We start from the raw sequence: 129855 nt of genomic DNA, 5'->3' as shown, positions 1-129855 counted from the left end.
TCGAATCGAATAAATTTTAAAACCAAGCAAAAAATACATCACTACTTCATTGCTTGCAATCAATAAACCAAACTGTTAGGTCCTATAAACTCACTATATAATATGATATAGTGATCACAATCTGTAAAACAGTAAGACAATATGAGTAATTGGAATTAATAAATTCTTATATTCACAAAGCTTTGAAGGTTACAAAAACTCTCTCAGTGATTTATATTGTATCACTAAGAGCTGCTAGGGTTCTTAACAATATACTCGATAACTCAACTCCTATAGAGTAACCCTAATCTGTGTTTATATAGACACAGTTACAAAATCAATCTCTGATTTGATATCCTATAAATCAGCTAATAAATCTATCAATCAAAGATTGCTCCAGTTTTCTGTTTAGTTTCCATAGTCAGCAAATCACTCCTCAGCTTCTATCCTTCCTTGAAGTATATCCGCTTCTGAGCTCTTTCCACGTGTAAACTCTGTCGAGTCTTGACTATGTAAACTCTGATCAGACTTTATTAAACTCTGTCAGACTTTGCTAAACTCTGTCAGACTTTGCTAAACTCTGATCAGCTTCCAGTTTAAACTCTGATGATTCCTGTTCTAAAACAAACCTTAAGAACATCAGTAATCATCAATTATATCTAACAATCTCCCCCAACTTGTGCATGAATAAATTATGTGCAAGTTAACAGATAATTGATGATGTCAAAACATTTAAGTCAAATGCAACAGAGTTTAACTATATAACAGAAAACTTTTAAAACTTACAGATACTTTATTCCTTAGCTGCATAGACACCATTTGCTGTCTTTAGATACTCTCTGAGGAGTTCTTTTTCAGCATCATCAAGCACTGTAATCATTTGTCTCTTGATCTCTCTCAACTCTGGATCTGAAACTCCAGTTTGATAAATTGCAGCTCTGAGATCATAGATCTTGTTCTTCTTCAAGTCTCTATCCAGCCTTATATTGTAAGCTTTATCAGACTCTTCATTAAATGCAAGAGTTCTGATTCCACCTATCGTTTCAATCTTTGCTGAATTTTTCTTCATCTCCACCAGCTGTCCTTTATGATTGAGATATTTAGGAATGAAAGGTCCAGCATTTTTATTTCCTGTAATCCCCATCTTTCTTCTGATTTGATCTTTCAGCAGGTTGGAGATGTGTTGTCCTGACTTGTTCTTTACTTGAAATATGTATGATACATATCTCAATTCTTCCCAGTGTTTAGCATATAGATCTGCTTCAAGCACTCTAAACACTGTTCCATCAGACATGAAGTAGATAAGGATATTATCTCCTCTGTCATTCTTTACCAACTGGACTGAATCAAGTTTGTCCATTTTGTCTTGCAATACCCCAGTCTTGGGAGCACAGAGAGATGAGGGGTCATCTGGTCTTGATCCTATACTCTGATCAAATTTTTCATATTTGGATCCCAGCCCTCCTTTATCTCTTCCTGCCTTTTGATGAGAAAATGGTTTAATTGAGCCTTTTTCAAAACTTATTTCAGTCATCAGAGTAGGTTTTGCAAATCCAGCCAGTGGTGTAGTTGTTGGTTTGAACACAGCTTGAGCTTTGTCAGAGACTGTGTCTTTCTTTGCTTCTTTATTGACTTGAGCTGTGTCAGAGGTCAATCTTTCTTTTTGAGGTTCTGCAACATGAGCTCTGTCAGAGATTGCAGCTTCTGTTTTCTTTTCCTTCACAACTTGATCCTTGTCAGAGGTTGTAGATTTCTTCTTTTCCCAGCCTCTCTCCAGATGTTCATCTACTTTGCTTTTACCCTTGGAGGTGTATTCATCTTCAGAGTATACCTTCTTGATTGGCAAACTCTGATCAGCAACAGTAGCTTCTTTGATCAGTATCCCTTTTTCTTTTGGTCTGGCAGTTGATTTTGCAGGCTTTTGGATTTTTCCTGACTTTACTGCTTCAGCATGTTCTTTCTTTAGTTCTTCTTCTTCTGCAGCAATCAACTCCAAATCCAAATTTGCTTCTGGATTTTCTTGTTCAAAAATCAATCTAGCAAGCTCTTCATCAGTCATGGGTTTGTCTGATCCAGTCACTGGACTTTGCTTAGATCCAGATGTGATGTTGTGAGTTGGACCAGACTTTGTGCTTTGCTTAGATTGTTTCTGACTGTCAGAGTTTGAAACTCTTCCACCAGTCCCTGCTTGAAATCTTTTGTGCTTTGTAAAATCATCAGCATCATCATCATCATCCTTTTTCTTCCTTTTCAGAGATTGAGTAGTAGACTTGCATTTGACTTGAGCTACTCTCTCCCCCTTTTTGACATCATCCTCATCAGGAATCAGAATGGATGTGATCAGAGAAAGTGAAGTTTGGATAGCTTCAAGCTGTTTGGACATCTTTTCTTGATTGGATTCAATCAAGGTCATCCTTTGGTTAAGAGATTCATTTGTAGTGACCAGCTTCTGTACACTTTCTTTCATAGGATTGATGGTCCTTTTCTTTTCCAGGTCATTTGTCTCCTTGACCTTTGCCACCTCAGTTCTTAGACTATCTATAGATTTAGATGTCTGGTCATGAGCAGGATGAAATGTCTTCAGATATAGAATTGTGCCCTTGAGGCTTGACATAACATCAGAGTTTGTAATTTTCTTCTCTGCCATAGCTAAGAACTCTTCAGCTTTAGGTGTTTCCAAGGAGTGCTGGTGACTCAACCAGAGTTTATCCCAGACTTCATTTGGTGGATCAACCTGAAGATCCCTTGGGAGTGGCTCAGAGGCTGTATTCAGAGTTTGTAGCCTTGCATTGAACTGGCTAGTAGACTCCCATTTCTGTTGTGTCAAAGGGATTTCAGCATTGTCATCCTTGTCAGTATCTGAACTGGTATCATCCTCAGTATCAGAGTTTGCTTTTTCATCTGCAGGAACAGGATCTGCAACTTTCTCCACATTATCCTGAGCAGATTTTCCTTTATCTTCAGACTGTGACTTGATGGGCTCTTCACCAGTCTGAGCCAGAGATTGTAAAGCTTCCACAGCTACTTTGTCACTTTCCTCAACTGCATCAGACTTGTAGTTCTCTGGAGCTGTATCATGAACAATGGCATCCTTAGGAATTTTCATTGGAGATTGAGGAATTTGACCATGATCAGATAGTGGAGTTTGACAATCAGACTGAGTTGCTCCAGCTTCAGCAGTAACTGGTTCATCACACCTGATCTCTTCATCTACTGCAGATGCTGTAGGAGATGCTTTAGGAGATGTTGTAGGAGATAATGGTGTGGCATCAGTGATAGGAACAGCTTGAAGAGGTTCCACCATCAGAGCTTGAGAAGGATCAACAGGAATTGGACTTGATGGTGTTTGCTCTTCTTGGATAGTGAAATCAGTAATTTCAGATTCTGGAATCTTGGCTCTCTTTGGCTTGTGTGCCCTTCTTTTGAATCTAGCTGGTTTTTGTTGAGGACTAGACTGAGCAGGTTCATTGGTTGTTGTAGGTGTAGGTTCAGAGTTTACATCTTGTGCAGGTTCAAGATCATCAAAGTCATATGCTGCAACAAGTCTTCTTCTTTTCTTCTGCTTTGGAGAAGAAGCAGCTTCAGAGTTTACTAGAACATCAGAGTTTGGGGCTTCAGAGTTTGTTGGTTTATCAGACTTTGTCTGTAGAACTTGTGTATCAACAGAGGTTCTTGTTTTTGTTGTAGAGGGTTGGTCATCAGACTTTGTTGATTTGGATGGTTTTGTAGTTGATGATCTGGATTTTCTAGTGACTGTGGGAGAGGTTGGATGTTGTGGTTGAGGTTGTGGTTGTGGTTGGGGTTGTTGAGGCTGTGGTTGTGGTTCCTGAGGAAGATTCAGCCTTGCCCTGAATGGAGCTGGGATTTGCAGAGGCCTGAGAACTGGTCTCTTCTCATCTTTAGATATGAGATCCTTAAAAGCCCTTTTATGAAGTTTAAAAGGCTTGATCTCATCTGCAGCATCAAAATCCACTTCTCCAACAGTGGCATTAAACAACAATTGACAAAATCTTGAGAAATAAATGACTTTTCTGTTCTCAAGCATTCGTTCACCAATATTTCTAAGAACTAATCTACCAAAATCAAATGCAGTAGAATAGATCAGAGAGTACCCGATCTGTAGCATGTCCATAGGAATAGCATCCCAGTTGGTAGATTTCTTCTGGAAAGCTCTGGTAATGCAATCAAAGAAAAAGCTCCATTCCTTATTGAGCCATGGACGCTTCAACTGACCCAGTTTATCCAGAGATTCGTAGTACCCCAAATCAAGCATCATCGTTCTGAGATTTGCATCTCCATTCGTAATGTATGCAGGATGTTCCGGCAAGTTGAGTGCCTGACGAACAGTTGCTGGAGTAACTGCATACTCCTCCCCGTCATAGGAAAACACAATTGATGGTGATCCATCTGCACCACCATTGTCATATGTACCCGACCTCCAAAAGCTGATGATTTGGCTTCCTGAAAGTCTTGCAGGAGCGGTGAGAGCTGTACCGATGACACTCTGTGCCAAGAATCGCTGAAAGGGATGATAATCCCTTGGAGCTTCAGCAGTGTCAAGAATGGCTGCATAGTTATTTGGAACAAATTCAACACCTGCCAAGATAAAAGATGTAGTGGCCATTAGATCAGAGATTATGAGAAGAAGATGTTTGAGGAAGTGTGTAGATGAAGATTTGAATTTGCAGAGAACAGAGTGTAAGAGTGTTGTTTAGAAAGTGAAAGTAGAGAGTAAGTGTAAAATTGAATAATAAAATCTGATCTGAAAAACTCTTCAGATTTTGTTGAACTGAGTACGCATGGGCTTTTTGTTCAATTAGACACCTGTCAAAATGTAACTGGTAGATGAATGTTAGTGGGATAGAGAAACGAGAGTAATCATCATGAGTGCAGTAAAACATGCGCAGTAATAAATGCTGATTACACGTTCTCCTATTAAAATGTTGTGCATGTAAACCCACTAATAATACATCCGTTTGAAACATATTCTCTTCACATTCTCTGAATATTTGAAATAAAAATCAAGATCAAATCTCTCGAATTTTAAACTCTGAGATTTAAGCCAAAGAAAATAAATTTCTGCAAACCTCAGAATAAAGACATAATTTTCAGAATATTCATCAATAAATCAGAGTTTGTTCTAAAATCCATAGCTCAATAATGTGCCTGTGAAATGTGTGTGTGGTCATGTTAAATCAGAGAATATAAAATTGCACAATTTCGTAATTATAAGGTAGACAAAAATAATTTATGCAAACTCTCAAAATTTAGACTGAGACATACTCTGATGATTCAGATAAAATAATATAACCCCTTTTTTTTTTTTTTTTTTTTTTTTTTTTTTTTTTTAAAAGGACGCTTCTCAGTGTAAGTGAGGCACGACCTTTAAATATACTATTGCATTAGTATTTCTCCAGTAATCAGAGATTGTGACTGGTCACCATAGATTATAAAATCTTAGCAATTACTTAATACCAGCAAATGTTTGGTTCTTCCCAGTCACTGTCATATTAACATCTAAGATCTCAAAGGAGTACCATGCTTATTTTTCAGGGGGGTTTTGTCTCAGGTAACAAAAACATCAGAGTTTATAATCACTGTCTAGTATATGAGAGAAAATTTAAATTAATCAGTCTCACTTATAATTAAGATATGTGAAGTAGTAAAGTCTCAATGATATCAACATGCATAGTGAACTATTGTAGCACAAAATTGAGATCAGGATTGAGGAACTTAGCTGAGATTCATGATTACTCATTCAGAACATGCTTCATGGTATCTTCATAGGTGTTTTGTCTCAGAGAAGATAAAAATGAGATCATTTATCAAGATTCAGAGAATGTTATCAGAGAATGTTATCAGAGTAAAGCAATCAGAGTATATCATCAGAGAATATCATCAGAGTTTATCAATCAGAGTATATCATGGCAGATGTGTGAGTAATACATATGGTAAATTTGACAATTTAAATTTTAAAGATCTAACCAATATGTTTACTCAGTTCCTGATATCATTCCTAGCTCATTCACCAGCCTAGTAAAAGTTGCTTCACTTAATGGCTTGGTGAAGATGTCTGCTAGCTGCTGTTCAGTAGGAACAAAGTGAAGTTCAATGGTTCCTTCCTCCACATGCTCCCTTATAAAATGATATCTTATACTGATGTGCTTTGTCAGAGAATGTTGAACTGGATTTCCTGTCATAGCAATAGCACTTTGGTTATCACAATAAATAGGAATTTTAGAGAAGGATAACCCATAGTCCAACAGCTGATTCTTCATCCAAAGAATTTGAGCACAACAGCTGCCTGCAGCAATATACTCTGATTCTGCTGTTGATGTTGAGATGGACTTCTGCTTCTTACTGTACCAAGAAACTAGTCTTCCACCCAGAAATTGACAACTCCCACTTGTGCTTTTCCTGTCAATTTTGCAACCTGCAAAATCTGCATCAGAGTATCCAATTAGACTAAAATCTGATTCTCTAGGATACCATAATCCCAATGATGTTGTTCCCTTGAGATATCTGAATATCCTTTTTACTGCAGTCAGATGAGGCTCTCTTGGATCTGCCTGAAATCTTGCACATAGACATGTGGCATACATAATGTCTGGTCTACTTGCAGTCAAATAAAGCAATGATCCAATCATTCCTCTATAGTTTGTTATATCCACTGATGCACCAGTATCTTTGTCTAGTTTTGTTGCTGTTGCCATAGGAGTAGTTGCAGCAGAACTGTCTTGCATACCAAATTTCTTTAAAAGATTTCTGGTATATTTGGCTTGATTTATAAAAATCCCATCTTCAGTCTGTTCAACTTGTAAACCCAGAAAATAACTGAGTTCCCCCATCATGCTCATTTGGTACCTAGACTGCATAAGCTTGGCAAATCTTTGACAGAGTTTAGCATTAGTGGAGCCAAAAATTATGTCATCAACATAGATTTGAACTAAAAGCAGATCATTACCATGATTCAAATAAAACAGAGTTTTATCTATGGTACCTCTAGTAAATCCACTTTCAAGAAGAAATTGAGCTAGAGTTTCATACCATGCCCTTGGAGCCTGCTTTAGTCCATAAAGTGCTTTGTCTAATCTGTAGACATAGTCTGGATGTTTTGGATCCACAAAACCTGGAGGTTGTTCAACATATACCTCTTCATCCAGTTTCCCATTTAGAAAAGCACTTTTGACATCCATCTGAAATACTTTGAATTTCTTGTGTGCAGCATAGGCCAGAAAGATTCTAATTGCCTCCAATCTTGCAACTGGAGCAAATGTCTCATCATAATCAATACCTTCCTGTTGTGAATACCCTTTTGCCACAAGCCTTGCTTTATTCCTTGTAATGACACCCTCACTGTCAGTTTTGTTTCTGAACACCCATTTTGCACCAACTATTGATCTGTCTTTAGGTCTTGGTACTAGGGTCCAGACTTTATTTCTCTCAAATTCATTTAACTCTTCTTGCATTGCTTGAATCCAATCAGGATCTTGAAGAGCTTCCTCCACCTTTTTGGGTTCTGTTTGTGACAGAAAGCAATGATGTAAACACTCATTGGCTGTAGCTGTCCTTGTTTGTACACCTGCTTCTGGATTTCCAATAATCAAATCAGGTGTATGAGATTTTGTCCACTTCCTTGCATGTGGAAGTTGACCATTTTCATCATTGGATCCTCCCCCTTGATCCATGCTCTCCTGATTCTGCTGATTATTCTCTGTAGCTCCCCCTACAATTGTGCTATCAGAGTTTGAGTCAGTATTCTCTGATGAGGTTGAGTTAGCATTCTCTGATGAGTCTTGAGTAGAGTCTGAAGCATTCTGATGCTCCCCTTCAGCAAGGGCTTCATCATCATGAACTTGTGAATTTTCACCAGAGTTTGCTGTGTTTTGTTCACAGTCAGAGTTTGACTGTTCATCAGAGTTTGTTGAATCAGAGAATATTTCTTCATTTTCAAAATGCAGTTCTTCATGATCATCCATATCTGTTAGACCCATTATTCTTTTGTCATCAAATGACACATGTATGGATTCCATGATCACCTTGGTTCTTAGATTATAGACTCTGAAGGCCTTTGTTATGATAGGATAACCTACAAAAATGCCTTCATCAGCTTTTAAATCAAACTTGGTAAGCTGTTCTGGATGAGTCTTCAATACAAAGCATTTGCACCCAAATATGTGAAAGTACTTCAGATTTGGCTTCTTTTTCTTCACCATCTCATATGGGGTTTTGCCATGCTTATTAATCAAGGTTGCATTTTGAGTGAAACAAGCTGTTTGAACAGCTTCTGCCCAGAAATATGTAGGCAATTTAGCCTCATCAAGCATAGTTCTGGCAGCTTCTATAAGAGTTCTGTTTTTCCTTTCAACTACACCATTTTGCTGTGGTGTACCAGGTGCAGAGAACTGTTGCACTACACCTCTTTCCTTGCAGAACTCTTCCATTGTTGAATTTCTAAACTCAGTTCCATTATCACTTCTAATAATCTTCACTTTGTCTTCAGATCCATGATCCAGTTGTGTCACATGATCCATCAGATGCAAGGCTGTTTCATCTTTAGAGTGAAGAAAATATACCCAAGTGTATCTAGTATACTCATCAACAATGACAAGAGCATATTTCTTCCTTGCAATGGATGGTACATTGACTGGTCCAAATAGATCAACATGTAGAAGATGATATGGTTTGTTTATTGAGAATTCAGTCTTACTCTTGAAAGATGTCTTTCTCTGCTTGGCTTTTTGACATGAGTCACACAATCCATCAGATGTCAGAAGTGATTCAGGAAGTCCTCTCACAAGCTTTTTCTTTATAAGCTCATTTATGGAATTGAAATTTAAATGTGAAAGCTTCTTGTGCCATTTCCAACTTTCTTCTGCAGAGATCCTTGTAGACAAGCAAATTGCTTTTTCTTCAGAGTTTATAGGCAAGTGGATTTCATAAATATTCCCATGTCTGTGAGCAGTTACTGCCACTTTGCCTGTTGACTTGCTTACTATCTCACTGTGTTCTTCATAGAAATCAACATGATATCCTCTGTCACAGATCTGACTGACAGAGAGTAAATTGTGTTTCAGCCCTTGAACAAGAGCTACATTTGATATGATGACATTTCCAAGATTGATGTTGCCATATCCCAGAGTCCTTCCTATGTTGCCATCTCCATAAGAAACACTTGGGCCAGCCTTCTCCACAAACTCTGACAGCAGGGTCTTATTTCCAGTCATGTGTCCTGAACATCCACTGTCCAAGACTAGGATATTCTTCCTGTTGCCCTGCAATCACAAAGACCACTAGTTGTTAGTTTTAAGGACCCAGACTTGCTTGGATCCCTTGGCCTTATTAAGTTTGTTAGCTTTTGCAGCGGTATTATTATCAGAGTTTGAGCTAACAGACTTTGCAACAGAGTTTGTACTGGAAACAGAGTTTGTACTTGCAGAGTTTTTATTAACCTTTAAAGAAGGTTTCAATTGATAATAATCATAATACAGACTATGATATTCTTTGCAAGTATAAATAGAATGCCATAAACTACCACAATGAAAACATGGATCTTGTGGTTTATATCTAATACTACTTTTTCTAACTCCAGACTTTGTAGGTAAAGAGTTAATGTCCTTGTTCTTCCTGCAAAAATTAGCAAGATGATTAGTATTACCACAGTTATGGCATGTCTTCCTAGGTGCATTTGGAACAGGCATGTAGTTGTTACTCTTGTCTATGCCAATTTTGCCATTTCTATTTTTCCTAGGCTCCTTGTTTTTGTCATCAGACTTTACCTCTTTAAGCTTATGTTTAAGCTGTTTCTGAGTCATCAGTCCTATGTTAACCTGTTTGGGCTTTTCAGATTTTAAATTTTTGTTAATCTCTGATTTTGGTCTACATTGTTTATTCTTAGAGGATTCAACAACAAATTTAACAGGTTTAACCTTAGGTTTTTGAGTTTTAACAAACTCTGTTTTTGATGACTCAGCTTCTGAGTTATCAGTGTAACCTAGTCCTTTCTTCCAGTTTCCACTACCTAAGATATCCTGAGTAGTTTTGCCTGAATTAGTCCATGTTTTAATGATCTCTCTTTCCTTGGCAAGTTCTGATTGAAGAGATGCATACCTCTTTGATAATTCATCTTTGATAATGACAGCATCATCTCTTTCTTTTTGAACTTCCAACATTTGAACTAATTCTTTTTCTAGAAAATCATTCCTTTTCTTTACACTCAGAGTTTCAGATTTTAATCTTTCATTCTCTAAAGTCTGATCTCTAAAACTGATATGTAAAGTTTTAAGAAACAATCTTAACTCAGTTATATCTTCAGTATCAAAGGCAAGAGTAGAATGAGGTACCTTAGCAGCAGATTCAGAGTTGTTGTCAGTGTTTGCCATCAGAGCATAATTGACTTCTTCTTCTGAATCAGATGTATCTGTCCAGTTTCCCTTCTTGGTGATAAAAGCTTTTTCTTTTTCCTTATTAGGTTTCTTGCATTCTGATGCAAAGTGTCCCTTTTCACCACAGTTGAAACAGGTATACTTGTCAGCTTTTCCAGCTTTCCCTTCTTTGCCCTCATTCTTCTTAAAGTTTTTCTTGTCATAAACTCTGTCAGAGTTTCTGTCTTTCTTTGAAAAACTTTTGCCTTTGTTAAACTTTTTGTAGGCCAACTTCTTGAAGCTCTTCACCATTAATGCTGCTAACTGCATCATCTCATCATCACTTTCTTCAGAGTCTGAGGGAACATCAGAGTTTGAGTCATCAGAGTCTGATGTCTCAATGTCAGACTTTGTGACACGAGCTTTTCCTTTGCTCTTAGCAGCTTCCTCTTGAACTTTCAGAGCAACAGACTTTGATTTTCCTCCATGTCGTTTGCTCCTCTGTTCCATCTCAAGTTCATGAGTCTTCAGTCTTCCATAAACATCATCAAGAGACATTTCTCCAAGATCAAGATTGTCTCTTATTGTAGTGACTTTCAAATCCCATTTTTCAGGAAGAGCTAGAAGGAATTTGAGGTTTGAGTCTTCAAGATCATATTCCTTGTCCACCAGAGATAAGTCATTCAGCAGTTTGACAAATCTGTCATACAGATCTGTCAGGGACTCACCAGATTTTGAGTCAAAGTGTTCATACTCCTGTGTAAGGATTGTTTTTCTGTTTTTCTTAATGGCCTGAGTTCCTTGACATCTGGTTTCCAGAGCATCCCAGATTTGTTTAGCAGTTTTGCACCCAATCACCCTATTAGACATTGCATTATCAAGGGCACTATGCAACAGATGCTTCACCTTTGCATCTTTGCTGATTGATGAGATGTCCTCTGGAGTATAGTCTTTCTTTTCTTTTGGAACCATCTTTTGAGGTTCATCTGCAATCCCAACAGAGAGCTTGGTGGGCATATGTGGTCCATCAAAAATCCTGTCAAGGTATTCTGGATCAACAGAGTCTAAGAATATGATCATTCTTTCTTTCCAGACTGGATATTCAGATGCCTTAAGGATTGGAACTCTAAAGGATGAAGCTTGTGATTTTTCAGACATGATTGTGTTTAAGATCTCACTGTAGTAATCTTAACAGAGCTGGCTCTGATACCACTTGTTAGGTCCTATAAACTCACTATATAATATGATATAGTGATCACAATCTGTAAAACAGTAAGACAATATGAGTAATTGGAATTAATAAATTCTTATATTCACAAAGCTTTGAAGGTTACAAAAACTCTCTCAGTGATTTATATTGTATCACTAAGAGCTGCTAGGGTTCTTAACAATATACTCGATAACTCAACTCCTATAGAGTAACCCTAATCTGTGTTTATATAGACACAGTTACAAAATCAATCTCTGATTTGATATCCTATAAATCAGCTAATAAATCTATCAATCAAAGATTGCTCCAGTTTTCTGTTTAGTTTCCATAGTCAGCAAATCACTCCTCAGCTTCTATCCTTCCTTGAAGTATATCCGCTTCTGAGCTCTTTCCACGTGTAAACTCTGTCGAGTCTTGACTATGTAAACTCTGATCAGACTTTATTAAACTCTGTCAGACTTTGCTAAACTCTGTCAGACTTTGCTAAACTCTGATCAGCTTCCAGTTTAAACTCTGATGATTCCTGTTCTAAAACAAACCTTAAGAACATCAGTAATCATCAATTATATCTAACACAAACCTACCTGAGATTGGCAACAAGTATAAAACCTTCGTCCGGGATTTTTCATAGACCAGGAGGTGTACATCTTTGCCTTCTTCCCGCAATCACAAATATAGTTGCTGGCTGAAACTCGAGACGATCTTCCGGAGCTCATTGACATGGGGCTTTCGAATAAGAGATAGTTTAGAGACTATGTACGAAAACAATTAGAGTGACAATGAAAGCACATAAGATTTGGATGTTCAAAATCAAGAACCCTAAACCTCTCATGTTTGTATATATATACTCTGTAAACATAACGGTTAGTTTGAAAGAAAGACTCCACATAAGCGCCAGCTAATTGTTTGAGCCATGTCAGCATGGTGGACTGTTAGATTTATAATTGACTTTGACGGAGTGTGCGTTTTAAATAAGTGAGTGATCACAGTGAGTCACTTTTTCAACCGGTGACCAACTTGAGTCATCGGGCTGTAATGAGTCACCTACTTGATATTTAACCCTAAAAAAATCTATCTGTTTACTGCTAATAATTGTTTATCCAATAGATGTATTATTGAATACATGTAACTCCATCCAGTTACAAATAATCCGGTCAAAGTAAGAGGTATGTTAGGAGTAAACGAAATTTTAGTATCAAACTTAGTAGAAAAGTGTCATATTAGTAGAAAAGTGTAATAAACGAAATTTTAGTATCAAACTTAGTAGAAAAGTGTAATATTAGTAGAAAAGTGTAATATGCTTGCACTTTTCCCCCCTCTCAGTTTCTTGCAAGTTAAAATATCACTTCTTTGCATGTTATACGATGATAGTTACATTCAAATCGAGAGTTAAGGGTTTAAAGATGACGAATGTTTTATTATGGCTTAAATACCTTTTTAGCATTGAAGTTTGTCCTGATATACACACTAACCATCAATGTTTCAAAGTATACGGTCCAACCATCAATGTTTAACAAGTGTATATATCGACCACAATTGAGAGAAAATAAAAAAACCAAGAGAGAGTGTGTCACACTTAGCGCCAAAGGGAGTGGTTGGGGGTGATAATAGCCTAAAAGAAGCCAACAGCGTGACAGAGGACAGCTTCAACTTCCTTCAAATTCGGACTCTACAAATCTGCTGCAAGATGTTTTCAGTTTTCATAAAATACGATTCACTGGTATATCAAATGAATTCAATAATCTTAAATTCATTAACATATAGAATGATATATATATTTAAATAATTTAAAAAATATACTAATTCAGATATATTATTAAACAGATTTATTTAAATATATAAATTTAATTTTAATTAAGGTCTTTTATTTAAAAAATAAAGTGATAATAATTTCAAGAGCCCGATCAAAATATTTTTAAATTATTTAATATTAGTGAATTATATATTATTCAGAAAAAAATTAAATATATTTAAGGACACGGTCAAAGCACATTTATACAAAAATATTAATTAAATATATTTAAATCTATTTAGCCAATTTAAATATATTTAGCCAATTTAAATATATTAATTAAATATATTTAATTAATATATTTAAATATATCAAAGCACATTTAAATATATTTAGGCAATTTAATATTACACATATAGAATTTATTTAAAATAAGAAAATTGAGAAAATAATAATTTAAGAATCAATCAAAATATTTTAAAACTCGTGGAAAGCGAGATATCATATCAGGAAGAGAAGCTTTTCCTTCTGATTTGTGAAGTCAAACAAATAATAGGCATTAGATTTTTGTTTGCATCTCCCTTTTTTTTCCTTACATCTTATGAATAGGTATGGCTTAAATCTTCACGTATGTTTGTCTTTATAACAGTGTTTCGTACAGCTGCTAACTCATCTCTTCGCATTGAACCGCAAGTGTACTACAAACACCGGTGTTTGTGGTTATTTGTCTTGGTTATGGTTGTAATACAAAAATCTTAACTTCAATAATTGAACCGTACTTTTTGAAACATTGATGGTTAGTGTGTACATAAAGACAAACTTCAATACCAAAAAGGTATTTAAGCCTTTGAGAAATGGACATGGAAGAAGGATGTGGAAAAAAGATGAACCCTTAATTATAAGAAGAGAAGAAGAAGAATGAAAATGAGGACGAAGAAGGTTGGAAATAGATTATGGGTATTGAATTATAAAGTGGCGAGACAGGTTTAATAGTCGAATGACCTGGAGCAGCATATTCGTTGGAAATCTGTCATGTAATTTAGCCTGTTCAGTTTTCCGTTCAAGAGTTAACGTTAGTAAGTATAGTGACTTTAGGGGTGGCAATTTCGGTTATTGGGTCGGGTTCGTGTCGAGTTGGGTGTACTTGGATTTTTTTTATCCCAACCCGAACCCGACCCGAACCCAAAACGAGTTAAGAAATTGTGACACGAACCCGACCTGATAAGCATTTGAATTACCCGAAATTGACCCGAATTTTAATTAAAGTAATAAAAATGAAATGAATAGTCTTTAATTTGAAAGATTACAAACAGAAATAATCGTCTTTTTGACGTTGCTGATGCGTTAGATATCTCGACTTCTATAACATCGTCATCGGTGTTTGTGTTTGGTTCTGCACGACGCTCAATCTCGGGCTGGTTTTTGTGTTTGTGTTTGGTTTAGCAGGAGGCTCGATCAGTGTATGTGCTTGCTTAGATTTGAATTTGATACTGGATTTGATGATTCAGTGAAAGAGGCAGGATATTGCAGTCGTGTGGATGAAAATGAAAGAGCCAAAGAGGCGGAGGCTTATTACGGATTATTAGTATTATTAGGGTTTGAATCCGTGGACTGGGCCTTAGTTCATTACTTGTGGGCTGGAGCCTCGAAGGCAGGTCTTATACATATGTTAATTATAATATATATTATATATTTTATATATATATATATATATATATATATATATATATATATATATATATATATATAATATTAAAATAAGCAGGTTGGGTTCGGGTATTTCGGGTCAACCCGAAAATGACCCGATTTTTTCGGGTAAATTTTTACCCGACCCGAAAGTCAAAAACCCCGACCCTAATTCGTATTTTTTTCGAGTCGGTTTCGGGTCGTGCTTCGGGTCGTGTCGGATTTTGCCACCCCTAAGTGACTTGATTGAAAGTTCTTGTACTTACAATTATTTGATTAAATTTTTTTAGTTCGATGATCCAATTGAAAATTCGTAATGACAGAAACGTCATTTAACCCGGAAAAATGCAACGTATACTTCAATGGCATAATTTTTAATAAATATATTTTTCTTAATAGGAGTATTATATTATGTGTTTTAGATTATTTATCAATATTTAACACACATATGTACATTTTTTTCATATACAAGATAAAATTTGAATTTCTTATATATACTAATCCGGCTGAAACTAGGAGCATGTTTGGGTGAGTTTAAAATAAATTGTTTATGACTTAAAGCTGGCTTACGTGACTTTAAGTTAAACGTGATGATCTTGACTTTAAGTTACATGTGTGTGTTTGGGTATCTGAACTTAAATTCAATTGCAGCGTTTGGTAAATCTTGACTTAAAGCAGCTTTTGACTTAAAGTTAATAGTAGTGTTTGGTTAATTTTGACTTAAAGTAGATTTTGACAATTTTTTTTAAATAAACTGAAATGAAAATACAAAATAAATAATACATTACAATTAGGTTTCACATATTTTATTAGCAATTACATCCCTGAGTCCTTGCCAGTAAAGATTGTTATCAGTATCATCTTCAGCCGTGTCTCCATCATTTCCCGAATATCGAAATGGAATATAAGTTTCCTGCTCAACAACTTAAGAAGCATCATCACCAACATTTTGTTTTCGAATATAATTATGAATTGCCATCGTAGCGATAACTGCATCAGTTTGTGTTTCTATTTTGTAAGATGGCATATGTGCTAAAATTGCAAATCTAGCTTTTCACACTCCAAATGTTCTTTCAATGATCATTCGGCATGATAAATGTAGTTGATTAAAATGTTCTTTTCAAGTACGCCGAACATTGCTACCGGTAGCAATGTTCGTCGGACTTCCGGTATAAAAATATCATCGAGTTTTAAATTTTAGCAAAGCTGATAATTTCGTAAACGTCACTAAAGAAACATTACACGTACATGAAATTATATGATTAATTCAATGTGAGTAAACGACTTGAAATGAAAACAGATGAAATAATAAATATTTAAATTAATAATTTTTACATTATGTCTTTTACATTGTAATAAGATTTGGGTGTTTCAAATATTCAATATGCAAAACACCCTCAAACAACGTTCGGGTTTGGAAATCAACGTTTAAGCTCTGGTTCTCTCTGTGCGACCGCAAGTTCGGGTCGAAGAATATTTTCCAAATCAACGTTGAATCAGAACTATCATACTCAAACAACACCCTCTGTATCAATTCTGGTTTTTCTTTTCCTCAACGGAAAGTCGAAACCTTTTTACAAGTAAACTCCGGGTTATTGGATGGGTGCTCCGTGGTGGAAGTTTGGAAATAATTTGTTAATCCTTCTTCTCCATAGTAAACCCTAGCTTGCTTAAAATTTCTTTTCTCCCCATCAAATCACTGCCGATCTGATGATCAATCCATTTATATTTTGTGTCCTCACAAAAATACATCATCTTTTAATTATGCGTTCTTGACTTTTTTGAGATTTTTTGTACAAATACATATAACATCGCGGATCAAATGGTGAATGAGGGAAAATCAACGATTCAGTACTGGATGTGCAACTACTGAAAACGATGGTGTTTATGCATCATACGGTGGTTCTCTGATCGTACTGATACGGTTCATCAATATGTCAAGATTTCGACATTCAAAATAAAGGTGTACCCTCTCCAATTCTTAAATTACATGTTTATGTGATCATTTGTTTTTTAGTGTATATAATTTTGTATGTTCTTGAAATTGTTGTCGTAATAACTTGGATTTTCTCTTTATTTTGGATTTGTGCACGATTTGTTGGGGTTGGTGTTTTATGTTTTAATTTTGTTGGAGGTGGTGTTTTATGTTTAGTTTTATTTTTTGATTTTTCTAGTAGAAGAAATAGTTGTGAGGCTTAGTCAAACTTGTTTTGTATATTATGTGCATAATATATTGTCTTTTTACAAATTTATTTCGAGTCATAAGTTTATTTGCAGTTGTGTTTCTGAACTTGTAGGGGTTAGAGTTTATAACGTTAGTGTTAGTGACATTGATGAGTTTTGGTGTTTCAACGTCGGTGATGATGATGGTGTTATCACTTAGTGTGTTTTTCAAATAGAATCAATTGAACAATTTTCTTGCATGAATAGAGATTTTGTTTTGTAAAATTGGTAAGTTTCTCGCCAACTATTATTTTATCGAATTGGCTTTTAAGAGTAGTAAATGATGATTTATATTTTAAATATAGTAAATGGCTAGTTGTCTTGCTTGAATGTTGCTGATTTGAATTTTATTTTATTTCTTGAATAATTACTAATTAATATATGCTCTATATGTTTTGATCCTCATTGATTAGAGTTTAATGCAATTTGTTATTTGGTGTATAATCACTTGCATTCTTGATTAATGAATTTTATTTGTACCATTTATGGGTGGCCATGATTGATGGCGTAGATTCTTGGCCTAGTAGACGGCAATTTGGTGCCATGTTGTTGGCTCGCTTATTATATTTAATTTGTCTCTTAGAATTTTACATAGTATTTTGTAGATTAGAATTTATATTTTAATTTTATATTTTGATACTTACATTATCAATTATATTCTTAGTATTTATTTAACTTGTTATATATCTAGCCAAAGGGTCTCCCTTTGGTTAGGTATATATTTTCTGTTTTTCTTTATATTTATCATATTTCTTTGACAAAGTATTTTATTTATCTGTTCTTCAACTTTACCATCTTTTGACATAATTTAATTTAATTTTAATAATTAAAATTTTATTTTCCCGTTATTAATGAATCGTATTATTTCAGGGATGAAGTGGAAGTAGCATGGATTTAGAGCTTGGGACTTTTATTTCGGACATTAAGTTTTATTGTCTAAACTTCCGGAGACATTTTCTTGTCTTTCGGTTAGATAATAAGCTTTTTGAATGAAAAAAACTCCTCGGAGTAGTGGCGTATTCTCGATACGAGCAAGTGCATTTCTGTCAAAAAAAAAAAAAAGAAAAAAAGAAAAAAGATTTGGGTGTTTCTGCAGAGTAATGACTTTATTCCCAAATCGATTCTTGATGTTACTCATTAGGGTTTGAGCCAGGGTTTTTTGTCTTGTATTTTCTTGATGTTACTGATCTGATTTAGGATTTGAGCTAGGTTTTAATTACATTATGTCTTTTACATTGTAATAAGATTTGGGTGTTTCTGCAGAGTAATGACTTTATTCCCAAATCGATAACGAGGAATGGACATGCAGAGGCACCACTCCAGCCAAATCCAAGAGTATGATTTGTACATATTTGTAATGTAATTTAAAAGTAACATATAATTTATTATAAACCAATGATCTTTTGGTTTTGTTTTTTGTGACTTCAGGTACCTGAATGGGAAAGATCCTCAAAACTCCAAATCAAGAATAGGAAATTTGGACTTGGATTTGGTGTTAGCAAAGTGAGTTTAAGTTCTATAAATTTTATGTAGTGTTTTTTCTTGTTTTTCTTTTTATCCAGAATTTGTTGTTCTTTTCGCATCCTTTCTTGCATCTTTTCGCGTTGTTAGGCTCATCTTGTATTTATTTAATTGTTATTATTTGATTTTTTTGTAGCAAGTGGGAGTTGAAAGAGGGCTTCCCAGAGACTCCTATGCTGGTGGTAGTCGTACATTGAGCGTTGGTACAACTCAAGATTTTGGAGGTCATAAGAGCTATGGTCCTGGTGGGGATGGTGCTATTTCTGATCCCGGGGGTTCGGGTGGCTCTAATGGTGGTCCTGGCAGTGCACCTATTGTTATTCCCAAATCGATAATGAGGGATGAACTTGTACAGGCACCACCCCAGCCAAATCCAAGAGTATGATTTGTGCTTATTTGTGATATAATTAAAATGTAACATATAATTTATTATAAACCAATGATCTTTTGGTTTTATTTTTTGTGACTTCAGGTACCTTTCTTCAGTGACCACACATTGAGGCTGTGTGGAAAAAATGGGCTTTATCTTGATGCGGCCAGGAAAAGGGAAAGATCCCCAGAACTCCAAATCAAGAATAGGAAATTTGGACTTGGATTTCGGGTTAGCAAAGTGAGTTTTAGTTTTATAATTTTTATGTAGTGTTTTTCTAGTTTTTCTTTTTTTTACTTCTATCCAGAATTTGGTGTTCTTTTTGCATATTTTCTTGCATCTTTTCGCGTAATTAGGCTCATCTTGTATATATTTTATGGTTATCATTTGATTTTCTGTAGCAAGTGGGAGTTAAAACAGCGCTTCCCAGAGGCTCCTATGCTGGTGGTAGTCGTACATTGAGCAAAGTGAGTTTTAGGTTTATAAATTTTATGCAGTGTATTTTTTGTTTTTCTCTTTTCACTTCTATCCAGAATTTGGTGTTCGTTTTGCATCCTTTCTTGCATCTCTTCACGTTTTTAGGCTCATCTTGTATTTATTCTATTGTTATTATTTGATTTTTCTGTAGCAAGTGGGAGTTGAAAGAGGGCTTCCCAGAGACTGCTATGCTGGTGGTAGTCGTACATTGAGCGTTGGTGCAAGTCATGATTTTGGAGGTAAAAAGAGCTATGGTCCTGGTGGGGATGGTGCTACTTCTGATCCCGGGGGTTCGGGTGGCTCTAATGGTGGTCCTGGCAGTGCACCTATTGTTTTTTCCAAATCGATAATGAGGGATGAACTTGTACAGGCACCACCCCAGCCAAATCCAAGAGTATGATTTGTGCTTATTTGTGATATAATTTATATGTAACATATAATTTATTATAAACCAATGATCTTTTGGTTTTATTTTTTGTGACTTCAGGTACCTTTCTTCAGTGACCACACATTGAGGCTGTGTGGAAAAAATGGGCTTTATCTTGATGCGGCCAGGAAAAGGGAAAGATCCCTAGAACTCCAAATCAGGAATAGGAAATTTGGACTTGGATTTCAGGTTAGCAAAGTGAGTTTTAGTTTTATAATTTTTATGTAGTGTTTTTCTAGTTTTTCTTTTTTTTACTTCTATCCAGAATTTGGTGTTCTTTTTGCATATTTTCTTGCATCTTTTCGCGTTGTTAGGGTCATCTTGTAATATTTTATGGTTATCATTTGATTTTCTGTAGCAAGTGGGAGTTAAAACAGCGCTTCCCAGAGGCTCCTATGCTGGTGGTAGTCGTACATTGAGCAAAGTGAGTTTTAGGTTTATAAATTTTATGCAGTGTATTTTTTGTTTTTCTCTTTTCACTTCTATCCAGAATTTGGTGTTCGTTTTGCATCCTTTCTTGCATCTCTTCACGTTTTTAGGCTCATCTTGTATTTATTCTATTGTTATTATTTGATTTTTCTGTAGCAAGTGGGAGTTGAAAGAGGGCTTCCCAGAGACTGCTATGCTGGTGGTAGTCGTACATTGAGCGTTGGTGCAAGTCATGATTTTGGAGGTAAAAAGAGCTATGGTCCTGGTGGGGATGGTGCTACTTCTGATCCCGGGGGTTCGGGTGGCTCTAATGGTGGTCCTGCCGTCCTGGCAGTGCACCTATTGTTTTTTCCAAATCGATAATGAGGGATGAACTTGTACAGGCACCACCCCAGCCAAATCCAAGAGTATGATTTGTGCTTAGTTGTGATATAATATAATTTAAATGTAACATATAATATATTATAAACCAATGATCTTTTGGTTTTGTTTTTTGTGACTTCAGGTACCTTTCTTCAGTGACCATACATTGAGGCTGTGTGGAAAAAATGGGCTTTATCTTGATGCGGCCAGGGAAAGGGAAAGATCCCCAGAACTCCAAATCAGGAATAGGAAATTTGGACTAGGATTTCGGGTTAGCAAAGTGAGTTTTTGTTTTATAAATTTTATGTAGTGTTTTTATAGTTTTTCTTTTTTTTACTTCTATCCAGAATTTGGTGTTCTTTTTGCATATTTTCTTGCATCTTTTCGCGTTGTTAGGCTCATCTTGTAATATTTTATGGTTATCATTTGATTTTCTGTAGCAAGTGGGAGTTAAAACAGCGCTTCCCAGAGGCTCCTATGCTGGTGGTAGTCGTACATTGAGCAAAGTGAGTTTTAGGTTTATAAATTTTATGCAGTGTTTTTTTTGTTTTTCTCTTTTCACTTCTATCCAGAATTTGGTGTTCGTTCTGCATCTTTTCTTGCATCTTTTCATGTTGTTAGGCTCATCTTGTATTTATTTTATGTTATTATATAATTTTTTTGTAGCAAGTGGGAGTTAAAAGAGCGCTTCCCAGAGACTCCTATGCTGGTGGTAGTCGTACATTGAGCGAAGTGAGTTTTAGTTTTATAAATTTTATGTAGTGTTTTTTTTTTTTTTTTTTTTTTTTACTTCTATCCAGAATTTGGTGTTCTTTTTTATCTTTTCTTGCATCTTTTCACGTTGTTGGGCTCATCTTGTAATTATTTTATTGTTATTATTTGATTTTTTTGTAGCAAGTGGGAGTTGAAAGAGGGCTTCCTAGAGACTGCTATGCTGGTGGTAGTCGTACATTGAGTGTTGGTGCAAGTCATGATTTTGAAGGTCATAAGAGCTATGGTCCTGGTGCTGATGGTGGTGGTTGTGGTGCTGATGCTGATGCTGATGGTGGTGGTTGTGGTGCAGAGCAGCAATAATTTCATAAAGACTGCTGATGAGTTACTCATGCTGTTTTATCTGTTCGTGTGTGAGGTAGGTTTGATTTAGTAGCGGCTGAGACGCTGCCGGTTTACAAAGTTGAGGAAAGAGGTGTAATCAGCATGTGTTTGTAAACATAGTAGGCATGTGTATTGGGAGGGGATAATCTGGAATTGCAAGTGAGAGGTGTAGTTGGACAGGAATTGCAAGTGAGAGGTATTTTTGTCTATATGATTGTATATCTGAATCTATGAATCATTTGTCCTTGTAATCTAGTCAGATATATTTGTTAATAATTTTACTTCCATTCACAAATTCAGTTCTGGTTAAGATATAACTTGACTTCCCTGGTTGAAAATTTTGCTCCAAATTTCAGAGCAAAAACTCTCTTTGATCGGCATTTGATTGAGATAAGTAGTTGGCTTTGAGTGTTGGAGATCTTAAATTATTACATTCCTGTATAGATTAAATATCGGGAAGTAGTTGCATCCGTGGTAAATGATATTCCGGCTAATGAAACCTATTTTTTACTCCTAATTACAAGATTAAGTGGTATTGATATGTCACAGAGAAGTAAGTTTGTATTTAAAAAAGGTTCTCATGTCGGACCAATACAATTAAACAAATTCCATGCGTGATCTTTATATAAGCGGTTGATAGTTGGCTTGCATATGCTAATTATATATAGTATCTCTGTTATATTACCATTTCTTGTCTGCAACTTTAGCTAATTAAATTATTCTAGTAGAAATCAGTTTTTGCCAGGACCTACGTCTGTTCTATAGTATCACTCACTCCCTTGTGTACTTTCGTCATGTGGATGGTTGCTTGATTTCATTAGAATGAGGGAATTGTTTATAAACATCCAAAAAAAAACATTTGGATGTCTTTTTATCGACAGATGTAGTATGTTTCGTTGATTACACACTTACAATTACTTGAGAAAAATAATAGTGCACTCAACCTTCGATAAATCTTTGACAGAACTTCTGTTCGCTTTGATGTATTGATTTTTAGGCAAGTTCACTGGCTTCACGTAGAGAAAGTTTACTACTTTACTATGCCGATTTTGCGCCTGAGATGTGCTCTTGTTTTCTCAGTTATATTTAGCAAGTTAGAACCAGAAGGAACGCTGGTCATTGGAGGTAGAAAGTCTTCTGACTCCTCCAGGAAGCAGTAAATGTGGTAATTATGTGAGAGATCTGGCATTTAATTTTTTCAAATCAAAATGAAATATTGTTATAGCCTGTTGTCAAATGTGTATATATTTATATATTCGTATAGTATCTGAAATATTATATAATTGTAGGCGTTCGGAGCAATGACTAAAGAACTAGGAAATAAGGAGTTCTCATACCTGCTAAAATGTTTTTGATTTTTAAGTTTTATATTTACTTGCCACATTCAACACACAAAGGGAAGGTCTCTACTATATAGTACTCCCTCCGCTCCATTGGATTGTTAACATCACTTTTTGGCACGCTTTTTAAGGTCTCAATAAAATATAGTTCCATGATGGTTTTTTTTATAAAAAAAATTCTGAATAAAAGTTTGATGTCTAACCTTTTATTCAGAAAAAAAATAAATTTAAAAAATATTATATTGCTATATTTTATAAGAGCCTCAAAATGCGTGCAAACAGTGTACGTTAACAATCCCACGGGACTGAGGGAGTATTTGTTGGGGGTTTTTTTTGTCGAGGTAATTTTTGTCAAAGTGTTAGTTTTATTCTTCCAGCCTACCTAATACTCCTTTAAAAATTTTAGATGTTGTCAACCTGGTATGTTCTTTTGGAATCTGACATGAATTCTTTTCTTTTTTATATAAGTTTGAATATTTAACTTTTGTACTTCAATTTTCTCTTGTAACAGCCAAAAGTTACTGAACATATGAATAAACATTACACAGTGATTACATTTTATGAACATAACCTTTTATGGTACACACATTTGCCTTTATGAACTTGCTTGATAACTTTTTTGGAAATTTTTTATAGCGAAATTACAAGTTTCAGATCTCTGTTATGAGTTTGCATTTATAAATTAAAGGTAAGTAGACCAGTGCAACATTTTAGTGATTGAAAGCAAATAATTTCTACAAGATCAGGTTGAAGACTTTCATGGGAAAGATAATTTAGATACAGACAGCTTCACAAAACATATCCTGATGTATTTCTGCTATTCTACTTAATTGCAGTTCTGTAACTTCTGTTGATTAGAGTACCAAAGAAAAGCTGGCACCATTCATCTTTAACTCGTGATAAAAGCTATGTTAGCCGGGATCTTAAAAATGTCTGTTCTTAGGTCTTGTATTCATCTTCTGTTGTTTATATATGTTGAAAGTGATTCAGTTTTTTCATGGTTGATAGTCTGGTTGGTTGGTTTATAACCAGATCAATGAACTTCAAAGAACGGAAGCATGATCACACTCATGGCCAGCTATGGCCAAAGGAAGACCCAAAATAGTTTAAACAGAAGTCAAGGAACTTGCCCGACACACAAAAAAAAAAAAAACTTATAAATCAAGAATGGGGTATAATTTTGCTTGTAAAAAAGCAAGGCACTTGTTAATCTTATATCTTCAATAAATAAAAATAAAAATGACGTACTCCCTCCGTTCCAAAATACTTGTGACATTTCTCCAGGCTAGTAAAGGAAATACGGAAACACAAGATTCAAACATTATTTGAAGGCCACAGAGCGGCACAAATACATTTTCCCAAGGAGAATAATAATCCTTTTAAATTAGGTAGCCATCGGACTTTAAACCCCCAAAAAGTTGAAGAATATCTGTGCTATCGTTCACCTCCACCATAGCTGGGTCTTTCAATAGAATTCGTAGGAGTTGCACTAGCCAGCCTTTTTGCAGGTGAGCTGGAATACCCGAAACATCTTCATCCTTGGGGATAGGATCATGATCGTGCATAGGATTTTCCCACCATTCTAGGATGCTAAAGCAGACGTCGTTCAACATAAGCCCCAAAAATTTATTCGGGCCAGGGACATCCAGATTAATGGCAGAACCAGACCTATCACTCACGAGGACATGTTCAAGCTGGTTTCTGGGGGAACAGTTTCGGAGCTCAGCCAGCATGTCCTCCTCAAGAGTTAAAGTACCCCGTCGATTAAAGTCAGTAACCACAACCCTTTGAAGAAATGTGTGGTCCTTGATTGAGGAGACCAGCATGTGATGAAGACAAAACATGTCCTCGATATCACTCCAAATTGATTCATGGTATTCATCATCCTTGGGAGTAGAATCGGGAAGCATGAAAGATTTTGGATCTTTAAAAGCGTAAGAGAAGATATTTTTGTAGGAAACAACAGCGAGAAAATAAGAATGAGGCCTATAAGAGGCCTCCCAGACGATCAGAGGGATAGACTTGTTTTGATCTCTCATTACTGCTGCAGTTCTAGACCAGTGAGTTATTTGGAGCGCACGAATGTGCTTGAATTTGTTGAGGATCAAGGGGCAGTACTTGTACAACATATAGATGGAGGGATGGTTAATGGAAAGTGATGGAACGAGATCAGAGACAAGGGAATTGAAACGCTTGGAGATACTCGAGCACCGACCTAATGCTTTTAAATCACCAAGAGAGTCATATTTTTCGTCGTCGTTACTGCTCAGTTTTGTGAATATACACATCACAAGCTGGTCAGGGAGTTTTTCAAAACAGGTTTTGCCAATGACAGGACAAGCAAGGGCATTGAATCGCTTACAGACAGTTGTGCACCTACCTAATACTTTTGGGCCAACATGAGAGCCATGATTCTTGTCGCTGCTACTGCTGCTATTCATCAGTTTTGTGAATATAGATATCATGAGGTCGTCCGTAAGATTTTGAAAATAGTCGTAACCCTTACTTTGGTCATGCTCTAGTTTCAATTTCTTAGCCATGATACTTTAAAAATCTGAATGTACAAAAGGTGTTGCTAAAGTTCATCAAACGAATGACTATATATAGAACTGAATTACTAACCCTCACATTCTAATCCTATACTTAATCTAATTAACCCCCCAAACTGTAATTCTATACTTAATCTGATTAAACCAAATCTTAATCCTATTTAAAGTTGGTTTTTTAAGTTTAATAACTAGTCCACACAACCGCGCTTCGCGGCGGACTTATAATTTTTTTATAAAAAAATTCAATATATAATTATGTTATTAGATCGTTAATATTAATTTTTGACAATTAACACGGTCCTTACTAATAAACTACGTCCTCGGTTCCGGTTCACGATCCTTACTATTGAGTTACTCCCTCCGTCCCAGTCATTTGTATACAAATGGCTGGGACACGGAGACCAAGAAAAAGTGTAAAAAATGAGTAAAGTTAGATAAAAAATGAGTATAGTGGTGGGACCCATTTATATTTAATAATAGATTTGAGATAGTGGAGGAAAGTAGTGGGTGTAATAGTGTTTATATTATTATAGAATGGAGATAGTGGAGGAAAGTAGTGGGTGTGATAATGTTTATATTATTATAAAATGGAGATAGTGGAAGAAAGTAGTTGGTGTAATGTTATTTTATATTATAAAAGTTACTACTTTTGATATATATACAATTGGTGGGACGTCCCAAAAAGGAAACTGTATACAATTCATTGGGACAGAGGGAGTATAAGCCTGTAATCTTCACTAATGAACCGTCCTTTCTTTAAACATGATCCTTCTTATTAAATGGTCTCTCGTTATAATCAGAAACTTCAACTTTAACATATATTCCCTCTGCCCTTTCATTTCTTTACGGTTACCATTTTGGGATGTCCTTCTCATTTCTTTACGTTACTATAAATAGTAAAATTTTCTCATCATTACACCCACTATCTTCCCCTACTATCTCATATTTAACAATAAAAACTACTATTACACCCACTACTTTCCTCCACAATCTCAAATCTATTATTAAATATTGATAGGTCCCACCACTTTACCCAACTTTCATCTAACTTTACTCATTTTTTATATATTGTCTTGGTCTCCTTGTCCCCCTCTAATTTAAACAATTGAGGGGGACCGAGAGAGTATTATAAATACTTTTATTATTATTTTTTTACTAATAAAAACCAAAACCTACGATAAAATAAAATTTATAACTTCAATGTCAAATTGTAATAGTTAGTACGATCATGCACCAAAACATGTTTCAAACCGCTCTTAGCTGGGACTAAAGTCAAAAGAAATATTCCCTCCGTCCCTCGATACATATGGATTGGGCACGAACACTAAAAAAATGTATAAAATAATATAAAGTAGGAAGAAAGAGAAAGAAAAGTGGGTAAAAGTAATGGGATCCATCAATATATAATTGATAGTTTAGGAAAAGTAGTTGAAAGTAGTGGGTGAGTGAGATTTTTATATTATAAAACTTGACTATTTTGGGAAAGTTTTGAAATGTACTCCCTCCGTCCCTTTTTACATGCTCATTTTCACTTTTGACCAGTCAAATTGACTATATTTTGACTAAAATTTACATGTATTAGATAATTAAGAAAAATAATAAAAATTAGTATATCATCGATAGTGTATTTTATCTATTTTAATATTTAACTTTTAGATTTCAAAAATAATGTATAGATAATTTGTAATGTTTAGTCAAAATTGGTCAATTTGACTCCTCGAAAAGCAAAATGGACATGTAAAAGGGGACGGAAGGAGTATAGAATTGAGTGGGACATCCAAAAAAGGAAAGTGTATAGAATTAAATGGGACGGAGGGAGTATCATTTAACATATTAGAAATATGATAGGTCTTGAATAGGCAGAAGAGTTCAAATAATTTTTAATTTAATTTAATTACAAATCAATTTAATAAATTCAAGCTATTTTCCTCTATGAATTATATTTCTTATAATTTTGAAATCTTCTAGTTCTACTTAATAAATTCGTACACCCTTTTTACTTCTGATAAAAACTTTTTTTTTTTTTTTTGACTAGTATGGCTTATAGCCTAACAAAGTGAGTATCTGTTCTAAGATATTCTCCGGGGTGAGCCAGAGTCGAACCCATGACCTATCATACTACGAATAGAACGTGTAATTATATGTATTTTTTTTATAAACTTAACTCTTTTTTTCCGTAAATTCGACTACTAATTATATTCCCTATAATTTTTTTAATTATAGGTCTTGCCTTAAATTTAAGAGAAAATGACCTAAATAGCTAAAATGAAAATGACTTAAATAACTAAAATTTTAGTATCACATGCCCCAAATACCTAGAGTCGGAAGGACTCCCTTTTTACCCACTGATACTCGCATATTTTAAATGCGCATACGAGTGTAGTAGATCCAGCTTTTATCTGATGAATAACTATACATCTTCCTTCATGTTTCTATATACACTGTATTATAATCAACCCACCTTTTTGATTATCTACCCTATCAAGCTCATATATCTACGCAAGAGCAAATATTTAATTTAACACATGTAGGGATTGGGTTATAGAGGAAAATGGGGCTGGGGTTTTAGATTTGAGTAATTAAATCGAAGATATTTATCAATTGGGTTATGATTATGAATGGTTTGTATATATTTATGTGGGTGTATTGTGATGAATAGTTTGGCAATGGTGTCGTGGAGCTGTTGGCGGTGTCGGTGTGGAGGCTGTGTGTTTGTTGAAGTTTTGGCTTGTGTTGTTGAACTGATTTGTGGCAATGAGGTTGGCTTTGCGGCGACGGTAGAAAAGTTATGGGCGAGAGGCTGGACGTTGATGAGGTTGAGTTGGGGCTCGTAGAGACCGAGTTTGCAAAGCACCTGATGGGGGTACAACCAGAACTGTCATGTGCAGCAGTACTCGCATTTAGTATATGTGTATACGATTTATTCACGCATCTGCTTGATACGTGTGCTACAGATCCATGTAAAATTGTTGTTTCACTTGTTTAGTTGGAGTTAAGTTTCAACACGCGCATTTTCCAAATGCGTAATCGCATACCCATGATTGTAAGCGCATATTGATGACGTGAGTTCTCTTGGGTATTTAGGGCATCAATTCTGTTTGTTGTTGTTTTGGGTGCTCTGCCTTTAAAATTAGTTAAATAGGACATTCATCCTAAATTTAAATTATTATTTTTTGTATATTCAGACACCTATAATATTTCAATTAAAACATCAATAACAAATAGAACTTTTAATTATATGTATTTCTTATAATTTTGAACTCTTCTTCTTTATAAATTCGAACACCTATTATATTTCTGATATCTTAAATGATACTTTTCTATTTTTTTAGTGTTTCAAATTCTAATAATTTAAGAAAATTAAAAAATAGATTGAAAAGATTTTAGTGGTGACATCTAAAATCTCCCACGTATTCATCTTTATACGTACTTTCAAAAAATAATAAAATCATGAGAACTTATAATATAAATTTTTAATGATTTTCGAAACAAATGATTATTATGTTGTATGATCAAGATAAAAAGATTAATAACTCCTCAACAATTCTATTTTTTAGTCTACTAAAACCCTAATGAGAGTCGACCCTCTATTTCTCTCATTTTTCTTCTCACCCGTCACTTCCCTTTCCGCCGATACCTTCATACACCCGATCTAAATAAAGAGATCTTAATCTCCTCTCTCTTATTTTTCTTGTTTTTCCTTTCAATAATTTTCAATGATCTTCATCTTTTGGGTGAGATTTTTGATTCTTGCATCAATCTTTTTCGGTTGGCGTAACTGACGGGTACAAACACGAGACTATCACCTGTTTTTTATGTGCGCAGGTCAATTGTGATGCTACTATTTTCAAGATTGTTGGTGTCGACTGGATTGCTCTGGAAACCTTTGTAATCATTTTTATTATCAAGAATATTTATATTCTATTTGTTAAGCGATCTGAAAATAAAATGACTAGTTATTTAGCTCATTTTATTTCTCAATCAGGTTGTATTTGAGAGTTTTAATGAATACATTTTGTCAAAAAAAATAAAATAACTCCTCAACATCACGTACTATTACACCATTCCTCCGTTAACACTCAAGTTTTCATGCTGGAAAACACAATCTTACCCGATGCCACTCTCGTCTTTTTAAGATATAACTATTCGAAAGAAAATTGATAATTAATGTGATTCCAAATTTTAGGTAACATTATTATATTATAATTAATTGAGAAGCCGCGCGTTACGGCGTCCTATAAAAATTTTATTAATGATTTAATATTAATATTTGTAGAATAAAATAATTTTGTGGCTGTCTATAAAAAGTATATTAATAATTCAAAATTAATATTTGTAGGATAAAATAAATTTTATATTATAAAAATCTTGATGTAATACCAATACTAATATATAAAATTGCAAAATTAGATTATAATTCATGGTGAAAAAATGAAAATAAATTTCTACACGTAATTAACAATTTAAAGCACGGCGAATCCTAATTTTATTTGTGTTTTTTTTGAAAAGTAATCATGTTCTTACATTGTCACCTTCCTCCAATTTTTTTGGATTGATTGTGCACAAAACATATAACTTAAATCCGTGAGATATCGGTCTATAACTACCCTTACTTGAACAATGTTTAATTTTTAATACTATATAAACAGTTTTCACTTAAAAGTCACTTCAACGGAGCAAACAGATAATGCATGAATAATATTTTCCTGTATAAATCATATAAAAATTAACAACAAACATGTCCAATGAACAAAACAAAGATTATAAAAGAATAACCAACAAACATACATCACTAATAATTAATTTATCGATATCATCCATCAATATTATGTCAGGACTATATTCTTCCCCTGTGTTTGGATTTGTCGACTTCCACATAGCGGTTTATAACAACCTTTGCTTCCGACAATCTTTATTTTTTTTAATACTGTATAAACAGCTTTCACTTAAAAGGTGCTTGAACCGAGCAAACATATATTGTCGAACTTTTGCATAAATAATATCTTCCTCCAAATATTATAAAAGAATAACCAACAAACATATATCATTGCATAATAACGACACCCCCGAGTTAGAGATCGAGCAAGAGATCGAGCAAGAGAACTATCACCGGTGAGATAAGAGGTTGTGTTTAGATGATCCAAAACCCTACAACCTATAAGGAACATTTATAGGTTCTATAGGAGACATTTATAGGTGCGGAGAGACTTGTGTGCTACTCTTTCATATAATTAAATAATACAAAACAAAATCAGATTAAAACTTTGAAAATACTATATTCCATAAATAATCTAAAACGAAATCAGAATCTGAAACTTACTTATAATATATCTGAAACTAAAAAAAATAATTCTAGTTTTTGATATTTTTCATCCAAAAATTTCAGAAAATTAGAAAAATAGAATGTCTCGCTTATCCTTTATACAAGTATATTGATTGATTGATGATTGTAAAAATGAATCATATAATATACATTAATAATATCGACTAAAATTTCAAATTTATAGATTTCTCTTCTTTTTACAATTCTAAACCCTTTTTTATAATTTAGCATTTTTTTTCTTTATTAATACAAATTTCTCTTTATAATTAGAGTAGCTTATATTATAAAGCCAGTACGTTGCATGAAAGCAGTAGATAATTAGTACAAACCCATAGGATAATGTTTTCTTCAACACGGTTATAATACAAAAGTCCGAATAAAACATTAAAAATTATTCTCCAAACTCTGAGTCTAGTAAACTTGTCTAAACATGAGACCCTTTAATTTTCAAGTTCAAATCTGCAATTAAAATATGAAATTGTTTTAAAATAAAATAAAAATGAAGGTTGGAGTTATGAAAATTGTACGTTTTTTACGGTGTTACCTTTTCCATTAAGATGTTCTTCAGCTGTTTCATTGCAGGCGTTTTCTCATTATTAAAAGAGTTAATTACACTTTGTAACCCCTAGGTTTGCTCCAAACGCAGTTTAGTACCTGAACTTTAAAATGTGGCAATATGCACCCTAAACTTAACATTCTCCTACAAGTTGTAACCCCTAGTCACTATTCCGTCCAAATCTACCGTTAACTTTAACTGTTTGAGAGGTAAATGTGTGTATATTAGTTTATAACAGCTACTTTACCCCTTGTGACCCCTCAAAGTTTATGTATTATATTTTGGAAATATTTCTGAACACACACAACGATGTAAAAAAATTAAAATAATTTTTTAAATGTGTACTTATTTTAAAATTTTAAAATTTTAAAATAAATTACATCGTTTATTTAAAAATAAATAAATTTTACGATTCTAAGTCTAGATACATATTTTTAAAATTATTTTAAATTTTTTTACATCGTTGTGTGCGTTCAGAAATAATTTCAAAATATATTACATAATTTGTGAGGGGTCACAGTGGGTAAAATAGCTGTTAGAAACTGATATACACGCAGTTACTGCTCAAACAGTTAAAGTTAACGGTAGATTTGGACGGAATAGTGACTAGGGGTTACAACTTGCACGGAAATGTTAAATTTAGGGTGCATATTGCCACGTTTTAAAGTTCAGGTACTAAACTGCGTTTGGAGCAAACCTAGGGGTTACAAAGTGTAATTAACTCTTTTAATAATGAATACTACAAAATCATGAGTTTTGGGGTACTAAATACTACAAATTATGAATTTTAATCATATAAATTGATTATATAAAAGGACTTGGGAAAGGTTTTGGGGGGCCAAGACCACCCCATACCCCCTTTCCCTCCGTCCCTGATATTTCTGCTTGTTGAAACTGTTGATAATTTCTGGGAATTCGTATACATCAAAAGGTACTAAGGCTATGCAACCCATGCAAAAGAGCAATAACAGAGAAAGAAAAACTGAGATCAAAACCTAGACTCCTAAAACACGTAGATAAACTGAGATAAAAACTAAACTCATAATCCCCGGAGTTAAACATCGTCGGGCACATGGCTTGGACCTGGGTTAGCATCACCCTTCACCACCTTCTGAGACACATTACCTTCAAAACCCATCTAGACAGGACCATCTCGTTCTATTACTCGATAAGAACTTAACAGTTGAGCTAACCAAACCTTGTCTTTCTGTTCTTATGTCATCTAACAAATATAACAGAATCAATATTAATACAAATATTATATATAATCTCCAAGAAAGTTTTGAATCTTGAAATAAGTCCCAAAAAGTTGTAGAATTATATAGGCCTATTCGTCCATATTCATTCCCTGAACTATCAAGAGGCAAACACTTGAATTAATAACCTTCTTCCTCCTTACTTGCGACTTGCTGTTGTTTAATCTAAATCAGTTAAATACTTTCCAAACATCAACTACTTCTGCTTCTGCATTATGTACTTCTAACATCTCTTTAAACACGACTGAAGGGATAAAATTTGAATATGAGAGTATCACAATTGACTTTAACCTTGTTAGCATATGACTTAAGACATCTGCATTGCATTAAGATATCACCTGCATTACAAACCACTGTTCCAGACCATCTATACAAACTTATTTAAACCAAAAGCCCCATTAAAAAGTGTACAAAAAAATGCAGAAAACTTTAAGATGCATATACAAAATCAACTGTGACATGTAGTCATGTAATATGGAAAATAAGATACCTTTTAACCGTCTCAAATTGACGTCGCTCATTTCACTTAAAACGTGGAGTACTTTTCATTGAGCTTCTGCTTGTATACTCATATGACTTTTTGAAAATGCTTCTCCTACACAAACCATCAAGCAATATATATGTGATAATAATGAACTAAAAAATCAAATCAAGAAAACTCCAAAAATCATAGATTATAATGATCAAGAGAATAAATCAAAAGAGATGTAGCTATACCTGGTGTATGATTTCAACAAATTCACATATTTCAAACTGCAAAACAAACATATTCGAATAAGATTAGTTGAATGGAACAAATATTGAACAATAAATATTATTACAGATCAGTAAAATCAAAAGAAATAGATAATAAAATAGATCACATGAACTATTATATAGATAGATAGGTACTCGTTCTGATTTATGCAACTTTTATATAGTCAAATCATTACACAGAGCAAAATATGATTTGGCTATCCAAAATCACAAAAGTCTGATGGTCTTGAACTCATGAAAGTGATACTTGGATGTTAGGTCCAGATCAGATATGCCCTTGTACTCTAAATACTCTAAAGAATAATTAGATGAAACCAGACCTTTATGTTCTATATATAAATATCCATACCTTTCTATTATATATATATTCTATATAAAGATTCTATATAGATAAAAAAAAAAGATAAAAGGTATTCTTTTCGTGGCATAGTTAGAAGTTCATATAAGATAAAAAATATATTTTTCACAATATTCTTTTATTTCGGATTTCAAAAGGGCATTTTCAGTGTAGGAGGATGCCCTGTATAGCTTAGGTAGACATTGTTGCCTGAGCAAAAAAATCCTAGTTTAGAAAGATAGCAATCCCCAAGAGGACATTTGTACTATAACCTGTAAAACCCCAGGTGCTGCACAAAGCAGGGAACGAAGATGAAAACAGAACAGCAGCTGAGGTGTGTTGCTGCGATGGTTAAGTGTCTACTTACAATGCACCAAGTATCGGGTTCAAACTGAAAAAACAGTATATTGTCAAAAATAGAATTGAGAGAAGCACATAATTGATGCCAGAGCCTGATTGTATACTTATTAATGATAAAGATTGTCGTGTTACCCCTTAAAATATGGCCACCTTCAGTTGTTTAAATATACATCAAACAAAAACATGCATAATATATCTCCAGCTTGTCGCTAACCATCAATGAGGAAAATAGTCAGATGCTATTAAGAAGATGCTTTACATTTGACATTAGGTATATATCAATAAGCACACAATGCAGCAGCTTTATGAAACATACATGTACATAAATTTTGCTCATCTACCCCTAGTTAGATATATTTATTTATGTTTGTTATATTAAATCTTGTCGCTCGACAGTAAAAGTCTAATCAAGACCTGTGTTTAGCTTCAAATTTGCAATATATGTGGATATTGCTAGTCCTGACAGTTGACACCTTCTCAATTATTGATCCACAGTATTGTTTTTGTTTATTTTTAGCTGTTACATCTAGTTAAGTATTACCTTCTACTGTATTATGAAAGTATGCCTTGCAGATGAAATATATTGGTTATGCAGTGTGTTAGTTTATATTTATCTAAATAAAAGTAATTTAAGATCATAGAATTACATGGATATCTGTTTGCTTCATAAAGGTGGCATGGTAGACTGGTAGTACCGTAGTAGTATAGATGGTGGTAATTTATATCCGAAGCTCATTAGATATTTATTGTGGAGAATAAGAACATTGAAATTTTGGGACTCTTCTTGTGGTATATGGAGTATTTCTTTTCCCTAATGCTACTATTTAACATGCAAATCTCTGAGTGTTGACAATCAAGAATAAAAGGAAATATATTGAAGGTACGCTCATCAATGCTTTAGAGAATCAGTACAGTTTCTACTGACCTCTTTATGTCGCACAATTTTCCCAGTACCAGGACAGGAATAGAGCATTGAAATTTTGGGACTCTTCTTGTGGTATATGGAGTATTTCTTTTCCCTAATGCTACTATTTAACATGCAAATCTCTGAGTGTTGACAATCAAGAATAAAAGGAAATATATTGAAGGTACGCTCATCAATGCTTTAGAGAATCAGTACAGTTTCTACTGACCTCTTTATGTCGCACAATTTTCCCAGTACCAGGACAGGAATAGAGCTGAATAATGTGCTTTGAGTATGCAACTCCTGCAAATTATTATATATATTGTCATAATAAACAAAATTTGTAAGAGATTAGAAATTTTAGAGATCAGCAATTCATCTTCTATCTACTTCAAATTAAAGGAAGGTGTTGAGATCACCAAATAAAGTTCCATCCTGGTTCCATCTTACACGACATACTGAGATTGAAGCTTCTTCAAATGCTAACTGAATACCACAAAATATTCAGTCTCGTATAATAATTAACTATCAACTGATAGTTAAACTTAACTGAAGAACAAACACACCAATAATTCTGGCGAAAGTGATTCAGTGTCCCATGGCAGCGGAGGTCGTAGGGCCATCTTGCCAGAATCCACTTCCCACAAAGCTATATCTCCCACAAGAGTTCCAACTGAAAGCACATGTATATATTGTCCAAATATCAAAAATTCATTTGAAGAACTATGGAGCCGCAAGATTACTGCAAACTAAAGCAAATCACATTACCTAAAATAAGGCAAACTTATATTATTAGAGTATAATTGACAGAGAATCATTTTAAACCTGAAAATACAATGAAGTAGCTAATACATATAATCCAATATATACACAAATAATTGAAAAACATAAAATCAAGCAATTAACCATCACATGTATCTAAATTTAATAGCTAAAACATTACTTCAAAATGCTTATAAAGAAAATACTTATAGAAAGAATTTGACTACCAATACTTTTCGTTATGACACATCATCAAACACTTCATTGTCCAAGTTTTAAACTGCAATTGAGATACAAAGACGTCATTAGAGATCTAAACAATAGAAAAGAAGCACTCAGCAGAGAGAGATATGTTCGATTTTGATTTCCAAGTTTTGAAATTTGAATTAAGCAAGTTAGAAGAAAGTACCGTCTAGAGGAGGGAGAGAGTGGAAGCTTTCTTAGTAAGCTTCAATAATAAAGTGTTAGTGTTAATTTTTTATTGATAAATATATCAACTATCACACGTTGCATTTGGGTGAATGGCATCTGTTGTAAATAAGCTGAAAACTGGGGGGACAAACTTAAAAGGCAGAAGTACTGTGCAAAACAGAGTTCAGCAACTATTATATAGATAGAAGATAGAAGATAAACATATACATACCTAGGTTTATAATTACACTTTTACGACTAAGGCACAATCAATTAAATTCCATGGTTGTATATTGTAGATGTTCTGATGTTTTAAATCAGTAGCAATAATGTATCGTTCTATCATTCTATCCTAGTGGCATAAATTTCACTGCAAATTATGATTATCACTCAAATTATATTTCGGCCAGATCACGTCAGAAATTAGGAACACGAAATTGATAACATAAGAACATGAATGAATTTCATATAACATACACAATGTTAATACATGTTAGCAAACCGAAAAGTATATAAAACTCTCACCAGAATGTTCTAAAGGTGGTGTTGTCACTTGTCTGACCAAAGTTTCGGTTGATGCCTGACATTGCAGGCAATTAGTCTATATAATATATGTATGAATTACCAATGGCAACTTTGCATTAAGAAGTTTAGCTTTATCTTCAATGGTGCTCCAAGAATCGCCCGTAATCCCTGCAGATTCTGTTGTTGCCTGATGCTTGGTTTTCATCAGGGTTCTTTCATCTATTTTAAGAACTTATTGATAATAGGAAACTAACTAACTAATAACCATTGCCTTACATTATCTACTTCCATATTCAAAAAATATACATACAAACAAATGAATTACAACCAATTTAATCTTAAAAATAAACATTAAACAATACATAATTAGTCTTTTAGAATATTGTATTATAAAATCACAATAGTAGAGACAGATAGGTAAAAGCCCACAGTGTCATGAAGGTAACAAAGAAACCTCATATTGTCAGTGTTCTACTCCATTTAAGCATTTATGTATTAACAAAATTATTTTGCCACTGCATAGTGAGTAAAAATTTAAACCTGTAAAGGAGAAGGAAATTTTTGAAGATATTTAGAAATTTCAAATCATATACTCTTGTATCTTCATGCAAGAGTCAATTTGTTCATTAAAGTCTCCACTGACATTTGTTTCTTAATTATCTATATATTTTTGTCAGATTGATATATACTAACTCCTACTTTCACAAAAACATAGCAGAAAAGATTGGTCTAGAGGGACGAACCGAGTATACAGCAAAGCAATAAAAGCTGTCACAATCATTAATAGGAAGATTACAACTCCGCTACACCGAACAAATTCCCTAACAAATGCTCAAAAGAGTAGTATGTCCCGGACATCATAGATGGGTAAAAAAGGGCATCCTCTGCCAATATTCTAGCTTTCCTCGAGGACACTGACAATAAGTAAAAGGGTCCTGTTCCCTGACAATTGATTGTCAAGGAACGTTTACACAACACACTGTGTCCCAGCCGTTGGATTGACGATCCAACGGATGGGACAAAAGGAAATTTTTTTAAGTATCCGCAGAAAATATCCGCGGACACCATGTCTTTCCGCGTGTTTTTACGCGGACACACAGGGTATCCGCTGAAAATAACAGCGGACAACTTGATTTGACTGACCCGAACAAGTTGACTCGAAGATGGATACTGAGCTGAGCGAACAAATCGTACATCTGACCCAGATCAGCAGCGTTCCCATGTGAATACAACACAGTCATATTCGCAGCCGGATTTTTAAAATAAATCCCCACTATCTCCGTACCTCTCTTGGTCTTTATCTTCAATACGTCGACGTTTGATCTCTCCGTCATCCCACCACTACTCATCTTCATCTTCCCATCTCCATCCTCAACCAGCTCATATGACGGCGGTTTTGGCGGAAAGAACGCAAACTTCGCTGCCATCGACGAAGTCACCACCCCCATCTCTCTCTCCCCCCCCCTCTCTCTCTCTCGCTGAGTGTTATCAGTAGAATGAATGAAGAAAGAAAGGTGAGAAAATAGAGTAGAGGATTACTGCGTACAACTAGCTCTGGGGGGTTGAGTTTGTTTTGATATGAATCACAACCTTCTGTGTTGTCCGCTGTTATTGTCAGCGGATACCCCTGTGTGTCCGCGTAAAAACACGCGGAAAGACCTGGTGTCCGCGGATATTTTCTGCGGATACTTAAAAAAATTTCCTTTAGTCCCAGCCGTTGGATCGTCGATCCAACGGCTGGGACACAGTGTGTTGTGTAAACGTTCCCTGACAATCAATTGTCAGGGAACAGGACCCTAAGTAAAATATGAATTAGTACTTGTAAAAGTATCTGCAATCAACTAACAGTACATGATACACATGAATTTACAGCCTGCAATCGTTCGAATTAACATACTGGTATCAATCGAATTAACATACCAGCTGATGCATCAGAAATTCTGTAGGAAGCATTACTTCGAGCCACTTTTGCAGCTTCAAGAAATTTTTTTACCTGTAATGTAATGAGTAACGATAATGTTGAGTAACGATAACGATAATGTTGAGCAAGATTGATTTATTTTTGCCCAGATTTGTCATTTAACCATCAACCAAATGCAGCGCCAATAATTGAACAAACTAAACAATATAACTACTTGCTCACAATCACAATGATGTCCAGGACAGCAGCTTGTGCCATGGTCACACAGACTAATACAAAAATTGATTATTCAAGATTTAAACTTCACTAGCCAGAGTACAAATTTGATGTATCAAGACCCGATAAACATGACCGCCAATACACAGAGCTTCTACTGGCCATTCTCAAAAAAAAAAATAGAATAAACAGTGAAGAGAGATTACAAAGGAAAAAACATGTGAGTTGGAATGAAAAGAGTATAAAAGTTTGAGAAGATCTTACAAAATCAAAAAAAATCATAGAAAATATAAATCAAACACCTTGTATGCATCAATCAAAAACTGCTCGTTGATCAAATTCTCTTGAACCATATCGTCGCCTTCAACACATCACAAAAAAGAAATACGAAAAAACAATCTTCATATCGATTGATACGGATGCATATCTAGGTAAACACAGTTTCATATAGATGCATAACAAACATACCTTTGCACAGAGGTAGCAAAAAAGCAACAGAGAGTATAACGAAAATCATCGATCGATTTTGAAGTAGTTTGAAATAAGAGATATTGATTGTGTGCGTGTATACTGCGAGAATTTTACTTTTGAATTGAATAGGCATGAATACGTGATCGATCGAGAGAACAGTATCGAGATAATCCATTTAGTTTGATTTGTGTATGGGTTGTAAATGGATTATCCATTTAATAAACGGGTTAAATATATGACAACGGGTTAAATATGTGAGAGAGTTGAGTAAATTTTTTTACCCAGTTATAGATATAGAATATAGATAGATATAGAATATAGATAGATAGAATATAGATATAGATATAGAATATAGAATATAGATAGATATAGATATAGATATATAGATAGGGATAGGATCAAATAAAAACTTTTTTAAGTTACAAACTTACAAACTTTTTTTTTATTCTCCCATCGTGTTAATCCTTAGTTATAGAATGTATCTATGTTGAAAATTCTTGAAAAATCATCACAATTTTTAGAAAAAACGCGTAAATAAATCGCACATTCAACACATTTGTAACTGGGGTTCAACATCGGGTGTTGAACACTAATTATCATTATGTTGAATATGTCTATAAAGATGCTTAAACTATACCTCTGGGGTTTGGGTAGGGTCTAGAATCATAAATATTAGTTATATAATACGTTTGACTTAGTTCTTACATTGAAAAAGTAGTTTATGTACTTTTCCAACACGATTCTAATCGATGTTCAACAAAATATGTTAAAAAAATGTTGAACTCAAATTATATATGTGTTGAACGCAGAAAGTTTGTAAGTTTGTAAGTTTGTACCAGAACCCACCCCTATATAGATATAGATATAGATAGATAGATATAGAATATAGATAGTTATAGATATAGATATAGATATAGATTTAGAGGATAAACATGTGTGATGCGTCTAAATTGAGTAAATTTTTGTATGTAAACAGTTATTTTCCTAAATTTTTGTATGTAAACAGTTATTTTCGACATACTTCTTTTCTGATCAAATCTTAAGCAACCGAATCTAGTTTTGTAGCATCATAATTCTTTCATGAAAGAAAAACTTTCTGACACTATAGAATATAAATTCTCACATCTGGTATCTTTCATACAGTCTCCTAAATCGTATGTAGCAGGGCTGTGCTATCTTCTTCCACTCATTGTAATAATAGATTGTCTTTCAGTTAACTACCAATAAATTTGTCAAATTAGAAGTGACAAACAATTGAGTGAATGCTGAAAAAATTATGTATATACTACATAACATTATGCAGCAAATACTCTTCTTGTAGCAACTTATATGTAATTTTATACTACAGCTTGCCGAACAAAGAGCACATCAAAACAAACAACCTAGCAATACAAAAATTAAAAAAACCTACTAAAGCTGATATAGCTTTTTCAGTTAGCCACTTTCAAAAGAAATCCACTAAAACTCGGAAAAATGATGAATCAATTCAGCTGAACACCCAAAATCAAAATAATCAATGGTAATAATTATCCTATTAATAAATTATAGTCATTTCTCCAAACTTACCAAGTTAAAGATATGGCCGCTTAACGCCTATACCACAAGACCGGTTCTCCAGTAGAAATTACAACAGACACATAATCCAGCTTGCCATCATCTTGCACCTCTGACATATAAACAATGATTCACTCTTTAGATTAACAATTCGTATAATTTTCAAAATTTAAGATGAAGTAATAGAAAGTTCATATTAAGAAAAAGAAAGAGTGCCTTGTGTGCCAAAGGTCCTGTAAAGCAAAGAAGTAATTACAGTAAATATAACTCAAGTATTTTGTCAAGCATAACTGGATTAACGTTTCTGTCTTTTGAACAGGTGCTAAGCACATCTTTAGAATTTCAGGCCAAAAAACCTGTCTTCTATTATATATATAGTTGAGCTCATCAGGGTTCTCGTGGTTCACTACTTTCTGAACCCTTTTAGTTGTCCTAAGCGAATCAACTCTTATTATATCTATTTAAAGATAAAGTAAATAATGATTATAGTTGAATAAGAGAGTCAGGAAAGATATAAAAAGCAAGAGGCTTCCTGCGAGAGACACTGGTATACACTGGTATGAGTAGAAGATTTGCAACAAATGCAGAGCCTGCTATGTCAACCAAGTGACATTAGTTGAACCATCATTCTAAAATGTACTTGGAGTAATCATCCTGCAAGAATCTATATAAAAAAGAAAGAAGAAAAAAGCAGGTAGTTGAGCAAAGGAAAAAAAAATATTGCCCGACCACAACTATAGCAACTAGTATATACTATAGAAAGGATGACAATTGAGAATGAGTAACCTGTTTATCAAGTAGATTCCTTACAACACCAATGTGGTGATCAAGGGAAACAGAAGCATGCCGATGTGACACCCTCTGCCCCTAATACTTGCAGTAGGGTCGGCCTGCACACAATCACCTCTGTACAATGCATAAGAACATTCAAATTGTGGCACTATTGTAAAAAAACACAGGATCAACAACCTAAAGAGGGGTTATGTTACTCAGACTCTTCATTTTACCTTCGAGTACCCATGTCGGACACTCGACACTTGGACATGGACATGGACACTCGGAATTGGACACTTATTTCAGGCCAAAAAACATGCATGTTTATCAATATGTTGCCGGGTATGATACTTGGAGAAGTATCAATGTCGGACACTTTTAGTAAAGTCCGAGTAACATAGAGAAGGGATGCTATTGTGTTAAATATAAGCTAGAAAATGAATTATAAGCTAGAAAATGACATAAACGAGATGATGTCACTAAGGTGACATCATAATTACTGTAGAAAGAGTAGCCACCAAGTAAGTCACTGTAGCAAGCTTTCACCAGAAGCTAAGTTTATCTATATAAAGAGACTTGGACTTCATTCTTGTACGTTGTAATAACACAGCAAAACAGAAAATGCAGCAGAAGTAGTAGTATAGACAATACACACAGTTCACTGCACTCTTGTGTTCAATCTCTCTCTGCCTTACCTCTTCCTAAACACACAGCTGCTACACACACTTACATACATTGTGACATATTGTACAACATAATTTTAGAGAAGTTAAATTTCTTCTAGTAGCATATCACTTATAAAGCTTTAAGCAGCAAGAAGCTCAGAATTGAATTAATATTGTCCCCAAAAGTCATATAAACTGTAAAGACACCAAAGCTTGAGACATAAAATGTGATTACCATAACTGGAGGAGAAAGAACTAACCTTTTGTAACCTTTGTTGTCCATTGTTTAGTAAATATAATTAGTCCATAAAGCAGAGCCCAAGCATGAACAATGTACGCTTTAGCATCATGAACAACATACACTTTAGCATCACGGAATCACGAGAGAGCCAAGCATGGTCATATATGCACGATTAGGATGAATATGTTGGGGCTAAAGAAAGTCCTAAAAATATCTATTAATATAACCCAGCGAACACGGAGCTTAATAATATATAGCAGTGAAGCAATTACATTGACGAGATTATGCAAACGTGTTGGTGTTGTTGTCTTTTGTTTGCACTCTGTTCTTGTGGTGAGCTGGCTGATAAATTTTTATTTTTTTTATTGTGGATTTTAGATGAACCCTAAACCATTAATTATAGGTCACAAGATAATGTATTTTGTAGAATTTCTTTTCAATGTATCTTAGATTTTAGTTAGGACGATACTAATTATATATACTAAAAAATGGACAAATACCTTTACCCTATTATGGATGGATAGTATTTTATTAAATACTATACATCCATGATAGGCTAAGGGTTAGGAATTCGAAAAGAGCAATGTCTGTTGGTCTTTCTCATTGCATATTCTTAGAAAAAATAACTAAGTCGCCAATCCTGTATCAACAGCAACTATGGGAGTTGTTTTTGATCTGCTAACACAGCAACAGAACTCCTACACAGCCCACCAATTTTGCATCAACAGCAAATATAGTAGCCGAGATATACGATTTCAGAACAATAGGTACGCTGGGTTTCCCTAATAATAGTGTCACAGATGGCAAACACAAGACATGCTAGAAGCAAGTCGAAAATATAAACATCCTCGCTCCAAGTTTCTTTACCCACAAGATGAGAAATTGAAAGATAATTTGCATAAATTGATTCAGGGCACCACAAGTTAGATTTGCAGTCTGCCCCACACTCAAAATTATGTGGACAATTTTAGATTATACAGCTCCAGGACCTAAAAGTAGTACAGCAATTGATGTCCATCAGAATAAAAACAAAATCAAATTTTTTTTAAAAACTCAAATTATATAACAGATGAATGAAACATATTTGCTTTACTCTAGTTTACATTATTATTTTTTTGTCCCTTCATCGAAAGTTCAAAGTGATATAATTTCCCGTTAAATTTCTTCGCAAAAATAAAAATAAAAATGTAACAAGTCACTATCCATAACTCAACATGAATTATCAGTGCTCACCTTAGCATGCATATCTTTCTAAGGCCCCTTCATTGTGAAGCCAAGAAGCTTAACAATAACAAGATTTGGATGGGAATATCTATCAAACAGATCCACCTCTGTCTTCTTCCACAAAATTCAAAAACCAAATATCTCAACTACATTAGTTACTCTTTTCAATTCAAAAATATGGGGACAGTGCCCTGTGAGTTGTGACACATAGTTTATGGACGTAGAAATTTTAATACATGCAATACTACTAGGAATTACTCATCTACCCAATCAATTTTTAATGGACATGCTAGATATAGTTATCAAGTTCAATTTTAGTACTCCTTGGCTATTTGATAATCAGCTGAAATTTTTTTAAGTGAAAATACCTGCATAGCTCTGAATCTTTCGTTTGGATTTAATCTTTAAATGGCAACTGCCATTCCAATGCCGCTGCTCGAGGGAGCAAATGTGTCTTCATCAAGGACATGCAATAAATCGCCTGTTAATCCAGAAAATGATTTGTCCCAATGATATATTTCTTCAAATATCACAGAACACCCAGATCATGGCTGAAAGTATCTAGAAAATCTTCCTTGAGAATGTTATCCTAGTACAATTCATCTCAAGTGACTTAATTTGATGCGCGCCATACACTACATCCACTGCTGTAGAATATTGTACACTATCACTTCCAAATGCCCCAACAAACAGACCAGAATCTGGAAACTCTTGCAATGCCAATGAGAACTCAAGAACTACCACAATTTTGGCCATTGTTGGTCGGCAGCTGAGCTTTTTTTTAGTTTTGTCAGAGCAACTGGACTTTCTATTTAAGCATTGGTATGCAATTTTCACAAAAGCCATTAAAGAATATTGCGAAATCTGAAATTTCGTATTAGAATCAATGATCTCATTTATCCTTCTTTTTTTGACACAATCCTGTCCAGGTCCAGCTAAACCTGATTGCTCATCATGTTGACTCAAATCCACAGCTCTTCTTCCAGACAAAACTTCAAACAGCACTACTCCAAATGCATACACATCTGATTTCCTTGTCAATCTTCCAGTCAAAATTTATGCTGGATCCATGTACCCGAATGCCCCCCTGACAGCTGTACACACATAGTGAATCCCTGATTTGCTTCTACAATCTTGGAAATTCCAAAATCTATAATTTTAGCTTCCAAGTTGTCATCCAACAAAATATCTGTACTTTTCACACCATGATGTATTACTCTTTAATGAGTGCTTGCACCAGTGTGTTAAGGTGGTTCAACCCCTGTGCAGCAGCTCCAGTACATATACTTAAGCGCTGAATCCAGGACAAGGAGTCATAACCTTTTTTAGTACTTCGATGCAGGTGATCAGATAGTGTACCATGGGAAATATACTCAAAGACAAGGATCATCTCATGTGATTTATCATAATAACCAATAAGGATCACTAAGTGAGACTGCCTAAACTTGAAGAGTATCTCAATTTCAGTCGAGAATTCTGAATCTCCAGCTTGTTCTTAAATAAAACTCAATTTTTTTATAGCAACAGTAGTGGCTCCATAATCAATTATTCCTTTGTAGACTTTCGCGGAGCCTCCCATTCTTGTCAGATACTTATCATTAAAGTTATGTGTTGCCCATTAAATCTCATTAAGTGAAAAGCGACGACATATTTGCCCTGATGGAAGCAAAGCCATCTTCTTGTCTTTATCATCATACTTGGCTTCATTAAGTTCACAGAGCTTGTAGACAAAGATATTCAATATAGCGATTACTAACATTATCAAATTTACAATATCACAGCAAAAGTCCGTTGCTTGGATGCTTTGTTGTCCTTAAAGAAGTTAAACTTATCATCAAGTAACGATATAGCTGTAGTAAAACTTGGATTGTTGAGGAAGTAGATGGTATGAATTCATTGGTGAGCAGAAAACATGATTCTTTGTAGTATTGTTTATGAAAATATAGGAGGTTTTGACACAAGGCAAGCTCATATTAGAAATGCAAGCATATGATTTCTCAGAAATCTTTAAAATAAAAAAAATTAACCAGAGGGGTTATACATGCACTTTTAAGCCTATTCTGTCAAAGGTTGTAATTGCTTCACTGCAGCTTCAGTGCAATATCTGAAATTAGGTAAAAACATTATCAACTTTGTGGCTTTATTTTGGCATTGATTAATATGTCAAAGTCAATATTGGTGGATAGAACATCTTCGACTGAGCAATGGTCCATATATGTTTGTAGAGCTGCCCTTTACTCATGAAAAGGGAAAATATAAATTGTAAAGAACTGAGGTGACAATGGTAGATAGAAGGAAAGTATGGATGGTTTGCGACGAAAATAAATGCACTAATGTGTTGCACTAGATATACTTGATTTCAATCTATGACTAACTACCAGTCGTGAAGCTTTATAAAAATTCCTGGCTCCAAGTTTCTTTACCCACGAGATGAGAAATTAAAAAGAGAATTTGCATAAATAGATTCAGGGCTCACCATAAGTTAGATCTGCAGTTTGGCCCACACTCAAACTAATGTGGATGACTTTAGATTATACAGCTCCATGACCTAAAAGTAGAACAACATTGATGTCCATCAGAATAAAAACTAAATCAAATTTTTTTAAGAACACAAATTATATAACAGATGAATGAAACCTACATGACTCGTCGCTAAAACCATAATGTTTCCTCCATTTGATAGTCTGGTTACTTGGGATAATGACCAGATATCTAAACTTCAAAGAAGAGAAGCATGATTGCACTCATCTCCAGCTTTGGCCAAATGAAGACCCAAAATAGCTTAAATAGAATAGTCAAAGAACTTAACAGATCGAGAATGGGGTATAATTTTGCTTGTAAAAGCAGGCACTTGTTAATCTTATCTTCAATATATAAAAATAAAAATAATGAATAAATTGTCTTTGTAAACATTTAACTATGTCCACTCTCATATAGTATTTATGTATGGGCTCATATTGGTGAACCATGCGACTGCAACAAGAGCAGGTAATAACAAAAAAAAATAAAAAAATCAACCACGCAAAAAGAAAAAACAATTCTAAGGAACAACAAAATAAGTTAATGTCAATACAAAAACATAATCGTCCAGGCTAGTAAAGGAAATACGGAAACACAAGATCCAAACATTATTTGAAGGCCACAGAGCGGCACAAATACATTTTCCCAAGGAGAATAATAATCCTTTTAAATTAGGTAGCCATCGGACTTTAAACCCCCAAAAAGTTGAAGAATATCTGTGCTATCGTTCACCTCCACCATAGCTGGGTCTTTCAATAGAATTCGTAGGAGTTGCACTAGCCAGCCTTTTTGCAGGTGAGCTGGAATACCCGAAACATCTTCATCCTTGGGGATAGGATCATGATCGTGCATAGGATTTTCCCACCATTCTAGGATGCTAAAGCAGACGTCGTTCAACATAAGCCCCAAAAATTTATTCGGGCCAGGGACATCCAGATTAATGGCAGAACCAGACCTATCACGCATGAGGACATGTTCAAGCTGGTTTCTGGGCACACAGTTTCGGAGCTCAGCCAGCATGTCCTCCTCAAGAGTTAAAGTACCCCGTCGATTAAAGTCAGTAACCACAACACTTTGAAGAAATGTGTGGTCCTTGATTGAGGAGACCAGCATGTGATGAAGACAAAACATGTCCTCGATATCACTCCAAATTGATTCGTTTTGGTTCGGATCGGGTTTAAATCGCTTCGGAATACCTGAATCCAGATCCAAACTTTTTCAGGTCTAAAAATAAAATCTAAATTCGGATCCAGATCCAAAATTATCGGGTTCGGGTAGATCCAATCGGGTCGGAACAGGTCGGGTATCAATCGGGTCGGGTCGGGTAAAACTGTCATCCCTGAATTTAAAGATTGAGTTGGATCGAGGCAGCTCGGTAACCCAGTAAATATTACCAAAATAGGCTTAGATGAGGTACAAAAGTGAAATTTCCACCATTCTAGGTGAAGTGGGCGTGCATGTCCCTGCAGGCATACATTGGACGAGTTTGTTGGTTTTTTAAATACATAAAAACGTTATATGTGCAAACCGGTGATCCAAAGAAGTGCCTTTATGTTTAAAATTTGGATCATGACCTGATTTCCACTACTGCATATTAAACGTATCTTATTACATATTGCAAGAACAGTCACAGATCAATTGAGCACAGAAACATCTATAAAATGGTGCTTGCCAGATAACAGTACTACTGCAAGTAGCTAAATTGCAGAATCGATCAAATAGAAATGGGGGCTGCAGGCGTTTTTGCATACACAGACATAATCTTAGTGCCACTTAGTCTGTTCATTACGGTTGGTTACCATGCCTATCTTTGGCACAATTTCAAGAGCAACCCCTTTCTTACAACCGTTGGCTACAATGTTTATAAGAAGAAACTTTTGTTTCAAGACCTTCAACAGGTAATTCACTCACCTTGTTCTTTGTCTTCTATATTTGTCAAACGCTAAACCGCTCATATATATAATCTTTTTAGTTGATTTTTTTTTGAAGAAAAAATTGTTTTACACTGGTTAGGGGGATGCAAAGAAGGGTACGCTGGCGGTGCAAAGCTTGAGGAATAGCTTGATGGAAATAATATTAAGTGCAACGATTACAATTATAATGATGGTGGCATTGGCAGCATTAAGTAACAATTCCTATAATGCAAACAGCTTGTTTAACAGGCCAACGGGGGATAGTGCTACTCTATTTTGGGGACTCCACTCAGGGGAGATAATAGTAGTAAAGTATGGAACTGCTGCAATACTTTTGTTGTTTAGTTTTATATGTAGCTCCGCCGCACTTGCAAATTTAATTGATGCCAACTTGTTGATAAACTCTACACTAGACATGGACGAGGAGGAACTATTGAGATTGTGTTATGGCGGCTCTAGTATAAAATCATACACGATAAGCATGCTGGAGCGCGGATTCGTCATGGCAGTGGCTGGTAGCCGCTTACTTTGCATAGCGTTTCCGTTGCTGTTATGGATGTTGAGTCCAGTGCTGGTGCTTCTTTCTTCAATAGGATTAGTCTGGGGGTTACATGCTCTTGATTTTAGTCAACTGATAAACTAATTAAGTTACTCATCAAACCCACACATCTTTGTCGCGCTACAAATTTTAAACTCTAATCAAAATCATAATGTTGTGTTGGAATGAATCATTTAGAAGCCATAACTACCTTTTAGATTTATAATTCATATAATCAAAATAGCAAATATATATATAAAAACACACATGTTTATATGTTAGTACACACAAAAAGTGTATATTTGTTAGAATTTTGCATAATTACATGGTATAATATAATTAAAAATTGTATATCGTACATAATTATATTTTTAAATACAATGGTTCATAATTATCTTTTGTATAATTACATGGCATAATTGAAGAGTGGCCAGTTTTATATCTTAAGTTATCCCCTCTAGTTCAGGTTTCTTGACCTCTTCAGAAAAGGCATGAAGCCTCACGGTCAATCCCGGCTCGGATCGCATGAGTATATATCTCTCGAGGTCTTTCTACCTTCGCTCTTTCTAGGTCTATATCTGCTCGTTGGATCGCTATCCATTTGCCGACCCACTCCATATCAGTCTCTTTAGCCATCTTTGCTTGGGCAATGCCAAGTTACGAGCTTCTTGATAATAATTTACGCGGTCTAGTTGACCTTGGCCCTGGTGAACTCAACAAAACCTAACCCATCTAGGTTGGTTATTTCTAAAAAAGTATGGGACAGCTTGAACCCCTATTACGTATGTCTCTTGTATCATTACGACGATTCTCGCTGAGAATGCTAGAAAGCACTTTCTCTCGTTTTCTCAAAGATCAAATAAAAGATCATTTACATTCTCTGTCACTTTATGTTCCGTGTTCTTCGTGATATTATTCCTATATTCAAGTGAGTTTCCATATTTTTTTGTCAACCATTTTCTCCTATTAACAATTTAGCAACGCTCATTAACATCCATGTCCCTTTCCATTACTCCCTGGTCCCTTTCCTGACTTCCATATTGTGGCCACCATATTCTGAATCAACTTAAAGTCAATCAGGGATCAGTCAAGAACTTCCCTGCCTAACACCAACACTAATCAATACTGTCCCCCTCTTCAACCTGATCTAGCATGAGCTCTCCCTGTTCTTCTTTCAATCGAATATTGGCATATTCCTTCAAGTTCTGACGCTCCAGCGCTACTAAATCCCATACTCACCACCAGACCAAATACAAGCACACCACCCTAGGGATGGCAATCGGGTCGGATCGGGTCGGGTTTCATGAAATCCATATCCAATCCGTTATATTTCGGATCGGATCGGGTTCGGGTTTGGATATTAAAATGTAAAATCCAAATCCAATCCGTCGGGTTTTTTCGGGTTTCGGATCGGATTCGGGTTTCAACCGGATATCTTAAAAAAAAGTTAAAAATTATAAACCTGTCTGAACTATGATAATTAAGTATTTTTTTTTCAAAATTAAGATTATTGGATTGGATTCTATTGGTTTAAATTAGAATAATATAAACTTGTTATAAAATAATTAATAAACTAATATTATTAAGCAGAGTGAATTTGAGGAAGCAATGCTTTCTTTCTTCTTATTTCAGCGTACATGAGATGTGCGTTCTCTATTCTATTTATAGCCACAAATATGAGAAAAGTTTCTGTATGAATACAAGCTGGTAGAGTTAATTCTCCGTGTATGGAAAACTGAGATACAACTGTATTCTTCTGTTCATATGTCTTGGAAATTTATGTGTAGCTTGCATGCATGGTTCTCCGTGCCATATCAGTTTGACAATCACAGTCCAATTTCATATTACAACACTCCCCCTTGATTGTCAAACGTGAGTTATTACAAAGATTGACTGCCTCGTTAAAACCTTGCAAGGAAAAACCCAGTGGGATAAAAACCTTGTCGAAGGAAAAAGAGTACAGTCTCCCCCTGAATAAAATGTCTCACATTTTGATATCTTGATGTAGTAAACTTTTTAATCTCCGCATACCCATATTATTTCGCAGCTTCTCAAATGTTGATGTAGGTAGTGACTTCGTAAGTATATCCGCCAAATTATCGCATGAGCGAATTTGTTGTACATCAATATCACCATTTTCTTGAAGTTCATGAGTGTAGAAGAATTTTGGCAATATGTGTTTTGTTCGATCTCCTTTAATATATCCTTCCTTTAGTTGTTTAATGCAGGCTGAGTTGTCTTCAAATAATACTGTGGGGCTATCTGAGATTCCTGATAATCCGCATGATTCTCGAATATGTTGGATGACAGACCTTAGCCAAATACATTCTCTACTTGCTTCATGAATTGCTAATAACTCTGCGTGATTTGATGAAGTTGCAGCCATAGTCTGTTTTGTAGACTTCCAAGAAATAGCAGTACCACAATATGTAAACAAATATCCAGTCTGTGATCGTCCAAAGTGAGGATCTGACATGTATCCAGCATCTGCATATCCAGTTAGTTTTGATCTTGAACTGCTTGGAAAGAATAACCCAAGATCAATTGTTCCTCGAAGATATCTGAATATATGTTTGATTCCATCCCAATGCCTTTTAGTAGGGTCAGAACTAAATCTCGCCAACAGGTTCACTGCAAATGCAATATCAGGTCGTGTGTTGTTTGCGAGATACATGAGAGCGCCAATTGCACTGAGATATGGAGTCTCAGGTCCAAGAGCCTCTTCATCTTTCTTTCTAGGACGGAAAGGATCCTTTTCAACCTCAAGTGATCGAACAACCATTGGTGTGGTTAGTGGATGAGCTTTGTCCATGTAGAATCGATCAAGAATCTTTTCAGTGTAGTTTGATTGATGAACAAATATTCCTGAAGATAAGTGCTCCACCTGTATACCTAAACAAAATCTTGTCTTTCCAAGATCTTTCATTTCAAACTCATTTTTCAAATAGTTAGCAGCATTAGTAATATCTTCAGTAGTACCGATAATATTCAAATCATCCACATATACAGCAATAATAACAAAACCAGCTGATGATCGTTTAATGAAAATGCAAGGACACACTTGATTATTAACATATCCATCATTCAATAAGTATTCACTAAGCCTGTTGTACCACATACGACCAGATTGTTTCAAACCATACAATGATCGTTGTAATTTAACAGAATATAAATGTCGAGGCTTAGTGTCCTCTATATTCAATCCTTCAGGGATTTTCATATAAATATCACTATCAAGTGATCCATATAGGTATGCTGTCACGACATCCATTAAACGTGTTTCTAGTTTTTCCATACAAGCCATACCCATTAGAAAACGAAAGGTAACTCCGTCCATCACAGGAGAGTATGTTTCCTGGTAATCGAAACCAGGTCTTTGAGAGAATCCCTGGGCTACAAGCCGGGCTTTATACCTCACAATTTCATTTCTCTCATTTCGTTTTCGTACAAATACCCATCTATTCCCAACAGGGACTACCCCAGCTGGAGTTTGGACTGCGGGTCCAAATACATTTCTTTTGAGCAATGATTGCAATTCTTCTTGAATTGCAATTTTCCATTTTGGCCAATCATCTCTTTGTCGACATTCTTCCACACTTTGTGGTTCAGGATCAGAGTTCATAATAATATCAAATGCCACAGAAAAAGCATACACATCATCAATTTCTGTACTCTCACGATCCAATAATTTCCCGTTATGTACATAACTCATTGAGATCTCATAATTCTTAGGTACCTTTGCTTCTATGGAAGCATTTGCCACTTCTGGGGCATGTGCCACTTCTGGGGCAATTTCCTCTTCAGGAGGTTTTGTTACAGCCACTTCAGGGGCTTGAACCTCTTCAGGAGGCAATACCACTTCTGGGGTATTTTCTGAAACTTTTGCCACTTCTGGGGCAATTCCAATCAATTTCCGTTTTCTTGGTACAATATCTTTTGCACCAATAGGTCTACCACGCTTTTGGCGTGGCTTTGAATCACCAATCAATTCCTCTGAAATTGATTTATTGCCAGGGATTTCAATCCTGGCCGGAGCATTAACAGCAGGTATATATGACTTCACAATATGTCTAGAATCATTAAAAGCATCTGGCATTTGATTAGCAATATTTTGCATATGTATAATTCTTTGAACCTCAGACTCACATTGTTTAGTCCGTGGATCAATAGCATTTAATCCTGAGGCATTCCATGATATTTCTGAATTTAATTTATGCAAAATTTTATCTCCCCCTAATGTAGGGAACATAGATTCATCAAAATGACAATCAGCATACCGAGCAGTAAAAACATCACCAGTTAATGGTTCCAGATACCTTATAATAGACGGAGAATCAAAACCAACATATATACCAATTCTTCTTTGAGGTCCCATTTTAGTTCTTTGTGGTGGTGATATAGGAACATACACAGCACAACCAAAAACTTTTAAATGAGAGATATTAGGCACTTGACCGAGAACTAATTCTTGAGGGGATTGTTTATGGTAAGCAGAAGGCCTTATTCTAATTATATTTGAAGCATGAAGTATTGCATGACCCCAAACAGATATAGGTAACTTTGCTCTTAGGAGTAAGGGACGGGCAATAAGTTGAAGTCTTTTAATTAAGGATTCCGCTAAACCATTTTGTGTATGTACGTGAGCTACCGGGTGTTCGACTGAGATTCCTACTGACATGCAATAATCATTAAAAGTTGCAGATGTAAATTCAGCAGCATTATCTAGTCGGATTGATTTAATGGGATGATCAGGAAATTGAGCTCGTAGTTTAATGATTTGGGCAAGTAATTTTGAAAAGGCTGTGTTTCGGGTTGTAAGTAGACATACATGGGACCATCTAGTTGATGCATCAATTAAAACCATAAAGTACCTAAATGGGCCGGAAGATGGATGAATAGGACCACAGATGTCACCTTGAATTCTTTCTAAGAATTTCGGGGACTCGGTTTGAAGCTTAACTGGGGATGGTCGGATAATCAGTTTTCCTAAGGAACATGCTGAACAATGAAGTTCATCTTGGGGTATTATCTTTTGTGTTTTAAGAGTATGTCCTACAGAATTTTCAACGATACGACGCATCATAGATACTCCTGGATGACCGAGTCTTTCGTGCCAAAGGGAAAGTAGTTTTGGGTCTATGACTTTGGGGATGTTGACACTATGAGATTCAATAACTCGTATATTCGTGATATATAATCCCGAAGAAACTGAGTGAAATTTTTCTAGGACCTTTTTATTGTCAACGGTGTTTGAGGTGATGAGAAGGTATTCTTTTTCATTCTCATTAGTAGTTTCAACGTGAAACCCATTAAGACGAATATCTTTAAAACTCAGTAGGTTTCTAGTTGACTTGCTAGAGTATAGAGCCTCTTGTATGTGTATGAGTGTCTTATTTGGTAGAATAAAACTGGCTTTCCCAAAACCTTCTATTATATTTGATGTACCCGATACCGTCCAGACATGTGAGTTGGTTTTAGTCAACTGTGAGAAGTATTTCTGACTCTGTAAAATAGTGTGTGTGGTTGCGCAGTCAACAATGCATATATCTTCCATCTCTATACACATATATAAACGAAAAACATCTTTATTAAAAACACACCGAGTACATAGAACAACAACATGAAACAAGTACATAAAACGAGTACATAATAAAAACACATAAAACACAACGAAATAAGTAAAGTAAGACAATACATATGAAGCCTAGTCGTCTAAACCATAATAAAGATTAGCACCAGTGTCTATTTCATTTGAGGCTTTATTGACTGGTTCATTAACTTGATTATAACTAGCAAAGTTTGTTTCCACTCTCTTTCCAGTATTCCTTTTGAATGACTCGTAGAGATCAACAAGATGTTTGGGTGTGCGACAAGTACGTTGCCAGTGTCCCTCAGTTCCGCACCTATGACATATATCTCGTTTTTCTCCTTCTGGGGGTGCCTTTCTTTTGTTTGACACTTGTAAGTCTAAATGTAAAGACAACCCTATCTGTTACATAGGGATGATAACTCAACAATAGAACAGGACAAGTAAATAACACTACGCCTGCACCGGAATCGGAAGATACGAAGACAAAGGTTGAAGAAGCCATCTACAGTCTTGAAGGAATAAGTTCACTGGAAGAAGTTCATTAATATGTTCATGCCTCAGTGAAGAATAAAGATTGAAGTATTCAAGATTGTGGAAGCAATGAAGATGTTGTACAAGTACTCGAAAGATTTCAGTGCAACCCCTGAAGCAAGATATTTCTATATATTTTGGTTGGTTATTTATAATCAACAAACTGAAGCATAAACTAACCCGGAACCGACTGATCAATGTTTGCTGACAAAGAAGGTACAATGTGTTACTTCAGTGTTAGTCGCTTGTGAACCAGACCAGTGCACTAAGCGTCAGCACGTACGGAGTTTTGCAAAGTATTTATCGATCGAAGAATTGATCCAGTTATATCAAGTCATTTGTTCCAAAGTCAAGCCAAGCCAAGCCAAATGCCTAGCCTCTGCAAGCTATGCCAAAGTGACCTATCTTTTATATGTGTGCACTTATATATTTGTATATGTACAAATATATTTATATATATGTATATATGTATATTTAATTAAATATAATATATATAATATATATGTATATATGTTTTTAAACATATGTATATGTATATTTATATGTATGTATATTTAAATAAATATATATGTATATAATATATGTATTTATATTTTACATAAGCAATTATATAATTAAGTGTATATATATATTATATTATGTGCATAAATATATGTATATTTAGAGATAGTTATATATATCTTTATATATATATTTATATTTATATTTACACATAGTTATATGTATATTATATATATTTAAATATATGAGAATATATTTAAATATATGTGTATATATATGTTACTATATGTTTATATAAATATTATATATATGTATATATTTATATATACTTTTCTTTATATATATTTATGTTTATATTTATATTTATAAATAACTATATATATCTCTATATATATTTATATATATATTTACATTTGTATTTACATATAATTATATATTATATATATTTAAATATATGAGAATATATTTAAATATATGTACATATATTATTATATGTTCATATAAATAATATATATATGTGTGTATATATTTATATATACTTTTATTTATTAATATAATAACAACATAATATATTATATTATATATATTATGCATGCATGTGATGATGTCAGGTGTCAAGGGCACCCTAGGGTTTGCATGTGTCCATGGAGCTTTCACTCTCTTTAAGCTCCTGCGTACACTGAAGCCATGCAACGTCCCTGAAGGAGAGACAACAGGGGAATTGATCACTGTATAGCGCAAGTTCAACATGATGGATTTGTTTCTAAGTGGTTACACTCTGAGAGGACCAACTGTATGTGGCGCAAGGTTTGACTGGCGCCATGTTTGACCCTCCTAGGTCATGGCGCAAGTTGCTTGGATTTTTCTAAGTCCCTTACTCATCCACTGTGGAAGAACAACAATGAAGAAGCGCAACATTTGACCCGGTCAAATGTTGCGCCTCTACTCATCTCCCTTGGGCCAACCATTACAACTTGGAATTCTTCCAAGAACACCTCACAGGGACACACTGTACTGGCGCCAACTTTGACCATGGCGCCAAGTTTGACCACAGTAGCATATGTATACATTTGGGGCGCAACTTTCATATATATATATATGTATATGAAAGTGGCGCCACCTCTTTGTACATTCTGGAGTTAGATTTATTTTTATAAATCGAATCCGTCCAGGACGAACTCAAGTCGTCCAGGACGAACTCGTTAACTAGGGTTAGTTAAGTGAGAAGCCTATAAATACATGAGATGTGGGTTCATAATTTGTAACACTCTCCACCACCTTTATGGTGGAATGGCTTTGTGCCTTGCACACTACTACACACAAATAAACTCTAGCTTAGTTTTGTATTATATATATATTTAGAAGCTAGGGTTTGTGAGTGTAAGTAGTAATAGCCATTGTAGCCAACCTTCGGGTTTGGATTTATAGCACCCTTCGAGGTATTTATCAATATACAGATATACCTTGGAAAATATTGTGTGTTGGTTTAATATTTTCATATCCTCAGAAATCGACCCAATAAATATCCGGAACACGAAACCCATTACAGGACTGCAATTTATTTATCCGCAAGATTCGAAAGAATTTTAAATTGTAGTGAGTATCGTATTCAACCCCCCCTTCTACGATACTTTGGACCTAACAATTGGTATCAGAGCGAGGTTGATTGATATACAAATCAAGATCCTTATCGTACGGATAATCAAGAACCTAGCTTTTGATATTTGATTAGGGGAAATGTTCTTCCGGTTTGTGTTGCTGAATTTGTCCGTAGCCTAAGCAAGGATTATCTGTCGGATACTGAACTTCGGACTGGGACTTATAAATTTATATTTTAAATTTTAATAAGTTTATTTTATAAATTTGATTTAATTTATTTTAAACTTATTAATTGAGTTTATTATGAATTAATTAAATTTATCTTATAAACTTAATTAAATTTACTTTATAAACTTTACTAAATTCATTTAATAAATTTGAATAAATTTATTTTAGGCTTGTAAAGTTTACTCTTAGACTTTATTAAGTTTATCATAAATTTTATAAATTTATTATTTAAATTTTTATAGTTTGTGATTTAAATTTAAGTTAAAATATAAAATATAAATTTAAGAGGATTTAACTGATTATGGATATAAGTTCAAGTTCAAGGGTTCAATTTAGTTTGTTCTGGAAGCTATGATTTAACTGGAGACGAGACACTTGAATATTTTCAAAAATTAAATTTATACAATAAATTTTAATATATTTACTAAATGAATTTGAAATAAATTTATTCTAAACTTATTCAGTTTATTATGAATTTATTTGAATTTATTTTTTAAATATAATTAAATTTATTTTATAGATTTGACTAAGTTTATTTTATACTTTATTTTCTTTCATCTTTTGTAACTTATTTTTAAATTTATTTTCTTTATAATTTAAACTTAGTTTAAATAATCAAGTGTCCCGTAACCTTTTTAATTATTCTACTTCAAGACAAATCAGATTGACATTTAGTTGAGACAGATCAGGCTGACAGATTACAAGACAAACATCGGGCTTTCAAATACCAGATTCTCAGAACCGGTAATGGAAGTACATTGATGACCCAATCCAATTGATTTCTCAAAGGATTATTAGAAGCAGTTTTCTATGTTCGGCAAAGATGATTGTGATTCAAAGAAGGTTCTATTGAAGACTAATTTGGTACTACTGACAGTGGATTTTGAAGAAGGTACTTCAGGCCTTGATCTGAGTAATTACTCCTACTTGATTATCAGATCACCAGATCAGGATGGGAACTTGCTTTATGTGTTGAGTGCATCTTCCCAGGGCTCGGAATATCAACTTTGAATGGTACCACTGGTAGTAGGAAAAGAGAAGTTTTTACGAACGAATCTTCAAGGGATTTCAATCTAACTCAGTGATTCAGGGAAATACAATTACACAGTGAATTGTATCAATGCTAAATCCATCCAGAATCAACTGAACCAAAGACAGAGAACTGTGGAGGTTTAAGGATATAATTATTGAGTTACTACCGCACCAAATCAGTTTCGTGCATTTATGTCAGAACCTTAGGATTGAACAGAAGAGTTTGTAACTGCTGAATTTGAGGAAGCTCAAGTCGACGAAAGTTAACACTTTTGAAGAATGTGAGGACAGAACTTCAAGGATTAGCATAACACTGTCTGAGAGGTTTAGTCATGTCAGATTCAGATGGAATCCATTGGTTTCAAGTGGTGACTCTTCGGGGTTCGGTTCGACAGGTTGTTTGAAAACTGAGTTGGTCAGTACACACAATATTGAGTGGTATCTTTAGCAAAGAAGGGTTGCTACATATATTTGAAGCCTCGACAAACAAGGATGATAGGGCTTGTCTAAAATTCAAGTGGATGTTTTGAAAGAAACATCACAACAAGTTCTTATGCTATTTTAGGAAAGGTGTGAGCTGGATCAGTTGCTGATGAGAAGGATGATTATGGTTATCTGGCTATCCTAGCATTCTCTGAAGATGACTCAACTCGCACATCTCAGGTACGAATTCTTTCTAACTATGCAATACATATTCCTTTATATTCAAAGCATGTTATAAATCTCTGAGTAGAATTGTTTAACACACAAGTACAAGCATGATAGCATCACAGTAGAAAATGTTAAACTGGTATGCTAGATGACTGTTCTAGTTACTAGGCTTGATGATAATCTTGTGCATGTGTCTTTAGCAGATTCTTAACATGTGTATGAATATTTAGGATTTGATTATTTGCAATGGTGAGATTAGAAGCTTTCCTTTGGAACATGACTCTTAGTTTTATGGGTTATGATCCTAGCATATATAACTTTGTTAAAACACTTAGTTTCAAATTCCCTAGTACAATTAGATTTGCTTATTTATCTGAATTGTTTGTTAAGGAATTTATTTGTTCTATGATGGAATGTCTACCTTGTGTCAGTAGAACTTTTAGAACTTCATGTTAGATCTAAAACTGACTTAGGTAATAGAGATAGTATAATGCCATATAACAACAGATTGGGATTAGTATGAATTGATAATGTGATTATTAATTTGTCTCAGATCCTTATGCTCTTAGAAGATTATTGAATATATGTAATTCTACTTGATACCTGTTGCACTTGTGTTAATTGGTTTAAGTAGAGAGTACTGAATCTTATGAATTGCATAACTGCCTACCTTGCTCTTGTCTTATCTTTGATTGTTTGCCATGTGTATTCAACATCATGTCTGCTTATTTTCATGTCATGAATGCATGTCTTTGTACTTGCATTGATTTTAGAAAAGCATGTTTGAGAATCACATTAGGGCAATGTCTAGATAAGAATTAGCATGTTAAGGTTGCTTCTGTTGTTACCACTGTTAAAGAAAAATCTCTAATCCATCCGGACCCAGTTATGATTGGGGACCATAGAACTCTTTCCATTTGTGATTGCAGGTTACATATGATCCATATGATTTTTGGTGCACTCTGTTTGCTGAGTAGCTGAAATCATATGATTCACAAAAAGTACCCTGTTAGCAAATGTGATCGTGTGAGCAGTTCCGTCAATAATCTTTGAAAGATGACAACAAAGATTCTCTTGCGGGACATGCCTGTTTTCCTGGAATGTCATCATGGAAACATATCTTTCTTGAAAGAGTCAAAGCACACAAATTCCTAGTATCAGACGATTCTCTGACAAAGGACATTATGTCAGTTCATGGAATAGTGCTTTATCTCAAATCAGGAAAGATGTGAATCTGCTCGTAGCTAATATGGAACTACAATTGAAGATGGAGTGAGCTGTTTCGATAGTGAAGCTTCATCAGATGAGTATTAGCTATGGCACTTGAAGCTCTCAAACTTGTATGTCAAAACAAGGAGCTCTTTCTATTTGCAAGAAGAGCATTGGTGAGAGGACTACCTCATCTGGAATTCAATATGGATGAAGCTCATGAGGTATGTCAATAGGGAAGTCGAAGGAGCATCGCACAGAAGCAAAGATATGATCAACATTACTGAGCCGCTTCAGATGATACGTATGGATTTCGACGGAGCAGCTAATGTCATGTCTGCAAACAAAGCCAGATATCTTTTTGCGATGATCATTGACTACTCTAGATTCTTTCGTGTTGTTCGTATGTGTTCAAAGGACAAGACGTCACAAATGAAGGATGATCAAGATGAACCCTGATCATTGATAAATCCAGAAAGACATCATTTTTGCCAGTGGCCAATCAGAAGCAAACACTAACTCTTGGTATGTGTTTGGAGGAAAATGCCTCTTTACAAGTCTTGCATTTGAAGATCAAAGAATATTTTCCTCGGCTACTCTATGGAGTCTACAGTCTACAGGGTGATTGTGATTAATCAACAGAAGGTGATTGTAAGTCTGGACAAGAGACTGAACGACACTTTGCTCCAAGCTGTTAAAGGTGATTGTATTGGTTTAATAAAGATTCAGATCCAAGCAGAATCTCTTTGCAAGGATAAGGATTATTAAGGAGATCCCAGCAACAGCTTAGGGGGAGCATTTGGTGGATCCACTAGTCAAACTCAACACCACATTGGAGATGAACAGGACATATGAAGAACGTATCTGCTTAGACAAAGGGTTTGAAGTCAATATCATTCTCGGGTTTTAGTTCTTATATGTTCCTAATGGTGAAGTGAAGATTGGGAGAGCTATTGTGAAAGGATGTTATTTCTTTAGGTTTCAATCTGAAGTGAAACTTGAGGAAGATTCAGAAGCTCTTAAAGGGATCCAGATTGAGTGATTGCACAACAAGATGATCTCAATCAATTTGAAAAGCAGATTGTGCGGATTCTGATACCCTGACCTAAAGACAATTCAGTACTTAGTACTTGTCGGGTATTCAGATTCCAACTGGATAATTTTGGCTCTGTTACGAGGGACAAGCCAATTTGGTTGCTTAGAGTTACTTCAAAGGAGAAGGTCTTGAAGATGATGGAAACAGAATCTTCAAGTTTAGGACTCTACATCTTAGGGGACTCAACGACCTTCATGATTAAACTAAAGCACCATTGACGAGACTTTGGTTCAGGATATTATAGTGAGCTAGAAGATGAAGCTTCATGCAACATTTCAAGGACTTTGCAGTTGCAGATCCAACGAAATTTGTATTCTCTTTCTTCACCAGCTCTCTATGAGTTGCTATCCAACACCTAATGATCGTCACAGACATGGTATGACTTCTGACTAGCATATTATTTTAATATCTGTTTGCTAGAGTCATATTTGGTATCCAAATTATTACCTCTCATGATACAAGGCACACACAATACAACTATCTGTGCTGTGATACCATGATTATATTATATGTGGACTAACGTCACTTGTGCAAGATAATTGCTAAGTGAATGCAGATTAGTGATATGATGAGTTTGTTGGAAAGTTGCAATTCATTATGGTCTACTAGTTAGCCTAAAGAATGATGGCAATAAAAGGAAGTCAAGGATCTTTTGAATATGCGCATTTTGGAAGATTCTAGACTTGCCAAGACTTATGCCAACAACCACTGGACTTAATCAGTACAAGAAAGGTACATCAACTGAAATGTCAAGTCTCAGAGGTATTCAACTTATCACTTTACTTAACTGCAAGTGGATCACATGATATATTTTCTATAAGGTATTACTTCTTTCATGAGCATGTCTATCGTATTTCTTAAATGAATTCATGAGTATTAAATTGTCTATACATAGGACTTGTGAATTTATTTAAAATCCAGTACCTCGTGCTTTTTGCTATTATATGTGATTGCCATGTTTATTGTTTTGCATGCTTAGATGGTGATTATATATTTTAGCATGAGTGTTTGTTATTTCAAATTATTTAAATTATGGTGCATGACAATTAAGTGACTTATTTGTTCATGATTTAAATGATTAGAGATGACATGAAGAATGACTTAATTATGTTATTTTTCTTGATCTATACCTCTTCAACAATTGGTATCTAGTAGAGAAATTTATCATAATCTAGTTGTGATATATCTGTATTTGTGAACATACTTAGGATTATTTTCTAGGTTGAATTCATTTTTTATAGGTATAAAATATGAAGCATGACTTATTTGTTTCTAGACTTGTGACTTGTATCAGTAATTGGTATGTGGTTAGAATCTAGTTAGAATTTAGTCATGATATACTAGTATTTGTGGAGTTACTTAGATTCCCTCTAGGCTGAATCCATTTATATTAGTGTATATACTTGAAGCATAACTATTTTGTGTTGGATATTTGATGATTTATTAATTGATATTTTATTTCATGTCTAACTGCATATAGTTGTGATACTTTTAGTGTTAGTGATATTTTTGCATGCTTATATGTAGATCACTAATATTAATTGTCAATATTTTCCGCGAGGAGTTGTGTGAGTTCACTTGTGTTTAATGATTATCTGTATAAGACTCGTGAACTTTTCTTCAACTTTCCCTCGGGCTTGCGAATATCTTTGTATGATTGTCATGATTTTAGTTGTTATATGCTGATCTGATAATTATATGATATTGCGTAGGTAATTATTATTTTTTCTTAGTTAAATTGTGATCCATGACAATTATATGCTTATTTGTTTCATGATTGACTTTGATAGAATAATAGATGCATGATTAATTCACATTTTTGAAATATTTGATTGGTATCTTTTCTTGATGCTTTATTGATGTTTTATTTGTGAATTGATTGTGATGTATTGGCACTGGTGAAATATTGTTGCATATTTTTTAAAACCACTAGTGCTAATATATTTTAGGTGTTTAATATTCTGAGTACAAGGGAGACAACATAATCTTTATTCTGTCTCATATTTATGTTCTGGAGTGGTGAGTTTCTTCAAAGAAATTTTCTTATCAATTGATTTCAACAATTGGTATCCACTACTTTATTTCATAAATATTTCTTAGAATATTTTGCATCTATATATGTAGCGTCATAGGACGAGACATTGATTATCTTGTATTTGTGTACTTGGTGATCTTTGTCACTTACAGCGTCTGTTTTGACGATGTGCTAGTATGATGCCTTTTTACTAATTATTGTGATGAGTGCTTTATACACTGTAGCGCATAAATTTTCTTGTTTCCTTTTTAAATGTAGTGAGAAACAAGAGTTTGTGTCTTTTTCAAAGACAAGTTCATTTAAACCTTTTATGCATAGATTCAGACTCTCGTACTCAAACCAATTTTTAATGGAAAACTTTGATTCTTTCATCAGTTGTGATTGTCATTCTTTATGAAAATCATTTTTACAATCACAACTGATTCATTTTTCCTCAAAAGATTAAATGCAATTCCTTTCATTCAAAATCATAGATTTTCTAAAATGCATTTATATCTCTTTCTGTTCTTTGGAACTTAATCAGCCTCTTGGCTTTCCTAGATAGTCATAAGGTTGAAAACCAACAATCTTTATCCCAGACTATAAAACCAAATTCAGAACACATCTCAACTTTCCCCTGAAGTAATAAGGAACTTATTAGACTAGAGGTCAATGAGGGAGAAACTGTACTTGTTGCAGCAAATAAGGATGTGAGGGATAGTGTACCCACAGCTCTACCTCTCAAGAAGAAAAGGTGTTTTCAAAATTGAGGTAACTGTTTGCTCATCTGTATTCTCTCAAAAGAATATAGAGCTGAAAAGGCAATAAAACAGTCTCTGGAATCATTCTCTCAATAGGATGAGTCCATTGAAATTCGCTCGTCAGCCAGAGCATCTTGTATGGAGTCAAGCACATCATCAGTAATCACTCTGATGAAGAGCCTAAACAAAAATCTTATGGACACAATACAAGAGAGTGCACAGTGAGGTTAAAGGTTTTGTTCCAGAAGCAACTTCTTCATTTACCATTTTACGGTGGATAAGATGGTTGATGCCTTTACAGGTGTAAGGAGGAAACGAGGATCTCAATTGCCAAATCTTCAGGATTCTCGTCTCCCTCCCCAGATAAGAACAGATCTGGATCCAATCAGAATGGATTTCCTATTTATAGGAGATCGGCAACTCTCTGACTATGAGTCAATTTATTGATGAGTCAGTTGAGGATCGGGGATTTACGAAACCCCATTGCACCGCCAGTGACCTCTCTTGAAGGGGCTATGGTGATTTTCTCATGCAGGTACAGAAGACCATACTTTGAGTGCTGAGAGAAACACTGTGAGCCAAACACTAAGAGTTAAACACTTGGTGAGATTCTGAGAAGAACCAGTGAGATATCTGAATGAGAAATATGTGAGCATGAGTGAGTGCAAACACATAGGAAATTGAGAAGAGTGAAACACTTGTGAGGTACATATTATAATATTTAGTATCGAAAACTCACATGTTGTTGAAAGAATTGACGGAAGCAACTACGGTTCATTCCATTTCATGGTGTGAACTTATGGTTGATGATTCTCTTGAATCAAGTGTCTTCACAGACATTGAGGAAGACTTGGGCCTCTGCCATAATTAAGCCTTTGTCTAACCTCCTAGAGCAAACAACTCTGGATCCTTAATTGGATAAGCCACTTAGTGGTTGGCAACTTGTGGACCATGATTCGGATTTATCTGATGAGTCTGCAGGGACTGGGAATTACGAACTCCCATTGCACCACCGGTGACCCCCTTTAAGGGTGGCTAAGGTGATTTTCTTGCAGGTATTCAGCATTTTGGAAGCTCAGTATTTGTGTGGAGGGATACACTTACAGAACTCGTGAGTGACACCCTTACCCAAAAACCGAGAGAAAATTGAGTGTTGAGTGATACACCTGCAGAACATTTTAGTGAGACACCCACTAATTACCAAATTTATACCTAAAGACAAAGTGGATGTTGTTACTGGAATGTTAGTTTTATTCATTACTTTTCCGTTTGGAACCTATTCTTTCAGCATAGGGACCAACCCAATCAAAGTAAACCCTTCTTCTGAACTCTTTCTTCGACCCCAGCTTTAGCGTTGTTTAGTTCTCTATGGGGAGATTATCTTTTGGTACAGGAAGTATTGTACACGTTCCTTGACCTATTTGATACCACATATCCTCGGAGGATTCCACAACTAAGGGGGAGAATATATTTAGGGGGAGAATATATGAAAGGGGGAAGAAAAAGTAAGTTAGCTTTCTTCTATTGTCTACAACTAAGGGGGATTAAACTACTCTTTAGCTGTGTACTACTGAGGGGGAGATTCTTCTCTCAACTAAGGAGGAGGATTGATCTTTCATCTAAGGGGAGATAACTACTTATCACCAAGGGGAACCTGATCAAGGTAAAGGGAGGAGAAGTATAAGGTGATACATCTATTCTTCAGTAAGTGGTAGACATGAACTTATTTATTACCACTGAAGAATTCAATGAAGCTGCTGATTGTTCTTTGCATAATGGAATGTTTTGAATTCTCTTCAAGACAGACTATGAGGATTATCTGGCAGGTAAGCAAGAACCAGAGAAATAAAGGTGATATGCACATTTGTTATTTCTATTCATGAAATCTGGAAATGTACTATATGATCCAGAAACTTTGTAGCATTATTTACTAGTCCAGGACTTTACTTTTTCTAGTGTTAGTTGAGTTATCCTCCAGAGGATTTGCTTGTTATGATTAACAAACAAATAGGGGGAGATTGTAAGTCTAAATGTAAAGACAACCCTATCTGTTACATAGGGATGATAACTCAACAATAGAACAGGACAAGTAAATAACACTACGCCTGCACCGGAATCGGAAGATACGAAGACAAAGGTTGAAGAAGCCATCTACAGTCTTGAAGGAATAAGTTCACTGGAAGAAGTTCATTAATATGTTCATGCCTCAGTGAAGAATAAAGATTGAAGTATTCAAGATTGTGGAAGCAATGAAGATGTTGTACAAGTACTCGAAAGATTTCAGTGCAACCCCTGAAGCAAGATATTTCTATATATTTTGGTTGGTTATTTATAATCAACAAACTGAAGCATAAACTAACCCGGAACCGACTGATCAATGTTTGCTGACAAAGAAGGTACAATGTGTTACTTCAGTGTTAGTCGCTTGTGAACCAGACCAGTGCACTAAGCGTCAGCACGTACGGAGTTTTGCAAAGTATTTATCGATCGAAGAATTGATCCAGTTATATCAAGTCATTTGTTCCAAAGTCAAGCCAAGCCAAGCCAAATGCCTAGCCTCTGCAAGCTATGCCAAAGTGACCTATCTTTTATATGTGTGCACTTATATATTTGTATATGTACAAATATATTTATATATATGTATATATGTATATTTAATTAAATATAATATATATAATATATATGTATATATGTTTTTAAACATATGTATATGTATATTTATATGTATGTATATTTAAATAAATATATATGTATATAATATATGTATTTATATTTTACATAAGCAATTATATAATTAAGTGTATATATATATTATATTATGTGCATAAATATATGTATATTTAGAGATAGTTATATATATCTTTATATATATATTTATATTTATATTTACACATAGTTATATGTATATTATATATATTTAAATATATGAGAATATATTTAAATATATGTGTATATATATGTTACTATATGTTTATATAAATATTATATATATGTATATATTTATATATACTTTTCTTTATATATATTTATGTTTATATTTATATTTATAAATAACTATATATATCTCTATATATATTTATATATATATTTACATTTGTATTTACATATAATTATATATTATATATATTTAAATATATGAGAATATATTTAAATATATGTACATATATTATTATATGTTCATATAAATAATATATATATGTGTGTATATATTTATATATACTTTTATTTATTAATATAATAACAACATAATATATTATATTATATATATTATGCATGCATGTGATGATGTCAGGTGTCAAGGGCACCCTAGGGTTTGCATGTGTCCATGGAGCTTTCACTCTCTTTAAGCTCCTGCGTACACTGAAGCCATGCAACGTCCCTGAAGGAGAGACAACAGGGGAATTGATCACTGTATAGCGCAAGTTCAACATGATGGATTTGTTTCTAAGTGGTTACACTCTGAGAGGACCAACTGTATGTGGCGCAAGGTTTGACTGGCGCCATGTTTGACCCTCCTAGGTCATGGCGCAAGTTGCTTGGATTTTTCTAAGTCCCTTACTCATCCACTGTGGAAGAACAACAATGAAGAAGCGCAACATTTGACCCGGTCAAATGTTGCGCCTCTACTCATCTCCCTTGGGCCAACCATTACAACTTGGAATTCTTCCAAGAACACCTCACAGGGACACACTGTACTGGCGCCAACTTTGACCATGGCGCCAAGTTTGACCACAGTAGCATATGTATACATTTGGGGCGCAACTTTCATATATATATATATGTATATGAAAGTGGCGCCACCTCTTTGTACATTCTGGAGTTAGATTTATTTTTATAAATCGAATCCGTCCAGGACGAACTCAAGTCGTCCAGGACGAACTCGTTAACTAGGGTTAGTTAAGTGAGAAGCCTATAAATACATGAGATGTGGGTTCATAATTTGTAACACTCTCCACCACCTTTATGGTGGAATGGCTTTGTGCCTTGCACACTACTACACACAAATAAACTCTAGCTTAGTTTTGTATTATATATATATTTAGAAGCTAGGGTTTGTGAGTGTAAGTAGTAATAGCCATTGTAGCCAACCTTCGGGTTTGGATTTATAGCACCCTTCGAGGTATTTATCAATATACAGATATACCTTGGAAAATATTGTGTGTTGGTTTAATATTTTCATATCCTCAGAAATCGACCCAATAAATATCCGGAACACGAAACCCATTACAGGACTGCAATTTATTTATCCGCAAGATTCGAAAGAATTTTAAATTGTAGTGAGTATCGTATTCAACCCCCCCTTCTACGATACTTTGGACCTAACAACACTTCACGTTGGCACTTGTTGTAACCATCACGTTGCCACTTCAGGTGGCCAGAATGATATTGATTGCGAAACCGACCACGGAAATTTCCACGTCCACGGTTTCGTCCATAACCTCGTCCTCCTCTATGCCCTTTCCCACGTTCATTCTTCTGGAATGACGTGTTATGTACTTCAGGTAACTGGGCAGAGCCTGTGGGACGTATCTGATGGTTTTTCAATAACAACTCATTATTCTTTTCAGCCACAAGAAGGAGAGATATCAGCTCGCCATATTTCTGAAAATTCCGCTCCCTATATTGTTGAGCCAGGATCATAGTGTTGGGGTGAAAGGTTGAGAGGGTCTTTTCAATCATTTCAACATCAGTAATATTTTCACCACATAAAATTAATTTTGAGCTTATCTTGAAAAGAGCAGAATTATATTCAGCTACGGATTTGAAATCCTGTAGCCTCAAATTAATCCAGTCATATCGGGCAGATGGCAAGTGAACAAGTTTCTGGTGATCAAATCTATCCTTGAGATTATTCCAAAGGATGAGTGGATTTTTGATAGTGAGGTATTCAGATTTTAGGTCTTCGTGGATGTGGTGCCTAAGAAAAATAATTGCTTTTGCATTTTGTTCAACGGTTGGGATTTTTTCTGGGTCAATAGTATCTTTTAGGCCATTAGCACTAAGGTGTAATTCCGCATCAAGGACCCATGACAGATAATTATTTCCAGAAACATCCAAGGCAACGAACTCTAATTTTGCAAGATTCGCCATTCTGAATTTAAAATACAACACAATAATATAACATGTTGGTAAATAAATTAATTAATCATGTGTCACATAATAAATTTATAATATAAAACGATAAATATTATAATCATGCAACATGAATATTAAACAACAATATAGACAAAATTAAAAACTATAATAATGACAAGGGTGTTGATAATAACATTTATAAAATAAAATAAATAAGTTAGAGCGTACCTTCTTTGTTGAAATAAGACCCCGATAGAATCTTGTACTCCTTTATCGAAATAAACTCGGATAGAATTTTGTACTCCTTTATCGAAATGAAACTCGGGCAGAGACTCGTGCTGATAACGTGTTATAAAATAATTAATAAACTAATATTATTAAGCAGAGTGAATTTGAGGAAGCAATGCTTTCTTTCTTCTTATTTCAGCGTACATGAGATGTGCGTTCTCTATTCTATTTATAGCCACAAATATGAGAAAAGTTTCTGTATGAATACAAGCTGGTAGAGTTAATTCTCCGTGTATGGAAAACTGAGATACAACTGTATTCTTCTGTTCATATGTCTTGGAAATTTATGTGTAGCTTGCATGCATGGTTCTCCGTGCCATATCAGTTTGACAATCACAGTCCAATTTCATATTACAACAAAACTTAAACCATATTAATTTTCATTATTACCAATATACAATATATTTTATACAATATATTATTAATGAAGTATTTGTCTTAAATAGAAACCCTTATTCCTTTAACCTAGTCTATTGATATTGAGAGTATTATATTACATTCATCCAAATAATTAAATATAAATATGTTATATATATAGACACACACACACATTCATATTAAATTATTTATAATATATATATATATATATATATATATATAACATTCGGGTTTTTTTCGGGTTTCGGGTTCGGATCGGGTTCGGATAGGATTTCGGGTTTCGGATCGGGTTTCGGATCGGTAGAGGTCATATCCATATCCAAATCCAAAAAATTTCGGGTACAAAAATCAAATCCATATCCAAATCCAAATCCAAAAATTCGGGTTCGGTATATCCAAAAATTCGGGTTTCGGATCGGGTATCCGTCGGATCGGATTATTTTGCCATCCCTACACCACCCAGAGCTAGTAGAAAACATAAGGTCAGCATAGAAAGATAGGAGCCATGTCAACACAGCACAACAGTAAAACCACAAAAACAGACAGGGCCAGTTAAGTATTGGTTCAAGAGTTTTTAGTGTCAAAAACAGTAAAACCACAAAACAGATTGGATTCAAATGCATGATTCATAAATAGAGAAAATGAAGAAATTTTGAGGATAATACAGAGAATATAACACACTTGAAACATGTAACCAAATCCAACCCCAATTTCCTTCAAAATATATATTCACACCCTTATACTACATATTTCACGAGTCTTCTGTTATAGATTGATTAGTAGAATTTTCACTCCTTAGCTACTGGAGAGAGTATCTTGCTACTAAATTGTTCTGTAAGAATATGAATGTACAGTATATACAAGACAAGAAATAGTGGTGCTGATATTGCAAACAGATACACATTAAACTTGTTTCAGCTCGTTCCAGTTTCAAATGTATAAACCACAGGAAGTATAATCCTGCACTACAAATAGTCCATTGGTAGTTCCCAATTATCCTCCATCTCTCCGACTTCTGACTGCAGCTTTTCAGCAGGGGAGCTCCGTGGTCTTCGCGGATTGTACTCAAGATGGACTGAATTTTCTAGATCAGGAAACCCACCAAACTCATCCATAGACTTCATCGCCTTCTGAGCATCCCAAAACCCCTGTAATATGTAATAACTGGCCTTTTACACCACTTAAATCCCAGAAAAGCATACCATTTTATTGAAAAGAATCTATAAGTGCCTTTCAAGTTGTCACTTCATACACTATCATTTCTATATTTAATATTTAATCCTCTTTATTTGTAGTTTATTTCTAACATATTCTTCGTGTAATATAATTCACATGTCTGCATATTAATATAATTATAAAAATGTATATTATGTACTAAAAAGAGTTTAGTCCCAAAGCTTCGGTGTTCTTAAATACTGTATCAATATAGAATAAGTTAATATATAATGTAAATATACAATCCATAGTATGATTTTAAGTCAGCTATAAAGTATTTAAAACTGAGGGTGGCACTTGATACTAGGGATGGCGACGGGTAAGATTGAATCAAGTTTCATGAAATCCAAATAATTTGAGGTTCTAAAAACAGATTAGCTTTAATTATAATAGTTATTGACTATTCATTATTTGTCTTTATTAGCTTTAATTATAATAGTTATGTTTCAAATTGTGATTGTAATTGGATAAATATTCTTTATGAATATTTAGTACCATTTATGGGGGTCATTATTGATGACTTTATTGTGCCGTTAATGGCTTTCAGTGCCATTTTTATGGCTTGTGTTACCATTTTAATGGTCATTATATATAATGTATTTAATTGTGTTTTAAACTCTATTTTTATTTCTCAGTTAAATTATTAAATTTTTATGTGTTTTCCTTTGGTTAGAGATTAATTAATAATTCTACATTATTTTATTTCCACTCTATTTTTGATATATATATTCTTTCGTTTTTTGTTTTTTATTAGATTTACTATCTTTTTCACGTTAAATATATATATATATATATATATATATATATTATTTTCTTGTATATTGATTTATGCTTTGTTTGGTTTGTTTCTTTTTTCAGGATACTTTGGAAGCAAGGTTTACAGGACTTCCTTCATGGGTATTTTTTTCTCATTCATGTAAGTTTTATTGTCTAAACGTCCGGAGTTGTGCTTGCATCATTTTCGGTTAGATGATAAACTTTCTTGAAAGAAAGATATCCCAGATGCGGTTTATTGTATTTCGATATTCATCTACGTGTATGTAGACCTTAATAAAAAAAAAAAAACAGATTCAAATCCAAAACTCAATGTCCAAATCCACCAGGTTTTGATTGGATAGGGTTTATTTCAAGTATCTAAGTTTTTTTTAAAATGTAGTTTATTATTAAAGGTACTTGCATACAACTCATTAAATTGTATTCAGAAAGGAAAAAAATTAAAATAATTTATGAAACTATACTATAATTTATGAAATTATATTAACGGATCTACTCTATTCTAATTAGAATATGATAGGGATCAGCCCTATTATTTAGTATTATTATATATTATATATTATTGGGTATTTTTATATATTGTTGGACTTGTGTTCTATTATCAGCCCGGTTGTTTTGGGCCTTCGTTTTATGGTTTATTAGTGGTATATATATACCTGATGTATGCATTATATTAGGGTACGCTTGATTATATACTTTTCTTGGGAATAATATCATTGATTATTCTTGGGATTCATATAACTCTTGCGATAAATCTTGCGTGGGAGACCCGCCTGTTAGGCATTGGGCTGAGATGAAGGCACGTTTGTCTCGTTACTACCTACCTAGGGGGCACAAGGATAGATTGATGGAGTAGTTTGATGACCTATACCAGGATACCATGTCTGTTGCTGAGTATATCAGCAGATTCAGGGAGCTTGTTCATAGGTGTGAACTTAAGGAGGAGAGTCGCATGACCCTTGTTAAGTTTCACAATGAGTTGCGACCAGAAATTAAGCAGCATGTTTTCATTAATCAGATGAACACTCTAGAGGACATTTTTCAGGTTGCACTAGAGCATGAGCATCGATTGAAGGACAACTCCCAGCGGAGAAGTTCTTCATATCAGAGTAAGCCAGTGAGTAGAGTCATACCCCAGAGTCGGACAGTGTCTGCCTCGCAGGAGACTTCTAGAGCTAGCAACAATGTGAGTGCCCCTACCCGACAGTCAGTAGGTTCTTCCGCCATAAAGTGTTTTTATTGTCATGAACCAGGGCATAGATCATTTGAGTGCCCGAAGAAGAAGAGTATGACCTTTGTTAGTGGAGTGACAGAGGGAGTGGGAGAGGACCACGCTCCTGCAGATGATGAGCTCTATAGTCCACATGACGAGTTGGACGATGAGGCGGAGCGGAGCCTGCAGCAGGTAGGCCACCAGTTGAGTGTAATGCCATGCATGTATACTCATGTGCGAGAGGATGATTGGAGGAGGACCTCTATCTTCCATATCTTTAGTAGAGTCGGAGGAGTGTCTTCTAAGGTCATTATTGATGGGGGAAGTTGTCAGAATGTGGTGGCCGAGATCGCAGTTTTGCGGTTGAAGCTAAAGACTGAGCCACATCCCCACCCCTATAGTGTCGCTTGGGTCAACAAGACAACTATTCATGTGACTCACAGATGTCTTGTACCGATCCATATTGAGGGCTACGAGGAGAGTGTATGGTGTGATGTCCTTCCCATGGATGTTGCTCATATTCTTTTAGGGCGACCTTGGATATATGACCACAGTGTGACTCATTATGGGAGACAGAACACTTATGTGTTCATGCACAACGGACAGAAGGTCACTTTTTGTCCTAGTAGGCCTCGTGAGATTCCCATCGGTGAGGTAAAAGTCAACAGTGTACCTACATGACCAACTAAACCTCTCCATGTCTTGAAGAGGAGTGAGTTTGAGAGATGTGCCTTAGACTCTAAGGTTGTGTATATGCTCGTTGCTATAGAGGTGAGGAATGCGCCCGTAGCAAGTGGTGGTGAGATTCCTAGGGATGTTCAGCAGATTCTTGATGAGTTTGCAGATGTTATGCCCAATGACCTACCTCAGGGGTTGCCACCACTCAGAGATATCCAACATGCTATAGACTTTGCCCCTGGGTCTTCACTACCCAACCTGCCGCATTATAGGATGAACCCCATTGAGCAGATGGAGATGAGGCGACAGGTTGAGGAGTTGTTGAGTAAGGGATTTGTGAGAGAGAGTCTTAGCCCTTGTGCTGTACCAGCCTTGTTCACACCGAAGGCTGATGGTACTTTGAGGATGTGTTGTGATAGTCGAGCTATCAACAAGATCACCGTCAAGTATAGGTTTTCCATACCTAGACTTGATGACATGTTAGATATGATTGTTGGAGCTCAATACTTCACGAAGATAGATTTACGGAGTGGATACCATCAGATTCGTATCCGGGAGGGGGATGAGTGGAAGACTACCTTTAAGACAGCAGATGGACTTTATGAGTGGTTAGTCCTACCATTTGGGCTATCCAACGCCCCGAGCACGTTCATGAGAGTCATGAACCACGTGCTCCGTCCATTTATTGGCAAGTTTGTTGTCGTATATTTCGATGACATAGTCATCTATAGTTCCACGCGTGAGGAGCACTTATCTCACCTGCGTCAGGTTCTGGCAGCTCTCTTACATGAGAAGTTGTATGTGAACTTGAAGAAGTGCTCTTTTGTACGCGACTCCGTGATATTCCTTGGATTTGTTGTCTCCAAGGATGGGGTCTCTGCTGATCCCGAGAAGGTAAAGGCCATACGTGATTGGCCCGAACCTTCCAACATCCATGAGGTGCGTAGTTTCCATGGATTAGCTACCTTCTATAGGAGGTTTATTAGAGGCTTTAGCACCATTATGGCTCCTATTACTGATAGCATGAAGAAAGGAGAGTTTGTGTGGTCTAAGTCAGCCGCGAGAGCCTTTATCGAGGTAAAGGATAGGCTAACACATGCTCCGGTCCTCACTTTACCAGATTTTGGTAAGGTTTTTGAGGTAGCATGTGATGCCTCTGGCTTAAGTATAGGCGGAGTACTGAGTCAGGAGGGACATCCTATAGCTTTTTTTGCTGAAAAGCTTAATGAGGCCAAGAAGAGGTATACCACCTATGAGAAGGAGTTTTATGCTGTAGTTCAGGCGCTTAGGTATTGGCGACATTATTTGTTGCCTAAGGAGTTTGTGCTTTACTCCGATCACCAGGCGTTGCAGTATATTAACGCCCAAAAGAAGCTTAATCATCGACATGCCAAGTGGTTTGAATTTGTTCAGGAGTATACCTTTGTGCTTAGGCATTGCAAAGGTAGCGAGAACAAAGTCGCTGATGCACTTAGTAGGGTGTCCAATCTTCTTAACACTTTGAGCGTAGAGGTAGTAGGATTTGCACATATGATCCAGGACTACCCTTTGTGTCGGGATTTTGGTGAGATCTACGCTAGCCTTCAGGATTCTAGCTCTGCACCTTCGAGAGAGTATTGTATTCATGATGGATACTTGTTTCGAGGGATTCGCTTGTGTATCCCTAGTACGTCCTTGAGGGATCATCTCGTGAGAGAGTTGCATGCGCGGGGGGGGGGGGGGGGGCTAGCTGGTCATTTTGGTCGAGATAAGACCATTGCTATTGTTGAGGATAGGTTTTATTGGCCTAGTTTGAAGAGGGATGTTGCTCGTATAGTTGCTGGGTGTCGTACTTGTCAGACGACTAAGGGTAGGAAACAGAATACGGGTTTATATACTCCTCTTCCAGTTCCTCATGTTCCTTGGGAGGACCTTAGTATGGATTTTGTATTAGGGTTGCCTAAGACACGTAGTGGGCATGATTCAGTCTTCGTTGTAGTGGATCGTTTTACTAGAATGGTTCACGTCATTCCCTGTAGTAAGACTGATAAAGCTGTTCATATTGCCTCCATATTCTTTCGTGGGGTAGTTGGGATACATGGAGTTCCGTTGACCATAGTTTCTGATAGAGATGTCAAGTTTGTGAGCTACTTCTGGAGGACTCTTTGGAAGTTACTTGAGACTAGTCTCAAGTTCTCTACTGCCTATCATCCACAGACTGATGGACAGACTGATGTCGTTAATAGGAGTCTGGGTGATTTGATTAGATGTCTTGTAGGAGAACATGTTTCTAGTTGGGATAGGGTTTTGCCGACAGCTGAGTTTGCCTATAACAGTTCTGTTAATAGGTCTACAGGAGTCAGTCCTTTTGAGGCCTATATTGGCCATCGGCCTAGGAAACCCATAGATTTGGTTCCTCTTCCACCTGCATATAGGTCTAGCGAGTCTGCAGAGTCTTTTGCACGTCACATTCATGATTTGCATGCTGAGATACGTAAGAAAATTAATTTAAGCAATGAAAATTATAAGTCTGCTGCAGATGTTCATCGCAGGTTTCGGGCGTATAATGAGGATGATCAGGTTATGTTGCGACACCGCACTGAGAGGTTACCTCCTGGTGCTTGGAAGAAAGTGCATGCTAAGAGGACGGGTCCATTTCGGATTTGAAAGAGAGTTGGTACTAATGCTTACGAGTTAGATCTTCCTAGTGGTATGGCTATTGGCCCTGTGTTTAATGTGGAAGATCTTACTCCTTTTCATAAATCAGCTGATATTTATCCATCTTCTTCACTTCCTTCACCTGACATTCCTACATCTTCACCACCAGTAACTACACCAGTTACTTCTAGCCCTATTGAGCCTATATTTACCCCACCAGTACTTGTGCCATCTACTCGCCCTTATGTTTCTTCACAGCAGACAGTTGATGTGCCTGTTGATGTTCTTGATGAGAGGTATGTGCCGACTCGACATGGTGGTGGTTATCATCAGTATTTGGTTCATTAGAGTGGCAGGTCAGAGGATGAGCGTACTTGGATCAGCGCTTCAGAGTTTCGTCGGCTTGCTCCTGATCTTTTTGAGCGCTATGTGGAGTTCAGTTCGACAGAGCCGAACTTTTCTTAGCCGGGGAGAGTTGATAGGGATCAACCCTATTATTTAGTATTATTATATATTATATATTATTGGGTATTTTTATATATTGTTGGACTTGTGTTCTATTATCAGCCCGGTTGTTTTGGGCCTTCGTTTTATGGTTTATTAGTGGTATATATATACCTGATGTATGCATTATATTAGGGTACGCTTGATTATATACTTTTCTTGGGAATAATATCATTGATTATTCTTGGGATTCATATAACTCTTGCGATAAATCTTGCTTACATATATTGTCCTACATCAGAATACATATGAAAATTCAAATTTGAAAACATCTCTCGAGCCTATTTATAAATCCATTTTGATGGACCTATTAATTGAAAACTTATTTTAGCAGGCCTGGTAAAAATTTAAACACATCTACATGTCTAATAATTCAAACCTATTATAAAAGATACATACTATTCTAACACAAAACATCTTTTAAACATAATCATATGCAAACAAAAATACACATATTAAAATATTATATCAGGTCATCAGATTTGACTCCAGTTTTGAAATTTACGAGGCGGGTATTGGTTCGGTACAACTGAAATCCAAATTAATCCAAATTCAAATCCGAACTTGTTCAGGTTTAAAAATGAAATTCATACCCAAATCCAAAGTTTAACGTCCGGTAAAATCCAATCAAAACGGACAGAGTATATTGAATCAAATTAGCCATCCCTACTTGATACAAAATATATCGCCAACTCAAGATCCATGGACTCATTAATTAATACAATTAAGTTGTAGCTTTTGAATCATATAGGTGCAAAGATAGATTGAAGTGTATACTTCTCTCATGACTGAAATTTTCAACTCTGGACAAGTTTTAATTTAGAATAAAGTTTTGTTAACACTTTTTTTTGGTATACAAGTACATTTATTTATGAACACATAATTGTTTGATCTGTAATTTTCTTAATTCCACATCATAGTGAATTAAACTTACATTCAAAGTACGAAAATAAATTACATTATGCACATGGTGACAGAGATACCTTTGTAAGCCTCTGTATACGAGAGGCAGCAGCTTCATGGACTACAACTGTGTCTGATACGACTTCAAGCACATCTTCAACAAACAATGCATAGGTGCTCACCTAGAAAATATAACAAGCTTGATAATATATAAAAACTATTGAAAACCCTATCTCATATGTCATTCACAATCCTTGTACAAACATACTTAGCGAACAAGAGAATTATAGTATTATAGCAATTAAGAGGACATGAAAAGTACATCATTATTGAAAACTATAAACTCTTAGCATAATTGGGCGATATGACCATGGACTTACAAAACTTGATGGAATGATGGATAATCCAAATGAATCAAGCTCCAGTGATACTACAGCCCCTGAGTTAACATTGAAATTGTATCCTCGCACCTAAAAGTTGATAGATAGGAAATAAAGTGTTTTCAAAAGCTTAACATGGTAGAGTTTTAATACCTACAAAACAAAATGATGTATAAAATGTCTTACCTTTCCGATATTTTGTCTTCCAGGAGTGACAACATCATACCCTATCTAAAAATTATCAACAGTTCAGTATCTTTTAAAAAAAATATACTCAATTATCAGAAGGTATTCCAGTTTTGACCTTGCAAAATACAGGCTTAATTTTTAGTAGATAAAGGCAAGATCAACCTCGATAAATACAATTTGTAATGTGAACCATAGAAACAAGGAACGGGGGACGTAGCCCCGTTTTGCGATCCGGATACTTCGTCCCCGATTCGGGAACAAACACGTCTCAGTTTGCTGGGGATCGCGTATCGGTTCGCTCGTAGTGACGAACCGACAGATATGAATGATTTGCACTGATTTGGGAGGAAGCAGGCGAAGGGAAAGGAAGAAGAGAAGACGAGGGGCATGACGGAGAACAATTGTATATATCTGTATCTATGTTACATAAGCGGCTGAAATTAGTTTTAACAAGGTCTGCTTAATTTGGGCCCTTGTATAGGCCCAAAACTCTATTTTAAAGTTATAAACAGTCCAGTACTAGTGTTATGTAAGTTCATCTAATGTTTTATATACCCTGAGTTCAACCAATTGTATCATTCAATTTTAGTAATGTTACAGATCATAAATAATCATATTAAACTTATAATGAATACACAATAATTTTGTAATAAATATTTATAAAATTAATTACAATGTATATTTTATTTAAGATTATATATATAATTAATTGAAAAAAATATTATCGTACCCAAACGTCCCATCGTACCCAAGCGTTCCATCGTATCGGATACACTAAAAGTGATGTTTCGCGTATCCGTTTCCGTACCCCGTTTCGTATCGAACCCGGTCCTATGTAACACTGATGTGAACAATAAGAAGCAATATTTCCTAGCAACATGTACCAAAAGTATGAAACAAGATTCTGAAGTAGCTTTTATCATAAAGCACAATAATATCATATGACATTCAATATGGAAGACGATACAAAATAAGAGTACTTTTGTCGATTCATGAGACAGATGTGACTAACATAAGTGCACTGCCCTGATTAAAGAATGCAGTTTTAGGAAAAACATAAACAAAATAAAGTGATAAATGTTAAGACAATTTTAAGAAACAATTGTTAGTATTTAATAATCAGGAGCTGATCCCTGGCCAAGAAGTTCTTATGGAGCCGGTTATATTTCAGCTGTACCGACACGGAAAAGTTGTTGGAAGCCAAACCTCCTTCTAGTAACTTTTTTAACTGGAAACCAAAAACTCCTTCTGACAATTATCTTACGCTGGTAGTAGGAGCAGAATTTTTAATCTCAGTGTTGATCCAAAGGCTGAAAAGCTGATGTCTACATCAGCCCCCTTATTAAATATGATTAATGTATTAATTACATATAATTTTGATTTAATTTATTAGTCTAAATATTCGTTATTTGGATATTATTTTAATTTACTTAAATTAACCATACTAGAAAGCCATGGACCCATGGTTGTCCCAAAGGAAAGTCACGTTGATGGAGGTCTGTCTCGGCGAAGTCGACAAATATCGGACAATTTTTTCAATCTAAGAAGTTCTACCAACGTTACCCAGACTCTTCATTTTGCCTCGAGTACCCGTGTCGGACACTCGACACTCGGACATAGGTATGGACACTCCGACACTTATTTTAGGCCAAAAACATGTGAAATATTCAAAATATTGCCGAGTCCGACACTCGGACACGTATCCAGTTTGGACACTTTCAGCCGAGTCCGGGTAACATAGATTTCTACCATCTTTGCCCTCCCCCTACCGCCACCAATGCCATTCTCATGCCCCCTACTAACACTATTCCAGATCAACCTTCCATTTCAGAGCCCAGTTCCAAAAATCCCCAATCACTCAGTTACTGAGAAAATAATTAAACATATAAGATACAATAATTAAAAATTCCCAACCACTCATGCCCCCGTTCTCATGCCCCCTACAAACATTATATCGTATTCTATTTCAAAATAATTAAACATATAAAATACAATAATTAAAAATTACTGAGAAAATAATTCAAGTAAAATAAGGACGGGCTATAAGCTAGTATTACTAAGGTGTTGAGGGTGAGATGAACGGGTGCTGAGGGTGAAATGAATGACTGTGGTTTTGTGGCACAAGGAATAAAGCCTTGTACCGTTGTTCTCCGTAATTTTAGAGAATAAATTTTAAAGCCAAGATATTCTTTCTATTATTTCTGTTTGATGCATCAGAATCATAAACAACCTGGTTTTAAATAGTTGTATGCATGATAGATCAATGAAATTCTTGATAATAAACTGATTAGGAGCCCGTTTGGCTGAGCTTATGGCTTATTACTTAACGTGACTTGTCTGATAAGCTGAGAGGTTAAAATATCTGTTTGGGTAATTTTGACTTATTAATAACTTATGAGTTATTAAAAATATAATAATAAAAAAAAGTAATTTATGAGTAACTTATGAGTTACGAGTAATTTTTATCAAAAAAAAGGTTCAAAAAAATTTAGTCACTGAAAAAATTACCTCAAAGTAGCTTCTGGCTTTAAGTCAGTTTCTGGCTTATACATGACTTTAAGCCGACTTCTGATTTATTACACAAACAGACATTTTTCAGCTTAAAACCAAAGATGACTTAAAGCCCGGGCTTTAAGCCCAGGCAAACAGGTTCTAGATAATAATAGAATATATACCCATGCAAATACCCTTCTCCAACATCAAAGAGTTGGTTGAGTAAAAGACCATAATCTAATAGCTTTCCGTCAACATATATTTTTTTATTAGAGATAATGATTTAGTACTTCACGTACCAATGTTTCCAGTCCAGCCATATTGATTTCATTTTCAGTCACGCTCTCATCTTGGACAAGTACAACATCACCAACCTGTAAAGATTAAGTTCAAGTATATAAATAAAGGATATACATTCAGTTTATACTAAATATAAATTCTTAGCTGCAAACTTAGCTATCCCAGAATAAAAACAACAAATGAAATTCTACAAGGGAACTGCAGAAAAATTTACAGGTATATTCAAACACTTGTATTGACATTTCTAGGAGAGCAGACTCAAATACTGATCAACATCGTTTTAGTAATCTCAGAAAGTGCAAATAATTAATGAAAAGATATTGGTATGACTGATTTCATAAAGAAATGAAATGGATCAATAAAATTGAAAAAAGAACAAGGGGCCTACAAATTGCATATGCCCTCAAAGAGCAAAGATGTAATCAATCAGCACAAACAATTAAGTATGCACAAGACCTTGCAGATGAATATTACAAACTTGAAGCTACAAACCTTTAAAAATTATACACTTAAAAGAATATTACTCCCTCCATCCCCAATTAGATGACACTGTTGACTTTGGGTACGCAATTTAAAGTTTATTGACCGCATAGCTACATGACTTATTTTTAAATTTTTATTTTTACAAATAAAAATTAAAATATGAAATTTTCATTTACAAAAGAAAAAATAAAAAAATAAATTTCGAAAGTAGACGGTCAATGCACCTAAAGTTGCGTGCCCAAAGTCAACTAGCTCATCTAATTTGGGATGAAGGTAGTATTATAACTTTTGGTAAAATTAGCATAGATAATGAAAATGCAGAAATTCCTAAGAAATGTACCTGACAAATATCGTGCATCAAAAATCGTTCAGTATGGCCAGAGAGCAAGCTTGGTCTGAGCTCTGCGACCAGTACGAGCCACTGCAAAGTTGGGAAGAGGTTGAAATTAGCAAAGAATTAAGTGGGTTGAAACTTAATGAGGGGAGTCATAATACTGACAGAAGACGGGTCGAGCCAAAGCTGAGAAACAAAGCCCATGGTGATGGCAGAACGGATGGTGATTACTTGTTTTGCCACTATGCTGGATCTATTCATAGTCTGCCTTTTTCTACTAATTCTTGGTCTCACTAGAGGAACATCAGCATCCGAATTCAAGTTCTTGCTGCCGAAATTCAAGCCATCAGTACGAGGAGATTTTGTTCCATTAATCACGTTATCATCAAACTGAAGAAAGTTGGGTCTCGAAGAAGCAGCAGCAGCAGCATCTCTTTTTTGTTCTTGTTCTTCAACATCATCATCATCATCATCATCTCTTTCTCTTTCTGGTTCTTGTTGTTGAATATCATCAGACGCAGATGCTTTGGTATAATATAATTTATTGGGGTTGGATGTAATTGATGAGCGCTGATACATAGACCGAATACGAATTCTCCGAGGTAGTAGTAGTGATATATTATTATTATTATAATTATAATTAATATAACTCAGTCCCAATCCAAGGAGCATCGAGCGAGACGTGACGATACACTCGCACATGCCGCTGCCTCTGCCGCCCGTAACCCAAACACTTCAACTTATCCCCTCCCCCCAAACCACCATCATTTATCATCAAACTAGAGTTCGCCTTTTTCTCCCCCTTTCACCGTATACCATTTTCCATTTATCTGGAATTGTAATTTGTTTAAAATTATATTTTCACAAGTTTAAAAACAGAACATGGCCTTTTCTATTTTCACTCTAGGCAATACATGAACTTTAGTCGAAATGTAATTTTAAAATAGATTAAAAGTTATCTCTATTACTATATTTTTTTTATTCTGTCAATTGATAAAATATTAATAAATTTCAGTTAAACTTTAGTCAATTTAACCGGTACAAAACCAAATATGACAACTAAAATAAAACATAGGAAGTATATTTTAATACTTATCTTATAAATTAAAAATATTATTTTTCAAAAATCTATTTCACCTAAATTTTATAGAGAAGTAATACTTACTCCCTCTGTTTCATATTACATATCCATTATTGAGAACAAAAAATTGTTTCAAATTACTTGTCCATTTCAACTTTCAATCAAGTGCAGTCAATATTTGTATTTCCAATTTGTATTTTCAAGATGAGTTTTATACCACACCATACGAAATTATATTTCTTAAATCAAATATATGCCACATATTATACTTGGTCAATGCAATAAATATAATAATAAATGAAAGATTTCTACAAAGTTAGTTTTCTTTAATATGCATAATTTGTTCAAGTGGACCTGTATTATGAAACGGAGGGAGTATCTTATAATACAACTGTAAATCTGTAATTGAGAAGTGAAATGCTGTCTTCTCAGTCTCCACACAAGTCAAGTCGTATGGATAAACCAAGCAAGAGTCTGTTTGCACTTGATCCAAATGCCTTGACCACCACTGCTGCATCCTTCTCTTCCTGCTCCCCTAAGCAAATTAAATATCCATGGTTTCTTCTCTGCTGCTTCCCCCAAGTAGTTCCTCAACTCTCCATCAAAACTCCAGCCTCATTTCTTTCACTCCTTCAAGACCAGCAGCGGCAGCAACAGCATTCCCCTACCACCTTTCCACCACCCTCGCAAAACACTGCAAAAGAAACCCTTTGAGGTGCAACAATGCTTTCCTTGACAACATTTCTGATTTGTTGTTAGACAACAATCTTCATCTTGACCAAACCCCAGTTTTTCAGTCAGGGTATGCTCAGTTTCAGAGATTCTCTGCGCAATTACCTGATGATGAGAAATGGGGAGTCGTTCTTCTTGGTGGTATTGTTTGGCTTTACTTAACTGCTAGACCTGGTGTTCTTGTTGGTGCCATTGATGCATATTTTCTTGCTCCTCTCCAGAAAGGCATTGACATTTTACTTGGATACAGGAGCTTAAACAGGACTAATTTCATTGTACAAAACAAATTGGGAGAAGGATCTTTTGGTGTTGTTTATGCTGGCCTCCTTGTGCCTAAGAACGTGTCCATCGAAGAAACAACCCGAAAAAGAGGTAACAGGAAATCTTTGGAGAAGGATTCCAGGTTCAAGGACAAGGTTATTCTTAAAAAGGTACCACAACTCCAGTTTTAAATTGATTTGCTTTTGCTCCTTACCAAACATGCTACCATTCAATTAATAAGGCTTGATCAACGTATGCCTTCATTTATATCCAAAGTGACAAATGAGAAAATTTTAGGCATCTTAAAATTTTTAAACGTAAGAATTTCATAAAAACATCCTGCCGGAAATGAGAGATACAATTATCTTCATCATTTGTTTACGTTTCAATCTTTTCATGTCTCAACCAAATGATCACGTCCAAGTATCATTTTTTTTTGCAAATTATTTTGTTGTAACACCATGTCATTACCCTCCCAAGTCTACGAAATCATGCTTTCTATTTACTCTAGGTTAAACTTGGAGTTCAAGGCGCTGCAGAGTGTGGAGAATTCGAGGAATGGTTTAATTACAGGTTATCAAGAGCAGCTCCAGAGACATGTGCTCCATTTCTTGGAAGCTTTGTTGCTGATAAAACGAATACACAGTTCATTAAGGGTGAAAAATGGCTTGTGTGGAAATATGAGGTAATCGTTCTATGTATAGTTTGCACGGAACTCCAACATATAAATTTAAATACTCCAGGGTCCAGGAAGAAGACAATAACAGTACGCTGGACACGTACATTCATTGTTTCGTAGAATCTATTTTTTGCAGGTATTTTTTTGGGATGGGGTTTGGATTTCTATAGTTTCTTTCTTTAAGAAATCAGGAAGGTTCACTCCTTTAGGCCAAAGAACTTTCTAGGTTAAGCTGTTCTATATCCTCAGCCGAATTACAGATATCCTGATATGATGATCTATGATTCATTATGCATGTTGAGATTTATGATAGAATGTCTGCAGCAACAAAGAATGACTTGCTCACCTGCATGTAAGCTTTCATTTAAACTGCCAGAAACGGCAGCAAGAAACCTCATTGTAACTGTAAGAAAAATAATCAGCCAACTTCCATGATCGTCAAGTGCAGATAAATATGCTCTTGTGATGAGTGCATAGGATGTAGGAACTAACATTAATATCCTTTCAGTAGAATTTGTTTCACTTTTTCCTTGTTCTTCTAAAATGCAAGCCTAGTTGTGTCACTTCACGTTACAGGGAGATCTAGACCTTGCTGATTACATGAAAGATCGTAGCTTCCCTTTGAATCTGGAAACTGTTATGTTTGGTCGTGTCTTGAAAGGAGCGGATTCTACTAAGCGTAATGCATTAATTATCAAACAGATACTGCGGCAGATAATTACTTCACTAAAGAAAATCCACAACACGGGTATTGTACACCGTGATGTAAAGCCAGCCAATTTGGTTGTGACAAAGAAGGGACAGATAAAGCTCATAGATTTCGGGGCAGCTGCTGATCTTCGGATAGGCAAGAACTATGTACCAAACCGCGGTCTGCTTGACCCTGATTACTGTCCACCTGAATTATACGTACTTCCTGAAGAAACACCAACTCCACCACCAGAGCCGATTGCTGCTCTTCTTTCTCCGATCCTGTGGCAGGTACAGATAGACTCTTTTTCATTATGAAGGTGCTTAATTATAAATCATTTTTTTCTTTTCTTAATACCCGTCTAACAAATCAAAGAGCGATGGCCTCTTGATTACACAATGATATGATACTGCTAAAATTATCTAGAAGTATACCATGAATGAGATCGAGTAATAGTATCATTGAATTGTATTGAGTTTCCTTCCCTAATTGACGTAGCAATGGCTGCAAGGTCATACTAGAACTTGTTTGGATTAAAGGAAATTCTATGCTATCAGTTTGAATAAAGTTTGTTTTTATTGTTTATATTGTAGTTAAACAGTCCAGACTTATTCGACCTATATTCTGCTGGGATAGTACTCCTGCAAATGGCAGTGCCAAGTTTGAGATCAAGTGCAGGCTTAAAGAATTTTAATTCAGAGCTAAAGACCGTGGGGTACGACTTAAACAAGTGGAGGGAAAAGACTCGATCAAGACCTGACCTGAGTATTCTTGATATTGACTCAAGCAGAGGCTGGGATTTGGCCACAAAGCTTATTTCAGAGAGGGGTTTCCTTCGCAGGGGGCGTTTATCTGCGGCGGCTGCTCTGAGGCATCCATATTTTTTGTTAGGTGGCGACCAGGCGGCTGCAGTTCTCTCCAAACTTAGCTTAACAAAGTAGATATTTCTTTGTTTTGTAAGTATGCCTATTTCTTTCACAAATTATATGTTACACCACCCATGTTACACAAATTGCTGTGAAATCAATACAAGCTACCAAAGCAATATGGCATTTGGACCTATATGGATTGAGAAACTGAACCGATCTAAATTGAATCGAATTGAAATAATCTGATTAGTTTGATTTCGATTATTCAAAAACTGAAGTTCAAAAAGCTGAGAATTTGTAGTCTCAGACCTAAATAAACATCCCAGATAATGCTACGCGAATCTACTTTAGTTTGAGTCATAATTTTTTTTTTTCTTGCATGGCCTCTGGAATAAAGTAGTCTAAGCAATAAGTAACTAAAAATTAATTGAACAAAGCACTTGGAACATGTATTAATGTAATCTACCTGATGTGTTCCTGCATTTGTCTAGGTTTAGCACCTCTGCTGATAAAAATAAGATACAAATACAACTACATTGGTTTAAATATTGGAGTTGTCAAAATAACAAGTGATTATTTAACAATAGAAGGTACTAGTAGAATTAACGATTCAAAATCTAAAGAAATCATGGTCACTCATTTCATATTTTTGAATCCTTCCTGTGCATGGAGGCTGGAGCATTACTCTTGTTATGAATTCAATATATTTACACGCAATTCTCAGGTGTAATTATCAATATTTGTAACTTACTGATATGATATTGCATCTATGGTATAGTTGTTGTCCTCCAACCTGTATCTGCTTTGTACTCATATGGCATATTGGCCTCTATCCTCAAGGGGTACTCTTGTTATCCTCTGACGAGTGTCTGCTTGTTGTGTCTTGTGTTCGGATTTTTTCAATCAATTCAGCAACTTCTTGCATATTTGGCCTCATCTCCGGCAGGGTTGCAACACATGTCATTGCGATCTCAAGCATTTTCACCATCTCTTCTTCAATATCGTGATATTTTATAAGCTCAGCATCAAAAACTTCTGCTGTCCATTCTTCCCTAACAATAGATTGGACCCAGCAGGGGAGGTCGACGACATCATCATGTCCAGGGTACTGAACTGGTGCTTTGCCTGTCAGTATTTCAAGCAGGAGAACGCCAAAGCTGTAAACATCTGACTTTTGGGTAGCTTCTTTAGTTACAATTACTTCAGGTGCTCGGTAGCCCGCACTTTTTAATGGGATAATTGCAGATCCATGAAGAGGACTCAGGCCAAAATCTGATATGCATCCATCAAGGTCGTGCGTGAGGAGGATATTAGAGGACTTAATGTTGCCGTGAACTAGTTTTCCAGCTGCAGCAGAATGAATGTGAGCAAAACCCTTGGCAGATCCAAGGGATACTTTTACTCTAGACACCCAGTCAAGTGTTATGCCGGAGTCCTGATTTCCTGTATTGTAAGATCATGTAACTTCTTAAAATTTCCAAGTACGAGAAACCATGAAAGTTTATAAGTTGCATAAAAGTTTAGAGATTTATAGCTCCACAAGTTGGTTAGTATGCCTTATCTTATCTACTTTATCTGCCTCTTTTTGTCATCATACTCACATGGCAGAAAAACAAGTTGAACAAAGAAAATTGGAGGCGAAAGATACCATGTAATAGCGTGGACAAGCTGGCAATAGGTATATAGTCATAAACAAGGAGTTTCTCATCCTTAGAATAGTAATAAGCACGAAGAGACACGACATTCTGATGCTGCCTTATGCTCCCAATAGTTCCCATCTGTTGCTCAAACTCTTTTTTCCCGATAGCTACATCTTTTAGCCTCTTCACAACCACTATTGTTCCGTCCTCTAAGATAGCTTTATAGGTAGTTCCATAGCTTCCCTTTCCTAACACTTCAGCGGAGGCTCTCAGTAAATCTTCAAGATTAAAATTATGAGGGCAGTCGTCGAAGAAAACTAATTTGTTCCTCTCTGCCTCTTGCACCCCACTTCCAGAGTCCGTGTTTGGCTTCACACCCCTCCCAATAATAAAGGCCTTCCCTTTTGATATAATTCTACCTTCTCGGACATTTGGTTTCTTCAAACAATACAAAACTATAGTTAGGAATAGCAACAAAGAACCTGCAGATGCCGCGACTGCAATGGCAATAACTGACCCCGTGCTCAATGATCTCTTGGACTTCGGGAATGGAACAGAAGCAGTTGGTGAGATGGGGAAGTAAGTTGGAGGAGGAATAGGCTGTAAAAAGCTTGGGGAGGGAGACGGTGACGGGGTAAGATAGAGGCACTGATTCAGAGGTGCCCCGCATAACCAAGTGTTCCCTTGGAAAGATGAAGCTGGGAACTTCTGGAGGGAAATTGGAACGGAACCATTAAGCTGGTTATTACTTAAATTCAAATGCTCAAGTTTAGGAGGTTTAAGTACAGGTATGGACCCCGTGAGGAAGTTGTTCTGTAGGCTCAACCCAGTAAGATCTGTCAAATTCTGAACAGCACTTGGAATGCTTCCTGTAAAGGAATTGAAAGAAAGATCAATGATTTCAAGTTTGACGGATAAAGAAGAAGGAATATCCCCTGAAAAATTGTTTTTCTGAAGGTATATGTAGCGGAGTGAAGGGAGGGAAACGATATCAGCTGGAAGACTTCCTGTAAGGCCATTGGATCGGAGGCTAATAATAGTGAGTGCTTTCATCATCCCAAGAGTATTGGCTGGAATGGGGCCAGATAATCCCATGCCAGGGAGACGCAGCGAAAGTACTCCTCCACTTTCATTTTCTGAACAAGTGATACCAACCCAAGATCTACAGACTGAAGAAGCACTAGTCCAGTTAAGTTTTCGGCTGTGAGGGACAGCAGCAATGAAGTCAAGCAGAGCTTCTTTATCTGACTTGAGGTCAGCAACAGTACCTAATATTGAAACATACAGTACAAGGAAATGTAGGATTAATACATATTGTAGCTTCATGGAGACCGGAGAGTTTGCAACATTAGCTCTGAAAGCTGTGTCTGCTTATGATGTGAGATTAACTCCCTTTACTCCAGGACTCCTGTTACAGGCAAAAAGTACGAACTCCGTCATTCGCTGGACGAATAAGAAAACAAAATCATGGAGAGTTAGTACAAAATATGATCGTGTCAGAGTGAGGGGAAGAGGAATTGTTGTTAACTGAGAAAACCACAGCTGCATATACAGAGAAAAGTAAAAGCTTCAGTATTTCGAAATAGATTGAAACTGGGAACACTGTTTCAGCAATTTGAATATAACTATAAAGTCTTTGGTTTATATTTATCAGGAGTGTCAAATAGATATCTCTCAGCTGAGACAAAACACTCAGCTGCATATTCAGACCTTGGGGATTTTTTACGAACCTTAATACTATAAATTAAAAATGGGGGGCGCACAGTGATAGACGGATACTACTGAGCATCATCTGAATTAATCAGGGTTCGATATAACCTAAGGGACCTCAAATGATAATGCATGTAGTTACAGGGAAATAATCTCTAAATGTCACAATAAAAAGTTTATTGGTGAATTATGCACGTATGTGTTAGCTAGCAGCTTAACATGTGATGGATGAATGAATGGAGTACCTGCAGGGGGTGAATATTGTAGGAATGGTTATCAATTCTCCTCAGTAGTGAAAAGGCTGTGACTGTGAGGATCGTACATATTGTTTCCTTCTGAAAGGAAAGAGAGAGAAATGGCAAACTTATTGTAGAGACGGGCAGGTTATGAAACGGAACGGTTGTATAAATAAATGAAGAGAGTTGGAAGGGAGTAGGTAAGGCAGGTAAGAGATTCAGGCAGAGAATGTGCCGTGCTGTGCTTTGCTTATATGGAAATAGCTATATGTAATGTATGATGAGAGGCAACCTAGCTAGCTACCTCCCGCCTGGTAATTTATACACTATGGAATTAATGTACATATTAATTAATACGTGGATGTATATACGCCTTGCCTGCACAAGCTTCCTACGTACGTAGTATTTGATTCAGTGGTTTAACTTAACATGAACATCAGCCTATATAACATATATGCAGTATGCTCTCATCCTTTTCAAGACCTTTAGCTTATTAAATGTGTGAGACCTAATAAATAGGCGTTGATTACGGCGTGTTTACATGTGACCTAAAAGACTGCGCTACAACATCACATTTCAAACAGTTTCTTATTTTTTTAATTTTAAATTTTAGAATATATAGATTTTAATTCTTAAACACACGTTCTTTTCAAAAATATATTATAAAATATGATTATCACATTTTTCAGTAATTATTAGTTTGGCAAATTTTATATTCTTCATTTTTATAAATTTTAAATACATTCAAATTTTTGTGCAAAAAGTAAATTTTATTCACAAGAAAAATAATTAAAATCACAAGAAAATTATTAAAAAATACTTTCACAATATTTTGTAATCGTTATTTTTGGATGGATTATTATATATACATATATATATATATATATATATATTAAAGTTTTTATTTAAATAAAAGAATTGGAAATTAAAGAAGGGAAGAAACATTTAACACATTAAAATGCATTTAAAATTTATATTTAACAATGTATTTTAAAAATATATTAAAATACGTGACAATATTCAATATTAAAAATAAAAACATTCAGCCACTTCCATTCCCCGACTCTAGCTTTTATAGGAGGATCCATAATCTTCATGAAATTTGAACCAAAACCCGGCAATTTTTGTTCAAACAGATCTAAAATAATGATTATAATATTCAAAAATTATGATATGAATTAATAATTCAATTATGATAAACTGTGCATACATATATACATATCGAAACAAAGTGAACATAAATTCAAATAAAAATTATATATAACAAATTATCTTTCTAAATTCTTAATACTTAATAAAAGTTTTAGCCCAGCTAATGATTATTTTATAAAAAAAATCAAGTATTTTTTATTTTGACTAAAATATTATATCAAACACTAGTGTTAACTTTTTAATATTTTATATTATTGGAAATTGGCCGTGATAATATAGTTTCAAAATTTTAAGTTGTTTTGATTAAATGAGAATGAACAAAGTAAAAAAATTAAACACATCGATAAAAAAAATAAAGACATTGATAAAATTATATATAAAGTCAAGTATTTAAATTATATGATTATACATAAAGTTAAAATAAAAATTATACGAATAAAGATTATTTATACAATTAAATTATCTTTCTAAATTCTTAATACATATTAAAAAATTTAGGCCAACTAAAAGTTATATTAAAAAAAAAATCCAAGCACTTTTTATTTTGACTAAAATAATATATCAAATATTAGTGTTAACTTTGTAATATTTTAAGTTACGGGGATTTTAACCCATTAGAGCCTGATAATTTAAATAATATTCATGTATCACTTAATAGTTGAAAAAAGATAATTAAATGGAGTAATTAGTTAGTGCGCCTACATTAATCCTGTTCAAAGTGCACAAAAAATCAGGGTTGACTTTGTTTTGTATCATAGTATTACACAGAAGTTTAGGAAGGACACAACTGTAATCTCTGCGAACTGCACAAAGCAAATATGAAGTGTATTTAGCAACTATGTTTTTTTTCCCTCAAGAAACAAAATTATTAGGTACAAGCATAACTATTATTTATATTAAACTAAATCCCAGGGGAGTGCCTCTGGACCAAAAGTCTATACATGGAATATTTCTATTCTAATCACAATCGCAGTAGTAGTGTTATATACACCTGTGTCAGCTCCTTTTCTAGCCAAACTAAGGTTTATGTTCTCAACGGCTACTAGTTAGCTTGTATTGCTTCCTAATCTAAGCTCACAGTTTACAGTTATCTCTCTCAGATTCTGCAACTTAGTAAAAGCTCATATTCACATTCATCACTGTTGTTTTATTTTGTTGTATATCGATAGTCAGCTAGCTGGTGGATATTTATAACGGTTGTAGATGGACCTCATCATCTACGGCTCTCCTTGGGGCCATTTCGGAGATTGACATCCATAACCGATCTGAGATATGGAGTACTAATCAAGCTTCATTGAGATATACTTTAATGATTCAATGTATATACTTCCAAGATCTAATGTTTCTTCAACTGTGAAATGTAGTTGACAATCAAACTTCATTTGTATAAAAAAGTCAGTTCAAAACATACAAGAAAACAACTTGAGAAAACTATACTACTTGTGAACCGATTCGCTGCTCTCAGAATCTTGTGGCAATTTGTCTTTCTCATCACCAGTTGCGGATGCTTCCACCTCTTCACTACTGACCAGCTTGCTTTCATTAGCACCAGAGCTTTGTGATCCTGTCAGCCTTGCAAGTATCACAAAAGACATTCCACCCATTACATTATTCACAACCCTCAAAACAATTACAGAAGTCTTGAATGCGAATGATGGAAGTCCCTTGGCCAGCACATACTCAACACCATTGAGGGTCTGATATCTTAAGTTAGCACTAAGACCCACCTGTGCTGCCCAAGTAAGAGCATTTAACATTGTACGTGGAGCCTCGTTAGGAGTTTCAAAAGTTGGATCCATATTCTTCCTCAACGCAAGTAATCCGTTGGAGAGAGCAGTTCCAACTAATCCAGCTGTAAACCCAACAGCAGCAAACACTATTCCTTTATACACAAAAGTCCCGAACCGGTCAAGTACACTGAAGGGACCAGGTTCAAACATGTGGCTAGTTGGACAGCTGGCAAAAAGCGCAGGCAGGGCAACCCCGGAGGAAGCAGTTGTAGGTGCTAAGATATACATTAGAGTGAAATTCAAAATGAAGCAAACGACAAGAGTTGAGAAGACCAAATCAAGCTCATTTAAACCAAAATTCGGGCGAGAGGCCATGTCACCTAGAACACAAGCGCTTAAACCGACAATCTCCTCCATGAGAACCTTGAAAGGGAATTGAGGATCAGCAGCCACTCTAGACCTCCAACCATTTAAAAAGGCCCCTACAGGACCAAATCTCTCAAAATTGGAAGAAGAGGAAGAATCATCTCCATCATTGTTGCCGCTCGTCCCATCACTACCTCCTCCGCCAAAACCGCCAATACCATCATTATTGCTACCACCAGCAGCAGCGATATTGGCACAAGGAATATGGACTTTGGTAATGAGATAATAATGGGTGAGCTGGTTTTTAGGAAGAGGAGAGTTAAAGAGTTTTAGACAAGTGGGTGGGGAAGAGAAAGCAAGATTACTATGAATAAGATCAATAGACCTATTGGTATTGAAAATGTGATAGTGATTGGGTAGCGATAAGCGGTGAAGCTGAGACATAGTTGACATTGGTACAAGGGTTCAAACTATTTTTCCTGCAGTAGACTAGATGTTATACAGAGATATACACAACTAAAAATTAAAACAAGAAGAATATGAGTTAGTGAGAATGTGCAAATGATCGACATGGTAGAGAGATAACATCATCCTACAAGAATGTGTGTGTGTGTGTGTTTTATACTTTTATTAGGTGGAAATATTGTCTTCCTTCTCTAGTGTATTCCAGATCCATTATGTTACAAATTACAGCAGGAGCTAGTGTCATGAGAGTTAATTGTATGCAGCAGTTAATGATCCATGTCAAAAAGAAAAATGATAAACAAAGTGAAGAAATAATAAAGAACAAGAATGAATATGGAAACAATTATAGCAAAGGTAGAAGATCAGAAGCCATAAAAACCAGGATCACAAATAGTCTTGGATTCGATTCGACTCTCATTTCTCCAATCTCATTAAAATTACTATTTCAGAAAGGATCTTAATTAATTAACCTATATAAGTTTAGCGAAAAACAAAGAAGAAGAATAGAAATACTACCTGCTGCTGCTGTGCTTGTAAAAGTAAATCTGTAATTGAGCTCTCGTCCCTCTTCAGGTCTTGTTTCCTTGCAGCTGCTACCTGATGCTGCCCTGTCGATCTCACTCACTGTCTTTAATATATTTCATTTTCTTCAAAAGTAGTACGAGTATATTTTAAGCATCAGCCTACCCACCCACGTACTGGATATTAAATTCAATACATGAGTATTATTGATTTCACGTAACAGATTGAAATGCTATTGCAGTATATATTCTGGTTTTTTACACGCAGGTAAAAGGGATACTAAATGAAAATTTTAGTTCTGTACCCATTTAAGGACGGCAGCCGCCGGACGACAAGAGAAGAGAGAAGAAAACAAAAAAGATGTTGTTGGGTGATGCCAAGTCTAAAGTCAAAAACTTGCTGGTAAACCAAGTTGCGGTCCCACAGGTTGAGCCAAGGAGGGATGTTGAAAGAAGAGCGTATCCAACATTTAGAATCCTGGACTCCCTCGGTGGAATCTATGCGAAGCATGGAAGTTTGGTTGGTTAGTAAAATAGATTTTTTTTCATCACTCAAAGTTCTTAGGGAAATCTACAAAACTACCTACCTTTTCTTTAATTATTTACAAAAATACTACCTTCCAGAATTCTTTTTAAAAATACCTTTTCATAAAATTTTTTTTTCAAAAATACTGTTTGCAACTTTTGCAACCTCATCTGCAACTCCAGGCGGCGCCAGCCGTGTTGCAACCTCTTTTGCAACTTCATATGCAACCAAATTCCTGATTTCAAGTTCCAGTTTTCGAATGTCGTTTTCGACCTCATTTTCGGAATCGATATATATATATATATATATATATATATATATATATATATATATCGATTCCGAAAATGAGGTCGAAAACGACATTCGAAAACTGGAACTTGAAATCAGGATTTGTAATTGCATATATGGTTGCATATGGTTGTATTCAGTTGCATATGGTTGCATTCAGTTGATTCTATTGTAATCTAACGGCCCCGCCAGGGGCACACCATACATCTGTTGTTACTTACAGTTTTCAGTTGCATTTAGTTGCAACTGAGGTTGCAAATGAAGTTGCAAAAGTTGCAACTGCAGCTGCAACTTTTGCAACTGCAGTTGCAACCTCAGTTGCAACTTTTGCAACCTCGTTGCAAAAGTTGCAACTGCAGTTGCAACTTTTGCAACTGCAGTTGCAACTTTTGCAACTTCATTTGCAACCTCAGTTGCAACTTTTGCAACCTCATTTGCAACTTACAGTTTTCAGTTGAACTAGTTGCAATTGCAGTTGCAACTGTTGCAACTTTCCATTTTTATTTGCAACTTTTGCAACCTCATTTGCAACTTTTGCAACCTCATTTCCATTTTTATTTGCAACTTTTGCAACCTCATTTGCAACTTTTACGGCTGCGCCGCCCAAGGTTGCAAATGAGGTTGCAAAGGTTGCAAATCGTATTTTTGAAAAAAAAATTTTATGAAAAGGTATTTTTAAAAACAATGAAAAAGATGGTAGTATTTTTAAAAAAATAATTTTACAGATGGGTATTTTTAAAAAGATCCCAAGTTCTTATGTGTTTAGAAATTTATCATTAAATTATATTTTTTTACCACTAATGTTTGGTTCTATCACTGATGTTAGAGTCAGATTTGATTATTGATATTATATTATTACTAGCTTATAGCCCGTGCAAGGCACGAGAGCTTTTTAATTATTTATAAACTTTTTAAATATATTTTAAATGGTGTGAAAAAATTTAATTTATAAATAATAAATTAAAATTTTCAATAAAATAAAATTCGAAATTATGATTTGTTTGTAAGTTAGAACTTTGGTAAGTACATCATCACAGCCATTAATGGTTTCAAATAAATTATTTTGATCAAGCAATTCCTTTTCTCGTATGTATCATGCCAAAGTATTAAATTCTATCTATCAAATTTTAATATATTTCGAGTGGAATACGTTATGCCAACTCCTATTAGATTATATTAATAAATGTATTTTATATTAAAATTATTATAATGTGATTTAAATATTTTTCAAAAAATTTATATGGTTCTAAATTAAAATTGATAAACATAATTTGTTTTGAATTAAGAAAAGGAATCATAAATATGCAATAAGAAGGTATAATCTATTTTGGATTAAGAAAAAGTTTTTGTATTTGTTCCTCACATAAATCCGGCTTATTAATTTTAAAATATATTATAAAAAAATTGTGACGGTGAGATTTATATGATTCTACGAATAAAACTGGTAGGAAATATTTATTTAGGATTAAAAAAAATCATATACATGTGAAAGACAGAATTTGTTTTGGATTCAGAAAAGGAATTATAAACATGCAAGTAGATATCAGTTGCCTTCTAGAACAGAATTTAATTTTGTTCCAATCTAACGGTGCTTATTTGTTCAATATAAGATCCAACGGATGATAAGCTTTTGGACCAGAGGACCATGCGACCAAATTATCTCCCTTACGCTTATTATATATAAGTATATAATGTTTAGCATTATTAATGAAATAATGATAGTCTGTCTATATCTTTATATGCTATACTTCATATATATGTCTTAAGTAGTTTACCTCCACTTGGACGATGAGAGTTTGACCCGCATTTTAGGGTTTCTAAAAAAATCTAGTTTCATAATTTTTTTTTCCTCAATAAAAATTTAACATTAGAAATTTTATACGCAGAAAAAAAAATCGTCAAAATTAAATTATGAAACAATATTTTATAAGAAGTAGAAACCTTTGAATACGTGCCAAGCAATGGAAAAGAATTATAAAGAAATGAGAAAGATGGACGGAATAATAATAACATTAATGAGCGGTAAAATCTGGAAGAATTATAATTATAATTCTAAAAATTCAATAAATCATGAATCTGATTTCAAACAATTTATCATCTGCAATCAATTCTCAAGCAAAATCTAATCAAGTGATATTATCTTTTTTAGAGTTCAACCACCAATTTATATATCATATAAACCTCAAATCATGGATAAGAAATTCTATAATTGTCTATTGTCTATTTTTTTAATAGTATTCATTTTTTTGTATAATAGTATAAATATAGGCTGTAAACGAACCGAGCTGGTCGTTAAGCCGACTCGACTCGACTTGGTAAGAACTCGGCTCGGCTCGTTAACGAGCTCGAGTTCGAACAACCAATAATGTTCGATAAGCTTAACGAGCCGAACCAAGCTTTTTAATTTTTCGACTCGATTCGACTCATTAAATATTCGGACTCGGTTTCGACTCGACTCGTTAAAAACTCGACTCGACAAAAAATATGCATAAAAAAAAAAGAAACTTTAAGTTTAGACTTTGGTTTTAGACTTTAGTTTTAACTTATTTATTTTCAATTTTGTAATCACAATTTTTTAATTTTTAAATTGGTTATTAGATAGACAAAGTCAATTGTTAAAATTTGAAAAAATTAGAAATTTTATTGACCAGCTCGGTATCGACTCGGTTCGGCTCGACTCGGATCGGTTCGTTAAAAATAAAATCTAAATATATTATCATTAATATTAAAAGTCATAAATTTATACTTGGTTGTAGTAACAATCAAGAATAATGAGTAAAACTTTATAAATAATATCTTTGACTGCTTGAACTCATGTCTAGAGTTACTTGTTTAATATTTATTATGACTTTAATAATTCAAATGATACCTCGTTAAAATCAGTGAGCGAAGTGATATATAAACTCCAACGTGAGTGACTATTTTGATATTTAACCCAACTATCTAATATCACTCTCTTACTTCTCTTTTCAGTTCAGACATATCTAACGTTTGGTATCTTTTAGTTTTCTAAAAACTCTAGTAATAAATAAAAAAGTCACCATTACAAGAAAAGTAAAGAAAAGTAGCAGTACCACAATAATAATATTAAAAATTTAAAAATCATTGATAGTTTAGGTGGAATGTCCACCGTCATGATTGATTTTTATAAAGAAAAACGTCTAATTTATCGCATAACGTCAAATTGAGACGTTTCGACGCCGCATATCGTCCCGGCACCGTCTAGATGACGACCTGAACCGATTTCTAGAACACTGCTTAAATCTCGCGTTAACATATCATTTTCTTAATCTATTTATTTTTAATTATAATTAAATCATTTATGAAATAATTATAATATATTTTATTTTATCAAATATACACTTGTACTTTTTATTTTAAATATGAAAATGTTATAAAATTTTAGGATATAATTTTATATACTTTATTTATACCTATTTTTTGTTTTAAAAACATTCATATTATAAAATATTATTTTCTCAGATACTACTTAAAAATAATGTCTATTTGAATTTTTTTTTTGTCATAAGACTTTCACGTCAGTGAATTGCACCGAAGTACAATACCGAAAGAATCGGAGAGCTTCTTTTCATATATGAAAAACTTTCACTAATCAAAGGACATGTTGAAAAGCTCACAAAAATTAGATAAAAATTTTGATGTCTGAAAAAAAACATTCAAAAAAAAAACAAAACCCGCGGAACTAAGAGGAAAGGAAATCTTTCATTCAAAAAAGTCTACCGACTAACCAAAGGTAATGTAGAGATGGCCCCGGAAATTTAGCCAATAAAACTTCAATGACTGAAAAGAAAACCCCAATGAAAAACAAAAATCCGTGGAAATAAAAAAAGATATAGAGGGAGAAAAAATGAGGATCGAAAGGAAGAATCAAGCATGAAAGATTATATGCCAGGCACCGAAACAAAGTCATCTAAAATGACACAATCGTTAATAAACGACAAACATAATCGCAATATACGATCAAAAAGCTATTATAGGGGCACAAAATTAAAACTAAAGATTCAACAAGCCTTATAAATCAAGTTATAAACGAATCATATATAAGACAAATATATTAAAAAGCACTAAAACAAAAGATTTTGAACTCATACCATTATCGTGGGAGTCAATTCACACGATCCTTACCTTATCGAATATAAATATATGTAATCATCGGCTATGGCTAAAATTGAATCAAAGTCGCTTAACTCGTCATTGACTCATCTCAATTGATTCATCACCAAATCAAAATCTTGAAAATCAAGTAGATCTAAAATTTTGGAACGGATCCGGTAGGGAGTATTACTGAGAAAACGAGAACAAATCAAGAGAAATATATTGATTCGGAGCTTTTTATCGGTAAAAATCGATGAAATTCCGACGGCGACCCGGAGAAAAAGAAGGAGAGGATGCTAGAGTTTTTTTGAGAGATACGCTGTTATTTAATTGTGGGAGTATATTTTATTAAATATAAGTAACTTGTATTTTTATTTAACTCTAATATATATATATATATATATATATATATATATATATATATATATATATATATATATATAGTCCTACTCCAATACAAACCAAGCTAAAATACAAACTAAAAACTACTCGCTCGTCTACATATATATATACCTTATATATACACATACAATCTATATATATCATCACAATCATCCAATATATACTACCAAAGCCGCTACAACCATTAAATAACACCAATATATTCGATCATCAAAAATAGCGAATCACCAGATTCTGTCCAGATTCTGTTTTCTGTTCTCTTTATTTCACTAATTTCTGAAGTAGTGATCACTAATTTCTAAAGCAGTAATCACTAATTTCTGAAGCGAATATCACTAAAATATATAGCAGCGATCAGCGAATTTATTAGCAAATTTGCCGACCAATGGGGCTGAGTGGAGGGGTGGCAAGGTGGTGGTCGGGATCGAGATAGGTGGCTGGATGATGGGTCATGCAAATGGGGTGCTTTGATAGTGTAAAATAGGAGGTTCTTAGTTTGTATTTTAAGATTGGTTTGTATTTGATCACTAGCATATATATATATATATACACACACACACATATATATTTAATTATTATATTAAATTTAGTTTTCTTTTCTTAACATGACAATGTGTTATTCTTTGTAATCACGAGAGATCCAACTTTCACTTTCTGACACCATATGACAGTTTTACTCTTCTGGTATAGGCTATTATTATTTAAATAAGATCAGTTTTTATTTTTTGATCACGGATCAGATATATTAAAAACGGGTTTTTTCGATTTTGGTTCCGTTTCGGTTTCAAATCGGTTTTTCCTTGAGCCTGCCTGTTATGTTAGATTAATCTTAAATTTAGTTGTTATTAATTATTTATTTTGTTTAGTTATTTATTTGTATAAAATTTGTTTTACTCGAGTATGGTCGTGAGTATTGTTGCAGGCCTAGAAAATAGCTGCTGATAGGTCATGAAGTGATGGAGTAGAAGTAGGAGTCTGAGTGGAGTAATTATAGGATCGTGAATTGGAGTTCATTCAGGAGTTTAGGTGTAGTGGTTTCCTTGTTTTTAGCCATCTTGTGGGCTGTTTTCTATAAATGTATTGCTTGGTTTATTCAGATGAAATAACAAGAAGAAGTACAATGTAGTTCTTGAGAGAGTTCCGCTCTTGTACATATCAATTGCGATCTTGTTAGTTATAATTCTAGTTTCTATTTACAACATGTTATGCAAAGAACTGCATTTGAGAGCATTTAATAGTAGGGGTGAACAAATAACCGTTTAACCCGCAAAACCGACCCAACCCGCCCCTTATTTCGGCCGATCAAACCGAACCGTTCCAAACCGAAAAATAATTGGGTTCGATTTTTTATAACCCGAATAAATTGGGTTGGGTTAGGTTTTTTAAATAATTAACCCCCACCCAACCCGACCCAACCCGTTTAAAGATAATAAATTTATAACAGTGTGACTATGTCTGCTTAGTTTATATTTTGTTGCTTGTGTTTTATTGTTCAGATTGTTTGCATAATCGTTTATATTTTAGTTGGGTTGAGCTTTATTTTTTCTTGACTTATAAGTTAGAGAAAATCGTTTATATTTTAGTTGGGTTGAGCTGTGATTAAACCCGATTAACCCGACCCAACCCGACCCTACCCGACGTATGAATAATAGGGTTGGGTTGAAAATATTTTTGAGGGTTAACGGGTTCGAATTTTTATAAACCGATTATATTGGGTTGGGTTGAAGTTTTGCCACTAACCCGGCCAACCCGACCCGTGTTCACCCCTATTTAATAGTGAGCGAGCATCTTGACATGTTCGGCCCTGTGACAATGGTATTCATCCTTTCAAAATTCATTCTAAGACTATGACAATACAACTTGACAACAGGCGTCAGGCAGCTCTACGAGATTTATAGCCTCGTCTATGATATTCATAAATTGAGAAAAAAAGCTACCTACGCTACATACAGAAGAAAGTAATGGGTGAATGAAGTAGGTAGGTAGCTAGATGATAATAATTAGTTGTAAAGTGGTTTCCAAGCAGAAGCTGTGAGCAAGCAAAGATCTTTCCAACCAAGTTTGAGAGTGCCGTTATCCTCAACCAAGGTGTAACCATCAGAAGGGAACATCCCAAGCAAGAGAGTGGCTTGTGCGGCTGCATTCCCAGCCAGAGAGATTCCCTTGAATCCAGATTGTTGAAGCTTCTCCCTCCAGTTGTTGAATCTCAACTCACCACCTTCGCTCCTTGAAGGACCCCCCAAAGCTAGGACATTCTTTATCTCCCTCGATAGCAACTGCTGCTCCACCACATGCCTCTCCTCGCTTTCCTCCCCATAGCTTGCTCCCAGAGAGTCGAACAATGCAGAGAAGTAATGTATGGCCTCCACAAACCTTCCCAAGAAGGAATCGGCTGTGTGACTCAGGTCTTGCTCTACCACAGTCACTACCTTTGGGGCCAATCTGCATACAATTCGAGCACCATGTTGATAACTGCTATTTACTCATCTAGTTTCTGATGCTAAGCATTTTGCCTTGTATAGTAATATGTATATTAATCTCCGTGCACCAACCATAGCATTAGTTATATTGAGTGTGCGCTAGTGCAAAGTGCGGAGTAGAATTGGATCAAAGGTAAAATAGTACTTAAGTTCATAAATTAGTAGTAATTACCTTTGCAAGAGCCAAAGCGTGTTTGCATCAGAGCCTGTAACATCATAGAGTGAATGCTGCAACCAGTGAACCGCAACTGCCTCCTTTTTGCTCACGTTAATTCTTTCAGGATCTAGATTCCCAACTTTGTCAGCAACCGGGGAGAACTCAAATGGGAGCCCTAACTTATCAGCAAAGTCCGACAAGCGCTTACCAGTGGCTTCTAAAGCCTCCATACAAGTGCCAAAACCTGTGAGTCGAACAGAAGGAGGTCCTCCAGGTCGAGAAGCTAAGATATGGAAGAGTCCCGGCCATTGGAGGCCTTGCATGATGTCTAGATCTATGATATGCACCCTATCCTCCCTCTCAAAAGCTTCCTGTATGGCCTGGTTTGCAGTAAAGTGCGAGAACTTAACAAAGGGACTGATACCATTAAAAACCTGGAAGGCTGAGGCCACTTTCTGGCCATGAAGAGGCACCACTGTTGCGGGAAGAGAAGCATAGATTCCTAAGCAGGAGCTAACTAATCTGGCCGACATTGCCTCTGAGAAGTACGCGCCCACCCTTTGAGCGGACGTTCCAAAAGGTGTGGACAGTTCTGAAATTTCCAATAGCATGGTATTGGCCTCCTCAAAATTGTCTGCAGAGACGGCCTCCGCACACTGCAGGAGTAGTTTGAGCAGGTGCAGACCTTCTTCGTCCCTCTTCAGCTGTCTTATCTCTTGTTTTCTCTTCTCCCTTATGACTGCCGCATCATCCATGACCTGTGATGCATCAGATGCTGCTGGAGGAGGTGGCAGCGTCTCAATCTGTTGGAGTTGAGAGTCCTCATGCATCTTAATTTGGTTTGGGAACATGACAGGAATATGGTCAGTAGGCATGGCCTCATTACTGCCGCCAGTCGCGGTTTGTGGAAGTCCCCAATTGTTGTTGTAATGGTTGACAGAAGCCGCAATGTTATCTTCTACATCCCCTCGATATACTGCAAGACCAGTTGGGGGGGCAGCTGAGGATCCCTGACCCTGATGCAATTGGGGTTGCCCGACTGTTGCCATTTGAAGATTATGGTAAGGAGGAGGAGGATAGTGGGAATTTCTAATAATGGGCGATGATGATGATGTTTCCTTTCTCGTCGTCGTGAAATAGTCTGGATCCATTGTGGTAGTGGTCAAAGTGCGGAGTCTACTCTCAAGTAGTGCGGCAAGGCTGGGATTGCAGGGGTGGATGATTTCTTTAACATTTTGGATAAGCTGGGGTATTGAGACAGAGGAGGAAGTGTGAATAAGATCCTTGATGATGCCATCGATCCATACCATTGCAGCACTGCTATTACTATGACTATTTATACCACCAACTTGAGTTCCAATTGAACTATTAGTTGGAGAAGATAACAGCGGTTGCTGCTGCTGCTGCAGCACTGGCGGAAACAAGGGCAGGCCCGAGAAAACACAAACGGAAGGGGAAGCAGATTGATGAGATGATCCGTCCATTGTACTACTAGTACAAGCGTTTGTGTTGATAGCTGAGGAAGATAACATCACGTTGGTGGAGTGGTTGGCAATTTGTGCGTGGTTAGAAGAATTGGGATTATTATTATTATTGTTATTATTATAATTATCATTGTTGATGACTACACCTGCTGCAGCATGGAGACCACTGGTTTCATCCAGGAGATGATTTAAATCACTTGTCCGGCGGCCCACAAATCTATTGTGGCATTCATCGCCTTCCAGCTCGGAAGCTAGCCTCTTCCGCACCATTGATTTATGATCTATCGATGCAATGCTGCAGTGAAGGGAGAAGAAAAAGCTGACAGAAGATTAAATGTGTAAAAGACGTTCAACTTTACACGCCAACCCAGCTCTAGCCCTTGACAAAAAGTTTTTACTATTCAGAATGCAATTGTACGCTCGAAAAGTTTGAGACTAGTAGTACTCTGCATATGTATATTTATATTTGTATTTGTTTATTCCTAAGCCAAATCTCGGAACCCAATGCATCTCCATCTCCTCTCTCATTTTCCTATAAATGTTATATGTATTTATATATATGGTTCCAAGCTAAAAGACCAAGAGATAGAGTCAAACAGTGGGTCCAGATGAAAGAAATAAAAAGACATAAAAACACACAACAAGCGAACAAATGAGTTAGTAAATCGGGGTGCAAGATGATGCTTTCGAAAGCAAAATGTCAAACGCTATGTTGCATCTTAGGAAATTGGATGTATTGACAGCTCTTCTCCTCCACCTCGACAACCACACCCACTATTGCAATCGCCTCTAAAAGATTGCTCATAGAAAAATGAATACTCTATCTTCTTAAAATTTGAAATCTAGTAGTATGAAACTGAGTACATATTCAAGGCGTGCACGAATAGTAATGCACGGAGAACCTGATGGGAGCAAAGAGGAGCGAATCAGCGAAATGTTGTACCAGCGCCGGAGCCAGAATTTATAATCACCGAGGGCCAAAATATGTTGAAAATTTTTTCCCCATAAAAGGAGTCAAAATATGTTGATTTTTTTTTTAAAAAAATGATTACACAAAGAATCGAACATGGTCATCCGGACTACTATACCCAACTAGTACTCCCTACATAACACATGTGATTATATATTATTCCCTCCGTTTCAAATTAGATGTTCACTTTTAAAAAATCATACTATTCAAGAAAAGTGGGTATCTATAAATTCACTGCATTAAATGAGCATAACATCATGTGGAGTGAGATTGATTTAGAAAATATAAATGAGAGATATGTGGAGTAGAATTGACTTTGGAAATATGATTTTGCATTGAAAGTTAAAGTGAACAAGTAATTTGAAATAATTTTTTTTTAGAAGTGGACATGTAAATTGAAACGGAAGGAGTATATAACAAGTACTTATAAAAATTTCAGGGCTTTTGAAAAAAATACACATATTAGGAAAATATTAAATATTAATTAGATAATATATTATCACTTGTATCCCTAATAAATGCATAAATGTAAACTCTTATTCAATCCTTATTAATTGTTACACAACTTTCAAGAAAAATAATTTTGGAATAATGTTAATATATTTATATTGGAAACTAAATATTAACAAATATTATTGGATATTTTTTTCCAAAAAAAGATTTGTATTGTGACACGGAGTGGTATATTCATGGCGTGAGCCAAAATTCTCTCTCGTATTTTTTTTGGGATAATGTGTAGACTAATTACATGTGCTTCCGGGGTAATATCATTGACCAAACAACAAAAGCTAAAGTCAAACGTAAGGCCGAGCAGAAGAAAGAAAAATATAGATACATACACTAAAGAAATAACCAAACGAGCAGGTATATTGGGCAGTGCAGTACGAAAAGGAGCGCACAGATGCAAGATGATGCCTTCCAAAAAACAACCCCCGTAAATACATGGAGCATAGCAAAAATCGATTTAAATGGGATGCAAAAAATTTAGTAAACGTTAAATTATATAAATATGAACTGAATGCAAAAAATTAAAATTAACTCATTTTAAATGATTAGGATTTTTGTTATGTTAAAATCGGAAGAAGTCAAATCAAATAAATTATTAAACTACAATATTATTTGTTCAAATGCAGAGAGAAAGAACCTGAGATTTATACGTGAAATTTTATTAAATATTTTAAGGAGTTGAAGTTTAAACAAGAATTTCATATATCAGTTGTTAGTGGAAAAATTCTACTATTTCAGAGATGTGTATTGGTCAATGAGAGAATGAAAATTTGTGAGACAACAGAATCACCAAACAAAACTAAGGAAGTTATTAAGATTCCAGATTTTGATGAAAAGGTAGTCATGATTGTCTTGAAGGCAAAGAATTATACTCCCTCCATCCCAAATTAAATGAGCTAGTTGATTTTGAGCACGTAACTTAAGATGCATTGACCGTATAGTTCCGAAATTTATTATTTTTTTTTTTTGTAAATGAAAATTTCATATTTAAATTTTTATTTGGAAAAATAAAATTTCAAAATAAGTAATGTAGCTATGCGGTCAATGAATTTTAAAGTGCGTGCCCGAAGTCAACGAGCTCATCTAATTTGAGATGAAGGGAGTATATGATAATTTTAGAATGGCGTGAGCCGCATGCGGGGCTCCACGTACGGTTTTGAAGCCGAGCTTTTCCAGCAATGGGGACTAGCTCTCGCCGCCAAAAAAGCGTCCGAAAGTATGAGCGGGTTGCGAAAAAAGCCATAAAAATATATCAAAGCCGAAGTTCAATAAAAACATCAACAGAACAATCCTACTAAATTTTGATGAAAGTCTTTGTACTACCCTATTTGAGTTTTGTTGAAAAATTATTGTTCTTTATATTTGATTTAAACGTGTTATAATTTAAATCCTAGTATATATATGTATGGAAATATGCAAAAAATCTAATAAAAACAACAAAGGAACAACCCTACTAAATTTTGATAAAATTTTGTGTACTACCCACTTTGAGTTTTGTGAAAAAGAACTATTCTTTATATAGACTTCAGTTGACAAAAAGATTATGTCAAATATGGTATGATTCATATTTTAATATTCATAGAGATAGGAATATGCAAAAAATCTAATTAAAACAATCCTATTAGATTTTGGTGAAAGTCTGTATACTACCCTCTTTAAGCTTTGTTGAAAAATTATCATTCTTAATTTTTGCTTCATTTGACAACGAGACTATGCCAAATATGTTGTAATTCAAATTCTTATATCCATTGAGACATAAATATGCAAACAGTCCAATGAAAACATCAATTGAACAACCCTACTAAATTTTGGTGGAAGTATATGAACTAGCACATTCGATATTTGTCAAAAACAGTTATTCTTTATGCATGCTTCATTTGACAACCAGATTATGCCAAATATGTTATAACTCAAATTCATATATCTATAGGGGTAGAAATATGCAAAAAGTTGAATAATATATTAACAAAACATGACCACCACTAAATTTCATTGGAAGTTCGAGTACTGGCCTCTTTGAGGTTTGTTGAAAAATTGTTGTTTTTTATATATGCTTCATTTGATACTGGACTATGCCAAATATGTTACAATTCAAATTCCAAAATTCTTAGGAAAAGAAATATGCAAAATATTCTAATAAAAATATCAACAGAACAACCCTACTAAATTTTGGTGAAAGTCCGTGTAATACCCCCTTAAGGTTTGTCGAGAAACAACTATTCTTTATATAGGATTCGTTTGACAACCAGACTATGTCAAATATGTTATAATTCAAATTGTAATATCCATTAGGATATAAATACACTAAGTCCAATAAAAACATCAAGGGAACAACCTGACTAAATTTTGATGAAAGCCTGTAAAAAATTTAAATATCAATATGGATATAAATATGTTAAAATATAAATATATTGTTCTGACTCAATATTTGAGAAAAACATTTGTACTAACCCCTTTAGAAATCTGTCAAAAATTCTAATTTTACCAAATCTGTTTCGTTTCGAGTCCGGAATTCATTCAAATATCGATATGGACATTAATATGTACAAATATTAATATATTGTTAGGACTTAATACTTGGAAAAAAAAAATCTTTGTACTAACGTATAGGAGAATTTGTTGAAAACACTGTTTCTGCCAAATCTGCTTCGTTTCGGGTCCAAAATTCACGAAATATGGTCCAGTTCAAATTCAAATATGAATATGGACATAAATACGTGGAAATATCAATATATTGTTCGAACTCATTATTTGAAGAAAAAAAATGTGTACTAACCCCGAGGAAAGTTTGCCGAAAAATTTATTTTCGCTAAATCCATTCCTTTTCATGTCCAGAATTCATAAAATATGGTTCGGTTCAAATTCAAATATTGATATGGACATAAATATGTGAAAATATCAATTTATTTTTCGGAATCAATGTTCGAAAAAATATGTGTACTAGCCACTAGGAGAATTTGCCGACAAACACGTTTCCGCTAAATCTGATCCGTTTCGGGTTCAGAATTCGTGAAATATGTTTTGGTACAAATTCAAATATTGATATGGACATAAATATGTGAGAATATCAATATATTGTTCCGACTCAATATTTGAAAAAAATTTGTGTACTAACCCCATTAAGAATTTGTCGAAAACCTCATTTCCACAAAATCCACCTCATTTCGGGTCTAGAATTCGCGAAATATTGTTAAGTCCAAATTGAAATATTGACATGGACATAAATACTATTCAAATTGAAAATATAAATATATTATTCGGACTTAATATTTGAAAAAAGTATTTGTTTAACCTTAAGGAGAATTTGCGGAAAACCCCAATTTCTGCTAAATCTGTTCCATTTCGGATCCGAAATTCACAAAATATGGTTAAGTTCAAATACAAATATTAGTATGGACATAAATATGTGAAAATAAAAATATATTATTCAGACTCAGTATTTTTAAAAAATATGTCTCCTAACCCTTAAGAGAAATTGTTGAAAAACTCATTTCCGCTAAATCCATTTCGTTTCGGGTCTAGTATTTATGAAATATGATTCGGTTCAAATCCAAAAATTAATATGGACATAAACAAGTGAAAATATAAATTTGTTTTTCGGAATCAATATATGAAAAAAATATGTGTACTAGCCACTAGGAGAATTTGCTGAAAAACACGTTTCCGCTAAATCTACTCTGTTTTGGGTCTAGAATTTGTGAAATATAGTTCGGTTTAAATCCAAATATTGATATGGACATAAATATGTGAGAATATAAATATATTGTTCTGATTAAACATTTGAAAAAAATCAGTGTAACTCGAACTTCATTATATCTGCTCCGATTCAGTCCTGACTGCCCTAACTATAGTCGTGACCCAATTCATATATCTATAAAGACCTATTTGTGTGAAAATATCAAAAGAATCTCCCTGGAGATATTTTTAAGAAATTCCTGTGTACTAACCCCAATGAGAATTCTCGTCAAAAACTGGAACTTCATTATATCTGCTCCAATTCAGTCCCGAATGACCTAAATATGCTCCTGACCAAATTCATATATCCATAGGGACCTATTTGTGTGAAAATATGAAAATAATTTGCCCGGTGATATTTTCAAAAAGTTTCCATGTACTAACCCCTATGAGAATTCTCGTCAAAAACTCGAACTTCATGATATCTGCTCCGATTCAGTCTTGGCTGCCCCAAATATGGTCGTGACCAAATTCATATATCCATAGGGACCCATTTGTGTGAAAATATCAAAAGAATCATCCCCGTGATATTTTCAATAAATTCCCGTGTACTAATCCCAATGAGAATTCCTCAAAAACTCGAAGTTCATTATATCTGCTCCGATTCAATCCCGACTGCCCTAACTATGGTCGTGTCCAAATTCATATATCCACAGGGACAAATTTGTGTGAAAATATCAAAAGAATCTTCCTGGTGATATTTTGAAGAAATTCTCGTGTACGAACCCCTATGAGAAATCGTCAAAAACTCGAACTTCAATATATTAGCTCAAATTCAGGTCACGACTACGCCAAATATGGTCGTGTCCAAATTCATATATCCATAGGGACCTATTTGTGTGAAAATATCAAAAGAATCTGCCCGGAGATATTTTCAAGCAATTCCCTTTTACTAACTCTTATAAAGTTTTCTCGTCAAAATCTCGAACTTCAATATATCTGTTCCGATTGAGGTCACGACTGCGTCAAATATGGTCATGTCCAAATTCATATATCCATAGGGACCCATTTGTGTGAAAATATCAAAAGAATATTCCCAGTGATACTTTCAATAAATTCCCGTGTACTAACCCCATGAGAATTCGTCAAAAACTCGAACTTCAATATATTAGCTCCGATTCAGGTCACGACTGCGCCAAATATGATCGTGTCAAAATTCATATATCCATAGGGACCAATTTGTGTGAAAATATATAAAGAATCTGCCTGGTGGTATTTTTAAGAAATTCCCGTGTACTAACCCCCTATGAGAATTCTCGTCAAAAACTCGAACTTCATTATATCTGCTCCGATTTAGTCCCGACTACCCCAAATATGGTCTTGACTAAATTCATATATCCATAGGGACCCATTTATGTGAAAATATCAAAAGAATCTGTCCGGTGATATTTTCAAGAAATTCCCGTGTACTAACCCCTATGAGAATTCGTGAAAAACTCGAACTTCATTAAATCTGCTCCGATTCAATCCCGAGTGCCCCAAATATGATCCTGACCAAATTCATATATCCATAGGGACCTATTTGAGTGAAAATATCAAAAGAATCTGCCTAGTGATATTTTCAAGAAATTCTCGTGTACCAACCCCTATGAGAATTCGTCAAAAATTCGAACTTCAATACATTAGCTCCAATTCTAGTCACGACTGCGCCAAATATGGCGTGTCGAAATTCATATATCCATAGGGACCTATTTGTGTGAAAATATCAAAAGAAACTGCCCGGTGATATTTACAAGAAATTCCCGTCCACTAACCCCTATGAGAATTCGTCAAGAACTCGAACTTTAATATATTAGCTCCGATTGAGGTCACGACTGCGCCAAATATGGTCGTGTCAAAATTCATATATCCATAGGGACCAATTTGTGTGAAAATATGAAAAGAATCTGCCCGGTAATATTTTTAAGAAATTCCCGTGCACCAACCCCCTATGAGAATTCTCGTCAAAAACTCGAACTTCATTATATCTGCTCCGATTCAGTCCCGACTACCCCAAATATGGTCTTGACTAAATTCATATATCCATAGGGACCCATTTATGTGAAAATATCAAAAGAATCTGCCCGGTGATATTTTCAAGAAATTCCCGTGTACTAAGCCCTACGAGAATTCGTGAAAAACTCGATCTTCATTATATCTGCTCCGATTCAATCCTGAGTGCCCCAAATATGATCCTGACCAAATTTATATATCCATAGGGACCTATTTGTGTGAAAATATCAAAAAAATCTGCCTAGTGATATTTTTAAGAAATTCTCGTGTACTAATCCCTATGAGAATTCGTCAAAATCTCGAACTTCAATATATCTGCTCCGATTGAGGTCACGACTGCGTCAAATATGGTCATGTCCAAATTCATATATCCATAGGGACCCATTTGTGTGAAAATATCAAAAGAATATTCCCAGTGATATTTTCAATAAATTCCCGTGTACTAACCCCATGAGAATTCGTCAAAAACTCGAACTTCAATATATTAGCTCCGATTCAGGTCACGACTGCGCCAAATATGGTCGTGTCAAAATTCATATATCCATTGGGACCAATTTGTGTGAAAATATATAAAGAATCTGCCTGGTGGTATTTTTAAGAAATTCCCGTGTACTAACCCCCTATGAGAATTCTCGTCAAAAACTCGAACTTCATTATATCTGCTCCGATTCAGTCCCGACTACCCCAAATATGGTCTTGACTAAATTCATATATCCATAGGGACCCATTTATGTGAAAATATCAAAAGAATCTGTCCGGTGATATTTTCAAGAAATTCCCGTGTACTAACCCCTATGAGAATTCGTGAAAAACTCGAACTTCATTAAATCTGCTCCGATTCAATCCCGAGTGCCCCAAATATGATCCTGACCAAATTCATATATCCATAGGGACCTATTTGAGTGAAAATATCAAAAGAATCTGCCTAGTGATATTTTCAAGAAATTCTCGTGTACCAACCCCTATGAGAATTCGTCAAAAATTCGAACTTCAATAAATTAGCTCCAATTCTAGTCACGACTGCGCCAAATATGGCGTGTCGAAATTCATATATCCATAGGGACCTATTTGTGTGAAAATATCAAAAGAAACTGCCCGGTGATATTTACAAGAAATTCCCGTCCACTAACCCCTATGAGAATTCGTCAAGAACTCGAACTTTAATATATTAGCTCCGATTGAGGTCACGACTGCGCCAAATATGGTCGTGTCAAAATTCATATATTTATAGGGACCAATTTGTGTGAAAATATAAAAAGAATCTGCCCGGTAATATTTTTAAGAAATTCCCGTGCACCAACCCCCTATGAGAATTCTCGTCAAAAACTCGAACTTCATTATATCTGCTCCGATTCAGTCCCGACTACCCCAAATATGGTCTTGACTAAATTCATATATCCATAGGGACCCATTTATGTGAAAATATCAAAAGAATCTGCCCGGTGATATTTTCAAGAAATTCCCGTGTACCCTACGAAAATTCGTGAAAAACTCGATCTTCATTATATCTGCTCCGATTCAATCCTGAGTGCCCCAAATATGATCCTGACCAAATTCATATATCCATAGGGACCTATTTGTGTGAAAATATCAAAAAAATCTGCCTAGTGATATTTTTAAGAAATTCTCGTGTACTAATCCCTATGAGAATTCGTCAAAATCTCGAACTTCAATATATCTGCTCCGATTGAGGTCACGACTGCGTCAAATATGGTCATGTCCAAATTCATATATCCATAGGGACCCATTTGTGTGAAAATATCAAAAGAATATTCCCAGTGATATTTTCAATAAATTCCCGTGTACTAACCCCATGAGAATTCGTCAAAAACTCGAACTTCAATATATTAGCTCCGATTCAGGTCACGACTGCGCCAAATATGGTCGTGTCAAAATTCATATATCCATAGAGACCAATTTGTGTGAAAATATATAAAGAATCTGCCTGGTGGTATTTTTAAGAAATTCCCGTGTACTAACCCCCTATGAGAATTCTCGTCAAAAACTCGAACTTCATTATATCTGCTCCGATTCAGTCCCGACTACCCCAAATATGGTCTTGACTAAATTCATATATCCATAGGGACCCATTTATGTGAAAATATCAAAAGAATCTGTCCGGTGATATTTTCAAGAAATTCCCGTGTACTAACCCCTATGAGAATTCGTGAAAAACTCGAACTTCATTAAATCTGCTCCGATTCAATCCCGAGTGCCCCAAATATGATCCTGACCAAATTCATATATCCATAGGGACCTATTTGAGTGAAAATATCAAAAGAATCTGCCTAGTGATATTTTCAAGAAATTCTCGTGTACCAACCCCTATGAGAATTCGTCAAAAATTCGAACTTCAATAAATTAGCTCCAATTCTAGTCACGACTGCGCCAAATATGGCGTGTCGAAATTCATATATCCATAGGGACCTATTTGTGTGAAAATATCAAAAGAAACTGCCCGGTGATATTTACAAGAAATTCCCGTCCACTAACCCCTATGAGAATTCGTCAAGAACTCGAACTTTAATATATTAGCTCCGATTGAGGTCACGACTGCGCCAAATATGGTCGTGTCAAAATTCATATATTTATAGGGACCAATTTGTGTGAAAATATAAAAAGAATCTGCCCGGTAATATTTTTAAGAAATTCCCGTGCACCAACCCCCTATGAGAATTCTCGTCAAAAACTCGAACTTCATTATATCTGCTCCGATTCAGTCCCGACTACCCCAAATATGGTCTTGACTAAATTCATATATCCATAGGGACCCATTTATGTGAAAATATCAAAAGAATCTGCCCGGTGATATTTTCAAGAAATTCCCGTGTACTAAGCCCTACGAGAATTCGTGAAAAACTCGATCTTCATTATATCTGCTCCGATTCAATCCTGAGTGCCCCAAATATGATCCTGACCAAATTCATATATCCATAGGGACCTATTTGTGTGAAAATATCAAAAAAATCTGCCTAGTGATATTTTTAAGAAATTCTCGTGTACTAATCCCTATGAGAATTCGTCAAAATCTCGAACTTCAATATATCTGCTCCGATTGAGGTCACGACTGCGTCAAATATGGTCATGTCCAAATTCATATATCCATAGGGACCCATTTGTGTGAAAATATCAAAAGAATATTCCCAGTGATATTTTCAATAAATTCCCGTGTACTAACCCCATGAGAATTCGTCAAAAACTCGAACTTCAATATATTAGCTCCGATTCAGGTCACGACTGCGCCAAATATGGTCGTGTCAAAATTCATATATCCATAGGGACCAATTTGTGTGAAAATATATAAAGAATCTGCCTGGTGGTATTTTTAAGAAATTCCCGTGTACTAACCCCCTATGAGAATTCTCGTCAAAAACTCGAACTTCATTATATCTGCTCCGATTCAGTCCCGACTACCCCAAATATGGTCTTGACTAAATTCATATATCCATAGGGACCCATTTATGTGAAAATATCAAAAGAATCTGTCCGGTGATATTTTCAAGAAATTCCCGTGTACTAACCCCTATGAGAATTCGTGAAAAACTCGAACTTCATTAAATCTGCTCCGATTTAATCCCGAGTGCCCCAAATATGATCCTGACCAAATTCATATATCCATAGGGACCTATTTGAGTGAAAATATCAAAAGAATCTGCCTAGTGATATTTTCAAGAAATTCTCGTGTACCAACCCCTATGAGAATTCGTCAAAAATTCGAACTTCAATAAATTAGCTCCAATTCTAGTCACGACTGCGCCAAATATGGCGTGTCGAAATTCATATATCCATAGGGACCTATTTGTGTAAAAATATCAAAAGAAACTGCCCGGTGATATTTACAAGAAATTCCCGTCCACTAACCCCTCTGAGAATTCGTCAAGAACTCGAACTTTAATATATTAGCTCCGATTGAGGTCACGACTGCGCCAAATATGGTCGTGTCAAAATTCATATATCCATAGGGACCAATTTGTGTGAAAATATAAAAAGAATCTGCCCGGTAATATTTTTAAGAAATTCCCGTGCACCAACCCCCTATGAGAATTCTCGTCAAAAACTCGAACTTCATTATATCTGCTCCGATTCAGTCCCGACTACCCCAAATATGGTCTTGACTAAATTCATATATCCATAGGGACCCATTTATGTGAAAATATCAAAAGAATCTGCCCGGTGATATTTTCGAGAAATTCCCGTGTACTAAGCCCTACGAGAATTCGTGAAAAACTCGATCTTCATTATATCTGCTCCGATTCAATCCTGAGTGCCCCAAATATGATCCTGACCAAATTCATATATCCATAGGGACCTATTTGTGTGAAAATATCAAAAAAATCTGCCTAGTGATATTTTTAAGAAATTCTCGTGTACATTACCCTATGAGAATTCGTCAAAATCTCGAACTTCAATATATCTGCTCCGATTGAGGTCACGACTGCGTCAAATATGGTCATGTCCAAATTCATATATCCATAGGGACCCATTTGTGTGAAAATATCAAAAGAATATTCCCAGTGATATTTTCAATAAATTCCCGTGTACTAACCCCATGAGAATTCGTCAAAAACTCGAACTTCAATATATTAGCTCCGATTCAGGTCACGACTGCGCCAAATATGGTCGTGTCAAAATTCATATATCCATAGGGACCAATTTGTGTGAAAATATATAAAGAATCTGCCTGGTGGTATTTTTAAGAAATTCCCGTTTACTAACCCCCTATGAGAATTCTCGTCAAAAACTCGAACTTCATTATATCTGCTCCGATTCAGTCCCGACTACCCCAAATATGGTCTTGACTAAATTCATATATCCATAGGGACCCATTTATGTGAAAATATCAAAAGAATCTGTCCGGTGATATTTTCAAGAAATTCCCGTGTACTAACCCCTATGAGAATTCGTGAAAAACTCGAACTTCATTAAATCTGCTCCGATTCAATCCCGAGTGCCCCAAATATGATCCTGACCAAATTCATATATCCATAGGGACCTATTTGAGTGAAAATATCAAAAGAATCTGCCTAGTGATATTTTCAAGAAATTCTCGTGTACCAACCCCTATGAGAATTCGTCAAAAATTCGAACTTCAATAAATTAGCTCCAATTCTAGTCACGACTGCGCCAAATATGGCGTGTCGAAATTCATATATCCATAGGGACCTATTTGTGTAAAAATATCAAAAGAAACTGCCCGGTGATATTTACAAGAAATTCCCGTCCACTAACCCCTCTGAGAATTCGTCAAGAACTCGAACTTTAATATATTAGCTCCGATTGAGGTCACGACTGCGCCAAATATGGTCGTGTCAAAATTCATATATCCATAGGGACCAATTTGTGTGAAAATATAAAAAGAATCTGCCCGGTAATATTTTTAAGAAATTCCCGTGCACCAACCCCCTATGAGAATTCTCGTCAAAAACTCGAACTTCATTATATCTGCTCCGATTCAGTCCCGACTACCCCAAATATGGTCTTGACTAAATTCATATATCCATAGGGACCCATTTATGTGAAAATATCAAAAGAATCTGCCCGGTGATATTTTCAAGAAATTCCCGTGTACTAAGCCCTACGAGAATTCGTGAAAAACTCGATCTTCATTATATCTGCTCCGATTCAATCCTGAGTGCCCCAAATATGATCCTGACCAAATTCATATATCCATAGGGACCTATTTGTGTGAAAATATCAAAAAAATCTGCCTAGTGATATTTTTAAGAAATTCTCGTGTACTAATCCCTATGAGAATTCGTCAAAATCTCGAACTTCAATATATCTGCTCCGATTGAGGTCACGACTGCGTCAAATATGGTCATGTCCAAATTCATATATCCATAGGGACCCATTTGTGTGAAAATATCAAAAGAATATTCCCAGTGATATTTTCAATAAATTCCCGTGTACTAACCCCATGAGAATTCGTCAAAAACTCGAACTTCAATATATTAGCTCCGATTCAGGTCACGACTGCGCCAAATATGGTCGTGTCAAAATTCATATATCCATAGGGACCAATTTGTGTGAAAATATATAAAGAATCTGCCTGGTGGTATTTTTAAGAAATTCCCGTGTACTAACCCCCTATGAGAATTCTCGTCAAAAACTCGAACTTCATTATATCTGCTCCGATTCAGTCCCGACTACCCCAAATATGGTCTTGACTAAATTCATATATCCATAGGGACCCATTTATGTGAAAATATCAAAAGAATCTGTCCGGTGATATTTTCAAGAAATTCCCGTGTACTAACCCCTATGAGAATTCGTGAAAAACTCGAACTTCATTAAATCTGCTCCGATTCAATCCCGAGTGCCCCAAATATGATCCTGACCAAATTCATATATCCATAGGGACCTATTTGAGTGAAAATATCAAAAGAATCTGCCTAGTGATATTTTCAAGAAATTCTCGTGTACCAACCCCTATGAGAATTCGTCAAAAATTCGAACTTCAATAAATTAGCTCCAATTCTAGTCACGACTGCGCCAAATATGGCGTGTCGAAATTCATATATCCATAGGGACCTATTTGTGTAAAAATATCAAAAGAAACTGCCCGGTGATATTTACAAGAAATTCCCGTCCACAAACCCCTCTGAGAATTCGTCAAGAACTCGAACTTTAATATATTAGCTCCGATTGAGGTCACGACTGCGCCAAATATGGTCGTGTCAAAATTCATATATCCATAGGGACCAATTTGTGTGAAAATATAAAAAGAATCTGCCCGGTAATATTTTTAAGAAATTCCCGTGCACCAACCCCCTATGAGAATTCTCGTCAAAAACTCGAACTTCATTATATCTGCTCCGATTCAGTCCCGACTACCCCAAATATGGTCTTGACTAAATTCATATATCCATAGGGACCCATTTATGTGAAAATATCAAAAGAATCTGCCCGGTGATATTTTCAAGAAATTCCCGTGTACTAAGCCCTACGAGAATTCGTGAAAAACTCGATCTTCATTATATCTGCTCCGATTCAATCCTGAGTGCCCCAAATATGATCCTGACCAAATTCATATATCCATAGGGACCTATTTGTGTGAAAATATCAAAAAAATCTGCCTAGTGATATTTTTAAGAAATTCTCGTGTACTAATCCCTATGAGAATTCGTCAAAATCTCGAACTTCAATATATCTGCTCCGATTGAGGTCACGACTGCGTCAAATATGGTCATGTCCAAATTCATATATCCATAGGGACCCATTTGTGTGAAAATATCAAAAGAATATTCCCAGTGATATTTTCAATAAATTCCCGTGTACTAACCCCATGAGAATTTGTCAAAAACTCGAACTTCAATATATTAGCTCCGATTCAGGTCACGACTGCGCCAAATATGGTCGTGTCAAAATTCATATATCCATAGGGACCAATTTGTGTGAAAATATATAAAGAATCTGCCTGGTGGTATTTTTAAGAAATTCCCGTGTACTAACCCCCTATGAGAATTCTCGTCAAAAACTCGAACTTCATTATATCTGCTCCAATTCAGTCCCGACTACCCCAAATATGGTCTTGACTAAATTCATATATCCATAGGGACCCATTTATGTGAAAATATCAAAAGAATCTGCCCGGTGATATTTTCAAGAAATTCCCGTGTACTAAGCCCTACGAGAATTCGTGAAAAACTCGATCTTCATTATATCTGCTCCGATTCAATCCTGAGTGCCCCAAATATGATCCTGACCAAATTCATATATCCATAGGGACCTATTTGTGTGAAAATATCAAAAAAATCTGCCTAGTGATATTTTTAAGAAATTCTCGTGTACTAATCCCTATGAGAATTCGTCAAAATCTCGAACTTCAATATATCTACTCCGATTGAGGTCACGACTGCGTCAAATATGGTCATGTCCAAATTCATATATCCATAGGGACCCATTTGTGTGAAAATATCAAAAGAATATTCCCAGTGATATTTTCAATAAATTCCCGTGTACTAACCCCATGAGAATTTGTCAAAAACTCGAACTTCAATATATTAGCTCCGATTCAGGTCACGACTGCGCCAAATATGGTCGTGTCAAAATTCATATATCCATAGGGACCAATTTGTGTGAAAATATATAAAGAATCTGCCTGGTGGTATTTTTAAGAAATTCCCGTGTACTAACCCCCTATGAGAATTCTCGTCAAAAACTCGAACTTCATTATATCTGCTCCGATTCAGTCCCGACTACCCCAAATATGGTCTTGACTAAATTCATATATCCATAGGGACCCATTTATGTGAAAATATCAAAAGAATCTGTCCGGTGATATTTTCAAGAAATTCCCGTGTACTAACCCCTATGAGAATTCGTGAAAAACTCGAACTTCATTAAATCTGCTCCGATTCAATCCCGAGTGCCCCAAATATAATCCTGACCAAATTCATATATCCATAGGGACCTATTTGAGTGAAAATATCAAAAGAATCTGCCTAGTGATATTTTCAAGAAATTCTCGTGTACCAACCCCTATGAGAATTCGTCAAAAATTCGAACTTCAATAAATTAGCTCCAATTCTAGTCACGACTGCGCCAAATATGGCGTGTCGAAATTCATATATCCATAGGGACCTATTTGTGTAAAAATATCAAAAGAAACTGCCCGGTGATATTTACAAGAAATTCTCGTCCACTAACCCCTATGTGAATTCGTCAAGAACTCGAACTTTAATATATTAGCTCCGATTGAGGTCACGACTGCGCCAAATATGGTCGTGTCAAAATTCATATATCCATAGGGACCAATTTGTGTGAAAATATAAAAAGAATCTGCCCGGTAATATTTTTAAGAAATTCCCGTGCACCAACCCCCTATGAGAATTCTCGTCAAAAACTCGAACTTCATTATATCTGCTCCGATTCAGTCCCGACTACCCCAAATATGGTCTTGACTAAATTCATATATCCATAGGGACCCATTTATGTGAAAATATCAAAAGAATCAGCCCGGTGATATTTTCAAGAAATTCCCGTGTACTAAGCCCTACGAGAATTCGTGAAAAACTCGATCTTCATTATATCTGCTCCGATTCAATCCTGAGTGTCCCAAATATGATCCTGACCAAATTCATATATCCATAGGGACCTATTTGTGTGAAAATATCAAAAAAATCTGCCTAGTGATATTTTTAAGAAATTCTCGTGTACTAATCCCTATGAGAATTCGTCAAAAACTCGAACTTCAATATATTAGCTCCAATTCAGGTCACGACTGTGCCAAATATGGCGTGTCGAAATTCATATATCCATAGGGACCTACTTGTGTGAAAATATCAAAAGAATATTCCCAGTGATATTTTCAATAAATTCCCGTGTACTAACCCCATGAGAATTCGTCAAAAACTCGAACTTCAATATATTAGCTCCGATTCAGGTCACGACTGCGCCAAATATGGTCGTGTCAAAATTCATATATCCATAGGGACCAATTTGTGTGAAAATATATAAAGAATCTGCCTGGTGGTATTTTTAAGAAATTCCCGTGTACTAACCCCCTATGAGAATTCTCGTCAAAAACTCGAACTTCATTATATCTGCTCCGATTCAGTCCCGACTACCCCAAATATGGTCTTGACTAAATTCATATATCCATAGGGACCCATTTATGTGAAAATATCAAAAGAATCTGTCCGGTGATATTTTCAAGAAATTCCCGTGTACTAACCCCTATGAGAATTCGTGAAAAACTCGAACTTCATTAAATCTGCTCCGATTCAATCCCGAGTGCCCCAAATATGATCCTGACCAAATTTATATATCCATAGGGACCTATTTGAGTGAAAATATCAAAAGAATCTGCATAGTGATATTTTCAAGAAATTCTCGTGTACCAACCCCTATGAGAATTCGTCAAAAATTCGAACTTCAATATATTAGCTCCAATTCTAGTCACGACTGCGCCAAATATGGCTTGTCGAAATTCATATATCCATAGGGACCTATTTGTGTGAAAATATCAAAAGAAACTGCCCGGTGATATTTACAAGAAATTCCCGTCCACTAACCCCTATGAGAATTCGTCAAGAACTCGAACTTTAATATATTAGCTCCGATTGAGGTCACGACTGCGCCAAATATGGTCGTGTCAAAATTCATATATCCATAGGGACCAATTTGTGTGAAAATATAAAAAGAATCTGCCCGGTAATATTTTTAAGAAATTCCCGTGCACCAACCCCCTATGAGAATTCTCGTCAAAAACTCGAACTTCATTATATCTGCTCCGATTCAGTCCCGACTACCCCAAATATGGTCTTGACTAAATTCATATATCCATAGGGACCCATTTATGTGAAAATATCAAAAGAATCTGCCCGGTGATATTTTCAAGAAATTCCCGTGTACTAAGCCCTACGAGAATTCGTGAAAAACTCGATCTTCATTATATCTGCTCCGATTCAATCCTGAGTGCCCCAAATATGATCCTGACCAAATTCATATATCCATAGGGACCTATTTGTGTGAAAATATCAAAAAAATCTACCTAGTGATATTTTTAAGAAATTCTCGTGTACTAATCCCTATGAGAATTCGTCAAAATCTCGAACTTCAATATATCTGCTCCGATTGAGGTCACGACTGCGTCAAATATGGTCATGTCCAAATTCATATATCCATAGGGACCCATTTGTGTGAAAATATCAAAAGAATATTCCCAGTGATATTTTCAATAAATTCCCGTGTACTAACCCCATGAGAATTCGTCAAAAACTCGAACTTCAATATATTAGCTCCGATTCAGGTCACGACTGCGCCAAATATGGTCGTGTCAAAATTCATATATCCATAGGGACCAATTTGTGTGAAAATATATAAAGAATCTGCCTGGTGGTATTTTTAAGAAATTCCCGTGTACTAACCCCCTATGAGAATTCTCGTCAAAAACTCGAACTTCATTATATCTGCTCCGATTCAGTCCCGACTACCCCAAATATGGTCTTGACTAAATTCATATATCCATAGGGACCCATTTATGTGAAAATATCAAAAGAATCTGTCCGGTGATATTTTCAAGAAATTCCCGTGTACTAACCCCTATGAGAATTCGTGAAAAACTCGAACTTCATTAAATCTGCTCCGATTCAATCCCGAGTGCCCCAAATATGATCCTGACCAAATTTATATATCCATAGGGACCTATTTGAGTGAAAATATCAAAAGAATCTGCCTAGTGATATTTTCAAGAAATTCTCGTGTACCAACCCCTATGAGAATTCGTCAAAAATTCGAACTTCAATACATTAGCTCCAATTCTAGTCACGACTGCGCCAAATATGGCGTGTCGAAATTCATATATCCATAGGGACCTATTTGTGTGAAAATATCAAAAGAAACTGCCCGGTGATATTTACAAGAAATTCCCGTCCACTAACCCCTATGAGAATTCGTCAAGAACTCGAACTTTAATATATTAGCTCCGATTGAGGTCACGACTGCGCCAAATATGGTCGTGTCAAAATTCATATATTTATAGGGACCAATTTGTGTGAAAATATAAAAAGAATCTGCCCGGTAATATTTTTAAGAAATTCCCGTGCACCAACCCCCTATGAGAATTCTCGTCAAAAACTCGAACTTCATTATATCTGCTCCGATTCAGTCCCGACTACCCCAAATATGGTCTTGACTAAATTCATATATCCATAGGGACCCATTGATGTGAAAATATCAAAAGAATCTGCCCGGTGATATTTTCAAGAAATTCCCGTGTACTAAGCCCTACGAGAATTCGTGAAAAACTCGATCTTCATTATATCTGCTCCGATTCAATCCTGAGTGCCCCAAATATGATCCTGACCAAATTCATATATCCATAGGGACCTATTTGTGTGAAAATATCAAAAAAATCTGCCTAGTGATATTTTTAAGAAATTCTCGTGTACTAATCCCTATGAGAATTCGTCAAAATCTCGAACTTCAATATATCTGCTCCGATTGAGGTCACGACTGCGTCAAATATGGTCATTTCCAAATTCATATATCCATAGGGACCCATTTGTGTGAAAATATCAAAAGAATATTCCCAGTGATATTTTCAATAAATTCCCGTGTACTAACCCCATGAGAATTCGTCAAAAACTCGAACTTCAATATATTAGCTCCGATTCAGGTCACGACTGCGCCAAATATGGTCGTGTCAAAATTCATATATCCATAGGGACCAATTTGTGTGAAAATATATAAAGAATCTGCCTGGTGGTATTTTTAAGAAATTCCCGTGTACTAACCCCCTATGAGAATTCTCGTCAAAAACTCGAACTTCATTATATCTGCTCCGATTCAGTCCCGACTACCCCAAATATGGTCTTGACTAAATTCATATATCCATAGGGACCCATTTATGTGAAAATATCAAAAGAATCTGTCCGGTGATATTTTCAAGAAATTCCCGTGTACTAACCCCTATGAGAATTCGTGAAAAACTCGAACTTCATTAAATCTGCTCCGATTCAATCCCGAGTGCCCCAAATATGATCCTGACCAAATTCATATATCCATAGGGACCTATTTGAGTGAAAATATCAAAAGAATCTGCCTAGTGATATTTTCAAGAAATTCTCGTGTACCAACCCCTATGAGAATTCGTCAAAAATTCGAACTTCAATACATTAGCTCCAATTCTAGTCACGACTGCGCCAAATATGGCGTGTCGAAATTCATATATCCATAGGGACCTATTTGTGTGAAAATATCAAAAGAAACTGCCCGGTGATATTTACAAGAAATTCCCGTCCACTAACCCCTATGAGAATTCGTCAAGAACTCGAACTTTAATATATTAGCTCCGATTGAGGTCACGACTGCGCCAAATATGGTCGTGTCAAAATTCATATATTTATAGGGACCAATTTGTGTGAAAATATAAAAAGAATCTGCCCGGTAATATTTTTAAGAAATTCCCGTGCACCAACCCCCTATGAGAATTCTCGTCAAAAACTCGAACTTCATTATATCTGCTCCGATTCAGTCCCGACTACCCCAAATATGGTCTTGACTAAATTCATATATCCATAGGGACCCATTGATGTGAAAATATCAAAAGAATCTGCCCGGTGATATTTTCAAGAAATTCCCGTGTACTAAGCCCTACGAGAATTCGTGAAAAACTCGATCTTCATTATATCTGCTCCGATTCAATCCTGAGTGCCCCAAATATGATCCTGACCAAATTCATATATCCATAGGGACCTATTTGTGTGAAAATATCAAAAAAATCTGCCTAGTGATATTCTTAAGAAATTCTCGTGTACTAATCCCTATGAGAATTCGTCAAAATCTCGAACTTCAATATATCTGCTCCGATTGAGGTCACGACTGCGTCAAATATGGTCATATCCAAATTCATATATCCATAGGGACCCATTTGTGTGAAAATATCAAAAGAATATTCCCAGTGATATTTTCAATAAATTCCCGTGTACTAACCCCATGAGAATTCGTCAAAAACTCGAACTTCAATATATTAGCTCCGATTCAGGTCACGACTGCGCCAAATATGGTCGTGTCAAAATTCATATATCCATAGGGACCAATTTGTGTGAAAATATATAAAGAATCTGCCTGGTGGTATTTTTAAGAAATTCCCGTGTACTAACCCCCTATGAGAATTCTCGTCAAAAACTCGAATTTCATTATATCTGCTCCGATTCAGTCCCGACTACCCCAAATATGGTCTTGACTAAATTCATATATCCATAGGGACCCATTTATGTGAAAATATCAAAAGAATCTGTCCGGTGATATTTTCAAGAAATTCCCGTGTACTAACCCCTATGAGAATTCGTGAAAAACTCGAACTTCATTAAATCTGCTCCGATTCAATCCCGAGTGCCCCAAATATGATCCTGACCAAATTCATATATCCATAGGGACCTATTTGAGTGAAAATATCAAAAGAATCTGCCTAGTGATATTTTCAAGAAATTCTCGTGTACCAACCCCTATGAGAATTCGTCAAAAATTCGAACTTCAATAAATTAGCTCCAATTCTAGTCACGACTGCGCCAAATATGGCGTGTCGAAATTCATATATCCATAGGGACCTATTTGTGTAAAAATATCAAAAGAAACTGCCCGGTGATATTTACAAGAAATTCCCGTCCACTAACCCATATGAGAATTCGTCAAGAACTCGAACTTTAATATATTAGCTCCGATTGAGGTCACGACTGCGCCAAATATGGTCGTGTCAAAATTCATATATCCATAGGGACCAATTTGTGTGAAAATATAAAAAGAATCTGCCCGGTAATATTTTTAAGAAATTCCCGTGCACCAACCCCCTATGAGAATTCTCGTCAAAAACTCGAACTTCATTATATCTGCTCCGATTCAGTCCCGACTACCCCAAATATGGTCTTGACTAAATTCATATATCCATAGGGACCCATTTATGTGAAAATATCAAAAGAATCTGCCCGGTGATATTTTCAAGAAATTCCCGTGTACTAAGCCCTACGAGAATTCGTGAAAAACTCGATCTTCATTATATCTGCTCCGATTCAATCCTGAGTGTCCCAAATATGATCCTGACCAAATTCATATATCCATAGGGACCTATTTGTGTGAAAATATCAAAAAAATCTGCCTAGTGATATTTTTAAGAAATTCTCGTGTACTAATCCCTATGAGAATTCGTCAAAAACTCGAACTTCAATATATTAGCTCCAATTCAGGTCACGACTGTGCTAAATATGGCGTGTCGAAATTCATATATCCATAGGGACCTACTTGTGTGAAAATATCAAAAGAATATTCCCAGTGATATTTTCAATAAATTCCCGTGTACTAACCCCATGAGAATTCGTCAAAAACTCGAACTTCAATATATTAGCTCCGATTCAGGTCACGACTGCGCCAAATATGGTCGTGTCAAAATTCATATATCCATAGGGACCAATTTGTGTGAAAATATATAAAGAATCTGCCTGGTGGTATTTTTAAGAAATTCCAGTGTACTAACCCCTATGAGAATTCTCGTCAAAAACTCGAACTTCATTATATCTGCTCCGATTCAGTCCCGACAACCCCAAATATGGTCTTGACTAAATTCATATATCCATAGGGACCCATTTATGTGAAAATATCAAAAGAATCTGTCCGGTGATATTTTCAAGAAATTCCCGTGTACTAACCCCTATGAGAATTCGTGAAAAACTCGAACTTCATTAAATCTGCTCCGATTCAATCCCGAGTGCCCCAAATATGATCCTGACCAAATTTATATATCCATAGGGACCTATTTGAGTGAAAATATCAAAAGAATCTGCCTAGTGATATTTTCAAGAAATTCTCGTGTACCAACCCCTATGAGAATTCGTCAAAAATTCGAACTTCAATACATTAGCTCCAATTCTAGTCACGACTGCGCCAAATATGGCGTGTCGAAATTCATATATCCATAGGGACCTATTTGTGTGAAAATATCAAAAGAAACTGCCCGGTGATATTTACAAGAAATTCCCGTCCACTAACCCCTATGAGAATTCGTCAAGAACTCGAACTTTAATATATTAGCTCCGATTGAGGTCACGACTGCGCCAAATATGGCCGTGTCAAAATTCATATATCCATAGGGACCAATTTGTGTGAAAATATAAAAATAATCTGCCCGGTAATATTTTTAAGAAATTCCCGTGCACCAACCCCCTATGAGAATTCTCGTCAAAAACTCGAACTTCATTATATCTGCTCCGATTCAGTCCCGACTACCCCAAATATGGTCTTGATTAAATTCATATATCCATAGGGACCCATTTATGTGAAAATATCAAAAGAATCTGCCCGGTGATATTTTCAAGAAATTCCCGTGTACTAAGCCCTACGAGAATTCGTGAAAAACTCGATCTTCATTATATCTGCTCCGATTCAATCCTGAGTGCCCCAAATATGATCCTGACCAAATTCATATATCCATAGGGACCTATTTGTGTGAAAATATCAAAAAAATCTGCCTAGTGATATTTTTAAGAAATTCTCGTGTACTAATCCCTATGAGAATTCGTCAAAATCTCGAACTTCAATATATCTGCTCCGATTGAGGTCACGACTGCGTCAAATATGGTCATGTCCAAATTCATATATCCATAGGGACCCATTTGTGTGAAAATATCAAAAGAATATTCCCAGTGATATTTTCAATAAATTCCCGTGTACTAACCCCATGAGAATTCGTCAAAAACTCGAACTTCAATATATTAGCTCCGATTCAGGTCACGACTGCGCCAAATATGGTCGTGTCAAAATTCATATATCCATAGGGACCAATTTGTGTGAAAATATATAAAGAATCTGCTTGGTGGTATTTTTAAGAAATTCCCGTGTACTAACCCCCTATGAGAATTCTCGTCAAAAACTCGAACTTCATTATATCTGCTCCGATTCAGTCCCGACTACCCCAAATATGGTCTTGACTAAATTCATATATCCATAGGGACCCATTTATGTGAAAATATCAAAAGAATCTGTCCGGTGATATTTTCAAGAAATTCCCGTGTACTAACCCCTATGAGAATTCGTGAAAAACTCGAACTTCATTAAATCTGCTCCGATTCAATCCCGAGTGCCCCAAATATGATCCTGACCAAATTCATATATCCATAGGGACCTATTTGAGTGAAAATATCAAAAGAATCTGCCTAGTGATATTTTCAAGAAATTCTCGTGTACCAACCCCTATGAGAATTCGTCAAAAATTCGAACTTCAATACATTAGCTCCAATTCTAGTCACGACTGCGCCAAATATGGCGTGTCGAAATTCATATATCCATAGGGACCTATTTGTGTGAAAATATCAAAAGAAACTGCCCGGTGATATTTACAAGAAATTCCCGTCCACTAACCCCTATGAGAATTCGTCAAGAACTCGAACTTTAATATATTAGCTCCGATTGAGGTCACGACTGCGCCAAATATGGTCGTGTCAAAATTCATATATTTATAGGGACCAATTTGTGTGAAAATATAAAAAGAATCTGCCCGGTAATATTTTTAAGAAATTCCCGTGCACCAACCCCCTATGAGAATTCTCGTCAAAAACTCGAACTTCATTATATCTGCTCCGATTCAGTCCCGACTACCCCAAATATGGTCTTGACTAAATTCATATATCCATAGGGACCCATTTATGTGAAAATATCAAAAGAATCTGCCCGGTGATATTTTCAAGAAATTCCCGTGTACTAAGCCCTACGAGAATTCGTGAAAAACTCGATCTTCATTATATCTGCTCCGATTCAATCCTGAGTGCCCCAAATATGATCCTGACCAAATTCATATATCCATAGGGACCTATTTGTGTGAAAATATCAAAAAAATCTGCCTAGTGATATTTTTAAGAAATTCTCGTGTACTAATCCCTATGAGAATTCGTCAAAATCTCGAACTTCAATATATCTGCTCCGATTGAGGTCACGACTGCGTCAAATATGGTCATGTCCAAATTCATATATCCATAGGGACCCATTTGTGTGAAAATATCAAAAGAATATTCCCAGTGATATTTTCAATAAATTCCCGTAACTAACCCCATGAGAATTCGTCAAAAACTCGAACTTCAATATATTAGCTCCGATTCAGGTCACGACTGCGCCAAATATGGTCGTGTCAAAATTCATATATCCATAGGGACCAATTTGTGTGAAAATATATAAAGAATCTGCCTGGTGGTATTTTTAAGAAATTCCCGTGTACTAACCCCCTATGAGAATTCTCGTCAAAAACTCGAACTTCATTATATCTGCTCCGATTCAGTCCCGACTACCCCAAATATGGTCTTGACTAAATTCATATATCCATAGGGACCCATTTATGTGAAAATATCAAAAGAATCTGTCCGGTGATATTTTCAAGAAATTCCCGTGTACTAACCCCTATGAGAATTCGTGAAAAACTCGAACTTCATTAAATCTGCTCCGATTCGATCCCGAGTGCCCCAAATATGATCCTGACCAAATTCATATATCCATAGGGACCTATTTGAGTGAAAATATCAAAAGAATCTGCCTAGTGATATTTTCAAGAAATTCTCGTGTACCAACCCCTATGAGAATTCGTCAAAAATTCGAACTTCAATACATTAGCTCCAATTCTAGTCACGACTGCGCCAAATATGGCGTGTCGAAATTCATATATCCATAGGGACCTATTTGTGTGAAAATATCAAAAGAAACTGCCCGGTGATATTTACAAGAAATTCCCGTCCACTAACCCCTATGAGAATTCGTCAAGAACTCGAACTTTAATATATTAGCTCCGATTGAGGTCACGACTGCGCCAAATATGGTCGTGTCAAAATTCATATATTTATAGGGACCAATTTGTGTGAAAATATAAAAAGAATCTGCCCGGTAATATTTTTAAGAAATTCCCGTGCACCAACCCCCTATGAGAATTCTCGTCAAAAACTCGAACTTCATTATATCTGCTCCGATTCAGTCCCGACTACCCCAAATATGGTCTTGACTAAATTCATATATCCATAGGGACCCATTTATGTGAAAATATCAAAAGAATCTGCCCGGTGATATTTTCAAGAAATTCCCGTGTACTAAGCCCTACGAGAATTCGTGAAAAACTCGATCTTCATTATATCTGCTCCGATTCAATCCTGAGTGCCCCAAATATGATCCTGACCATATTCATATATCCATAGGGACCTATTTGTGTGAAAATATCAAAAAAATCTGCCTAGTGATATTTTTAAGAAATTCTCGTGTACTAATCCCTATGAGAATTCGTCAAAATCTCGAACTTCAATATATCTGCTCCGATTGAGGTCACCACTGCGTCAAATATGGTCATGTCCAAATTCATATATCCATAGGGACCCATTTGTGTGAAAATATCAAAAGAATATTCCCAGTGATATTTTCAATAAATTCCCGTGTACTAACCCCATGAGAATTCGTCAAAAACTCGAACTTCAATATATTAGCTCCGATTCAGGTCACGACTGCGCCAAATATGGTCGTGTCAAAATTCATATATCCATAGGGAGCAATTT

At 35.3% G+C, this 129855-nt stretch overlaps 8 protein-coding genes and 1 non-coding gene across 40 annotated transcripts; 3 read left to right on the top strand and 6 right to left on the bottom strand.

Annotated features, from left to right (window-relative positions):
* The first annotated feature begins 18266 nt into the window (after positions 1-18266).
* Positions 18267-22152, top strand: LOC108197369 (uncharacterized). 4 transcript variants are annotated; one of them, XM_017364963.2, is made up of 11 exons: positions 18267-18336; positions 18458-18529; positions 18623-18697; positions 18852-19094; positions 19188-19325; positions 19487-19552; positions 19714-19956; positions 20050-20187; positions 20348-20413; positions 21448-21513; positions 21676-22152. In XM_017364963.2, exons 1-11 carry the CDS (start codon positions 18295-18297, stop codon positions 21853-21855), a joined length of 1329 nt encoding a protein of 442 aa, XP_017220452.1. In that variant the 5' UTR covers positions 18267-18294; the 3' UTR covers positions 21856-22152. The 4 variants fall into 4 exon arrangements, with proteins under 4 accessions (XP_017220452.1, XP_017220453.1, XP_017220454.1 ...); XM_017364964.2 differs by having other exon boundaries at positions 18268-18336; positions 20050-20178; XM_017364965.2 differs by lacking the exons at positions 21448-21513; positions 21676-22152 and adding exons at positions 20575-20825; positions 20924-20984 and having other exon boundaries at positions 18269-18336.
* Positions 22153-32422: 10270 nt separating this feature from the next.
* On the bottom strand, positions 32423-46802 carry LOC108199179 (uncharacterized). 25 transcript variants are annotated; one of them, XM_064083564.1, is made up of 14 exons: positions 46663-46802; positions 44031-46569; positions 42817-42894; positions 41904-42007; positions 41130-41781; positions 39395-39453; positions 38876-38948; positions 35824-35930; positions 35677-35743; positions 35487-35560; positions 34266-34384; positions 33618-33653; positions 33391-33495; positions 32423-32866 (listed from the first exon to the last, which is right to left on the bottom strand). In XM_064083564.1, exons 6-13 carry the CDS (start codon positions 39443-39445, stop codon positions 33423-33425), a joined length of 600 nt encoding a protein of 199 aa, XP_063939634.1. In that variant the 5' UTR covers positions 39446-39453; positions 41130-41781; positions 41904-42007; positions 42817-42894; positions 44031-46569; positions 46663-46802; the 3' UTR covers positions 32423-32866; positions 33391-33422. The 25 variants fall into 25 exon arrangements, 22 of the variants coding, with proteins under 22 accessions (XP_063939634.1, XP_063939632.1, XP_063939630.1 ...); XM_064083562.1 differs by having other exon boundaries at positions 41904-42894; positions 44031-44132; positions 44390-46569; XM_064083560.1 differs by having other exon boundaries at positions 41130-41229; positions 41671-41781; positions 41904-46569.
* Positions 46803-47879: 1077 nt separating this feature from the next.
* Positions 47880-49182, top strand: LOC108199178 (uncharacterized). The gene is made up of 2 exons (XR_010286581.1): positions 47880-48439; positions 48555-49182. It is a non-coding gene; the product is annotated as an uncharacterized LOC108199178 (transcript).
* Positions 49183-68494: 19312 nt separating this feature from the next.
* Positions 68495-69295, bottom strand: LOC108197888 (uncharacterized). The gene has a single exon (XM_017365629.2). It carries the CDS (start codon positions 69293-69295, stop codon positions 68495-68497), a length of 801 nt encoding a protein of 266 aa, XP_017221118.2.
* Positions 69296-70804: 1509 nt separating this feature from the next.
* Positions 70805-82904, bottom strand: LOC108199768 (uncharacterized). 2 transcript variants are annotated; one of them, XM_017367734.2, is made up of 7 exons: positions 82215-82904; positions 82056-82136; positions 81232-81306; positions 78437-78481; positions 78251-78340; positions 77951-78052; positions 70805-71094 (listed from the first exon to the last, which is right to left on the bottom strand). In XM_017367734.2, the coding sequence occupies exons 1-7, from the start codon at positions 82749-82751 to the stop codon at positions 70912-70914; spliced, it is 1113 nt and encodes a 370-aa protein (XP_017223223.1). In that variant the 5' UTR covers positions 82752-82904; the 3' UTR covers positions 70805-70911. The 2 variants fall into 2 exon arrangements, with proteins under 2 accessions (XP_017223223.1, XP_063938944.1); XM_064082874.1 differs by lacking the exons at positions 78251-78340; positions 78437-78481 and having other exon boundaries at positions 82215-82883.
* Positions 82905-83555: 651 nt separating this feature from the next.
* Positions 83556-86555, top strand: LOC108199729 (serine/threonine-protein kinase STN8, chloroplastic). Its single transcript, XM_017367673.2, has 4 exons — positions 83556-84293; positions 84635-84808; positions 85379-85783; positions 86087-86555. Exons 1-4 carry the CDS (start codon positions 83685-83687, stop codon positions 86432-86434), a joined length of 1536 nt encoding a protein of 511 aa, XP_017223162.1. The 5' UTR covers positions 83556-83684; the 3' UTR covers positions 86435-86555.
* A 234-nt stretch (positions 86556-86789) lies between these two features.
* LOC108199728 (probable inactive receptor kinase At5g58300) lies at positions 86790-90239 on the bottom strand. Of its 4 annotated transcripts, XM_064082860.1 has the most exons (4): positions 89958-90236; positions 89314-89544; positions 88011-89203; positions 86790-87805 (listed from the first exon to the last, which is right to left on the bottom strand). In XM_064082860.1, the coding sequence occupies exons 3-4, from the start codon at positions 89095-89097 to the stop codon at positions 87198-87200; spliced, it is 1695 nt and encodes a 564-aa protein (XP_063938930.1). In that variant the 5' UTR covers positions 89098-89203; positions 89314-89544; positions 89958-90236; the 3' UTR covers positions 86790-87197. The 4 variants fall into 4 exon arrangements, with proteins under 4 accessions (XP_063938930.1, XP_063938929.1, XP_017223161.1 ...); XM_064082859.1 differs by having other exon boundaries at positions 88011-89544; positions 89958-90239; XM_017367672.2 differs by having other exon boundaries at positions 88011-89410; positions 89958-90239.
* A 2222-nt stretch (positions 90240-92461) lies between these two features.
* On the bottom strand, positions 92462-94654 carry LOC108197454 (protein RETICULATA-RELATED 3, chloroplastic). The gene is made up of 2 exons (XM_017365081.2): positions 94178-94654; positions 92462-93675 (listed from the first exon to the last, which is right to left on the bottom strand). Exon 2 carries the CDS (start codon positions 93647-93649, stop codon positions 92537-92539), a length of 1113 nt encoding a protein of 370 aa, XP_017220570.1. The 5' UTR covers positions 93650-93675; positions 94178-94654; the 3' UTR covers positions 92462-92536.
* A 6678-nt stretch (positions 94655-101332) lies between these two features.
* Positions 101333-104055, bottom strand: LOC108197601 (protein SCARECROW). The gene is made up of 2 exons (XM_017365262.2): positions 102167-104055; positions 101333-101956 (listed from the first exon to the last, which is right to left on the bottom strand). The coding sequence occupies exons 1-2, from the start codon at positions 103903-103905 to the stop codon at positions 101515-101517; spliced, it is 2181 nt and encodes a 726-aa protein (XP_017220751.1). The 5' UTR covers positions 103906-104055; the 3' UTR covers positions 101333-101514.
* Positions 104056-129855: the final 25800 nt, after the last annotated feature.

The sequence above is a fragment of the Daucus carota genome, chromosome 8 (genome assembly GCF_001625215.2).
Source record: "Daucus carota subsp. sativus chromosome 8, DH1 v3.0, whole genome shotgun sequence".
Taxonomy (NCBI): Eukaryota; Viridiplantae; Streptophyta; class Magnoliopsida; order Apiales; family Apiaceae; genus Daucus; species Daucus carota.
This window is presented reverse-complemented; position numbering and strand designations above follow the sequence as displayed.

Coding starts and splice junctions, on each gene's coding strand:
- LOC108197369 (XM_017364963.2), top strand. CDS start 18,295: ATGACTTTATTCCCAAATCGATTCTTGATGTTACTCATTAGG. Junction 18,337..18,457: donor TCTTGATGTTACTCATTAGG/GTTTGAGCCAGG, acceptor GTGTTTCTGCAG/AGTAATGACTTTATTCCCAA. Junction 20,188..20,347: donor TTGGATTTCAGGTTAGCAAA/GTGAGTTTTAGT, acceptor GATTTTCTGTAG/CAAGTGGGAGTTAAAACAGC.
- LOC108199179 (XM_064083552.1), bottom strand. CDS start 39,738: ATGGATTATCTCGATACTGTTCTCTCGATCGATCACGTATTCATGCCT. Junction 38,949..39,394: donor TTTTGATTGATGCATACAAG/GTGTTTGATTTA, acceptor ATTACATTACAG/GTAAAAAAATTTCTTGAAGC. Junction 35,744..35,823: donor CACTTTCGCCAGAATTATTG/GTGTGTTTGTTC, acceptor TGTGGTATTCAG/TTAGCATTTGAAGAAGCTTC.
- LOC108197888 (XM_017365629.2), bottom strand. CDS start 69,295: ATGGCGAATCTTGCAAAATTAGAGTTCGTTGCCTTGGATGTTTCTGGA.
- LOC108199768 (XM_017367734.2), bottom strand. CDS start 82,751: ATGTGCGAGTGTATCGTCACGTCTCGCTCGATGCTCCTTGGATTGGGA. Junction 82,137..82,214: donor TTTGGCTCGACCCGTCTTCT/GTCAGTATTATG, acceptor CCAACTTTGCAG/TGGCTCGTACTGGTCGCAGA. Junction 78,482..81,231: donor TGGCTGGACTGGAAACATTG/GTACGTGAAGTA, acceptor GATAATTTTTAG/ATAGGGTATGATGTTGTCAC.
- LOC108199729 (XM_017367673.2), top strand. CDS start 83,685: ATGGTTTCTTCTCTGCTGCTTCCCCCAAGTAGTTCCTCAACTCTCCAT. Junction 84,294..84,634: donor ACAAGGTTATTCTTAAAAAG/GTACCACAACTC, acceptor TATTTACTCTAG/GTTAAACTTGGAGTTCAAGG. Junction 85,784..86,086: donor TTTCTCCGATCCTGTGGCAG/GTACAGATAGAC, acceptor TTTATATTGTAG/TTAAACAGTCCAGACTTATT.
- LOC108199728 (XM_064082859.1), bottom strand. CDS start 89,328: ATGAAGCTACAATATGTATTAATCCTACATTTCCTTGTACTGTATGTT. Junction 87,806..88,010: donor CTTGTCCACGCTATTACATG/GTATCTTTCGCC, acceptor CTTACAATACAG/GAAATCAGGACTCCGGCATA.
- LOC108197454 (XM_017365081.2), bottom strand. CDS start 93,649: ATGTCAACTATGTCTCAGCTTCACCGCTTATCGCTACCCAATCACTAT.
- LOC108197601 (XM_017365262.2), bottom strand. CDS start 103,905: ATGGTGCGGAAGAGGCTAGCTTCCGAGCTGGAAGGCGATGAATGCCAC. Junction 101,957..102,166: donor ACGCTTTGGCTCTTGCAAAG/GTAATTACTACT, acceptor AATTGTATGCAG/ATTGGCCCCAAAGGTAGTGA.